Source organism: Ranitomeya variabilis, chromosome 1 (genome assembly GCF_051348905.1).
Source record: "Ranitomeya variabilis isolate aRanVar5 chromosome 1, aRanVar5.hap1, whole genome shotgun sequence".
NCBI classification, from domain to species: domain Eukaryota; kingdom Metazoa; phylum Chordata; class Amphibia; order Anura; family Dendrobatidae; genus Ranitomeya; species Ranitomeya variabilis.
The window spans coordinates 216,678,005-216,810,412 of record NC_135232.1 but is presented as its reverse complement, the minus strand read 5'-3'; the positions used below and the strand labels follow the sequence as shown (position 1 = coordinate 216,810,412).

The following is a 132,408-nucleotide window of genomic DNA, read 5'->3' as shown; positions in this document are numbered from 1 at the left end:
CTTGAAGATGAAACTGTTACTTACCTCTCCTATCTCTAGTGCCAGGCTCTCTATCATCATCCTGGCTTTGTTCTTGCTATAACGATGATGATAAACATGGAGCATAGTGTTAGGAAGGTAGGGGGCCATGGGCCTCATAAAATTTAATGTCAACCTGTATAAGAAAAAGACTCCAAATCAAAGCATGATTCCGTCAAAAAATAAAGTCACATATACTTATAATGTTTGGATAAAATACATGTCACTTCATTAAATAGCAAAAATTACGTTTAACAATACAGTTAAAAAATTAGGAAAGGGAGGCCAGGTAAGGACTCGAATAGAAATGGGCTCAGATATGGGCAAGAACAACTGATCAAAGATTGTAGTTGGATAAATGTAATAGAATGCAAAAATGGTAACATAATATTGCAAAAATATGTGCTAATAAAGAATTATCGCAATATAGACCAAGAGTAGTGGTCATAGGTGAAAGTACTAATACTAGCTATACTAGCTTGGACTGCACTAAACATGTTTATACAAGAGGTTACCCATGCTCAATCTGTCCCAAAGTGAGCACTGACCACTCCGAGCATTTTGCCTGTGCTTACTCTGGGGGACGTGTAGATACGGAAAACCACTGGTGAGTATCGTAGGATTTCTGAACACGGCGCATGTGCACAAGTGCCTGCTCCGGCGCGCATCACTTCCAAGCATCCTGGTGACACGGCGGGTCAAAGGAAAAATTTGCTGTGACATCAGCCAACCAACTGTATCCCAGACAGATGCCATCAGCGATGCACAACGTGAAAGGGCGGAATCAAGCTTGAGCATCAGTGGTGTCCACATTAGAAAAGAAAAGTAAGGGCAAAGCAGCCAGAGTTATGAATAGTGGTTGTCAGAAAGCTTATGGGCATCAGTAAATGCCACATTATGAATGGACCAAAAGATATATTGAAGTGTTCCTTGATGTTCCTTTGTACACAGTGCGCAACATAATTAAGAATTTTACAACCCATGGCATTGTAGCTTATCTCCCTGGAGTGGCAGAAAAAAACTGATGAAAGGTTGCAATGCAGGAAAGTCAAGATGATTGATAAGCAGCCCCAATCAACTTCCTAAGAAATTCAAGCTGTCCTGCAGGCTCAGGGTGCATCAGTGTCAGCACAAACTATCCATCAACATTTCAATTAAATTAGACACTATGGCAGGAGATCCAAGAGGACACCACTACTGACGTACTGACACAAAAATCTAGACTGCAAGACATCATGAAATCTGAATATTTCCAAAGAATTTTGGATCACAATGTAGTGTCCAGTGTCAGAAAGCGGGGTTTGTTGTACACATGTTTATTTCCTTTGTGTGTTTTGGAACAACACATAAAAACTGGAAAAAAGGCAAATTGCACATAATTTCACACAAAACACCAAAAAAGTGCCGAAAACAATTTGTTGGCACCCTCAACTTCATATTTGGTTCCACACCCTTTGGAATACATAACTGCAATCAATCACTTCCTATAACTATCAACAAGCTTCTTACACATCTCAACTGGAATTTTAGGGCCAGTCTTCTTTACAAACTGCTCCAGGTCTCTAATATTTGAAGGCTGCCTTCTCACAACAGCAATTTAAGATCTCTCCAGGTGTGCAATGGGATTTAGATCCGGTCTCATTGCTGGTCACTTCAGAACTCTCCAGCGCTTTGTTTTCATCCATTTCTAGGTGCTTCTTGAAATATGTTTGGGGTCATTGTCCTGATGGAAGACCCATGACCTAAGATGCAAACCCAGCTTTCTGACACTAAACACTAGATTGTGACCCAAAATCCATAGGTAATCTTCAGAATTAAAGGTTGCCGTGCTGAACGGCACTCACAGCATGAAGTATCGTCCTGTGTAAAGAATGGCCACTTGTCTGGCGATGTCCTCATTCACAGTCCAAAGATCCTTAGCAATGGGAGCGTCCTCCCTGAGGTTGCAGTCCCCCGGAAAAAACCCGCTGCCGTGGGTCAGCGTTGGCCACGGCCGATGGCGCCGCTGACAGCGTAGCGAGGTAAACGGGGGGGCGTGGTAAGATGGTGACGTCACCTGTCCGAAGCTGACGGACGTGTGCAGGGGCCAATCCCGACGCGTTTCGAGGGCAACGTCCCTCTTTCTCAAGGTATGGCGCTCCTCCACTGCCGCTGTTCTTATATAACTGCCCACGCTCCTGCAGCCTCATGATTTGACAGTGAATGACACATTTCGCCGGTCCCTGTCTACTTGACCTGGCCCATTATGAGCAACCAAAAGCTGCTTTCCAATGCCAAACTATGGGTACCCAAGAACCCAATGGTTCCAATTTATATACCTGTGGAGAATGTGATATCTATAAAACACAATCTTTATTTAATCTATAAATAAAAACAAGGATAATAAATAATATTAAAAACCATTATAAAAAAAAAAACACATAAAAGCTCACCTTAAACTGCCCATGTATATAAACATGTGCAGACTTAGAATGAGCCTATGGACAGCTGCAAAAATGCAAATGGTGCCATGATGCCAATTATAGGTTACTGGCAACGAGTATTATCCACCATTTATAAAAAATTAAACAAAATATATAAAATCAATAAAATTGTGCGGAACTTTATGAGACAACTGTGACCTCTCTGTTATCTCAAAGCTTACTATACCAGCACAAAGAACTTTAAAATATATCACGAGGACGCCAGAACATACTTTATATCAATACCAAAAGACCTTACAGAGCATACAGCTCAATCTCCTGATTCAGTCCCTTGGGGGCCAAAGTATCTAATGTGAAAATCCATTTGGATTCAATGCGGGACATACTCTTAATAAAGTCCCCTCCTCTCGGGTTTTTTTGTACCGTCTGGATACCACAAAACGAAAACCCTTCACAGGGGGAGAAGATGTACGTGGGTCGTACAAAAAGACGACTCAGAGACAGGATTAAGGAGCACCTGGATGGTATTTTGAAAGGATCTTTAATACACCCCCTGTCGCTGCATTTTGTTGAAAGACATAAGTGTTCAATCGAAGGGTTTTCGTTTTGTGGTAAGGGTAACAGGAGAAATTACACCATACAATTTGTAGTGCATTCTCTCCTGAGTATGTCGATACCCCACATGAGGGAGAAAAATACTGATTCGGGGCACAGCAGAGCTCAGAAAAGGAGCGTCATTTGACTTTTTGAATGTCAAATTTCCTGAAATCAATAGCGGATGTCATGTGCCATTTGGAGAGCACCTGATGTGCCTAAACAGTGGAACCCCCCCACAAGTGACCCCATTTTGTAAACTAAACCCCTCAAGGAATGTACTTAGATGTGTAGAGAGCACATTGAACCCCCAGGTGCTTCACAGAAGTTTATAACGATGAGCCGTGAAAATAAAAAAAATCACATCTCCTGAGTATGCTGATACCCCATATGTGGGGGAATACTACTTTTGAGGCACAGCGCAACGCTCAGAAGGGAAGAGGCGCCATATTGGAGTTCAAATTTTGCTGGAATGGTTTGAGGGTGCCATTTCACATTGGTAGAGCCCCTGAGGTGCCAGAACAACACGCCATATATGTGAATTCATTTTACAAACTACACTGCAAAATGAATTCATCTATTGGTGCAGTGATCATATTGACAACACATGTGCCTCACAGAATTTTATACCACTGAGCGGTGAAGAAAGAATAAATTAAATTTTTACTACTATAATGTTGTTTTAGCCCCAAGTTTTTAATTTTTTTAAGGGTTAATAGGATATTTTTTTAACAACAAACTGAGGCCCATTTTTTCCTGAGTGCGCCAATACCCAACAGGTAATCAGGAAATATTTTTCAGGCACATTGCAAAGCTCAGAAGGCAAGGAGCGCCAGATTTTACTGTTATGGTTTGCAGGTGCCATGACCCACTGAGAGAGCCCAAGAGGTGCCAGAACAGCTCCAAATTTAACATTTTCACACAAGAAGTGGATAGAAATGGCACAGTGGCTCAGTGGTCAGCACTGCAGCCTTGCAGCACTGGAGTCCTGGGTTCAAATCCCACCAAGGACAACATCTGCTCTCCCTGTGTTTGCGTGGGTTTCCTCCGGGTACTCTGGTTTCCTTCCACATTCCAAACACATACTGATAGGGAATGTAGATTGTGAGCCCCAACGGGGACAGCAATAATAATGTTTGCAAACTTTAAAGCGCTGCGGAATATGTTAGAGCTATATGAAAATAATAATAATTATTATTATTATTCAAAATGGCACCAAAATTTGTCCCACAATTTCCACTGAATGTGGCCATACCCCATATGTGGCTGTACAGTACTACTTAGCCATTCCGAGAAACTCGAGAGGAATGGAGCGCTATTTGCCTCCTGGAGTGCAGATTTTCCTAGAATAGTTTGCGGACTCCTTATGCAGAGCCCCTAATTGCTAGAAGAGCAGAATCCCCCCTTAAGTGACCCCATTTTGGAAACTATACTCTTTGGGAAATGTATCTACAGGTGTAGTGACGATTTTGACTCCATGGGTATTTTCCAGGAACAAGCAGCAATGAATGTTTCCAAGTGAAAATTGCAAACTGCCATTGTAGTGACCAGTATGCTGTAGTGACCAGTACGTTGCAGTCACTAGTACATTATGCCCAGCCTGTGCTTCTGGTGACATGCACCCATAAGTTAGGTGGGTTCTCATCACTTCAGAGATGCCAAATGTGAATGCAATATGTGGGGGGCATTTGGATTTGAGAGTGGAGAATTTGCTGAATTTATTTTGGTGGATGGGGAGCTTGGAATTTTTTTCCCATTTTCCAGTATACTATATGGTAAAACCAATGGTGTTTTTCAAAAGTTCAACTCATCATGCAAAAAACAAGCCCTAACATGGCCATACTGATGGAAAAATAAAAAAGTTATGGCTCTGGGAAGAAGGGGAGCAAAAAACGTAAATGCAAAAATGGAAAATCCCAAGGTGGTGAAGGGGTTAAAAGTGACAAAGCTATACAGGCCACATTAGTCATGACTACACCTACGGATTTAGCATTCTGGCTATCACAGTAATGTGGTGCAATAGAACTATGAGTCCCCTGAATTAAGCACCTGGCCATGATTGCTGTGGTCCCTATAGATGTTGTCCCTTAGACTTGTCAGCAGCACAACATGAGGGAAATTTCTCTGCCCTTTGAGGTGACAGGATCGGTGGAAATTTTAATTGACACCTTAACACTATACTCTGCACCCATTTAAACTTAATTAGCAGTCTGACCCAGAATATTATAGAAATAGAGACTTGTGCTCCATGAATGGGTCTTCTCAAGAACCCTCACACCAATTGGCCCATGTAAACATGCTAGTCATCATTTGACAAACCCACAAAACGAAAACCCTTCACAGGGGGAGAAGATGTACGTGGGTCGTACAAAAAGACGACTCAGAGACAGGATTAAGGAGCACCTGGATGGTATTTTGAAAGGATCTTTAATACACCCCCTGTCGCTGCATTTTGTTGAAAGACATAAGTGTTCAATCGAAGGGTTTTCGTTTTGTGGTATCCAGACGGTACAAAAAAACCAGAGAGGAGGGGACTTTATTAAGAGTATGTCCCGCATTGAATTCAAATGGATTTTCACATTAGATACTTTGGCCCCCAAGGGACTGAATCAGGAGATTGAGCTGTATGCTCTGTAAGGTCTTTTGGTATTGATATAAAGTATGTTCTGGCGTCCTCGTGATATATTTTAAAGTTCTTTGTGCTGGTAGAGTAAGCTTTGAGATAACAGAGAGGTCACAATTGTCTCATAAAGTTCCGCACAATTTTATTGATTTTATATATTTTGTTTAATTTTTTATAAATGGTGGATAATACTCGTTGCCAGTAACCTATAATTGGCATCATGGCACCATTTGCATTTTTTGCAGCTGTCCATAGGCTCATTCTAAGTCTGCACATGTTTATATACATGGGCAGTTTAAGGTGAGCTTTTATGTGTTTTTTTTTTTTATAATGGTTTTTAATATTATTTATTATCCTTGTTTTTATTTATAGATTAAATAAGGATTGTGTTTTATAGATATCACATTCTCCACAGGTATATAAATTGGAACCATTGGGTTCTTGGGTACCCATAGTTTGGCAGTGGAAAGCAGCTTTTGGTTGCTCATAATGGGCCAGGTCAAGTAGACAGGGACCGGCGAAATGTGTCATTCACTGTCAAATCATGAGGCTGCAGGAGCGTGGGCAGTTATATAAGAACAGCGGCAGTGCAGGAGCGCCATACCTTGAGAAAGAGGGACGTTGCCCTCGAAACACGTCGGGATTGGCCCCTGCACACGTCTGTCAGCTTCGGACAGGTGACGTCACCATCTTATCACGCCCCCCGTTTACCTCGCTACGCTGTCAGCGGCGCCATCGGCCGTGGCCAACGCTGACCCACGGCGGCGGGTTTTTTCCGGGGGACTGCAACCTCAGGGAGGACGCTCCCATTGCTAAGGATCTTTGGACTGTGAATGAGGACATCGCCAGACAAGTGGCCATTCTTTACACAGGACGATACTTCATGCTGTGAGTGCCGTTCAGCGCGGCAACCTTTTACATTTCACAATTTTTTGCTGACAGTCATATACACCCCACTGACTGGTTTGCCTGCTGCTGATCTGGGCACACGTGTTTAGCGCCTTGTGATTTACAGTAACGTAATCTTCAGAATTAGTACCAGAGGCAGCAAAACAACCCCAAAATATCTTTGAACCTCCACCATATTTGAATGTATGTATTGTTATTTTCTTTGTAGGCCTCATTCTGTTTTTAGTCCATGGAAGAAGAAGAATGGATGGCACTCACCGGTCTGTAAAATCCAGTCTTTATTTCAACGATTAAAACATCTTCAACGGGAGAATGGAAAGAGGAGTGTGAGAGCGACGACGGCCGTTTCACGCTATTGTGCTTCTACGGGTCATAAGGGCGATGGGAAATGACGGAGGGTCAAATACCTGTATGAGGCTCAACTCCTCCCCCAATCGTCCGCAACCCCTGAACAGATGAAATACTAAAACACAAAATTCAAGATTCCGAACTAAAATCATATGTGCATCATTAACCACACTTGTGTGAATAAAAACAAATTCATATGAGCAGACATTTGAACTAAAGAAAAATGGACATGTCGATTCTATCATTGAAGCTGGTGGATTGTAATGCACGAGTGCGCATAATCCACCTGGCCTCTCTTCTAAGAAGGAGTCTATGCAGGTCACCTCCCTGTGGAGATACAGTCACTCTTTCTAACCCAGCAAAGGACAAAACGCTCGGATCGCCACCGTGGAACTCCCTAATATGGCTGATCAAACGAGGTACGCCTTTCCCGATATTGATGGAATTAAAGTGTTCTCTAAATCTGACATATAAAGGACGTATTGTCTTCCCAATATAGAAAAACTTGCACGGACAAAAAATCATGTAAAACACAACATAATTAGTTTTACATGAAATAAACTCAAAAACGCAATGTGAAACTGCTCCAATTTGTAAAAAGCAACCAGTGAGATGATACGGACAGAAGGAAAAGTGTTCACACTTATAATTACCTTTAGGAGCCCTTGATCCCAACCAATCATTATGCTCTTTCACCATCTGATTATGCACTAATAAATCTCTCAGACTAGTGCTGCATCTGCATGAAACTAATGGACGCCTCGAAACCACCTCAGAGAGTTGACTATCACGCTCCAGAATATGCCAATTTTTTCTAATTATAGAATGGATATAATTATTCATGGGGCCATACTGAAATCAAAACACAAATCTTTTGTCTTTATTATTTCTGCCTTGCCGAATGATCATAAATTGGTACTTCTTTATTAATTCTGTCATGCTCTGAATTTAATAATGAATTAGGATACCCTCTTTCTCTAAATCTTTTGTGTAAATCGATAGCCTGTTTCTGGAAACCTTCTGGGGTGCTATTAGTTCTTTTTAATCTGAGAAATTGACTGTACGGTAATGATTGTTTTGTATTGAACGGATGGAAATTGTCGAAATGTAACATGGAATTAGCAGAAGACGGCTTTCAGTATACTTTAGTACAGAGGATCCCATCTGTAATCTCAACTAGGACATCTAAAAATTCCAAGGAAGTACCACCAAATTTTGAGGTGAGAATCATATTCATGCTGTTGGACCGGTTGAGATAATCAACAAAATTATGAAAGGATGTCTGAGGACCATCACACACCATGAATATATAATCAACATATCTAACATACAATTTGATGTGCTTCAAAAATAAATTTTCAATGGAATAGACATATTTATCCTCAAAGACCGCCAAATACAAATTAGCAAAAGTACAAGCTACCGGACTTCCCATCACAGTCCCCACATTTTGAAGGCACCAAGTATCCAAAAATTTAAAAGCATTATGCCTCAAAATAAATCCAATCCGTTCACATGCAAAATCAAGAAAATTAGAATTTTTATCAATAGTGTAAAAACTTCTCTAATCGCCCCGATTCATACATCCTGAGGAATCCTTGTGCACAAGCTCTCCACATCTATAGATACTAAGGAGAAGCCTGTCTGCCATGTGAATTCCTGTATGACTTTCAAAAACTCTTTAGTGTCCTTAATGTAAGAGGGAATATCTTGAAGAAGCGGGCGAAGAAGCCAGTCCATGTATTGGGATAGGGTCTCCGTGAGAGACCCTATCCTGGACACAATAGGATGGCCAGAATTGTGTGTGCCACATTTCGTATTTTAAAATCATTTTTCAAGGTATTGTTATAAAGTATTCTAATTTACTGAGATAATGACTTTTGGGTTTTCATTCACTGTAAGCCATAATCATCAACATTAACAGAAATAAACACTTGAAATAGATCACTCTGTTTGTAATGACTCTATATAATATATGAGTTTTACTTTTTGTATTGAAGAACTGAAATAAATTAACTTTTTGATGATATTCTAATTTTTGGAGAAACACCTGTAGTTAATGAAAACTGTTCCTCTTCAGGTATTCCTGAAGAACGATTCCTATTAAAAGAGCAGAACTGAGGATGAAACCCGTATGCCCCAAAGAACAGGGACTTAGCAGTAGATTTATGACAACGGTTATTCTCTGCAAATTCAGCCAGAGGTATGTAAGTAACCCAATCCTCCTGATTCTCATGCACAAGACACCTAAGATAAGTCTCAAAATTCTAGTTAAGACACTCAGTTTGCCCATTAGACTGTGGATGAAAGGCTGCTGAAAATAGTCTCGTGTCACTCCTGTTCCCAACGGAGTACTTCTCCAGGTACCTGGCGTGTCTCCGCAGCCATGGCAGACCTAGTAGCAGTGGGTGAGACAGGCCTGACAGCACGTATAGAGGAATCTTCTCCGAGTGTAGCATTCCTACCTGAAGTACCATGGGCTCAGTAACGAACAGGATGGTCTCAGAAAGGAGTCTCCCATCGACCACCAACAGATCCTGTATACATTGGATTGGGATTTTATACCGCTCCACAACGGCCTGTTGGATGAGTTTACCTGTGGAACCGTAGTCCAGGAAGGAAGATTCGAGAAAACGAATGATGCTGCAGAAGACGGACACAGTCAGTGATAACGATATAGAGGAGTGTCTCCCGCCCAGGTAGCCTCTCCAACTGGCCCAAGGTTCTAGAGTTTCCTGGTTTCTCTGGGCAGGATAGAATAAGATGTTCAGGGCTGCCACAATAGAAGCATTTTCCCTCTACAAGGCGAGCCTCATGAGGATGCTTAGTCATCTTCACCTGGTCAATCTACATAGACTCTAAGGGATGTGCCAAAGCTGAGGCTTGCTGTGTAACCAGCCTTTGAAAGGTTGGAAATAGGCGCACAGATCTTCCTTCACAGATCACCTCTTTGGATCGCTCCTGAAACCTGATGTGTATCCATTTTGCCAAGGACAGCAGGTCATCCAGCGAGGTGAGTATATCACGACTGGACAGCTCGTCCTTGATTCGCCCAGAAAGGCTCTGCCATAAGGTACCCACCAGAGCCTCATTATTCGAGGCGACTTTGGACGACAGGTTGCAAAAGCGGACAGTGTGCTGACATACTGTTAGGTTACCCTGACACAGCCTGAGTAGCGAAAATGTTGTAGAGGAGCCATGACTGGGCTCATTGAAGACCTTTCGGAAGACCTCTAGAAAGGACTGTAGGTTCGACACAAGGGGGTCCTCTTTCCCTCATAGGGGATTGAGTCGTAGATAAGTCTTGGGAGCCATGCCAAAGCATCGCCAGAGAGATGGAACATGATGAAAGCCACTTTAGCCCAGTCGGAACCTAACTGGTAAGCCAAGAGATTGAAGTGCAGCGTGCACTGATTAATAAATCCTTGACATAGGTCAGGGTCACTGCCATAGCGTGAAGGCGCTAACAGATGGGGTCCAGAGCCAAGCATATAGCTGGCAGGCTGTTGAGTCACGGCCAAGGTGGTCACAGCTTGGTAGGTAAGTGCGGATGCCGATGGGGTTGTCAGCATATCAAGACGGGAGGTTACTGTCCTCAGGAAGGAGAGTATTTTATTCTGATGCACCTTCTGGTGGGAGAATTCCTGGTACAGATCTGAGAAAGGGGAGGCCTGAGAGTCAGAGGATTCCTTGGCATAAGCAAGCTGTAACGGGAATGGTAGAACCACTGTATTGGCATTGGCAGGTGCGGACTGAAGCAGCTGATGTATAAACACTGGCAGGTAAGGAAAGGACAGGACTGGCTGAAGAACAGATGAGCACTGGCAGGTGCAGAATGGACAGACTGAAGTACAGATGAGCACTGGCAGGTGCGGACTGGACCAGTTAATGTACAGATGAGAAATGGCAGGTGCAGACTGTACCGACTGAAACTGAGATAGGCACGCAAGTACGGGCAGACAGGTACAGGACATGTAGACTAACTGAAAGGACCGGACAACTAGCAAGCGTGCTAAGGGCTAACTAACCACGTTGCTCAGGCACCTCCTTGTTGGAGGAGCCGCTTTAAATAGAAGGTGTCACTCAGCTGTTGGTTGGCAGCACCTTTAAGAAAGGAGAGTGAGGCCTTAGCACAGTTCCCAGAGAGCTACACTCTGTGCGCGCACCCCGGGCAGCAGCAGACATGAAGGAGTATATGCGGAATAGGGCCAACGGCGGTGAGTAAGCTGGCATCTCTGCGGGGAAGAGGGGCAGCATGCAGGGATGCTGGTTGCTACACACTGTACACTATTTGGTACATTGTGATTAATGAAAACATGAGCTCCAAATTTTTTCCTTTTAGTGACTTCGAATTTATTCTGTAGCTGGCCAACAACCCCAAACAGACAGACAATGTCACTAGGAACTATCTTCAGCATGAAGCAGAACATGGAGTCTTGAAGGTGATGGTGTGACTCCCACAGAGCCCTGAACTCCAGATAATCAAGTCTGTGTGTATTACATAGAGAAGGATTTGTGCAAGCCTACATCCACAGAAGGATGCCCGCACAATGCAGTTCTAGGCACTCAGACAGCATGCGCCATGTAATTATGGTATAGAGATTTGTTTAATGATGGCCAAATTACCCCTTTTTGCTCTGCCTTTATATACCTGCCTTTTTTCCCACCTCACCACTCCCTGAGGAAGCATTTGTGAAACACTCATTAATGGGTAAGGAAGGGAACACAAAGCGTCGATGGAGGCTTTGGGTCTGGCTTATTATTATTCTTATTCCTCATGTCACCTACTGTTTGTTAAAGCTATTTTTATATCACTAGTGCTCTCTACTATACATTTTATTGTTTGGTACTTTATGAATGATTCTGAATGTAATCTTATATATTATTTAGTGCAGTATGTATTTTATTATTACTATTGTTCAATACTTCATTTTTAATTGATCATTCATATTATTTATTGAGTGCACTATGCACTTTATTGCATCTTTATTGGATATTAAATAGTACTACATCATGTACTTTAGTAGTATCTAATTATACTTACAGTGCTGTGCAAATTAATTGGGACAAAGCAAAAAAATAAAATGTTATAATGCACTGTTACATACTAATTCTGAAAATTACCTTTTTCCACTGGCTAGTTGACCAAGATTTATTATATATTAAAACTGGTTTGAATCACTGACTGGCAACCAACTTACGATTTTACTTAAAAAATGCTTTGTCCCAATTAATTTGCACAGCACTGTATATTTCTTGGTAGTCTACTGCTTATCTATTGCGACTTCAGAGACATTTATTTACATCGTTAATATTAATATGCTGCCTTCCTCCACTGATTTCAAACTTTTTCTTGCGTTATCAATTAATTTTTGAATTGTCCATGTCCAGTCAACTATATATTAAATAAAGTTGAATTAGTTATCCAAGATTTTTGGAACAACCTACTTGCTGAGTTCCTTCAAAACCAGTGTGAAAGTGTACGTAGTAGAATTGATGGGTTGGTATTGTTTTAAAAGCAAGGAGTGATCATCACACCAAATATCTATTTGATTTAGATTTCGCTTGTAAAAATTAATTGAAAAAAAGTAACACTTCTAATTTTAAAAGCATTCTTACTTTGCAGCATTTTTTCCACATCTGCGTAAAACTTTTGCACAGTACAGTATAATACTCCTCTTAGTCCTCTCCAGTATATCACTCCTCTCAGCCAATCACAGACCCATCCTGCAGTACATCGCTCTTCATAGTTACCATTACACACATAGCTGCTTCCTAGTATGAGATCTGCACTGTGATGAAGGAGGCACTGCCTTCTCAAATACATAATCCCACTTAGGAATAACTCAGTTCTAGACACAGCTCAAAGAAGAGCTCCATTGGCAAAAAAGCTAGCTGAGAGAGACTGCACTTTCCATAATCAACCAGTAGCCCTGAAACTACAGCACGATGGTTCCAGTAGCAACTGGGATTGCCTGGATGGGCATTCTTTGGGGGTCAAATTGTCACAAATCATTAAGGGGCACTCATGGCTGCTCTGGGTCTGCTGGAATTTGAATGTAGTTTTTTTCCTTTGGTCCAGCAAGGGTGAAAGGCAGTGTCTTGCTGGCAACTTCTTTAAGGCTGGTCAGCTGATGTTGGTTGGTAACCACTCCCATGTCCCTTTTAAAGGGAACCTATCACCCCGTTTTTTAAAGATTAGATAAAAATAGTGTGAAATAGGGGCAGAGCTGGGCTTTACATTACTGCCTTTTTGGTGCCTTTACACCCCCGTTAAGCTGCCGAAATACCTTTGTGAAGTGGCCGTTTTCTGCTGTCACTCAAGTTGGTCAGGTCAGATGGGCGTGGTCACAGCGCTGTTTCTCCCCCAGATCAGGCTCATCATTACGTTGGTGGCGTAGTGGTGTGCGCATGTCCAAAGAGAAGATCCACTGCCCAGGAGATTCAAAACAGCGCGGTCTTCGCTATACGCCGTTTACCGGTGGGCGTGGCCATCTTTCCTGTGGCCGTGCGTGCGCAGATGGAGCGCTCTGCTGCCCGGGGCTTCAGGAAAATGGCCGCGGGATTCCGCGCGTGCGCAGATGGAGATCGCGGCGGCCATTTTCCTGAAGCCCCGGGCAGCAGAGCGCTCCATCTGTGCACGCGCGGCCACAGGAAAGATGGCCGCGCCCACCGGTAAACGGCGAATAGCGAAGACCGCGCTGTTTTGAATCTCCTGGGCAGTGGATCTTCTCTTTGGACATGCGCACACCACTACGCCACCAACGTAATGATGAGCCTGATCTGGGGGAGAAACAGCGCTGTGACCACGCCCATCCGACCTGACCAACTTGAGTGACAGGACAAAACGGCCACTTCACAAAGGTATTTGGTATTTCGGCAGCCTAACGGGGGTGTAAAGGCACCAAAAAGGCAGTAATGTAAAGCCCAGCTCTGCCCCTATTTCACACTATTTTTATCTAATTTTTAAAAAACGGGGTGATAGGTTCCCTTTAAATAGTCACATGACCCATCAGATGATCGTCAGTTATAGAGTTACTTCATTGCAGACCAGCTAGGTGTGCGGAGCTTACCTGTGAGTGTGATATTGCTGCAGTTGGAGTCCTGTTTACCTGGTGCAGTGTACTTTCCTGCTGCAGAGCTTAGCAGCAGATTCTGCGCTAAGTGGTATTCTTTCTGTTAGTCCCATGTTTGTCTTTTTCCTGGGGTAATATTACATACAATGGCAAGGCTAGCGTCCTTACTGGCCAGTGCACTAGCCAGGGTTAGTAGTGGTGACAGCCAGGGACTAGACACGTGACGGCGGCAGGAGGAAAGACCCGCATAGGGCATTAGAGGAGCTTAGGGACAGGCACAGGATGGTGATAGGAGGTGTCCTGTCCTCCTCTCCCTTTATCATCCCCTTGTACGTATATGTTGTGTTGTCTGCCGGACATACTGTTCATCACAGAAATTTTCAAAATGGGGCAGATTTAACACAGAGTTAAATTGGCACAGATAAAAAAAATATATGTGTAAAATACTGTAAGATCATATTGTGATTTTTGGTTTTCTGCACTGGGATCCTGGGTTTCAATCCCACCAACATCTGCCAGGAGTTTGTATGTTCTCCCATTGTTTGTGTGGGTTTCCTCCCACATTTCAAAGACATACTAGGAATTTAGATTGTGAGCCCCAGTGAGGACAATGATGGTAATGTATGTGCTGTGAAATTAAAGATGCTATATAAGCGAGCAAAATAAACTGCTTAATGACCTATGACATAGGTTTTCATCTTAGATTAAGGAAAGTATGAAGTCAGCTCAGGAGCAGAGCCTAAAGGTACCGTCACATTTAGCGACGCTGCAGCGATCCAGACAACGATCCCAATCGCTGCATTGTCGCTGTTTGGTCACTGGAGAGCTGTCACACAGACAGCTCTCCAGCGACCAACGATGCCGAGGTCCCCGGGTAACCAGGGTAAACATCGGGTTACTAAGCGCAGGGCCGCGCTTAGTAACCCGATGTTTACCCTGGTTACCAGCGTAAAAGTAAAAAAACCAAACAGTACATACTCACCTTCCGCTGTCTGTCCCCCGGCGTTCTGCTTCTCTGCACTGTGTAAGCACAGCGGCCGGAAAGCAGAGCGGTGACGTCACCGCTGTGCCCTGCTTTCCGGCTGGCACTTACACAGTGCAGAGAAGCACAGCGCCGGGGGACAGACAGCGGAATGTAAGTATATACTGTTCTTTTTTTTTTACTTTTACGCTGGTAACCAAGGTAAATATCGGGTTACTAAGCGCGGCCCTGCGCTTAGTAACCCGATGTTTACCCTGGTTACCAGTGAAGACATCGCTGAATCCGCGTCACACACACCGATCCAGCGATGTCTGCGAGTGATCCAGCGACGAAATAAGGTGCTGGCCTTCTAGCTCCGACCAACGATGTCACAGCAGGATCCTGATCGCTGCTGGTTGTCAAACACAACGATATCGCTATCCAGGACGCTGCAACATCACGGATCGCTAGCGATATCGTTGTTAAGTTGTTCAGTGTGAAGGTACCTTAATTCATACCAGGCAGATGACGGCTGTGATACACAGACAACATCTGCCTGTATCTTAAAGCTGTTGTCCACTACTTGAACAACCCCATCGCAATTGTTATATTCTCTCATCTAAAACAAATGGCCTGGATTCAACTCTGGTACTGGCGCCATTCCAGTAACGTCAGGCTCATATGATGTTATTATATTGTCACGAGAGCCCTGCAGCCAATTGGGAGTCGCTTTACTCTCGCTTCCTTTTGGTGAAGCTAACACCTAAAGCTTATCTCCAAGAGAACAAAGCGACTGACAGTTCAAAATCGGACATGCTTGATCAACATCTCCCCATCATCTGTTTGCCGACACTCCCATACACATTAGACCATCAGCAGAATCAAACAAAAGAAGTTAAACCGCACCCTGTAATCACAAGACGTTTCGGTCAGAAGACCTTTATCAAGCACAGTACATAACATTTCAACCACCATTATATACCCTTAGTACCACCCCCTAGTTAACAAAGCACCAATAGGGATACAGCACAATAATAGAAAAAACACATTATGACAAGAAAATCACATATAAATATAAAAAAACATCCAACTTGAGTAGCGATCATAACAACATCCAATCTAACATAGATCCGCTAGCCCCGATTGCTCTTATACCTATATCCCAGCAAAGAATAGTATAATAAACTTCCCGCTGCAGAAATGTAAACATACAATGTCCCACCTATCAGTACAAAGCATTTGCGGTTACCCTAACGATAACCACCCCCATAGGTGTGTCCATGGAGACCGTGGTTCAATCAAAATGTCAAGCCATACTGTATATTATGTGACCGCATCGCCCCATCATGCAGCACGCATCAATACGCAAGTCCAGTCAGCTCATACGTCATCTGGAGAGCCATCGCAGCTGCGCATGGCCAAAACCAAGCAATATCCGCACAGCGGTAAGTCAGGGGCGCCAATGCGCATGTCTTGAATCCTCATCCAGCGTCCGCACAGCTATAGATCAGAGACGGCAACGCACATGTCTTAAATCCTCATTCAGTGTCCATACAGCTATTTCCTCTGCGCGCGTCACCAGTACTCCCATGGCTTTAGCACAGATAGGCACAGGCTCCTCCTATGTTCCTCCTATGCTTCCAATCATGGTAGGAAAGTCCAACAATGCCGATGGTCCAAAAAATGATACGAGCACTTAATCAACCTATACCTAGGGGCCTATAATAGAACATTACGCATAACAGAAGAAGAATATATACAAATAGACCATTATAAAAAATATCCATTGCTCTTATCAAAAGATGGCAAAACATATTCACATAATGTTTACATCAGACATCCAGATGTTATATGCCTAACAATATTAAATAAACCATATACATAATCAACATCCAACAGACCCAGTACGGACAAATACAATACACTCTTAAATTGGCGATTCCAAAAAATACAGAAATTGCAAAAAAGAAAAAGGAAAGAAAAAAGTCCCCAATGGGTCTGTAATGGATGTGAACACATCAGTACAAAAATACATACTTATTCATCCTATCATACATACCGTATATACTCGAGTATAAGCCGACCCGAGTATAAGCCGACCCCCCTAATTTTGCCACAAAAAACTGGGAAAACTTATTGACTCGAGTATAAGCCTAGGGTGGAAAATGCAGCAGGTACCGGTGAATTTCAAAATTAAAAATAGATACTCCATACCGTTCATTATGGCCCCATAGATGCTCCACATAAAGCTGTGCCACATATAATGCTCTGCACCGTTCATTATGGCCCCATAGATGCTCCATATAAAGCTGTGCCATATATGCTCTGCACCGTTCATTATGGCCCCATAGATACTCCACATAAAGCTGTGCCATATATACAATGCTCTGCACCATTGCCCCATAGATACTCCACATAAAGCTGTGCCATATATACAATGCTCTGCACCGTTGCCCCATAGCTGTGCCATATATATAGTGCTCTGCACCGTTGCCCCATAGCTGTGCCATATATATAGTGCTCTGCACCGTTGCCCCATAGCTGTGCCATATAGGGCTCTGCACCGTTATTGCCCCATAGCTGTGCCATATAGTGCTCTGCACCGTTATTGCCCCATAGCTGTGCCATATAGTGCTCTGCACCGTTGCCCCATAGCTGTGCCATACAGTGCTCTGCACCATTATTGCCCCATAGCTGTGCCATATAGTGCTCTGCACCGTTATTGCCCCATAGCTGTGCCATATAGTGCTCTGCACCGTTGCCCCATAGCTGTGCCATACAGTGCTCTGCACCATTATTGCCCCATAGCTGTGCCATATAGTGCTCTGCACCGTTATTGCCCCATAGCTGTGCCATATAGTGCTCTGCACCGTTATTGCCCCATAGCTGTGCCATATAGTGCTCTGCACCATTATTGCCCCATAGCTGTGCCATATAGTGCTCTACACCGTTGCCCCATAGCTGTGCCATATATATAGTGCTCTGCACCATTGCCCCATAGCTGTGCCATACAGTGCTCTGCACCATTGCCCCATAGCTGTGCCATACAGTGCTCTGCACCATTATTGCCCCATAGCTGTGCCATATAGTGCTCTGCACCATTGCCCCATAGCTGTGCCATATAGTGCTCTGCACCATTGCCCCATAGCTGTGCCATATAGTGCTCTGCACCATTGCCCCATAGCTGTGCCATATAGTGCTCTGCACCATTGCCCCATAGCTGTGCCGTACAGTGCTCTGCACCATTATTGCACCATAGCTGTGCCATATAGTGCTCTGCACCGTTATTGCCCCATAGCTGTGCCATATAGTGCTCTGCACCGTTGCCCCATAGCTGTGCCATATAGTGCTCTGCACCATTATTGCCCCATAGCTGTGCCATATAGTGCTCTACACCGTTGCCGCATAGCTGTGCCATATATATAGTGCTCTGCACCATTGCCCCATAGCTGTGCCATACAGTGCTCTGCACCATTGCCCCATAGCTGTGCCATACAGTGCTCTGCACCATTATTGCCCCATAGCTGTGCCATATAGTGCTCTGCACCGTTATTGCCCCATAGCTGTGCCATATAGTGCTCTGCACCATTGCCCCCATAGCTGTGCCGTACAGTGCTCTGCACCATTATTGCCCCATAGCTGTGCCATATAGTGCTCTACACCGTTGCCCCATAGCTGTGCCATATATATAGTGCTCTGCACCATTGCCCCATAGCTGTGCCATACAGTGCTCTGCACCATTGCCCCATAGCTGTGCCATACAGTGCTCTGCACCATTATTGCCCCATAGCTGTGCCATATAGTGCTCTGCACCATTGCCCCATAGCTGTGCCATATAGTGCTCTGCACCATTGCCCCATAGCTGTGCTGTACAGTGCTCTGCACCATTATTGCCCCATAGCTGTGCCATATAGTGCTCTGCACCGTTATTGCCCCATAGCTGTGCCATATAGTGCTCTGCACCGTTGCCCCATAGCTGTGCCATATAGTGCTCTGCACCGTTGCCCCATAGCTGTGCCATATATATAGTGCTCTGCACCATTGCCCCATAGCTGTGCCGTACAGTGCTCTGCACCATTATTACCCCATAGCTGTGCCATATAGTGCTCTGCACCGTTATTGCCCCATAGCTGTGCCATATAGTGCTCTGCACCATTATTGCCCCATAGCTGTGCCATATAGTGCTCTACACCGTTGCCCCATAGCTGTGCCATATATATAGTGCTCTGCACCATTGCCCCATAGCTGTGCCATACAGTGCTCTGCACCATTATTGCCCCATAGCTGTGCCATATAGTGCTCTGCACCATTGCCCCATAGCTGTGCCATATAGTGCTCTGCACCATTGCCCCATAGCTGTGCCGTACAGTGCTCTGCACCATTATTGCACCATAGCTGTGCCATATAGTGCTCTGCACCGTTATTGCCCCATAGCTGTGCCATATAGTGCTCTGCACCGTTGCCCCATAGCTGTGCCATATAGTGCTCTACACCGTTGCCGCATAGCTGTGCCATATATATAGTGCTCTGCACCGTTATTGCCCCATAGCTGTGCCATATAGTGCTCTGCACCATTGCCCCATAGCTGTGCCGTACAGTGCTCTGCACCATTATTGCCCCATAGCTGTGCCATATAGTGCTCTACACCGTTGCCCCATAGCTGTGCCATATATATAGTGCTCTGCACCATTGCCCCATAGCTGTGCCATACAGTGCTCTGCACCATTATTGCCCCATAGCTGTGCCATATAGTGCTCTGCACCATTGCCCCATAGCTGTGCCATATAGTGCTCTGCACCATTGCCCCATAGGTGTGCTGTACAGTGCTCTGCACCGTCCATTATTGCCCCATAGCTGTGTTGCTGCAATAAAATAATAAAACACATACTCACCTCTCTTGCTTGCAGCTCCTCACGTCCCGTCCCGGCGTCTCCCTGCACTGACTGATCAGGCAGAGGGCGGCGCGCACACTATATGCGTCATCGCGCCCTCTGACCTGCACAGTCAGTGCAGAGAGACGCCGGGAAGATGGCGCGACGCCAGGCGTGTGGAACGAGGACAGGTGAATATGCGATACTTACCTGCTCCCGGCGTCCCGCTCCTTCCCCCGGACAGCTGGTCTTCGGTGCCGCAGCCTCTTCCTCTATGGCTACGTTCACATTTGCGTTGTGCGCCGCAGCGTCGGCGCCGCAGCGCACAACGCAAACAAAAACGCGACAAAACGCACGCTAAAACGCTGCGTTTTGCGCCGCATGCGTCGTTTTTGCCCGCAAGTTGGACGCAAAAAAAATGCAACTTGAAGCGTTTCTTGCGTCCAACGCTTGCGGCCATGCGGCGCAAAACGCAGCACAACGCATGTCCATGCGCCCCCATGTTAAGTATAGGGGCGCATGACGCATGCGGCGCCGCTGCGGCGCCCGACGCTGCGGCGCTGACCGCAAATGTGAACGTAGCCTATCAGCGGTCACCGGCACCGCTTCATTAGAGAAATGAATAGGCGGCTCCGCCCCTATGGGAGGTGGAGCAGCCTATTCATTTCTCTAATGAGCGGTCCCACGTGACCGCTGAACAGGGGAAGAGCTGCTGCACCCGGAGACCGTGGGACGGGCAGGGGGAGCGCCAGGATCGCCGGGACTAGGTTAGTATGCCTCAGCGCCCTCTCCCCCTCACCCGCCGACCCCACCACCGATCATGACTCGAGTATAAGCCGAGAGGGGCACTTTCAGCCCAAAAATTTGGGCTGAAAATCTCGGCTTATACTCGAGTATATACGGTAATATAAAAGGCTCACCTATCGTATTATTCATTACTATCCATCAATATCATACAGATATAACAACCATAGAGTACACAATCCCGACATTTAGCAGACAGGCTCAACCAGGACATACAATAGAGATGAAGAAATATCAAGTACCAGTCACCAATATGCAGTTCCAAAAGGTAATTTATAATGCATATACCTCTCAATTAGGGGTCATCTCGGTAATAGTATATGGCACACAAACTCATAGTCATGGACATACAGCTATCACACTATTTTTGGAAAAAATTCTTATTACCTCTACAACAAATTTAAATACGTTAATGCAAAGGTCTATACAGATAGGCATTAACTTTCACAAAGAGACAAGGGTGTATATATAACTACTCACATAAGAGATATGACTCCTAAAAATACCATCACCTAAACAAACAAAAAAGAAAAAGTATAGAACACAGATAAAAACAATATACCAATAAGATGCCGCAATAAAAACCTACAAGATACTAGAGGAGACAACTCTGTTGATATTCAATATTCATTCCCTTTGGATAAAGGGTGTCAAGCTCAAACATCCATCTTAATTCTTTTTTCTTTAAGAGGGTGATACGATCTCCACCCCGTCTCAAAACAGGCACATCATCTATAACTCTATATCTTAATTGATTGACTGAATGACCCATTTCATGAAAATGTCTCGGTACCGGAAGTTCTATAAGCTTAGTCCTGATCGTGCTCTTATGCTTACTGATCCGTGCTTTAACCTCCATCGTGGTCTCTCCCACATAGAAGAGACCACAAGGACAGCTCAGGACATAAACCACAAAACTGCTCGTACATGTATACCGTTTCCGTATCTCATATTTCTTTCCTGTATGTGGATGACAAAAGGAAGCTCCCTTAACCATGTTGTTACAGCATGCACATCCAAGGCAAGGAAAATTACCACGACTCGGACGGCTTACAGTGGTTTGTAGATCTTTCCTAGAACTGCCAACATCAGCCATAACTAGCTCATCTCTTAAGTTCCTATTCCTCCTATAGGAAAACAATGGAGGTAATTGAAATTCATCAACATCAGTGTGGCCCTTACCCAACAAAGGCTTGATAAAGGTCTTCTGACCGAAACGTCGCCGCAGGAGGCAGAATAAAATGTAAGCTATTTTTTCACTGTCCATTGTGGCGCTGTCTTTTTGACTCTTTTTGGACATCAGCAGAATCAGTCGATGTCGGTGGATTCAACCGACATTAGAAACCTAATCTGGGCAAAAAGACCCATAATAATGTCCAAACTATGGAGAGCATTTATAGAGTAGAGTAGAGTAACAAAGCAATAAAAAAGATATCTAGAAATTACTCCTTAAACATAAAAATTATACTGGACAGTAAACACATGCAAATATAGAAATTTTATTTAGTACAAAAAACAAATAAATACATAACTGCTGAATAGAAAATATATTAAAAACACTCCATAAAACCTAAACCTTTTATTATTGCGTTTTGAGTCTCCCCTAGTTCCGCATAGACTGTAAGCTTGTGAGCAGGGCCCTCACTCTCCTTGATATGTGTTACTCTGTAATGTCTTATCTTGTCTGTACATGTCTCCTCTGAATTGTACATGTCTGCTGAATACGTCGGCGCTATAGAAAGAAAAATGATCTGGTGGTGTTAGACGAGAGATTCTCAGGCGTGCAGCAACAATCATCACTGTCTTTTCTAAGCACACCTTTGTTAGCTCATATGTTATAGAAATATTTTTGGACCCCACCATGCTGGATATCTGAAAAAAGGTAATTATAAAAACAAGTAGTCACCTTGCCAATTACTGAATTTAACACACATAGCTGTAGTTTGAAAACTGGCCACAAGGAGGCAACAGCGGAAAGATTCAAAGTCATTGTCCCATATTTAAACCTGTCCAGTGATAATAGAGGCAAGTGATATACCACATACACAGCTTGTTATTGTTGTTAAAAAAAATTGTTTTTTTTTCTCTCTTTGGACAAATTGATAAAAATCTATTGAAACAGAAATCAAGCATCAAATAATTTAAAGCAGTGGCCAAAGCATGCTTAAATAGCAGATTCTCAGGGAAATAGCAGTCAGAGAAGTACAGACCTCATTGCTATTAAGCTGTTTAAAGAGGTTGTTCCCTTTCAGTAAATTAATGTCCCAAGCCGCAGGTTATTATTTAAAAAAAAACTGGGCTGTAATCACCTTCCCTGGGTCCACTGGTGAGTCTCCACTGGTACTCACAAAGTCTGGTCTTGGCCGAGGTGCCATTATCATGTCAACAGCAACGCTGACAATGTATACGGAACAGCCAAACACCAAGAGCAGCGGTGGAAACTCGCTGGTTTACTTGGGTAAGGTGAATACAGGACAGTCTGTTTCTTTATAGTAACCTGCAGCTGACTGACATTCATTTATTGAAAAGGAACAATCCCTTTAATTTATGGCAAAAGGTCTTGAGCCAATCTACAACCCGTATAAGGGCTGTCCCACACGTCCAGATAATTCCGGTACCGGAAAAAATCGGTACCGGAGTTATCCGTGTCCGTGTGCCCGTGAGCTCACGTAGGCCATACGTGCGGCACACGTGTGCCGCCCGTGTGCCGAGTGAGTACCACACGGAGCGTGCAGGAGACAGCGCTAAAGTTTAGCGCTGTCCCCTGCATCGTGCTGAAGCCGCGATTCATATCTTCTGTGCAGCAGCGTTTGCTGCATAGAAGATATGAATAATAGTGTTTAAAAGAAAGATCTATCTGTCCGCCACCCCCCCACCCCCTGTGCGCCCCCCCGCTGTTCTGAAAATACTCACCCGCGTCCCTCGTTGGCTGTCGCTACTTCCTGGTCTGGCTGCCCCTTCTACTGTATGCGGTCACGTGGGGCCACTCATTTACAGTCATGAATAGGCGGCTCCACCTCTATAGGAGGTGGAGCCACATATTCATGACTCTAATCGGTGGCCCCACGTGACCGCATACAGTAGAAGGGGCGGCCAGACCAGGAAGCAGCGACAGCCAACGAGGGACGCGGGTGAGTATTTTCAGAACAGCGGGGGGGGCGCACAGTGGGTGGGGGGGCGCACAGGGTGTGGGGGGGCGCACAGGGGGTGGGGGGGCGCACAGGGGGTGGGAGGGCGGGGGACAGATAGATCTTTCTTTTAAACACTATTATTCATATTTTCTATGCAGCAAATGCTGCTGCAGGGAAGATTTGAATCGTGGCTTCAGCACGATGTGGGGGGACAGCGCTTACTGTAGCGCTGTCTCATGCACGCCACACGGACTGCACACGGAGAACGTCCGTGTGTGGTCCGTGTTTTACATGGACCCATTGACTTTAATAATAATAATAATAATAATAATTTTATTTATATAGCGCCAACATATTCCGCAGCGCTTTACAACTTATAGAGGGGACTTATACAGACAACAGACATTACAGCATAACAGAAATCACAGTTCAAAACAGATACCAGGAGGAATGAGGGCCCTGCTGCTCGCAAGCTTACAATCTATGAGGAAAAAGGGGAGACACAAGAGGTGGATGGTAACAATTGCTTTAGTTATTTGGACCAGCCATAGTGTAAGGCTCGGGTGTTCATGTAAAGCTGCATGAACCAGTTAACTGCCTAAGTATGTAACAGTACAGACACAGAGGCTATTAACTGCATAAAGTGTATGAGAACATGATGGAGGAACGTGATTATGTTGTTGTTTTTTATTAATAGGCCACACAGGGATAATTAGGTTAATGCGTTGAGGCGGTAGGCCAATCTGAACAAATGAGTTTTTAGTGCACGCTTAAAACTGTGGGGATTGGGGATTAATTGTATTAACCTAGGTAGTGCATTTAATGGGTCCATGTAATACGTGCGCTCCCACGAACACTGACATGTCTCCGTGTTTGGCACACGGAGACATGGTCCGCAAAAAATCAATGACATCTGCACAGATGCATTGATTTCAATGGGTCTACGTGTGTCAGTGGCTCCGGTACGTGAGGAAACTGTCACCTCACGTACCGGAGCCACTGACGTGTGAAACCGGCCCAAAGCAGTGGTGATCAACATCAAATGTAGCCAATTGGTAGGAGAGTGAAGCAGAGGTGCAAATAAATAAAATGTAACTTTTAATCTGCTATATTAAAATCTCAACACAGATAACACTCAATACAAAACACATATAAACAGCTCTGGCAAAAATTAAGAGACCACTGCAAAATGTTCAGTTTGTCTGATTTTTCTCTTCATAGGTATATTTTTGAGTAAAATGTAAATTGTTCTTTTATTCTATAAACTTCTGACAACATGTCTCTGAATTTCCAAGCAATACATTTTGTATTTTTTTTTCTTAAAAGGAGAAATAGTAAAAAAAAATAAAAAAACAGTGCTTTCAGACCTCAAATAATGCAAAGAAAATAAGGTTATAATCATTTAGAAACAACAATAGTAATGTTATAACTCAGGAAGAGTTCAGAAATCAATATTTTGTGGAATAACCATGATTTTTAATCACAGCTTTCATGCATCTTGGCATGCTTTCCACCAGTCTATCACACTGCTTCTGGCACAAAGATGTAAGCAGTTCTTCTTTGTTTGATGGCTTGTGACTATCCATCATCATCTTAATTACATTCCAGAGGTTTTCAATGGCCTCACCCCCATCACTGGTTGGCAGCTTTCTGTGCACACTGCACATGGGTACAAAGCTGCCAATCAGTGCTATCGGTTGAGTTATAGAGCTCAGCATTCAAAGAAGTGGTAGATCTTCAGCAGTGAAAAGTGATTGTTTGAAAATAATATCAAGCAGCTCACTAAGTGACACATAGCTGGAATCTGGGTATCTGCCCCTATATTTTGCTGCTCTCAGCATCTGATGACAGATTAACTTTCAATTACAAATATAAAATCTATATCAAAGCATGTTAGCATAACGAGCTAACATGCTCATTTCATTTTTATTTACATAAATCCTAATAGAATATCACTGGATATTCAGATGTATTTTATACGTTTTAAAGCATGTGGTTGAGAAATTATGTATATATTATATTTTTCAGAATGTTTGCTGGTCATCCCACCCCTTGATTAGATACATATATAAGTTTCTGTATCTTGATCTCTTGTATATACCTACTGAAGGCTTCGTATAACCAAAATGTGCTGTTTTTAACCTATTGCATTAAAACCTCGAGTCGCTAATAGTACATAGTGTTTTTTTATATATATGCCATAATCGATTTGGAGCACCACAGATCCCTGGTGACCTTTAAGCTTTCTTTGTTTCCACTGATGGGACCTTGCTTGGATGATGACCGAAAACCGACTGGGCCGCCTGAATGAAGCCTTACAATACTATTGAGTGCTTTTAAGGAGTTGTGACTTGCATGCACACATTTGCAAATAACATAAGTGTAGACAGGTCTGTAGGGAAGCCAAACTACCGACTCAGACTCCTCAATTTCCCTGACTCCCCAGCACTGGTCTCTACTGAGCATGTACATAAAGTGCAGCACAGATTCATCTCAACTAAGAGCCGAGATCCTTAGATCAGGAACAGAACAGATATTTATAGGACATTTCATAACCTTACCAAATTATTATGAAAACCTTTACAGCACATCCTGCATTGTACTACTGGACCTAATTTATTATATATTTTAGGAGTCGGAGTAAATCTATTTTATACTGCACCAAAATGGACACCCGCTCCAACTCCACAGCCCTGCGTGTAGGACTAACACTACACTTAGATATTGCTGTCTCTTTGCTTCTTTTTTAACTTCTTCTTTAAAGGCTATTTTTCCAGTTTTATTTTTCCTTCTTCTCTTTACATTTTACACAGAGTCCAAACTCTATATGGCAGATTGGTAAGAGACCTGTACAAAACTAACAGTAAGAGAAGCATGGACTTACTACTTGGGAAACAAACACCAAAAATTCCTAGGGCCCAATGCATCAAGGTGTTTATGCCAGATTTCTGATGTAAAACACCTTCAAATTTGGAAAACGTTTTGCGCAAGTCAGAATTGCACAAAAAAGTGCTTCAGTCCTTGCAATTATTGCCTGAAGATGCCATCCTGTTTTGAAATGTGTTGCACTGACTTATTAACTCAAGAAGTTTGCCTATTTCTTGTTTTTATATTTTTGAATACTTTTTAACAATAATATACTTATTTACAAAAAACTACATCCCACTTTCTATTCCATCTGGGCTTCCTTAACCAGAAATGCCCAAGGGCTCTGTAATTTTTTCATAGGTCACGTTAAGTTTTTGCATGGATGCCATACACGCCCGTCAGTGGCTGGAAAATATTTAGAATTGAGAGTCCCCAGTGGTTGATACCTTTTAATGGCTAACTGAAAAGATGGTAACAATTGAAAGCTTTTGAGACTACTCAGGTCTCTTCATCAGGCATAGACTAATAGAAATTGTCACGCTCACGCCCTGACTAGTGGGCGTGAACCAGGGAATTGTGGACCCACTGTGCCACAAACCAGACTACCATGGAAGGGGCGTGACTAGGACAGCTGCCTTGGTTTTCACTGGAGCCTCTGATGGTGAGGTCTGGCTTGTGCGGCAGGCAGCTGCCAGGTGCCACTCCAGGGCGGTGTCTGGCTGTGGCTCCTGATCCCACTTGGGAGACAGGTACACTAGGACAGGTGCGGGCGACAGGCAGGACTGGCAGATATGCACTGCTGAAACTTGGACGAGAAGGAAAGCAGGCACGGCTGAGACACAAGGCAAGCAGGCACAGCAGAGACACAGGGCAGGCAGGCACGGCTGAGACACAGGGCCGGCAGGCACGGCAGAGACATAGGGCCGGCAGGCACAACAGTGACACAGGGCCGGCAGGCACAACAGAGACACAGGGCCGGCAGGCACGGCAGACACAGGGCCGGCAGGCACGGCAGAGACACAGGGCCGGCAGGCACGGCAGAGACACAGGGCCGGCAGGCACGGCAAAGACACAGGGCCGGCAGGCACGGCAGAGACACAGGGCCGGTAGGCACGGCAGAGACACAGGGCCGGCAGGCACGGCAGAGACACAGGGCCGGCAGGCACGCAGAGACACAGGCCTGGCAGGCACGGCAGAGACACAGGGCCGGCAGGCACGGCAGAGACACAGGGCCGGCAGGCACGGCAGAGACACAGGGCTGGCAGGCACGGCAGAGACACAGGGCTGGCAGGCACGGCAGAGGCACAGGGCCGGCAGAGGCACAGGGCCGGCAGAGACACAGGCCTGGCAGGCACGGCAGAGACACAGGGCAGGCACGGCAGAGAAGAAACAGGTAGAAGTGGTGTATGAATTAGGTAGGATCCTGTACACACAGTGGGTGCAGGTACTGGTTCTGATAGGAAGGAATGGTGTATGGAGGAACAGGTAAGATCCTGTTCACACAGCGGGTGCGGGTTCTGGTTCTGATAGGAAGGAATGGTGTATGGAGGAACAGGTAGGATCCTGTTCACACAGCAGGTGCAGGTACTGTTTCTGATAGGAAGGAATGGTGTATGGAGAAACAGGTAGAGACCTGTTCACACAGGAGAACAGCAAAGCTGCAAAGAAGAGCTGTAGAGCAGCAAGAGGTTCTGCAGAAGCAGGAACAAAGCAGTGCTGAACTGCAAGGTATACAGAGAAGAGCTGCAGCAAGAGGTTCTGCAGCAGCGGGGCCTAAGCAGAACAGAACCGCAAGGTAAGCGGAGAGGAACTGCAGCAAGAGGTTCTGCAGCAGCAAGAAGTTCTGCAGTAGCAAGAGCAAAGCAGAGCTGAACCGCAAGGTATGCAGAGAAGAGCTGCAGCAAGAGGTTCAGCAGCAGCAAAGCAGAGCTGAAAGAGAACAGAATAGCAGGAGTGCGGAGCAGAGGTAAAGCTGCAAGAGAGCGGAGCCCAGGCAGAGAGAGGACACTGTTGTGAATTCCGTTCTTGGGCTCCCTCCTGTGGTTATGAATGGTACTTTTGTGAGTTCTGCCCTTGGGCTCCCTCTGGTGGTTTCGAGTGGAACTGCTGCTCCTTGAGGTTCTGCAGCAGCTGCTTTCACTAATCGGCTCCACTGGCCTTGCTATTTAACTTGGCTCTGGTCTGTAGTCCATGCCAGCTGTCAATGTTCTCTGGGTTGGATTCAGATCTCTACTTGGATTTTTCTGATGGCCTGTCCATTTCAGCATAAGATAAGTTCTTGCTAGTTCTTTGGTTGTCCATTTGCTTTGTACCTTACTGCTCAGTTAAGTTATGTTTCTTTTGTCCAGCTTGTCATTATGAAATATTCAGGCTAGCTGGAAGCTCTGGGGAAGCAGATTTGCCCCTCCACACCGTGAGTCGCTGTGGAGATCATTTTTGTAAACTCTGTGTGGATTTTTAGTTTTTAATACTGACCGCACAGTATCCTTTTCTATTTTCTGTCTATCTATATTAGAATTGGCCTCCTTTGCTAAAATCTGATTTCATTTCGGTGTATGTCATTTCCCTCTCTACTCACGGTTAATATTTGTGGGGGGCTATCTTTCCTTTTGGGAATTTCTCTGAGGCGAGATAGTTTTCTGTTTCCATCTTTAGGGGTAGCTAGTTCTTAGGCTGTGACGAGGCGTCTAGGGAGTGACAGGAACGTCCCACGGCTATTTCTAGTGTTGGTGTTAGGATTAGGAACTGCGGTCAGTAAAGCTACCACCTCCCAGAGCTTGTCCCATGACTCATTTTACCCACCAAGTCATATCAGTGCTTCTCCGTAACCACCAGGTCATAACAGGACACAAGGAAAGACACAGCAGGGAAAGAAGCCACAGACAAGGAGACAGAGATTGGACAAAGTTCAGACAAGCTAATGGAAGAGACAAGGCACAAGAATGAAGAGACAGGGACCAGGATATTCTGCCTCCTGGAGGGCAGACAGACCAAAACAAAGTAAAGCAAGGACACAGACACTGAGACCAGGATACAGCCTCCTGGAGGGCAGACCAACAAGAACAAGGCAAATCTAAGAGTAGAGCCTCCAGAGAAGGAGGAACACAGAGCAAGGCCTGTCAGCTCAGGAACTAGACACTGAGTTAAGACATTGCACAGGCCCAGTCCACAGGGTGGAGCTGCCCTAAATACTGGAGGCCTCTTCGTAATTGGTCAGGAACAGATTAGACAGGTGCACCCTGATTCCATAAGAACCAGAGAGCTCTGGCGCCAGCCAAGAAGCATGCAGAGAGCAGAGGAACAGAACATGGAGCCGGCAACAGACAGAAATCACAACATGACCTGGAGCAGTGAGTAAGATGGTGTGTGAGGGATGGGAGGCCAAGCAGTGATGCCAGCAGAGTTGTTACAGAAATTCTGAAGAATCACATATTTATGCACAACACAGCACAGAAAAATGTCATAGATAAGACAGGTGACGTGAAGCAGAATTACCATTATGTGAGTGATAAAGTTATGTCCATAAATATTGGAACAGTTCATAGATAAGGAGTGTGAATGTTTTATTGTCCTCCGATTGGGGTCTGGTACTGTGTTATGGTGACCCGACATGGTCTGAGGAGCAAATACCTTAGTTGATGTAAAAAGACATAAATCCATGCGACACATTCATTCCTGCACTGAGAGTGTCAAAGGTTATCATCAGCTTATATTCCCAGATCTTTCTGTCTCCCTGAGATTTGAAGTTACCTTTTAATACAAGTAATTTCATGTCCATAATGCTATGATCGTGGAGACAAAAATGTATTGCCACAAGTAGATCCATTTTTTTTAATTTTTTTGTATGTCGATGAGAGGTCATCCTTGTTCTCAGTTTCTGCCTGTCTCCCCTACATACAGACCCCCAGTTGGACATTTAGTACAAATACACCACATTAGATGTGCTGCAGCTGAAAGTACCTCGTATCTTGTAGTTCTGATGTGAATTGGGGATCTTTATCTTATCTGTGGTCATTATAAATGGACAGGTTTTACATTTTTTCTGATTGCAGGGAAAGGTTCCTGCAGCTGTTAGAGAGGACAGGGAGCTTCTGACAATGATGCTTCTTAGATTTGGGGGCTGCCTAAAACACAGTAGTTGGGGTCTGGAAAAATGGATTGTAGGCGGGTATCTTTTTGTAGTAAATTTGTAGTAATTTTGTAGTAATTTCCATGCAGCTCCCCTTAGCACCTCCAGATTTTGATTGTAGGTGACTACTAGAGGCACCCGATTATTTTCTTCTTTAGCCTTGTAATGTAGCAGGTGACTCCTGCTACATTACAAGCATTATGGACATGAAATTACTTGTATTAAAAGATAACTTCAAATCTCAGAGAGACAGAATCTGGGAATATAAGCTAATGATGACCTTTGACACAATCAGTGCAGGAATGAATGTGTCGCATGGATTTATGTCTTTTTACATCAACTAAGGAATTTGCTCCTCAGACCATGTGGGGTCACCATAACACAGTACCAGACACCAATCAGAGGACAATAAAACATTCACACTCCTTATCTACGAACTGTTCCAATATTTATGGACACAACTGTTTATCACTCACATAATGGTAATCCTGCTTCATGTCACCTGTCTTATCTATGGCATTTTTCTGTGCTGTGTTATTCATAAATATGTGATTCTTCAGAATTTCTATTAGTCTATGCCTGATGAAGAGACCTGAGTAGCCTCGAAAGCTTGCAATTTATCATCCTTTCAGATAGCCATTAAAAGGTATCAACCACTGAAGACTCTCAATTCTAAATATTTTTCTATCCACTGGCTAACACGGTACCAAGATATATATCTTTCCTGTATCGTCAGTGGCTGCTCATTCACTCAGACCTATGCCACAGGCTGACCCCCAGTGTTGTGTCTGCTTGCTGCACAACCTCCAAGGGTGAGCCTCCGTGCTGTGGGATGACACAAGCCTGGGGCTATAAACCCATCTTTAAGTTATTGTGCTAAGAGGTGCCGTGTTTCTCTCTCTGGGCCTTTGTCTAAGAAACTAGACTGCGCAGGCGGCCGGTAGACCATAGAATTAACAATCCCTTGCTGAAGAACTTTTAACAAGTAAATTGCATGAAGTGTACGTTGCCATGACTTGATCACACTGCATTTTTGTTTTCAATTCTCATGATATTTGACAGATTTTAAAAATCACTGGAAAAAAATTGGAGAATTGCATTAGTGTCCTTTAAGCTTCTGCCTATCAACTCTTCAAAGTTTTTTTTATATGTTTATAAGTCCAGGTATTACATTTTCCCTAATTAAGATTAAAGTATATAAAATAACTATCCGCCATTCTCGCCACCTCTGCGCTAGTCTAGGCTGGGGTTGTTAGAAATCTGCCCCCTGCAGCCAGTCTACAACACTGGGGCAGGTAGAGAACGTTTAATACGTCCAGTAGTTATTATAGTAATCCTCGTATAATACTTTCTCTAATCAGAAATATCATTAATTTAATAAATCAACTCAAAATCAGGAGCAGCTCCTCCTAATCACTCCATTATAGCCGGCTTCCCCTAATCATTCCATTATAGCCGGCTCCTCCTAATCACTCCATTATAGCGGGTTCCTCCTAATCACTCTATTATAGCCGACTCCTCCTAATCACTCCATTATAGCCGGCTTACCCTAATCACTCCATTATAGCCGGCTTCCCCTAATCACTCCATTATAGCCGGCTGCTCCTAATCACTCCATTATAGCCGACTCCTCCTAATCACTCCATTATTGCGGGCTCCTCCTAATCACTCCATTATAGCCGGCTGCTCCTAATCACTCCATTATAGCTGGCTTCTCCTAATCACTCCATTATTGCTGGCTTCTCCTAATGACTCCATTATAGCCGACTCCTCCTGATCACTCCATTATAGCTGGCTTCTCCTAATCACTCCATTATAGCAGGCTTCTCCTAATCACTCCATTATAGCGGGTTCCTCCTAATCACTCCATTATTGCCGACTCCTCCTAATCACTCCATTATAGCCGGCTTTCCGTAATCACTCCATTATAGCCGACTCCTCCTGATCACTCCATTATAGCCGACTACTCCTAATCACTCCATTATAGCCGGCGCCTCCTAATCACTCCATTATTGCTGGCTTCTCCTAATCACTCCATTATAGCCGACTCCTCCTGATCACTCCATTATAGCTGACTCCTCCTGATCACTCCATTATAGTCGGCTTCTCCTAATCACTCCATTATAGCCGGCTTCCCCTAATCACTCCATTATAGCCGGCTTCTGCTAATCATTCCATTATAAAGGGCTCCTCCTAATCACTCCATTATAGCCGGCTCTGTAGGGAACAGAATGCCGGCTCCAGAGAGAGGACCTCCTTCCAACACCTCCATTGTAGTCACTCTCCTCTCAGAGCCGGCATTGCCTTCCTTCCTCCTGCACATTGTCGCTCATCACTAGGCGCCGCCGGATGAGAAGGCCCCCTGTCCGGAGATTATCCTCCACTCTGCGCTGTGGGGCCTTGCTGGCTGTGGCGCGTACTGTGGTGTCCTGATATATGCCTGTTTATTTTCCCAGCACTTGGTCACCTTACATACAGCATTACCTCCCTCTTTGGGTGTGTTCATTTTCTTGGTCTTTTCCGGTTACATATAATTGTGTAATCTGGGTGGAGCGGTGTCTCTGTGGGCAGTACACGGAGCCGGCATTGCCGAGGTCACCCCGGGAGGGAGGTCTTGTTGTTTATTGGGGGAGGCCTGTTCACAGCCCTGGTACAGCTCCGGTCCCTCCGCTTCCAGTCTTTCGCCCTCCCCTTGGTGACATTGTATGGAGGCTCAGACCGGTGGCTTCATGATTCGTCACCAGCTCTGACCCTCTGTGATTGCGCCATTCACAGCTGTCGCTGAGGGAAGCCTCACTTGAACGCCATGGACAGAACAATAAAGGTAGGACGCTGGGCGGGTGACTGGTGCCACACAGCTCCGGTGCGGCACATACTGCGTACACCTGACGAGCGGTGTGGGCGGCCATGAGCCCGGCTGCTGTGCTGATGTCAGGATGGAGTCACGCTGAGCAATGTGTGATGTGTCACCGGAGGGAAGTGTCTGATATGTAGGAAGGGTCTTATGTGAGGAGATGACTGACCACCTGGGAATGAATGATAAATGTCAAGATGGGTGCAAAAGAGCAGTGCAGCGCCTGGGGATCGCCTGTCCGGGGGCCAGTGTGGTGGGGGGGAGATGGCCAGTGTGGGGCGCGCGCCAGTGTGGGGAGATGGCCAGTGTGGGGCGCGCGCCAGTGTGGGGAGATGGCCAGTGTGGGGCGCGCGCCAGTGTGGGGAGATGGCCAGTGTGGGGCGCGCGCCAGTGTGGGGAGATGGCCAGTGTGGGGCGCGCGCCAGTGTGGGGAGATGGCCAGTGTGGGGCGCGCGCCAGTGTGGGGAGATGGCCAGTGTGGGGCGCGCGCCAGTGTGGGGAGATGGCCAGTGTGGGGCGCGCGCCAGTGTGGGGAGATGGCCAGTGTGGGGCGCGCGCCAGTGTGGGGAGATGGCCAGTGTGGGGCGCGCGCCAGTGTGGGGAGATGGCCAGTGTGGGGCGCGCGCCAGTGTGGGGAGATGGCCAGTGTGGGGCGCGCGCCAGTGTGGGGAGATGGCCTCTCCTGGGGCCAGTGTGGGGAGATGGCCAGTGTGGGGCGCGCGCCAGTGTGGGGAGATGGCCAGTGTGGGGCGCGCGCCAGTGTGGGGAGATGGCCAGTGTGGGGCGCGCGCCAGTGTGGGGAGATGGCCTCTCCTGGGGCCAGTGTGGGGAGATGGCGCGCGCGGGGCGTTGGCCTCTCCCCGGGCGGGCGCGCGCGCGCGGGGCGTTGGCCTCTCCCGGGGCGGGCGCGCGCGCGGGGCGATGGCCTCTCCCGGGGCGGGCGCGCGCGGGGCGATGGCCTCTCCTGGGGCGGGCGCGCGCACGGGGCGATGGCCTCTCCTGGGGCGGGCGCGGGGCGATGGCCTCTCCTGGGGCGGGCGCGCGCGCGGGGCGATGGCCTCTCCTGGGGCGCGCGCGCGGGGCGATGGTCTCTCCTGGGGCGCGCGCGTGGGGTGATGGCCTGTCTGGGGACCAGTTTGATCACATGAATATCCGTCTGTTTGAGTCTGTGATTGCATAAAATGTACAAATCTGGCAAGCGGTGTGGGTTGTCTTTACTGTAACAGGAGCTCTTGGTGTTATGGGCTAATTGATGAGGTGGATTTGCTAAGTCTTGGGTTAAAGTGAGCAGCACGGGTCAGAGGCTATGATGCAGCGGAATGGGACCATGTGGATGGCATGTGGAATAGCAAGGATTAGTAGAGTTAGATAGGCAGGATGTCAAGTGTGCTGACTGCACCTAGGATTAGTAGAGATGAGTAGGCAGGCAAGTAACTGGATGCAGCAGTGTTGAGTGTGGGGATCGCACCCTGATTGGAGATAATCGGGTACTTTGTAGTAGCAGAGCTGAATATGCCCATAGCACTGAAGAAATGCGCTGAGCTGAGAATACTGTCTGATGCATTGTTGTAGCAAAGCTGGATGTGAGGATATCTCTCAGGAATAGCACAGAGTAGCAGCTTTCTACCTGAATACTCAGGCGGTGTGTAGTTGCATGAACCATCTTTAAAAGGTCTTAGATGATAACATCAGGTGTGTGCGCTAGGCTACCATAGCAACCAACGTGCGCTAGCACAGAGGGGGTTGGCCACCGGAGAAAGGTGAATCAGAGCCTGGCATTGCATCTCGGACAGGCGAATAACACCAAACAGGCCAAAGTGAGTTGCTGATTGTGTAAAATGTACACACCTGGTTGGCAGGCAGTGTGGGTTGGCAGTGTTATAATATGTGCACTGGTTGGCAGGCAGTGTTGGTTGGCAGTGTTGTAAATGTACACACCTGGTTGGCAGGCAGTGTTGGTTGGCAGTGTTGTAAATGTACACACCTGGTTGGCAGGCAGTGTTGGTTGGCAGTTTTGTAAATGTACACACCTGGCTGGCAGGCAGTGTTGGTTGGCAGTGTTGTAAATGTACACACCTGGTTGGCATGCAGTGTTGTAAATGTACGCACCTGGTTGGCAGGCAGTGTTGGTTGGCAGTGATGTAAATGTACGCACCTGGTTGGCAGGCAGTGTTGGTTGGCAGTGTTGTAAATGTACGCACCTGGTTGGCAGGCAGTGTTGGTTGGCAGTGTTGTAAATGTACGCACCTGATTGGCAGGCAGTGTTGGTTGGCAGTGATGTAAATGTACGCACCTGGTTGGCAGGCAGTGTTGGTTGGCAGTGATGTAAATGTACGCACCTGGTTGGCAGGCAGTGTTGGTTGGCAGTGATGTAAATGTACGCAACTGGTTGGCAGGCAGTGTTGGTTGGCAGTGATGTAAATGTACGCACCTGGTTGGCAGGCAGTGTTGGTTGGCAGTGATGTAAATGTACGCACCTGGCTGGCAGGCAGTGTTGGTTGGCAGTGATGTAAATGTACGCACCTGGTTGGCAGGCAGTGTTGGTTGGCAGTGATGTAAATGTACGCACCTGGTTGGCAGGCAGTGTTGGTTGGCAGTGTTGTAAATGTACGCACCTGGTTGGCAGGCAGTGTTGGTTGGCAGTGTTGTAAATGTACGCACCTGGTTGGCAGGCAGTGTTGGTTGGCAGTGTTGTAAATGTACGCACCTGGTTGGCAGGCAGTGTTGGTTGGCAGTGTTGTAAATGTACGCACCTGGCAGGCAACATGGGGGAGGTGGTATTGAAAGAACACATGATGTCCTGTGTGGTGACGACATAGTATAAACACCAGATAGGCAGAGTGAGGGAGTGGTATAAGCTAAACCCCTGCCTCGCTGTGTGTGGGGGGCTGCCCACAGTGAACACTTGGCAGACTGGGGAAAGGTCAGGCAGAAGCCTATTCGGTGAGCACCTGGCAGACATGGGAGAGGGTGTGTGGAATTCTCACATGCAGTGCAGAGGGGGGTGCTGAGCTGAGCCTACAGAGTAGACCCCCGGCAGGTTATGGCTGGAGGGGAGGGCAGAGCAGGCTGAACATCTGGCGGACTGTAGCAGCACAGACTGGATGCTTGGCTTTTGGTGAGGTAGAAGCCGGTGAGGAAATACCGTAACATATGCCCCAAAGGCCGCTGAATGGCAGCCCAGTGAGGTGGGGCGAACGCAAAAAGAGCAAATGGTAAAAGATGGAGGCAGTGACAGAATCAACAGATGGGGAGAAGAACTAATCACGTCCCATTGCTTGTAGCTGCCATAAAGCGCATCCATCCTGCCGCAATGCTGCACACACATCCGGATGGAAGCAAATGTCTCCAATGTGGCCTCCCCTAGAGAATCGCTGGGACCTGCAAAACGCTGGTATTCCCCATAAGGAAACTATTCTGCAGCGTCTTTTATTAGTTTTTCACATGAATATTTCAATACAATCACATGGGTGTTGTTTTTATGAAATGATGACTTGGTGTAATTTGCCAAGTGTTTGTGTTCAGGGGAGGATGAACAACTAATTCTAAACTTCCTACAGACCAGATGTTTTGATTTTATTTATTTTTTTTTTATTGTTATATGCTGACAAATGCTAAGGTGTAATTTTTGCATTACTGTAATTCTGCATTGTACTGTTCTGCTATTACTCTTAGAAATGTATGAAAAAAAAACATTAGTCAGTTTCATGCAAATGAGGCTGAAGATCTATGGTAGATCTGAAGCCTCTGCCACTCCAGCTCTGTTCCCCCCAACGCCTCCTGCTTGACTGATGACTGTTTCCGGAGTGACACAGCATAGAGGCTTAGTCTTTTATGCTTTTCTCTCAGTAATGGAGGAACGGCCTGGCCATGTACAGGTGTTGCTGGACTTGTCTTTGAAAGAGCTACTTATAAGTAAATAGTTAATGTGAAAGCCTGCTGACAGATTTCCTTTACAGGGAAGAATCAGAAAATTGCCTATTTTTAAATTGGGTATTTTATGTTTTATTTTTCTTAATTATTGGCGATGTTTCTATTTTTTTCACATGTCTGTATTAAAAAATAATAATTCTTCCATTTTTGCCACTGGGGCTTTTGTAGACTCCTGTTGTTTTTGGAAACCCATGTACAGAGCCCCAATGACCAGACTGTGACCTTCTTCTGTATTGAAGTATCTAATGAGCATGTACAAAGGTCATTGTGACGGGAGGGAGCAGGTGTTATCAGCTGTAACCTACTGTGACCAGGGTCAGCTGTAACCTACTGTGACTGGTGGATCCTGTGTTGTCAGCTGTAACCTACTGTGACCAGTGGATCCTGTGTTATCAGCTGTAACCTACTGTGACCAGGGTCAGCTGTAACCTACTGTGACTGGTGGATCCTGTGTTGTCAGCTGTAACCTACTGTGACCAGTGGATCCTGTGTTATCAGCTGTAACCTACTGTGACCAGGGTCAGCTGTAACCTACTGTGACCAGGGTCAGCTGTAACTTACTGTGACTGGTGGATCCTGTGTTATCAGCTGTAACCTACTGTGACCAGGGTCAGCTGTAACCTACTGTGACTGGTGGATCCTGTGTTGTCAGCTGTAACCTACTGTGACCAGTGGATCCTGTGTTATCAGCTGTAACCTACTGTGACTAGGGTCAGCTGTAACCTACTGTGACCAGTGGATCCTGTGTTATCAGCTGTCTCCTGTCATTGTTATCCTGCCTTTGATGAGAAGCTTTGTGTATGGACGGGAAGTAAAAATAAATAACTCCCAGTGGCCAGTGTAAAAATTGCAACACTGCTCATTTTGTTTTATAATAAAGATCAATTGTAAAAAATAAATGGCAATCTGTCATTTTTGAGCTTTCAGATTTTTCTCCTCTTCCAAAAGCCAACACTTTTTTTCTTATTATTGTTTTGTCCATATAGCCGTGTAAGGGTTTGTTGTTGTTTTTTGCTGAATGAGTTATAGTTTTGACATATAACGTTCTGAAAAACAGGGAAAAAAATTCTAAGTGTGATGAAATAGTTTTTAGTTCCCTTAGGGGACTTGATCCTGCGATTGACCCATTGCTTCTACTCTATACTCTAATACCACGGTAATGAAGTATATATTGTAAATCGCCATCTCTCTTGAAGCTCAGCATAGAGGTGATCTTCAGAGAAGGACCAAGATGTCAGTGATGCAGGGGCCTTTCACTAAGCCCTGGCTGTCATAGTAATTAGAGATGAGCAGGTCTCCTCACGTGACCCCAGTCTATGGTCCAGGTCAGTATTCTCTGGCTGTAGGCTGGAACTGTGCAATTTCCTCACCATACAGGATTCCAGGCTCTGCTTATGTTTGTCAGCCCAGCTAATCATAAGCCGAGCCTGGGATGGCGGAGGGTAAGGAAATTCGCCCAGCTGCAGCCTACGGCCAGAGGACACTGACCTGGACCATGGACTGGGGTCACATAAGGTGATCTGCTCAGGTCCATATGCAATAAGGGATTACATACACACATACCACAAAAGCCTGATCATTCCTCAGGCAATGTTCTGATGAAGGCTTCACTTTGAGGTCTGTTTCATGCACAATGTGTTCGGTATTTTTCTCTTTCTCTTCTATGGTAGAAATGATGACATATTGTTGAGGAATGCCATCACCTTCAGATCAGTGGACATCTGGTTTTTGAAGGGAGTGTAGTACTAGCTGACGGAGATGTTTACCGTTTAGAAAAAAAAAAAGTTGTGTTTTTTTTTTTTTTTTTTGGGGGGGGTGAAAGTTCTGTTTTTTTGTTTTTGTTTTTTTTGTCATTTTCAACAATTGCTTCACAGTCTGTCCACACACAGCGGTGTCAATGGCTGTGCAGGGAGCTGAAGCCTCGTCCCAGTCACACAGTTGTATGGCATCTCCCCGTACAGCCCGCGGCCGGCAGATGTGCTGGCAGTGTGGCAATATGGTCTCTGTTCCTTCATTCTCAGGATTAGCAGGGGTCCCAATGGTCAGCTCCTCTCCCATCATGATGTTACCCAGGGCTGTGGAATCGGTCAGGGAAACCTCCGAATTGACACCTCAATTTCCATGACACCAACTCTGACTCCACCGAAATGGGCTCCGACTTCACGACTCCTGCTCCACAGCCCTGGTGTTTTGGTAGAATACATCACAACAGTAAATAATAGTAATACTCCTTTAATTTGGGAACATGTTCTGCTAAGAATTAGACTGCAGTTCATTACCATTATACTGTCTATTGAAGGACTATGGTGTCTTTCCTTTTTTCCATGTCGTGATGGTGGATTTTATATCTAGTCGTGTCCAGGTCTTAGGAGTATTTGTATGCATTTCTTAACCCTATGTATTGTTATTTGTGTCCTTACAGGAGACATCCATTCTTGAAGAATTTAATATCAACTGGACCCAGAAGCTCGGGGCAGGAATCAGTGGTCCCGTAAGGTACAACATTGGGGAAAGTTTCTTACGCTAAATGTGTCTTTCGTGACTTGCACCATGTTTTTAATGTGTATTTTAGACATTTCTGCTCCATTCTGAAAAGGGCCATAGCTTAGGAGAATAACATGTGACACGTACCAAAATTGTGGCACACGTTTCTGGCACAAAACAAGCCACTGTGGCCTTCTTTGTGCCAAGTAGTATAAACTCAGGCTAATGTCTCTAGAGGAGCATATTATACGGACCTTTGCTGTCCATGTCCAAAGTCATAACATTGCGCAAAAAATTGCAATTTTTCAATGAACTTTAAACTCGTTTTCTGCCATACAAGCTTTGATGTATTGGGGGCAATTGTCTACGCTTACACTGACTAAGAATGTAGCAGTATTGATATGCCCTTTTTCTTTAAAAAATAAAAAATTAACAAATGTAGACTTTAGGACTCAATAAGACCAACTTACTCCAATTTTGCATCGATAGAAGGCAAAGCACTGATGGCCAGTGTCTTGGTGACGCAGCTGCTATGTAACCAGCCACCGCTGTATTTTGGGCAGCCTCATTTATGGAAACTTCTCGGTATACAGTATGTAGGTCACTTATTTGGTTCCCTAAACAGCGGCTCAGTCATTGGGTTTCTGGAGCATTTTTGACATAAAGGCTGTGATACTGTATAGCAGTGCTAAGCAGCCGTCACTGTGTGTTTTGCTGAACATCTGTACCCTACATTATATTGCATATGTCTTAGTGTTCGGTTACACAAACTCTCATACAGTAATGTGGCCTTCATCTATTTATACCAGGGGAGAGAATCGCTTCCTTTTTGGGTCCTGTCCTGCCATCTGGTACTAATGTGGATTCTGCCCGGACAACAATAACCTTCCTGATGCATAGCGGCCATGCCATCAGAACATGCTGCCATTGTTCTACTGCTTGTACTCCCCATCTTCCTTGCGTTACCCTGTATGCTGTCAAACTATTAACCAGTTTAGGATCTCTGCCTTACTGACCAGGCACATTGTCAGATTTTTTTTCTTGCTCTTTTAATGGCTCTAAATTATATAATTATTTTTTTTCGTTCTGATATTCAAATATTTTTTGCCTCCTTTGCCCGATAATTGGGCCTTAAGCATCGGTGCAAAGTAAAATGTGTACCGCCTGGACATCTAGAGTCTATGGGCAGATCATAAGTTCAGATTATATTGTGCATTATAGACAACATATATTGAAACAATAAAAATCCCAGAATTGAAGACTGTACGTTGTTACTGCTCAGTGTTTTTTGTTTGTTTGTTTGTTTGTTTGTTTTTTGATTGACGCAAACTCTAGTTTTATAAAAAAAAAAAATTACATTTCTTTTGCAGAGTATGTGTGAAAAAATCAACACAAGAACGCTTTGCACTGAAAATTCTCATTGATCGCCCAAAAGCCAGAAATGAGGTGAGTTATTACAGTCAGACTTTGCCCAGTACTGCACTGAAAGTGATTATTGATCATAACCTTACGTAATTCTATTGATCCAGAGTCGGGTTATATTGTGGGTGTTTGCTTTTGTTTTTTATCAACCTTTAACTTTCATGCATATGGGTGTAATTACATTCTGTGCTGGGGTCCGAATGTGTTAAGGGAGCGGAGCTCTGTAGATGCCGGCTATGTTACATCACTGTCATCTGTGTCTAACAGCAGCGAGCAGAGCTGAGCTCCAATTGCTGCTATTAACCATGTAGATTCTGCTGTTGCTCATTGACAGCATCATTTAAATGATTTCATCACCGGCGCAAGTGGGCTTACTGGTTCCCATCGCCCTGTACAATGCAATCACAGAGCACCGATGGGTTACCATGGCAGCTGGGGGCCATCTTGGTTAACCCATATAAGCGATCAGATGATCACAGCTCATTTAGGGGGTACGGAGACTAAAAAATAAAGTAAAAAAGCAAAAACTAAATCTTAAATTCCCCTATTCCCTAAACTAAAGACTAAATGTTTTGGTTTTTTTTTACAAACATAAGTTTTACCATTCACTAAAGAAAAAAAAAATGTGTGCAAGTTTGGTAAACTCGTAATCATAATGACCTGGGGAATCGGGTTGACAGGTCATTTTTAACAAAGGGTGAACTCCATAAAAACAAAGCACCGAAAACAATGGCAGACTTGCATTGACTGCAATGTGGAAGGCAACCAGCTCTGTAAACCATACAATTAAAAATCCCTCCATTCTTGAGAATTAAGGGGATTAATAGGAAGTAAATTGCAAAGTAGCTTGTTTTACAAGTACTTTTGTAATTTTACCTATTTTAAGAATTTTACAGAGCCGAATAAGGGATAGATGCCAAGAAATACAGATATAACCATATGATTTATTGAAAACACCAATAAAAGACACAATACTTTAAATATATATCAGGCAAAACTGACATGGAACAAATATATCTGGATAAATAACAACAAAAAACCAAAGTTGTTGGGCAAAATACAAAATCTGAGGATACAGAGTTATGTAGAGCTCCATAGGATGGCCATGCATACAAGTAACAGATAACGTAGCAATCCATGAGGAGGACAGAGGGGTGATAATTATAAATGAATAGTGGTGAAATCAGTAAGACATGCAAAATGCCAAAAGAAGAAAACTATCAATAAAATATGACCTATGGCGTGATGGGTAGCTCAGCAACTGAAAGGTAAAAGCATTATCATGTTAAATAATCAGTAAAGTTCCAGATATAGTATATATACTCATCTCAACGGGTCCTTTTCTGGATTGGCCCTTGAACATTTAAAGCTTAACTGTCGGTTTTATTTCAGAAATCAATAAAACGCATGAAAATATGCAACTTTGTAATATGGAAATTTGTTTCTTTCTCTGCCAGAATTGATCAGTTGATTCTGGTTAAATCTGTATTTAGTGAAGACCCTTTCCCATTCCTGGGATAGACGATGGCAGCTGCTACTGAGAAGAGTCTATTTAGTGGGAGGAGCTAGAGGCGGAGCTCCTCCTTCCTCCTCCCACTTTCTGTATACATAGAATCTTATCAGCACCAATTGCCATCTCCTATCTCATTAATGGGAAAGGGTCTTCACTAAATATTTGATTTTTGTCTCAGAATTTGGGATTTTGATAATTGCTGCACCATTTCTGGTTTTGGCTTAAAAATACTGCGGTAGTAAACTCTCCAAATGCCCAACATGCGCACGTGGTCTTATTGTGGCTGAACATGTACAGTGAAACCAGCATGCTTCATTACAGGAAGGGCCCCAACCACTTTAGAATAGACGGCTTTCTCTCCCACCTCCCCCATACATAAAACGATCAGCCCGGCCTAGTGCTCCTGTGTTCTCTTGCAGAATTGCAGAAAAAATCCCACACTTCTCCATGGCGTTGTAATCTCCCAGCCAGGGCTTTCCCCTCATATAAAGTGATGGCTATCCACCGATAAGTTAATGATTGGTGGAGGTCTGATCTCTAGGACCCCTCTGATCCTAGGACAATACTATGTGGGAGATGTAGCCCCCTTATTCTCATTATTAGTGGGCACCATGTGATTGCTTTATAGAAGACTGTAGGGTATGTCTCTGCAGCCAGCCGAATTCTGCATACAATATATACCGCTGCACTAATTGCTGCTGTAACCGCTATGATTACGTGGGAATGCGCTTTTTGTCAATTGTAACATGTTTGTAATTTTAATGCAGCCTTTTCACAGCATTTTGTTCTGATAATTTTCATAGCAGTTAAAAACTATTGCAATTTAGATACTTTTCTGAACCTAAGGGTCCAATAGTTTCATCCACTTACAGTATCCGTTACTGCTGCAATTGGACATTTTGTCAAATCAAAGCAAAAATTATGCAGGGAAAATACCCAACAGATCATACGTGTAATTGTCTCTCTAATTATCTTATTTTTACATATATAAAGAAGCTTTGGGTTGGTATTTATTCTAGTTGTCCAGAGTTCCCTAATTTTCCAGCATGCTTGCATGATTTTGTTGCTTTGTGTCTTGAAATTTGTGCATCATCTCTTCCCTTTTTTTAAAAAATTGTTTTAATGCCACATTGACATTGCAATTGGTTGCCTCTTACCTGACTTATGACTAGTTGGCCTGGTGGCATCATCATCATCATAGTTGTAGCGTGATGCACATGTGGCATCATGCCAGGCCAACAAATCAAGAGGAGCTGTGGATGCTGACAGGTAGGTGCCTGTTCGGCTACAAACTACTGATGTGGCCACTGGACCGGGTCCTCCAAATTGATTAATTCCGTCTCTACTAATAAGGGCTTCTGTAAGAATACCTGAAAAAAAATGTACCCCACCCTCACAGAGCCATTTACTTTAATGTGTCAAATGAAGTCCTTTCCATCAGTGTCTGTGTTTTTGGACACTATAGGGTAGTAGATGATCCCAAAGAAAGAATGTCTGTCTAAAGTTTCATATGTCTCATTAAAATCAATTGCTCCATAAAGGGCACGTCTGAAACTTATTTTTCAGGTATTCACTCAGAATCTTCTTTCAGTCATTAACTGGGACTAAGACGTGAGTTATCCCCCCTGCCTTAAGGCGCATTTACACTGGCCATTTATCTCTCGTTTTATGATGATCGTCCTTTTAAACAGGCTGCCTATTACCCAACGAATGAGAAAAGTTGTAGTTTGTCAGGTAACATTATTTGTAAGCTCTCGGCAGCATGTTGTACTGTGTGTAAACAGGTCACATGCTGCCGACAACAATGTTATTTATTCAGTCGCCATGACAGCACAACGAGAGAGGGGATCCGCCCTTCAGGGACAGGAAACCTACAGACATAAAAGGGCGGTACCTCTCTCCCGCATCAGTTGGTTTCCTGTCCCTGACAGCGGAACCTCTTCAGGCAGGCCTGGTGAAGAAGGTCGAAGAAATAAGTTCCCACTCCTGACAGGCCGGTGCAGGTAGTGGGGGTCCCCTACCTCGGCCTGGTCAGGCGGTGGCGCTTTGTTCCCGGCTAATGGCGGCGCCCGGCGTCTGGGGTGGGATTTGGACCTCGGGGTGTCCGACACAAGGGGGGGCGTGGCTCGGGCGGTGGACCGGACCCTATCGGTACACAGGACCGATCAGCGGCACCTGGAGTTTCCCTGCTGACCCCCATCCGGAGGAGGTACCCAGGGGGAGGTATTTAAGCATTGCACGTGGACCACAGCGTGTTCCTGACCGTCTATCCATTATGGAGTCACCGGAAGGAACACCGCAGCTGGGCGATAAGCAGCAGCAACCACTTGAGCAGCCTCAGGTGGAAAAGCCTTTGAGAAGCTCCCAGCGACGTTCTAGTGGCAGTAGTCGCGCTGGTGGAACTAAGGAGACCCGGTTATCAAAGTCCTCAGGCCGTAAAGGTTCGTCGGCTACGAAGGACCCCCCGAATACGGTACCACTCATTTCTAGCTGGGTAAGTTATCTACGTGAAAGTTCACTTCTTGATCATTGTTCCCCTTATATTCCCTCTCTCCTTACTAGGGGAGGAAGTGTTTAACTAAGGCCAAACATAGGCAGTGTGCCGAATGCGCAGAGCCGCTTCCGGATGGGCATATTAAAAGGTTGTGTAAATCCTGTATACAACAATTACTAGAGGAAGAGGCTCCTGATCTGACCTCTACAATAAAAGAGATGGTTAGACAAGAAGTCAGAAGTTCTGTGAGATCCAGGTCTCGTGTAGCGGAAGTTAAAAAGTCATCCCCTGTATCAGAAGTGTTTTCGGACTCGGGTGAGCTGAGCTCAGGATCCCTCCCGTCTTCTTCCTCCTCTGGGGAATTGGAGTCTAGTCGGGCCTGTTTGTCCCTTGATAGAGTTAACCATCTGGTTAAAACAGTTAACAGTACAATGGGGATAGAGGACACCCAGTCGGAATGCTCCTTTCCAGTGGTTGACAAGATTAAAACGTTAATTTCAAGGGAATGGAAGAAACCCGAGAGGAAGGGGTCACTTCCGCCTGCATTTAAAAGAAGATATCCCTTCGAGGAGGAGGCTTCATCCTCATGGGATAAGGTCCCGAAGCTAGATGCGGCAGTCGCCAAAGCGTGCAAAAAAACATCTCTCCCCTTTGAGGACTTGGGGAACCTAAAGGACCCATTAGATAGGAAAGCTGATATCTTCCTTAAAGGAGCCTGGGAGACTTCGGCTGGATCCTTGAGACCAGCAATAGCGGCCACCTGTACAGCTCGGTCCGTGATGGTGTGGTTAGGTCACCTTGAAGATCAGCTCAGGGATAAAGTCCCCAGAACTGAAATATTATCCTCTATGCCTATAATCCAGGATGCTGCAGCTTTCCTTTCGGACGCATCAGCAGACTCGGTCAGGTTGGCCGCCAGGTCTTCAGCGTTATCTAACGCAGCCCGGAGAGCGCTATGGATAAAATGCTGGCCAGGGGACTTACAAGCCAGAACAAAGTTGTGTAGCATTTCTTGTGATGGAGCTCATTTATTCGGACCTGTCCTAGATGAGCTATTGGAAAAAGCGGGAGATAATAAAAAACGCTTCCCTTTCCTAGGAAGACCCTTTTACAGACGGGACTACAATAGAGGATGGTCTAACCGCAGAAAGCCAAATAGAGATTCTAACAGGGAATCTTCCAGATACGACAGCAACAGAAGAAGGGGTAAAGGATTTATGTTAATCCTTCACGAGATTTTAAGAAACCACAATGACTGGCGGACCAGGTGGGGGGTAGGCTTTCGGCCTTCTACCCGACCTGGGTACAGATCACGAACAGTCCATGGATTCTAGGCATTGTGGAAAAGGGCCTAAGGTTCGATTTCCACCATATTCCTCTGGACAAGTTTAAGTTGACACCTGTTCCTTCCTCCTCTACAGAGCAGTTGGCGCTGGAGTCAGAGGTCCGGGAACTTCAACAGAAAAAGGTTCTGATCAGAGTCCCTACAGAAGAGGAAGGTAGGGGGTTTTATTCCCCTCTATTCCTGATCAAAAAGCCTGACGGTTCATATCGCACCATTATTAATTTGAAAGGCCTGAACAAATTTTTGTTGGTTCTGTCCTTCAAGATGGAATCGGTTAAAACGGCAATAAAATTACTCTTTAACCATTGTTTCATGGTCGTCTTAGACCTCAAAGATGCCTACTACCATGTTCCAATACATGTAGATCATCAAAAATTTCTTAGGGTGGCGGTTTCACTTGCTGGCACGGTAGAGCATTTTCAGTATCAGGCACTTCCCTTCGGAGTCGCAGTCGCACCCCGGGTGTTCACAAAAATTATGGTGGAAGTTATGGCACACCTGCATGAACAAAACATATTAATAATTCCATACCTTGATGATTTACTAATTGTGGGTCATTCAGAATCACATTGCAAGGACCAGCTAGAGAAGGTGATGGGAGCATTGCACAGGCTAGGCTGGATTATCAATCTTAAAAAATCGCGTCTACAGCCCCTAAAATCACAAGAGTTTTTGGGGTTTATTATAGACTCTAGTCGGCAGGAATGTCGCCTGCCGGATGCAAAAGTAGCTAAGATTCAACGGCTAGTCACCAGGGCAATCGGCAATCCCTTAGTGTCCGTAAGAAGTGCAATGTCTCTCTTGGGCTCCCTCACATCTTGTATCCCGGCGGTTCTCTGGGCTCAGTTCCACACCAGAACACTACAATGGGACGTCTTACACAATTCCTGTCGTCTAGAAGCTCACCTCGACAGTAAATTTTCACTTTCTGCGGAAACTACGCATTCACTTGTTTGGTGGACACACGCTTCAAATCTACGTAGGGGGGTCCCTTGGACAAATCATGTATCTAGAGTATTAACTACGGATGCTAGCCCTAAGGGATGGGGGGCTCACTTAGGGGAGGATTGGGTTCAGGGGCTATGGTCTCAGTCTGAGCAGGACTCATCCTCCAATCTGAAAGAGCTGTTGGCCGTAGATCACGCCTTGAATAGTTTCCTTATACCCCTACAGGGTCGACACGTCAGGCTGTTATCGGACAACCGGGTAACCGTGGCCTACATTAATCGTCAAGGAGGTACACGATCCAGTTCATTAATGAAGGTCGCAAATCATATTTTTCAGGTGGCCGAAGAACATCTTCTCTCTCTAACGGCTCTTCATATAAAAGGAAGTCTCAATACCAAAGCCGACTATCTAAGCCGCAACAAGCTCAGACAGGGAGAGTGGTCACTGAATCCAGCCATCTTCAGACAGATCATACAAATATGGGGTTGTCCAGAAATAGACCTTTTTGCCAGCAGAGGGAACAAAAAATTACACCAGTTCTGCTCCCTAAATCCAAGAGACAACCCATATGCAGTGGACGCTTTTCTGATATCATGGCACTTCAATCTCGCATATGCCTTTCCCCCTCTAAACCTAATCCCAATAGTTCTGAGGAAGATTCGGGAGGACATGGCTCGGGTAATCTTGATAGCCCCATTCTGGCCCAAAAGATTGTGGTTCCCTTGGCTGAGGAAGATGTCTGTTTGCCAACCATGGATTCTTCCAGAATTGCCAGATCTGCTCTCCCAAGGCCCAATCCTCCATCCACGAGTAGCCAACTTACATCTAGCGGCGTGGAGTTTGAGAGGTCTTTACTAAGGGGGAAGGGATTCTCTCAGGATCTAATAAATACGCTCCTTAAAAGTAGGAAACCCTCTACAACAAACATCTATGTTAGGGTGTGGAGAAAATTTCTATCAAGTTCAGGGGCTCAAATTGACCAGAAACCATGTATAAATCAGATTCTTGAATTTTTACAAAAGCGTCTAGAGATGGGCTTGGCCACAAGTACTCTCAGAGTTCAAGTGTCGGCTCTGGGGGCGCTATACAATTTTAACTTAGCCAGCAATCACTGGATTTCTAGGTTTTTCAAGGCAGTCACTAGGTCCAGACCAATCATTAAACAAGTAAGTTCCATGGGACCTAAATCTTGTACTCTCAGCCTTAACGCAAGCCCCATTCGAGCCTATTGATACTATCCCTGTAAAAATCCTTTCAATCAAAACAGCCCTCTTGGTTGCACTCACATCTGCAAGAAGGGTTAGTGATCTGCAGGCACTTTCCAGACATCCACCATACATGCAGTTTAGGGAGGATAGAGTAATCATGAAACCTGATCCCCTTTATCTTCCAAAAGTTGCTTCAAAATTCCATAGATTACAAGAGGTAGTCCTACCTTCATTTTGCTCTAATCCTACTAATAAGGAACGTAAATTTCATTCCTTAGATGTAAGAAGATGCCTCCTTAGATATATTTCAGTTTCAGATGCTTGGAAAAAAAGATAACTCTCTGTTTGTAGCTTATCAAGGAGTGAGGAAGGGTCTTAGAGTATCTAAAAACACCTTAGGGTACTGTCACACTCTGCAACTTTCCAACGATCACGACCAGCGATACGACCTGGCCGTGATCTTTGGAAAGTCGTTGTGTGGTCGCTGGGGAGCTGTCACACAGACAGCTCTCCAGCGACCAACGATGCCGAAGGCCTCGGGTAACCAGGGTAAACATCGGGTTACTAAGCGCAGGGCCGCGCTTAGTAACCCGATGTTTACCCTGGTTACCATCGTAAAAGTAAAAAAAAAAAAAAACCAGTACATACTCACATTCCGGTGTCCGTCAGGTCCCTTGCCGTCTGCTTCCCGCTCTGACTGAGTGCCGCCGTAAAGTGAAAGCACAGCACAGCGGTGACGTCACCTCAGTGCTCTGCTCTTACTTTACGTCCGGCAGTCAGTCAGAGCGGGAAGCAGACTGCGAGGGACCTGACGGACACCGGAATGTGAGTATGTACTGTTTTGTTTTTTTACTTTTACGATGGTAACCAGGGTAAACATCGGGTTACTAAGCGCGGCCCTGCGCTTAGTAACCCGATGTTTACCCTGGTTACAAGCAAACGCATCGTTGGATCGGTGTCACACACACTGATCCAACGATGACAGCGGGAGATCCAGCGACGAAAGAAAGTTCCAAACGATCTACTACGACGTACGATTCTCAGCAGGGTCCCTGATCGCTGCTGCGTGTCAGACACAGCGATATCGTATGGATATCGCTGGAACGTCACGGATCGTACCGTCGTAGCGACAAAAGTGCCACTGTGAGACAGTACCCTTAGCCAGATGGATCAGGGAGGCGATCTCTCTCGCTTATACAGCAGGTGGCAACGAAGTTCCCGATGGTATAAAGGCACACTCCACGCGGGCCGTAGCATCTTCCTGGGCAGAGAGATCAGAAGTATCGATCGAAGACATATGTAAGGCGGCCACATGGTCTTCTCCATCTACCTTTCTTAGGCACTACAGATTAGACCTGGGTAGTTCCTCGGACCTCACGTTTGGGAGAAGGGTACTGGAGGCTGTTATCCCCCCCCTAATCTTCCTTCTCTGAAAGTCTCTCGTTGTGCTGTCATGGCGACTGAATAAATACGTATGCTACTTACCTGGTAGCAGTGTTTTTTCAGGAGCCCATGACAGCACCCTTAATTCCCAACCCTATTCTTTTCTTGGATGATGCAACACTTTTTCGTTTTTTCTCTTCCATGTTCACTCACATAATAAAATGTACATAATCGTATGCTGCATCTGTGTTACTAACCAAGGTGGTCCTCTCATGCTCTGGAACCAACTGATGCGGGAGAGAGGTACCGCCCTTTTATGTCTGTAGGTTTCCTGTCCCTGAAGGGCGGATCCCCTCTCTCGTTGTGCTGTCATGGGCTCCTGAAAAAACACTGCTACCAGGTAAGTAGCGTACGTATTTTATTTGCACAGAATAATCATATTACGATTTGTTCTGTGTGAATGATAGTGTGGACAACTTGTCTAAGCAGGCCATGAAATGACCGCCAATAGGCTTGTATGTACCAGACCGGCTGTCGTTTAACTGCACACATATTTAGTGTAGATGCACCCTAAGATTAGAGTGGTCTGAAACTGACCTAATCTATTGTGCTATGAACGCAGGATAGGGGTGGTTGTTGTTGTGGATAATAATAATAAAAAATGATTATTTTGGTTTTTTGTAGTATAACAAAGAAATTGGCAGCTTAGCATTGTAAGATGTGATTGACTGTACACATTCACATCTGATGAAGTATTAGTTTTAAGATATGGCAGAGAAGGTGTTTTTTGTAAATGGCCCACATATCCCATACTGATATTCTTCTATGCTGTTGTTTTCCTTTTTTCTTATTGTCAAAATGTCTTTACTGTTTGATTGCAAATATAAGTGTTTGTACAGTGTTTTGTAAATGAGCTTTTTGTCTATAGATGCTTGCCTTAAGGTACCGTCACACTCAGCGACGCTGCGGCGATATAGACAACGAGCCGACCTAAACTAGATCGCTGGAGCGTCGCTGTTTAGGTCGCTGTAGAGACTTCAAACACAGCAACTCCAGAACGATGCAGGAGCGATCCAGTGACGTAACGGCGACTCACTTCTCGTTCTCGCTGGTTGTTAGCTCCATGTCTGTCATTGCTGGCGTCGTTGCTTTTGATGTCAAACATGACGATACACGCCGACCTGGCGACGAAATAAAGTTCTGGCCTTCTAGCTCCGACCAGCGATGGCACAGCGGGATCCAGATCGCTGCTGCGTGTCAAACACAACGAGATCGCTATCCAGGACGCTGCAACGTCACGGATTGATGTCGTTCTCGTTGCAAAGTTGCTGAGTGTGACGGTACCCTTAAGGCTGAGTCACACATAACGATATCGTTAACGATATCGTTGCAACGTCACGCTTTTGGTGACGTAGCAACGATCCCGCTAACGATCTCGTTATGTGTGACAGCGACCAACGATCAGGCCCCTGCTGGGAGATCGTTGGTCGTTGGGGAATGATCAGGACCATTTTTGGTCACTGATCACCCGCTGTCATCGCTGGATCGGCGTGTGTGACGCCGATCCAGCGATGTGTTCACTTGTAACCAGGGTAAATATCGGGTTACTAAGCGCAGTGCCGCGCTTAGTAACCCGATATTTACCTGGTTACCATTGTAAAAGTTAAAAAAAAACACTACATACTCACATTCTGATGGCGCGCTGCTGCCGAGAGCTTCCCTGCACTGACTGTGTCAGCGCCGGCCGTAAAGCAGAGCACAGCGGTGACGTCACCGCTGTTACTGCCAGCGCTGACACATTCAGTGCAGGGAAGCTCTCGGCAGCAGCGCGCCATCAGAATGTGAGTATGTAGTTTTTTTTTTTTTAACTTTTACAATGGTAACCAGGGTAAATATTGGGTTACTAAGCGCGGCCCTGCACTTAGTAACCCGATGTTTACCCTGGTTACCCGGGTGCTGCAGGGGGACTTCGGCATCGTTGAAGACAGTTTCAACGATGCCGAAGTCGTTCCCCTGATCGTTGGTCGCTGGAGAGAGCTGTCTGTGTGACAGCTCCCCACCGACCACACAACGACTTACCAACGATCACGGCCAGGTCGTATCGCTGGTCGTGATCGTTGGTAAGTCGTTTAGTGTAACGGTACCTTTACACACAATACATTTGTTATTAGAAAGATATCATTGTTTCTTGTAAGGGTACTGTCACACAGTGCAATTTTCATCGCTACGACGGTACGATTCGTGACGTTCTAGCGATATCGTTACGATATCGCTGTGTCTGACACGCAGCAGCGATCAGGGACCCTGCTGAGAATCGTACGTCGTAGCAGATCGTTTGGAACTTTCTTTCGTCGCTTGATCACCCGCTGACATCGCTGGATCGTTGTGTGTGACACCGATCCAGCGATGTGTTCGCTTGTAACCAGGGTAAACATCGGGTTACTAAGCGCAGGGCCGCGCTTAGTAACCCGATGTTTACCCTGGTTACCAGCGTAAACGTAAAAAAAAAAAAACAGTACATACTCACATTCCGGTGTCTGTCCTCCGGCGTCTCAGCTTCTCTGCACTGTGAGCGCCGGCCAGCCAGAAAGCGAGCACAGCGGTGACGTCTGACGTCACCGCTGTGCTTTCCGGCTATGGTGCTTACACAGTGGAGAGAAGCAGAACGCCGGGGACAGACACCGGAATGTAAGTATGTACTGTTTGTTTTTTTACGTTTACGCTGGTAACCAGGGTAAACATCGGGTTACTAAGCGCGGCCCTGCGCTTAGTAACCCGATGTTTACCCTGGTTACCCGGGGACTTCGGCATCGCTCCAGCGCCGTGATTGCAAAGTGTGACCGCAGTCTACGACGCTGGAGCGATAATCATACGACGCTGCGACGTCACGGATCGTGCCGTCGTAGCGATCAAAATTGCACTGTGTGACGGTACCCTAAGAGTGCATTTCCACTGTCCGAATATTGGCAATAAGTATTCCCATGAACGCTCTTTTCCTGATAATCGTGCATTTATAAACGGGTCACCGGACAAATGAGCTAAACGTTCGTTTGGTGAAATTACCATATTTCCGCTTTGTTGAAAGGAAGCGCCTCATCCTGTGTAAGCAAGACATGTGGAGCCGAGAACAATGGCAGCCTATGTTTGCAGAGCCATATATTACTGTCCACTCTGTGCCCTTATTAATGTGGTCTGCTGTGTAAATGATCTCCGATCAGCAAACAATATAGTGTCACAATTGAGTTAAATCAAAGCATTTGAAAGGATCTAGACACATGTAAACGCATTACAATTGGCTTTTATCTTTCCTTATTGACCTATAACATTTACATTGTACAAATCATTAGATCTGGGTTTAAAATTCTCTTGTCATCAAGCAGAATAGCCCGAGGAGTCGACAGAGGGGCGGTAGTAAAGTGTAAAGCTGTTCATAGACACCAGTTTTCAATTTGTTTTCCTGCAGATCCTAAATATATCCAATGCTTTTAATCCATGGATTAAAGCAGTGCCATTTATAATCACTATTGGACTAATGTACAAGTTAATGTGAAATTGGATTTTGTAACTTCTGTTGGATTCCTCCAACATACTGCCCTGTGCTCCCATGTTAGAAAATGAACCCTCTTTTGGCTTCAAACAGGTGAATGTAGGCCTATGGATGCATATGATGTACAGTGGATATATATATATATATATATATATATATATATATGGCTCCCCTGTCATAATGCCAGTTTTTTGTCATGTAAAAAAATTGTACCAAGAAGAACAGTCACAACTTTTTCTGCCACCCATAATCTGTACAGATCAATTGAAAAACAAACGGTGGAGAAAATGGTTGCACAAATACACACACCCTTAAACCAATACTTTGTTGAAGTACCCTTTGAATGTCTGACTGCATTCAGGACCCAATTCATTAAAGTTATTATGCCCGAATTCTAGCATGAATCGTTGTCAGAAGATTTTGGCAAAAAGTTCATCCATCAGACCTTAACACATTTCTTCACATGCTTTTGGCAAAACATAGCCGGGCTTGAACGTTTTTCTTTCTGTCTTGCCATCCTACCCCATAGGCCAGACTTGTGAAGAATTCCAGAGCTTGTTGTCACATGCAGTTCACAACCAGTACTTGCCAGAAATTCCTGCAGCTCTTTTACTGTTGCTGAAGGCCTCTTGGCTCCATACTGGACTATGTTTCTTTTTTTTTTTTTTTTTTTTTTTTCAGAGGACCAGTTCTGTCAATCTGTAATGTCACTTTTGTGCCACATTTAAGCCACTTATTGTTGACTGTCTTCCTTGGTAAATCTAATGCCATGGAAATGTATTTTGTACCTTTCTCCTGACTGATAACTTTCAACAGTGAGATCCCATTGCTATGTTGTAAGCTGTTTATGTGCAGCGTTTTGCTGGAAAATGCAACAGAGAAAATGTTAGGAGAATCCTACTAGAACAACCAGGCTTTATATGATGGCAGCTGTGTACAGAACTACTATGTAATGTGAGTTTAATTGTGATTGACTAATTTTGAACACAATATTTTGTCCACACTTATACAACCACAATCCCCCAGAAAAAAAAGTCAGTTTGTTTCTCGATGAATTTGTACAGATTATGGGTGACATTAACGGTGGAAAAGTTTTGAAATGATTCTTTTTGGTATGTTTTTTTTTTTTACACTGCAAAAACCTGTCATTTTAACAAGGCAATGTAGTATTTTATTCTCCACTGTACGTACAATCTACAGGCTATCCTGACACATATGCCAAACATGCCCTGCGAGCACGGTGTGAATGCATGGTAGCATGGATTTGCTTTGTCAATGTCGGTGGCCATGCTGGTGAGAGTAAGCTATTCATTCTTTTGTCTTTGGAACTACAATGATCTGCTTCCACATTCACTAATGGTGATCCTCTTCTTTTTAAGGTACGACTCCACATGTTGTGCGCATCGCATCCAAACATTGTACAAATAATTGACGTTTATGCAAACAGTGTGCAGTTCCCCCACGAATCGAGCCCCAGGTAAGAGCAGGCAGTTCTGTGTGGTTGAGTAGATCCTGATGGCCTCCGTAACGTCTTTGTATTCTGCTCTTGATTACATGTACTTTACTCTTTTGCAGAAATGTGACCTCCAATAGTTTGCCCTGTAACAAATGTAAGACCTCCAATTCTAGGGTGACCTAGTTCTGAAGGGTTTATTGTGTTTTGTGTTGATTCTTAATACCTTATGTGCTGCTTTTTCTAGGTCCTCTTACAACTGCTATTCTTTCCTCAAGGGCATAGTAAAATGACCAAAAGTTACAGTAAAATTATGCTTTCACTGCACTGAACTTTTCAATAGTCCTTCATCAGTCAGCCCATGGTGCCGGAGAACGTTGTGGTCTCCGACCCGTGTTACACTAGGCACTTTGTATTAGGGAGTGATCTATTGTTGTGAGTATTAATCTCCACCAAATGCCCAGGTTAGCACTTTGCTAGTCACTAGATGCTGGCTATATTTAGTGCCCCCTGTTTTTAGAGTGTCTGAAAGCAGCTGGCTATGTGGCCCACTTCTGATGAACCTTCAAGTGTCGGGGTTAAAATTGCAGTGGTATTCAATAATGTGTTCCATCATTACTCCAAGGGTCTTGAAATGTGCAGGCTATTTAGTTCTCGTAAACCATCTCAAATTATCCAGCAATGACAGCTAGATACAAAGGCATGAATATTTAGGAAATGCACTGAGCAGAATACAAGTGAGAAAGTGTGGAAACATTCCCTACTTGTATATTAACCATAAGTAAGAGATATTATTACTAAGACAGCCAAGTACAGGTCAGACATGTTCTATATCTACAATATAGAATGTCCTCCCCGATTCTGCAATCAGACGGTAGTTGCAAGTGTTACACGTTTAGACTAAAGAAGTATTAATGGAGGAAATATTGGAATTTGGGTTAAAAAAAAAACACAAAAAGCTGCTCCTACTATGTAACTGGTAGCGTTAGTGTTCCTCTGATCCAACCACATATAGGACTGCACAGAATGACAGGGGTGATGGCAGGAAGGTAGAGTTTATCACTGCTGGAAGAGAAGTGCCAGTGCTGTCAATCTGGGGCGCGACCTTCACCCACACCAAACCAAAATCTTATGGGACAACGAAGGAAGGGGAGAAAGGCAAGGTTGCGCCTTCCGTTGACCAGCATCAGCATTAATTGCATACTCACTGATATTTGACCCGCTCTTTAAATTAACACTTTTGAACAGGGCACGGCTCCTAATTGTTATGGAGATGATGGAGGGGGGCGAGCTGTTTCACAGAATCAGCCAGCACCGGCACTTCACTGAGAAGCAAGCCAGCCAAGTAACAAAGCAGGCAAGTTCCAGAAGCTTCCACCAGCAGTCGTGCAATGAACAAACTTGCGTGCTAAAGGCATATTAAAGCGACATAGGTTCTCCCTTGACCTTATTGCCTGCTTTGTTATAATCAGATTACGTGATGCACGCTGCCTCTGGCGCAACTGTTTTTTATTTCAGCCACACTTCGAAATTCCTTTTTTTCTTTTTTTGTTTTTCTGGGGTTATCATAAGCTTGTACTCTGCTTCCAAAGACTGCAGTGGACTGCACGTCTATCATGGTTCAAATCATACGATCAACGTAATAAACCGTCCTCTTGATTCCTGGTTGCCGATTTGCGGATTGATAAATTTGTAGAGGTTAATATCGGAGATTTGTAATTCCATTGAATGAAAAGTTCAGGCTATCCCACTTCTGAGTGCAGATGTACAAGATTATAGAACGTGCGCTTTCATATGATTCAGTTTCTGCTTCTCTACGAAGCTTCTTGTCCACTGTAGCGATGAGATTCCTACTCACTGCTGTCTCTTACCCTGGTGTTTCCAATCGTTATGGAGGCGAAAGGTTGAGTATATCTAGGGCGCTGAAATAATCTCTAGGATGTGGTAAGAGCAGAGAGGTTCACGAGTCTGACTACTTTGTTGCTGGCTGGATCTGCACTGTTATGCCGTTCTGCAGCTCATCTCGCAATAAAGCAGTTTTCATCTACACGGCGCAGACAGCCGCACTGACTTGTATTTTCTTTTTACAGATTGCTTTGGCCCTACAGCATTGTCACTCGCTAAATATTGCACACAGAGATCTGAAACCAGAGAACCTGCTCTTTAAGGATAACTCTTTGGTAAGGATTTTCTCATCCTTTGTCCAGTAGTTTTCTGTGAACTGTGTATTAAGTTTGTAAATAGCCCAGTGAGGTTGAATAAGAGAGCAGGGCTTTTAGTGCTAGGAAGTATTTAGTTTTAGAGTATGAAAAAGGGCTTGTTTCCTCAGTGCATAAGGATCTCAAGTTACCTCTCCTTTAACATAGTCTTTTTGCAATAAAGAAACGAGAAGGTCTATACAGTGGGTACAGAAAGTATTCAGACCCCTTTACATTTTTCGCTCTTTGTTTCATTGCAGCCATTTGGCAAATTAAAAAAAGTTCATTTTTTGTTCTCATTAATGTACACTCTGCACCCCATCTTGACTGAAAAAATAAAACAAATGTAGAAATTTTTGTACATTTAAAAAAAAAATAAATAAATAAACTGAACTATCACATGGTCATAAGTATTCAGACCCTTTGATCAGTATTGAGTATAGAAGCACCTTTGGAGCTAGTACAGCCATGAGTCTTCTTGGGAATGATGCAACAAGTTTTTCACACCTGGATTTGGGGATCCTCTGCCATTCTTCCTTGCAGATCCTCTCCAGTTCCGTCAGGTTGGATGGTGAACGTTGGTGGACAGCCATTTTCAGGTCTCTCCAGGGAAGCTCAATTGGGTTTAGGTGAGGGCTCTGGCTGGGCCAGTCAAGAATGGTCACAGAGTTGTTCTGAAGCCACTCCTTTGTTATTTTAGCTGTGTGCTTAGGGTCATTGTCTTGTTGGAAGGTGAACCTTTGGCCAAGTCTGAGGTCCAGAGCTCTCTGGAAGAGGTTTTCATACAGGATATCTCTGTACTTGGCCGCATTCATGTTTCCTTCAATGGCAACTAGTGATGAGCGAATATACTCATTACTCGAGAGCACGCTCGGGTGTCCTCCTAGTGTTTGTAAGTGCTCGGAGATTTCGTCTTCCTTGCAGCAGCTGAATGATTTACATCTAATAGCCTGCTTGATTACATGTGGGGATTCCCTAGCAACCAGGCAACCCCCACATGTACTTATGCTGGCTAACAGATGTAAATCATTCAGCTGCAGCGATGAAAACTAAATCTCCGAGCACTTACAAATACCGTATATACTCGAGTATAAGCCGAGATTTTCAGCCCATTTTTTTGGGCTGAAAGTCCCCCTCTCGGCTTATACTCGAGTAATACCCAGGGTTCGGCAGGGGAGGGGGAGCAGGGGCTTTCTAATTATACTCACCTGCTCCTGGCGCGGTCCCTGCACGTCCCTGGCTTCCCCGGCGCCGGCAGCTTCTTCCTGTAGTGAGCAGTCACATGGTACCGCTCATTACAGTAATGAATATGCGGCTCCACCTCCCATAGAGGTGGAGCCGCATATTCATTACTGTAATGAGTGGTAACGGTGACTGACCGCTCACTACAGGAAGAGGCTGCAGGGAAGCAGGGACTTCACAGCGCCAGGAGCAGGTGAGTATAACGGGGAGGGGGAGCACTGCGCGATATTCACCTGCTCCTAGTTCCGGCGCCGCTCCATCTTCAGCAGTGACGCTCAGGTCAGAGGGCGTGGTGACGTGGTTAGTGCGCGCCCTCTGCCTGACTGTCAGTGCAGGAGACGCTGAAGATGGAGTGGTGCCGGAACGAGGAGCAGGTGAATATTGAAAGTGCCGGGGGCCTGAGCGACGGAGAGGTGAGTATGTGATTTTTTTTATCGCAGCAACAGCAAATGGGGCAATTGTCTGTATGGAGCATCTATGGGGCCATAACGTTTGTGCAGCACTATATGGGGCAAATGTCTGTATGGGGCATCTTATGGGACCATAACGTTTGTGCAGCACTATATGGGGCAAATGTCTGTATGGGGCATCTTATGGGACCATAACGTTTGTGCAGCACTATATGGGGCAAGTGTCTGTTTGGGGCCATAATCAACGTTTGTGCAGCACTATATGGGGCAAATATCTTTATGGAGCATCTTATGGGGCCATAATCAACATTTGTGCAGCACTATATTGGGCAAATGTGTCTATGAAGCATCTTATAGGGCCATTATTAACCTTTATGCAGGATTATATGGGGCTTATTTTGTATGGAGCATCTTATGGGCCCATCATGAACTGTATGGAGCATTATATGGGGCTCCTGATTCAATATGGAGATTCAAAAACACTTAACCTACTGATGTCTCAATTAATTTTACTTTTATTGGTATCTATTTTTACTTTTGACATTTACCGGTAGCTGCTGCATTTCCCACCCTAGGCTTTCCCACCCTACTCGAGTCATTAAGTTTTCCCAGTTTTTTTGTGGCAAAATTAGGGGGGTCGGCTTATACTCGGGTCGGCTTATACTCGAGTATATACGGTACTCGGAGATCACCCGAGCGTGCTCGGGAAATCTCGAGTAATGAATACACTTGCTCATCACTACTTACAGCAAGTTGTCCTGTCCCTGAAGCTGAAAAACACCCCCATAGCATGATGCTCCCACCTCCATGTTTCACTGTTGGGATTGTATTGGGCAGGTGATGAGCAGTGCCTGGTTTTCTCCACACATACCGCTTAGAATTATCACCAAAAAGGTCTATCTTCGTCTTATCAGACCTGAAAACCTTATTTCCCATAGTCTGGGAGTCCTTAATGTGTTTTTTAGCAAACTTTGAGGGCTTTCATATGTCTTGCACTGAGGAGAGGCTTCCGTCTGGCCACTCTGCCATAAAGGCCCAACTGGTGGAGGGCTGCAGTGATATTTGACTTTGTGGAACTTTCTCCCATCTCCCTACTGCATCTCTGGAGCTCAGCCACAGTGATCTTGGGGTTCTTCTTTACCTCTCTCACCAAGGCTCTTCTCCCACGATTGCTCAGTTTGGCTGGACGGCCAGGTCTAGGAAGACTTCTGGTGGTCCCAAACTTCTTCCGTTTAAGGATTATGGAGGCCACTGTGCTCTTAGGAACCTTGAGTACTGCAGAAATTCTTTTGTAACCTTGGCCAGGTCTGTGCCTTGCCACAATTCTGTCTCTGAGCTCCTTGGCCAGTTCCTTTGTTCTCATGATTCTCATTTGGTCTGACATGCACTGTGAGCTGTGAGGTCTTATATAGACAGATGTGTGCCTTTCCAAATCAAGTCCTATCCGTTTAATTAAACACAGCTGGACTCCAATGAAGGAGTAGAACCATCTCAATGAGGACCACAAAGAAATGGACAGCATGTGACTTAAATATGAGTGTCTGAGCAAAGGGTCTGAATACTTATGACCATGTGATATTTCTGTTTTTCTTTTTTAATAAATTTGCAAACATTTGTACATTTGTTTTTTCCAGTCAAGATGGGGTGCAGAGTGTACATAAATGTGAAAAAAAATGAACTTTTTTGAATTTATCAAATGGCTGCAAAAAGGTGAAAAAGGTGTCGGAATACTTTCGGTACCCACTGTATGTATACCTTTTGCATTATCGTGGGGTTTTTTTTTAAACTACTTTTCTGATTCCTAAATTTAAAATTAAGCAACTTCCTAAAAAGTCATCAATGTCCAACCATTTTGCTATTTTAGAGTATGTGTAAATCCAGCAAAGCTCTGCTTTGTAGCTCTGATGACTGATCATGGCATACTGCACACTGTAATTGGAAGATCGAAAAGGAGAGAGGGAGGAAAGTGTTCACGTTATTTGGGAGCGCAGCTCATTTGAGCATTAGGTATAGAGGGAAAACGCATGATCCTTCATGAGCTCTAAAATGGTAAATCTCTTAAGGAATGAAGCTGTGCTTGTACAGGAGAGCTCACATCCAGCATGTATTACTGAGAGTGATAAACCCAGAAGAGAAAAATCTGAAACTAGGAGCAGGTTATGAACTTATTGTCAGGGAATCTAAAAATTAAGTTTGCAGACTAAAACTAAATTCAAACCTTTTAAATAAAGGTAACCACTAACTTATTTAAAATCAGAGTGTGTGGTGAAGCTGCAAATGCACTTTAAAGGTACCCTAAAAGCTGTCGTCTAAATGCTTATTCAGCCCTACAGCTATTCTTCCTGACTGGATCAGAGGAATAAGCTGCTGCCCCTGTGGCAGGGGATTATTTTGTATGGGAATAAAGGATCAGGTGTGATAAAAACCAACATGCTCGATCCTATATCTCCTAATATCTTATTTTTCAAAGACCTTATTTTTGTCTGTTTAAAACTTTTGCAGTGAAGACAGATTTGTATAAACTTGCTTAATTTTTTTTTTTAAAGTTTCTTGCCATTTTAAAGGGTATTTGTCACAAGAAAATGACCTGCTCTTTAAATCAGGTTTTTATTTTAAAGGGAACCTGTTGCCATGAAATTGCAGTCTAACCTGCAAGTACCATGTCATAAAGCAGGGGGAGCGGAGCAGTTTGATATATAGTGTTGTGAGAAAATATTCTGTATAATCTGAGATTTAGTCCTCTGGACCAAAAATCCCAGAAAAAACAATGTGTGGTCCTGACAGTGACTGACAGCTGTATCTGTATACACTCAGATACAAAGAAAGCTGTCAGTCACTGTCAGGACCACACATTGCCTTTTCTGGGATTTTTGGTCCAGAGGACTAAATCGCAGATTATACAGAATATTTTCTCACAACACTATATATCAAACTGCTCCGCTCCCCCTGCTTTATGACATGGTAACACAGTGCTTGCAGACTGGACTTCATTTCCAGGTGATGGCTTTAAGAGGAATACGTCATCAGGTTTTTGTTATGTAATCTGAGAGCAGATAATGTAGGGACAGATACCCTGATTCCAGCGATGTACCAGTTACTGGGCTGCTTGGTGCAGTTTTGATACAATCCCTGTTTTCTCTGCTGTAGATATAGCAGTGGTCAGAATACTGAGATGTGTATAACTTGCTCACACCACTGATTGGCACCATCCTATGTACACAGTCAGTTGTGGGGGCGGGGTTACAAAGATTAGCTGGACTGGCTTGCAAGCGACTCAGTCTGGAAGTGATAATCTCCTGCTGATAAAACACTGATTGTATTGTAACTGCACCACACAGCCTAAGGGTATGTGCACACGTTCAGGATTTCTTGCAGAAATTTCCTGAAGAAAACCGGAAATTTTCTGCAAGAAATCCGCATTTTTTTTTTTGCGTTTTTTTTCCGGTTTTTTTGCGTTTTTTTAACATTCTGCAAGCGTAATTAGCTTGCAGAATGCTAAAGTTTTCCAAGCGATCTGTAGCATCGCTTGGAAAACTGACTGACAAGTTGGTCACACTTGTCAAACATAGCGTTTGACAAGTGTGACCAACTTGTTACTATAGATGCAGCTTTTGCAGCATCTATAGTAAAAGATAGAACGTTTAAAAATAATAAAAAAAATGCTTATACTCACCCGCAGACATCAGATCTCCTCACCGGCGTCCATTCCTATAGCTGATGTGTGCGCGCAGGGCCTTCCATGACGTCACGGTCACGTGAGCGGTCTCGACCAATCACAGGACAGTGACGTCATTCGGCAAGGTCCTTCTCCGCACACCAGCTACAGGAACCAGCCAGCGTGCAGCACAGAGGCGGGAACACTGCGCTGGACATCGAGGGTGAGTATAGGACTGTTTTTTATTTTATTTCTTATTTTTTGACCACTTATATGGTGCCCAGTCCGTGGAGGAGAGTCTCCTCTCCTCCACCCTGGGTACCAACCGCACATAATCTGCTTACTTCCCGCATGGTGTGCACAGCCCCGTGCGGGAAGTAAGCAGATCAATGGACCCCTAGGTGTGCGGAATCCCCGCAATTCCGCATTTTTAATGAACATGTTGCTTTTTTTTCCGCTATGCGATTTTTTCGCGGAAAAAATCGCAACATTTGCACAAAAAATGCGGAATACCTTGTAAATAATAGGAGGCATATGTTAGCGTTTTTTTCGCGTTTTTATCACGTTTTTATAGCGAAAAAACGCGAAAAAAACGCGAAAAATCCTGAACGTGTGCACATGGCCTAATAAGTGGCAAATCACTGGAATTGGGCTTTGTCTCTTCATTATGCTGCTCTCGGATTAAATAGCCAAAACATGCTGATCGATTGACGTTAATTTTTGTTGGGGTTTTTTCCAAATAATAATAATAATAATAATAATAATAAATAATCTCTTTATTTATATAGCCCCAACAAATTCCGCAGCACTTTACAGTTTTTCTACACATTATCATTGCTGTCCCTGATGGGGCTCGCAAACTAAATATCACACTCTGTATTAAAAAATGTAAAATCTTGTAATTTCCACTGGAGTTATACTACACTTCTCCTTCCAGTTCTTTCAGGAAATCCATGTGTACATTAGCAGTAATAGACTGAGGGAGACCCTAGTTTGTCATATTGTCCTCTGGCATTTTTCCCTCCTCCTTCAAACACTCTATCATTACTCCATTACTAAAAAAAACAAATCCTTGACCCATCATGCACAAACAACTACAGACCGGTCTCCAATCTCCCCTTCATCTCAAAACTCCTGGAGCGCCTAGTCTACTCCTGCCTTACCCGTTACCTCTCCACTCATTCCCTCCTAGACCCTTCACAGTCCGGGTTCCGCCCCCTACATTCGACAGAAACTGCACTCATCAAGGTGACCAATGACCTTCTGACAGCAAAATGTAACGGTGACCACTCTCTGCTCATTCTCCTCGATCTTTCTGCAACTTTCGACACTGTTGACCACCCTCTCCTACTCTCTAGGCTCCAGTCACTAGGCATCAAGGACACTGCTCTCTCCTGGTTCTCCTCCTATCTTTCTGAACGCTCCTTCAGTGTTCTGTTCTTTGGCTCCACTTCATCTCCTCTTCCTCTCACTGTCGGGGTACCTCAGGGCTCAGTCCTTGGCCCCCTTCTCTTCTCCCTCTACACGGCCCCAATTGGACAGACCATCAGCAGATTTGGCTTTCAGTACCATCTTTATGCTGATGACACACAGCTATACACGTCAGCCCATGACCTTACCCCCGCTGTACTACAGAACACCACTGACTGTCTGTCCGCAGTCTCTGACATCATGTCCGCTCTCTATCTGAAACTCAACCTCTTCAAAACTGAACTTCTTCTGCTCCCGCCTTCTACTAGCCTCCCTAAATCTGCCATTTCCCTCTCCGTGGGTGGCACCATAATAACACCCCGGCAGCAGGCACGCTGTCTGGGTGTTATGTTTGACTCCGATCTTTCCTTCACCTCCCACATACAATCTCTTGCCCGCTCGTGCCGCTTACACCTAAAGAACATCTCTAGAATCCGCCCTTTTCTCACCATGGAGACAACAAAAACTCTCACTGTCGCCCTAATCCGCTCCCGTCTGGACTACTGCAACTCCCTATTAATTGGCTTCCCCCTCACTCGGCTTTCCCCTCTCCAGTCTATCCTTAATGCAGCAGCCAGGGTCGTCCATCTGGCTAATCGTTACTCGGACGTGTCACCTCTTCGCCAGTCATTACACTGGCTGCCCATTCATTACAGGATACAATTCAAAGTACTTGTTCTCACCCACAAAGCTCTCCACAGTGCGGCACCCCCATACATCTCCTCCCTCATTTCTCTCTATCGGCCTAGCCGACCACTGCGCTCTGCAAACGACTTTCGACTAACCTCTGCACTAATCCGTACCTCCCACTCCCGACTCCAAGACTTCTCCCGTGCTGCACCAATCCTCTGGAATGCTCTACCCCAAGAAACTAGGACCATCCACAACTTGCATAGTTTTAGGCGCTCCCTCAAAACACATTTGTTCAGAGCGGCCTATCACGTTCCCTAATCAAACTCATTTTATGTTTGTGTGTGTGTGTAGCCCATTCACTATCTCCATCCACCCCCCACCCCCTGAAGATGGCTGGACCATCATTGTAAATACATCATTGTAAATACACACCTGTACTTTGTATCTCCCCACCTTTACTGTAGATTGTAAGCTCTCATGAGCAGGGTCGTCGTATTTTGTTTTACTCTGCTTTATTACTGTATTGTTAACATTGTTACCTATGACTGTTGTGCTTGAAACTGTTAGGCTATGTGCACACGTCAGGATTTTGTCAGGCTTTTTCATCAGGTTTTGTAGCCAAAACCAGGAGTGGGTGATAAATGCAGAAGTGGTGCATATGTTTCTATTATACTTTTCCTCTAATTGTTCCACTCCTGGTTTTGGCTACAAATCCTGACAAAATCCTGACAAAATCCTGACGTGTGCACATAGCCTGAAACTGTAAAGCGCTGCGGAATATGTTGGCACTCTATAAATAAAGATTATTATTATTATTATTATTATTATTATCTAATAAGTTTGTACAAAAACTGTATAACTGTGTAATTTCCATGTAAATTAGGCATAAAACTGAATGAAGAACCAATCTGGATACAGTATGTCCTATACTGACACTTGCCAGCAGTGTCCTGTGTAATACAGACCAGCAATATTTAGCTAAATATTTGCTTTAGTTACATGCTTTAGATTTTTTACATTATACGTTGAATATATTAAAAAAAAAAAAAAAAAGGGAGTCCGTCACCCACAAATGTAGTTTAAATGGGCTATACAGCTTTGTACTGGACTTGGCCCCCATGAAAAGCACACTAGCACTGCATGTTTTACTGGCGTGAGGTGGGTGAGTGAGGGGGCTTTTGTGCACCTTTGGCATGACCTAGAGTGAGGTGCGCCATTACGCCTCCTCGATTGTGCATTGGGAGCTTTGCTCTGATTGTGCCCACTTCCCAGATGCTGCCAGCGTATGCCCATGTGTGCACACGTTGCCTGTCCTCGCCCACATGCGCTTAGTGGACGGCTGCGTTCTCCTCCTTGTCGTCTTTCTGGCAATGTTGCTCACTGCATTAATGCACCCAGAAGTTTAGTGACCGGCCTAAGAGTGGCATCAGCAGAAATAAGACCTGAAGGAGAACGTGCCCGGCCACTGTGTGCACACGGTGCCGGACACAGGCAGTACGCATGCGCCCACATGCTTTGGGAAGCGAGCAACATCATTCATAAGCAGGGAAAGGCCCTCAATATGCAAGTATGGAGGGTTAATGGTGTACCAAACTTTTGGCCGCGCCAAGGGCTGACCTATTCCGGAGTGACGGGCTCTCATTGTAGGGGTTGTCAATATTAAAATTCTATTTTTCCATAGAGTTGCAGACCTTCAAAATAACAAACTGTGTTTTTATAATGTTTTCAATTAAACCAGACTAAATGGATTCACACACATTGGCTAATTGAAATACGGTAATATTGTTTACAAAAAAGAAAAATAAATGCAAGGGAAAAAAAATGTACAGGATAGTAAAAGATGGACAACATACCAAATGATATCAGCAGTGAACAAACACAATGTCAAAAGATGTACAATAAAAAAAAAACCCCTGCTTCCACATCTGAGGCAGCCCCCCACCCAACCCCCGGCCTCGGGGCCCAGATGGGTGAGCGCAGACTTCCTGCTGCATATTCTACAGTTTCATTTGGATTCAACTGTTCTTAGTCTAATCCAAAATGTTCCATCCTACTCCCCCCGGTGTCTTTGGTCAGAAAGCGTAGATTGACATAGGCCTTTCTAGCATGAAAACTAGTGTCTGTGTAGTGACCCTGTGCCAAGGTAACGATTTAGGAATGTTCTGGTACCTGGCGGTCCCTGGTTCTTCCCATCTCAAAGGCTAAATCAAAGCTGAAACAAAGAAAATGTAAGTGGCAAAATTAAACTGAACCTTTAATTGAGCCCTTTCTGATACAAATTGATACTCACATTCTCTTGGTCCAGTGCTTCCCCTCTACCAGCTGCTGAGCCCAGTGATTGCCTGCAGCGCTCACTTGCACTATAGACATGACATCAACGTTCTCATTGCTTGACTCCTCCATTACTAAAAATTAGATAATGAAGGCTATTCCCTTCCTTCAGGTCGGACCCCTGAGCTGGATGGCCTCCCCATTGCCCTATATAAGCTCTGTACAGAGGCGTTGTTCCCATTACTTCTTAAACCTTGTATCACTATGCAAGATTTGAGTAATCATCCAGCCTCAATGGGGGAAGCTCTGTTGGTGGCTATTCTAAAGCCAGAGAAGGACCCTCGGTCCCCAGACTCATCATCTGATGTCTTTGTTCCTCTGTTATTTAACATTTTTGGCAAAATACTGTCCATAAGACTAAGGGATGTGATATTATATCTGATTCAATATATGTCTTTTATTAATTATTATTGCTGCTGCTTATTTAGAGCAAAACCTGGTATCCCTTGATACTTGTAAGGCCTCTGATTGAGTGGCCGTACCTTTGGGGGCTCCTCAGGAGAGTAGGTAGTAGGCACACGTTTTTATTTTGGATTCGGCTTTGATTCCCTGCTGGCTCGAGTCCATACTGACTTGAATATATCTAGCACATTTCTCCCAGGAGGAGTACCAGACAGGGTTGAGCCGTCTCCTCTTTTGTTTGCACTGGCTACTGAGCCCTTGGAGGTTGATATACATCAGTCTTCATGTATTGTAGGTGTACAGAGGGTGACACAGTTGAAACGGTATCTTTTTAAACACAGACCACACACCAATATATCGAACTGATTCGGGTCCTTCCCTGACTGCTTTTTTTAGGTTCCGTAGAGAAATTTGGAATATTCTCTGAATTGAAAGTTAAATTGGTAAAATTGACCCCCTTTCTAATGCTGGCTCAGAACCCCACCCACACCGCTGGACAATATCCTGGGTGAGCTGGTCTGTGTCTTTTTAGTTTACCGTAAATATCTTGGGGTACAGATCTTCCATATTCTATAGTAGTTTAGGCTACTGAGAATAAATGAAATATGGTATGTTCTGGTCTCCCTTTATTCCCAATAGGTAGAATTAATATCTTTACAGTGATGTCTTCCCAATTTTCTATATTTCCTATATGTCCCATTTTCCTCCCCTTGGAGTACTTCCATGGTCTTGATATAATTTAATGTTCATTCTACTGGCAGGACCGATCCCCTAAATTCAGACTGACGACCTTGCAGGTCCCGAAGGGGTCTGGAGATCTAGCAGCTCCAAAAACGTATTATCTGGTAGCACAATTGGTGGATGCAAACTGGTGGCTAGACTTGGATATGAGTGACATCCACACCTTTATACGGAGACCTCCTTGGCTCTTATGAGAGTGTGTCTAATTTCATTTACATATAACAACCTGTGTAACCCTAACCTATGGCCCCATAAAGTGGTGGCTCAGGCATGGGTGTTGGCCAAAGCACTGTTATCTCCCCTCATACTACCTTATGGCACAGCAGGCATCTACCATGTTGGCTAGATCACTCCTGTGGTATAATCTGGGGAAGCGTTAGCCTGTAGTATTTGGGCTAATTATTGACTGCTCCATCTTCCCAACCTTTAACTCTGCACAGTTTGGCTTCCACCAAATACAGTTTGGTTACGGAGTTGTTGAGATTGACAGACCTGGCTAAACCTTTGTCATGTATATATTATATCTCTACATCTTCCCTTAAACCCTTGTCATATGCCCTGGTTTAGTGGATGGGCCATATACTGGACCTTGAGGATGGTGATTGGGGAGAAGTTGGAGACTCCTTGTAATGACTTCAAAAGATATTCCGATACAATATAGATTCATACTGTACATGGTTTACTACACCCCCACTAGTCTGCAGAAAATGGGCATGTCTGATTTAGATATTTGCTTTAGATGTGGTTAAGGCTCCTTTTCTGCATGCCACCTGTCCCTTCCCGAGCTCTCACTATTCTGGTCAGAGATGATCCTCTTCATGCATATCCATTTTCAGTTCCCTTGTGTCAGCTGCCCACAAATGTCTCCTTTGGGATCTTAGATGATTTGATCCAGAATTCTTACACTTGACTTTTCTTTGCAGTCTTCTTTTCAGTGCCAGGAAAGTGGTCAAAATGATATGGAAGTCAACAGACATTCCTCGTCTCATTGGCTTAATCTTGTTATATAAATGTTCTGTTCTACTAAGTACTTTATATGTCCAAACAAACGTGAGCGGGTCCTTTCACTCTGGATTAAGTCTGAGGTTACAAATGCTGTTGGGGCATCTTTCCCACTGCGTTCAGGCACCCGTTCACTGGCACCACTGGAGCTTATGTTCGAACCCCCCACAAAACGGGATTCAGGAGTTTGCGCCAAGAGGGCCATAGACTAGAATGGTGCTGACAGTGAATGTGTGCTCTGTTGTGCATCATTTTTGGGCGTGTATGCCTAATAGAAGCGGACACTCACACATCGAAGACTGTCTGGGTGTCTGTCTCCAGTACGCATAAACACACATGATCCACAGATCCCGTTTTGAGGGTGGTTCGGGCGTGAGCCACAATGGGACCAGTGAACGGGTGGATGAACGCAGTGGGAAAGCATCCTAAGCTAATGGGGTTTATTACTGTTGACCTCTTATTGTCCTGCTTCTCCAGGTGGGAAGCAGAGGAGTGAATGAATGAGTGCGTGTTGGTGTGTATACATGGATGGTCTGTTTGTGTGGATGTTGAGAAGTTTTTGGTCTGGAATTGCCACACTTGTAGTAGCTGGGAACCCTCCTTTATTCCTGGATTATTTTGATAATCCGGTTAAGTTCCCATTAACATATTGTTAAAATGACAAATCATATCCAAGTTTCACTTTTTTCCTTTTATTACATTTTATATTCTAATAAAAAAAAAAACACATGACTTCATCATTGGCACCGATCAGCACAGGCCGGCTCAGTGGCGGTGAGACAGCGCTGGACCCTGGTAGTTTTGGCAGTTTGTGTAACCGCCCAATGTGTTATGTTCTAGGTCTGCAACCAAATGAAAAAATAACATTTTAAAACACACAACTCCTTTAGGTTTTCCTTTGCTAGAACCAGTAATAAACAAGTGTTGCCACCTACTTTATTTTATCAGGTTAAGCGCATGGCAATATATTTTTGAACAATTTGTGGAACTTTCTTCACTTTTCAATAACAATGAAAAGGACAATTAGAAAGTAACGGTGCTTCCATTATCCGTTATGCTGCTGTTCACCAGCCCTTCTTTATAAACGTTACAGATTCCAGTTACACCGTTCCATATAAATTCATATACTTTAACACCTGTTTGTTTTCAGGATGCTCCAGTGAAATTGTGTGATTTTGGTTTTGCAAAAATAGACCAGGGGGACCTAATGACGCCTCAGTTCACTCCATACTATGTAGCACCTCAGGTAATCCCTGCGCGCTCAGTTGGCTGTTCTATGTGAAATGTAATCGCCCACACGTATTTTGTTCTCTCATTTATGTCTCGATCATAAATTATCATTAGTCAGATATTGGATTGGAGCCTTGTATTACACCAGGTTCGTGCTGAGCCAAGCACTGTAGTTTGCTCAGTGATGTGCACGTGCTCACTAAGGCTGGTTTCACATTTGCATTGGGGAGGGCTGCGTAGTTCCTCCGTGAAGCCCCGCCCACTGCCACACCTCTTCCATACAGCTCCGCCTACGTCGGCATGCGTCCTGCGTAATGTCCTTTAACATTGGGTACGCAGGCCATGCGAATGTATGCGGCTGCCTCCGCATGCGTCGTTTTGACGCTGCACCGAACTGTGTCAAATGCAACATGTTGCAGTAAGCGCAGCATCAAAACGACGCATGTGGAGACATTCTCATACATTCGCATGGCCTGCGTACCCAATGTTAAAGATAGGTACGCAGGACGCATGCCGACGTAGGCGGGGCTGTATGGAAGAGGTGTCAGTGGGCGGGGCTTAACGGAGGGACTACGCAGCTCTGCCCAATGCAGACGTGAAACTAGCCCAATCCTGGATATTCGTGAGAGTCCGCTCCACCAGAATCCCAGCAGCTGATTGACTCCTGTCTCCCTATGCTCTGCTGTCAATCATCAGTGGGAGGTTGGGGCTCTAGCCTTTGTTGAATACGAGAACTCATCTCTTGCTGCAGCCGATAAGCACTGATTTCATGAAAACTACTTCAGCACGCTACATGGACAGGTAACAGAAATTAGGGTCATCGTGACTACTTTATTTTCCACTTAGGCTGGTTTCACATTTGCGTTTTTTGCCGCTGCGTTTTAGCGCAAAAAAATGCATGCGTTTTTTTCCCTACATTTAACATTAAAAACGCATGCGGTTTTTTGTATGCGTTTTGCCGCATTTGACGACGCATGCGTCGTTTCTATGCTTGCGTTTTGTTGCAGAAATGCAACATGTAGTAATTTCTAGAGGCGTTTTTTGCCGCAAAAAAACGTATTGCTGTCTATGTAAACGCATGCGTTTCCATAGAAAAAAAATAAGAATACACACTGATAAGCCACCCCCCACCATCAAGGTGATAAAGGGATCTAAACCCTACCCCTAACCCTAGGGATCCTAACCCTACCCCTAACCCTAGGGATCCTAACCCCAACCCTAGCTATTTCTATCTATAGTGGGTTTTCTTGTTGATTTTGATGATTGGCAGCTGTCACACACTTCTCAGCATGCGTTTCAAAAACGCAAACGCAGGAAAAAACGCATGTAAACGCGGCAAAACGCCGCTTTTTTTTTTTACCGCATGCGTCTAAAAAAACGCAGCATTTGCACGCGTTTATATGCGGGTTTTTTCACCACCTGCGTTTGCGTTTTAAACGCAAATGTGAAACTAGCCTTATATAGGTCAACAGACTAAAGTGAACCTGTCACCAGGTTTGGCTGACGTGAGGTACAGCCACCATTTTTCAGGGCTGATATACAGCATTCTATAATGCTGTATATTTGCCCCAGCCCAACCTGAAAGATACGAGAAATAACTTTTATTATACTCACCAGCGGGGCGGTCCGGCCAAGGAATGTTGCACTTCTTGGTCCAGCGCCTCCCATCTTCTTGCGATACCGTCCTTCTTCTTGGTTTGTGTGGATGACCCGTCCCTGCATCATCCACAGAAGTCTCCTCGGCATCGTGCTCCTGCGCAGGTGCACTTCTCTGTCCTGTTGAGGGCAGCGTAAAGTACTGCAGTGCGCAGGTGTTGGGCCTCTCTGACCTTTCCCGGCGCCTACGCACTGCAGGACTTTGCTCTGCCCTCAACAGGACAGAGAAGTGCACCTGCGCAGGAGCACGATGCCGAGGAGACTTCTGTGGATGATGCAGGGACGGGTCATCCACACAAACTAACAGAGGACAGCATCGCAAGAAGATGGGAGGAGTGGGACCAAGAAGAGCAACATTCCTCAGACTGGACCAACTTGCTTGTGCGTATATTAAGTTACATTTCTTCTCTTAGAGGCCGGGTTGGGGCTTATATACAGAATTATAGAATGCTGTATATCAGCTCTGAAAGATGGTGGCCGTAACTCATATCAACCAAAACTGGTGACAGGTTCACTTTAAAGAGTACCTACAATAGAAGCAATTGCTCAAATAGCCTGCACAAAGTAAATGATCAGTAATAGTTCATGTAAATGGCATAGGATAATTAGCTGACACTATTTTGATCAAAAGAGCGTAAGCGCCATCTCTGACAAAGTGTGCCCAATTAGCTAACTCTTGTAGCTCTCTTTGATACGTGCCAGCAGGCCTCAAAATAGATGGGGTCAGAGCAGTTCCCAAATCTGACTGTTTCAACAGAAATCTATTGATGGAATACTCAGCCAAAAAAGGGGGAGCCACACCCCTGTTTATACAAAAAATAACTTAAATAGCATAACTGAAGAAATGGGCCAGAACATAAGTTGCTATAAGTGCAATGTGTAGATGCACAGTCACACTGTGGCCATTTAAACATTTAAAAAAAAATAAAAAATGAACAAATACTTTTAAATGGAATCCGTCAGCAGGGATTTGCTATGTGATATGAGGACAGCATGAGGTAGGGGTTAAAATAGAGTTCAACAATGTCACTTGTCAAGCTGTGTGTGTTTGTTCGTTCACTTACAATGAAGGTTTTATCACCAGGACATGATCATTGCTGTGACTAGCTGGCATAAGCTTGCTAGTCTGACTCCGCCCCCTCCTGTGATGAGCAGCTTCTTGTCAATAGATAACTTAATTACAGAGCTGTGGTGTGGGCGGTTTTGGCTTTCTCAACTCTGCTTCAGGCTAAATCTAAAAACTCTTGTCAGAACAGCTGCACCCAGTAATCTTAGTGATACATTGTTGGCTTCTGGGTCTATTTGCCTGCATCAGGCTGCTCTCAGGCGGGGTACAGTAATCCCACAGGGCAATTCATTATGCAGGTACTATGTCTTGGGGCATAAATCAAAATTCTGAAACGAGGATAAAATGCCAGAGATTAATGTGAAGTATAAATGTCTCCTTTGTTAAATAGTATAATTAAAACCCTTACAAAGGACAAAACTGACATGGTGTTGACACAATGGCTGCAATGAGGTAGATGGAATAATAGTCATGTAGAATGTCTCAGTAGCTGAATTGGCTAATATCCCAAACAATATACCTACTCATGTATTGTAATATGGCTCTATGTAAATAAAATCAGTGACAGAAATATATACACAGTGGCACAAATATGTCCAATAACAGTGGTAATAAGTATTGGGCCACTCATGAGTATACAGAGAGAAAATAGCGTACATATGGAAATGAACCTACAAGAATATCCGTGACTAAGCTGCTGAAAAAAGACAAGTAACAGTCATAATATTCTCTCACAGTAAACCCATTTTAGAGGAATATGGCTACCCATCCATGGGCCAACGCAGCCAGTTTGTCAACACCATGTCAGTTTTTTCTTTGTTCATCTTTTTAAGTGTTTTTAATTATTTATGCTATTTAATAAATATTTTTTTTTACTTTACATTAATGTCTGACATTTTCACCTCCTTTGTCTCAGATGAGGTGGCAAAAACCTGGTGATAGATTCCCTTTAAAGAGCGCCCATCATCAATCTAGGCCAGACTGGCGATTATAGAAACTAATAATTTACTGCTCATAAGTAACCAACTATGGTAGAAACTTCTATGTTGAGGGATCCTGTATTGTTCCCTTTCACATTCCTCCTCTGGCGCTCTGTGTGTGTGATATCTCGCTCTTTGTACTTACCCAGCGCCTCAGTGCACTTTACGGAGTTGTCGCCCAACGTCTCTAATGATGTCACCATTCTGTAACTGCTTATTAAAGTATGCGGCAGCACTGGATTGGTGCAAAGAGCACGGCTTCATTCTTTCACTGTCAGACTGGCCACAGAGGGTTTTGTGATCCTGTTTTGCATGTCAGTATCCCATAACCCATAAGTTCGAGACCAACTTTGGTCGAAAGTAGGGCCCTTTCAGGGGGCACTAGGAGTGGTTTTGACACTAACTTATATTTATTAACTCCCAATCTGGGGCCACTCTCACTTATTAAATAAAAAGGGCCCCATATTTGTGATCGGTACTCTTTTTAAAGCTCGTCTTCAGGGGCCTGCTTAAAGCAGCACTCCACCGTTTTCCTTTTAATTGCAGTGCTGGAGTGGTGCTAGTAATCTAAGTTCCCTGCACTTAGTATCATTCTTACAAGCCACCATCTTCATCTTTTATCAGCGCTGCTCCAGCCGGTCTCCAGAAGTTTGTGATTTGCAGATCGCTCCAGTGTTTGCTGGCTGATCCGCAAGTCCCTACTCAATGTAATTCTCCATGAGAGCCAGAACGAGGGACTCAGACTTACTTTGAGAGCTTGTGTTGTGACTGTTACCTCTGACTTCCGGCCAGTCAGAAGTTGCGGTCCCAATATGGCGGCGTGGGACTGGAGTGGCATCGGGAAGAGTTGAAGACAGCAGCTGGTGAGTATGATACTAGGGTCACAAAACTTAGATTAGTAGCAATACTTCAGCACTGAAAAAAAAAAAAAAAAAAAAAAGTGGAGTGGTGTTTTAATAACCCCGTAGAATATGCACCACACTGTCTCTATATGCACTCCTGGTCAAAATTACATGTTATTGTAAACAGTTCAGCAAGTTGATGATCTCTGAAAGGCCTAAAGTTGAAGATGATACATTTCCTTTCTATTTTAGGCAAACAAAAAAAAAAAGTGTAATTTTTTTTTTCTTTATAAAAATTGCAAAAGGGAAAATGGACCAATGTAAAAGATTGAAAGTGAGATTTGTTTGCTCAGATAACTTTTACCAAAGTTTCAGACCTTAATTAGCCTGTTGGTGTTATGACTTGTTCACTATCAACATTCGAAAAGGCCAGGTGATGCAAATCTCCCAGCTTTATAAAAACCCAGGCTCCTCTAACCTTGTGCCAAAAACAGCAGCCATGGGTTCTCCTAAGCATCTCCCTAGCACTCTGAAAATGAAAATAGTGGAGGCCTACAAAGCAGGAGAAGGCTATAGGAAGATGGCTAATTGGATTCAAGATGCTGTTTCCTCAGTCCAAAATCTAATTAAGGTCTGAAAAGAGCATCTAAACAAGCCTGATGCACAGAATTTCAGGGGAAGAATATCTTGCCAACCATTAAGCATGGGGGTGGATCAATCATGTTTTGGGATTGTGGTGCAGCCAATGGCACAGGACCATTTCATGGGTAGAGGGAGGAACAAAATTTCAACAAATTCTTGATGAAAACATAACACCATGTGTGAAAAAGCTATAGTTGAAAGGAGGATGGCTTCTACAAATAGATGATGATCCTAAACACGTCAAAATCCACAATAGACTACCTCAAAAGGCGCAAGCTGAAGGATTTATAGTTGCCCTCACAGTCCTCTGATCTCAACATCATTGAAAATCTATAGCTATACCTCAAGTCTGCAGTGCTTGCAAGACGACCCAGTAATCTCACAGAGCTGGAAGAAATTTCCAAGGAAGAATGGATGAAATTCGTTCAAACAAGAATTGAAAGACTCTTAGCTGGCTACAAAAAGCGTTTACAAGCTGTGATAATATTTAAAGGGGGTTGCTACTAGGTACTAAAACCATGCAGAGTGCCCAACCTTCTGCATCGGCCCATTTACAAAATGTAAAGGGTGAATGAATATAATGTATATGTGTGATATAGATATATATCTATCCGAAGAAAAAAGTGGTAGCACTCACCGATCCTTTAAAATGGGTTAGTCCTTTATTCAAACACTGTTAAAACCGTCATGGCTCAGGGGTGTGCAGAGAAGAGTGTGCAGGTTCTGACGGAACTTAATGACTCGAGTATAAGCCTAGGGTTGAAAATGCAGCAGCTACTGGTAAATGGCAAAAATAAAAATAGATACCAATAAAAGTAAAATTAATTGAGACCTCAGTAGGTTAAGTGTTTTTGAATATCCATATTGAATCAGGATAGATATATATATATATATATATATATATATATATATATATATATATATATATATATATATATATATATATATATTTTTTTTTTTTTTTTTTTGCCTAAAATACAGAGGAAATGTGTCATCTTTAACCTTGGGCTTTTTAGTGATCATTTCATCTTCAACTTGCTTAATTGTTCACAATAACAGTAAATTTGACCAGGGGTTCCCAAACTTTTATATGCCACTGTATTCTGAGCAAAAATATAAAACTTTTTGCTCTCATTTTTCATGAGCTGGAGACTTTCTATATACACAAAAGGTCTTTTTCTCTCAAATATTGTTCACAAAAGTGTTTAAATCTGTGTTAGTAAGTACTTCTCCTTTGCCGAGATAATCCATCCATCTCACCAGTATGGCATATCGAGATGTTGATTTGACTGCATGATTATTGCAGTGTCCCTTAGGCTGGCCACTCAAAAATGTGCAGTTTTACAGTATTGGGTGGGTTCTGGTGGGGGGAGGGGTCAGAAAACCAGTGTCCTTTGCATGCTGTTGATCAGGCTGTTGATTGTGGCCTGTGGAATGTTGGCCCACTCCTCTTCAATGGCTGTGAGAAGTTGTTGGATATTATCAGTAACTTGAGCATATTGTCGTATACACCGATCCAGAGCATCCCAAACATGCTCAATGGGTGACCTGTCCCGTGAGTATGCTGGCCATGCAAGCGCTGGGATGTTTTCATCTTCCAGGAATTGTGTACAGATCTTGCAACATGGAGCTGTGCATTATCATGCTGCACTGGGCCTCAGGATCTCATCACAGTATCTCTGAGCATTCAAAATTGCATCAATAAATTGCATCGGTGTTGGTTGTCCATAACATATGCCCGCCCATACTATAACCCCACCGTCATTATGGGCAACTCGATTTATAATGTTGACATCAGCAAACCATTCACCCACACGACACCATACAGTCTGCCATCTGCCCTGTACAGTGAAAACCGGGAATCATCCACGAAGAGAACGCCTCTCCAACGTGCCAGACACCATCGAATGTGACCATTTCATTTGCCCACTTAAGTCTATACGACAATGAACTTCAGTTAGATGGAGATGACGAACATGCAGATGAGCTTTCCTAAGAGGGTTTCTGATAGTTTGTGCAGAAATTCATTGGTTATGCAAGCCGATTGTTGCAGCAGCTGTCGGGTGGCGCGATAATCTTGGAGGTGAAGATGCTGGATGTTGAGGTCCTGGGCTGGTGTGGTCACATGTTATCTGCAGTTGTGAGGCCAGTTGGATGTACTGCCAAATTCTCTGAATCGCCTTTGGAAACGGCTTGTGTTGGAGAAGTGAACATTCAATTCAAGGGCAACAGCTTTGATTTACATTCCTGAAGTCAGCATGCCAACTGCCCGTTCCCTCAAAACTTGCTACATCTGTGGCATTGTGCTGTGTGATAACACTGAATATTTTAGAGTGGCCTTATAATGTGGCCAGCCTATGGCACATCTGTGCAATAATCATGTCTAATCGGCATCTTGATATGCCATACCGGTGGGGTGGATGGATTATCTCGGCAAAGGAGAAGCGCTCACTAAACACAGATTTAGACAAATTTGTAAACCATATTTGAGAGAGAAAGGCCTTTTGTGTACTTGGATCTTTGAGTTCAGTTCATGAAAATGGGAGCAAAAAAAGTGTTGTTTAGATTTTTGTTCAGCGTGTATGTATGTGTAGATATAGAGATATATTATACACATATCATTTTAAAGGTGCTCAGTGCTGTTGGGTAACATTCTGCACTCTCCCATTTTTTTCTAATATGAGACAGAGTAGGCGAAGTATCTACATACTACATACATGCACTTCTCTCTGCTAATATGCACTGAAGGAAAACCGGTATTGCAAACTTTTTTAAAAGAGGGAACTTGCTGGCTAAGGGCCCCTTCACACTGTGCAATCAAAGTCTGAACGAGCGTTCGATTTGTGACGTTTATCCGTCCTCGTTCCGAGGTTGCAAAGTGTGACATGGCGTTACGATTTGCGACGCAGCCCAGCATCGTACGATGTGAAAGAAAGAGCAGAACTTTCTTTCGTCGTAAATGTCTCGCTGTGGCGGTCGAAATCGTAGTATGTGACGGCGGTCATACGAGCTCGTAATGCGACTACGTGGGTTGGGCTTCCGCATACCTGTCTCCTGATTGGGCGTGACGTTTTAGCACGCCCATGCTGGTAATACGTCACGCTCGGAGTCGTAGGACTATGGCGGTGTGAAGGGTAGCGTACGATTGCGACGCGTGACGTTCACATCGCAACTACGTCAGAAAAAGCGTTAACATCGTAGAGTGTGACCGCTGGCTACGAGCTCGTACTGCGATGTCGAATATGACGCAAATGCGTCGTAATCGTAGCAGAATCGACCAGTGTGAAGGGGCCCTAAGGGTACCGTCACACATTGAAATTTCCATCGCTACGACGTTACGATTCGTGACGTTCTAGCGATATCCATACGATATCGCAGTGTCTGACACGCTACTGCGATCAGACACCCTGCTGAGAATCGTACGTCGTAGCAGATCGTTTGGAACTTTCTTTCGTCGCTTGATCACCCGCTGACATCGCTGGATCGTTGTGTGTGACAGCGATCCAGCGATGTCTTCGCTTGTAACCAGGGTAAACATCGGGTAACTAAGCGCAGGGCCGCGCTTAGTAACCCGATGTTTACCCTGGTTACCAGCGTAAACGTAAAAAAACAAACAGTACATACTCACCCGTCGGTGTCCTTCAGGTCCCTTGCCGTCTGCTTCCTGCTCTGAGTGCCGGCCGGAAAGTGAGAGCAGATCACAGCGGTGCTGCGATCTGCTCTCACTGTACGGCTGCACTCAGAGCAGGAAGCAGACGGCAAGGGACCTGAAGGACACCGACGGGTGAGTATGTACTGTTTGTTTTTTTACATTTACGCTGGTAACCAGGGTAAACATCGGGTTACTAAGCGCGGCCCTGCGCTTAGTTACCCGATGTTTACCCTGGTTACCCGGGGACTTCGGCATCGCTCCAGCGCCGTGATTGCAACGTGTGACCGCAGTCTACGACGCTGGAGCAATGATTATACGACGCTGCGACGTCACGAATCGTGCCGTCGCAGCGATGAAAATTTCAATGTGTGACGGTACCCTAAGTGTAATAGGAGATAGTGAACCTGTAGAGATGGTGACTGTGACCAGACAGCTCTATTGTATCTGTAACAACTACCAGTTAGTTATTTAGGAAGACAAGAACAGCAATACAAGTAGATGAGCTCCGATGTATGAGACTGGTTTCACAAGTCCATCATTCATGGTCCAATATGGAAAGCAACAATGTGCTAACAGGCCTCTTGTCTCCTGACCCAAACTCAACAGCCTGATTTACCATACATCTACTCTCCGCAACATTAAAAATGCAACATCAAGAAAGAAAAGTAATGAGATTATGAAAACTATAGAATTGGTAGACATATAATGCTATACAAATGATGAAGTGGAAACAAAATATTCAAAACCTCTTGATTTATTCAGTATAGGGTATGAATGCGATGCACAGAAATGCAAGCCCTTACATGGCTTGGCTGTTGTTAATGAGGTAATAAATGGTTGAGAAATGTTTTGCCACACTGAATGCACTTGAGCATGCAGATCATCAAGATTTTCTGCTGGCAGGTCCCTTTGCAATTGCAGACCACGGATGTCCCAGATATGCTCAATAGAAGACAAGTGCAGACATGCTGAAGGCCATGATAGCACATTTAGGCCATTAACAATAGCATAAGTATTTGGGGCATGGTGTTATTGAAGATGCCTCCTGGGATACTGTTGAAATGACTATACCTTTTGGTTCCATGACCAAATCAAATTACGGTAACTGATCAATGTCCAGTTCTAGTACATTATGCCACCGAACACCATAATGCCGGTAGTAGGACCAGTTTGATGTTTCTTCATGAAAGCATCTTCATGAAATTACCCACGTGGTTTTATCAGATTCAAAGGACTGTGCGTTATGATCCATTCTGTCCTGCAAGTGAGATTAGATCTCAAATTCCAAGCCTTAAGGTACCTTCACACTGAGCAACTTTCCAACGAGAACGACAGCGATCTGTGAAGTTGCAGCATCCTGGATAGCGATCTCGTTGTGTTTGACACGCAGCAGCGATCAGGATCCCGCTGTGATATCGCTGGTCGGAGCTAGAAGTCCAGAACTTTATTTCGTCGCTGATCACCCGCTGTCATCGCTGGATCGGCGTGTGTGACGCTGATCCAGCGATGTGTTCACTTGTAACCAGGGTAAACATCGGGTTACTAAGCGCAGGGCCGCGCTTAGTAACCCGATATTTACCCTGGTTACCATTGTAAAAGTAAAAAAAAAAAAAAAACACTACATACTCACATTCTGATGTCTGTCACGTCCCCCGGCGTCCACAGGGTTAAAACTGCTTTCTGCAGGAGCGCTTGCTAATGCTGCGCTGCTGCCGAGAGCTTCCCTGCACTGACTGTGTCAGCGCCGGCCGTAAAGCAGAGCACAGCGGTGACGTCACCGCTGTTACTGCCGATGCGCCGCTGACACATTCAGTGCAGGGAAGCTCTCGGCAGCAGCGCAGCATTAGCAAGTGCTCCTGCCGAAAGCAGTTTTAACCCTGTGGACGCCGGCGGGGGACGTGACAGACATCAGAATGTGAGTATGTAGTGTTTTTTTTTTTTACTTTTACAATGGTAACCAGGGTAAATATCGGGTTACTAAGCGCAGCTCTGCACTTAGTAGCCCAATGTTTTCCCTGGTTACCCGGGTGCTGCAGGGGGACTTCGGCATCGTTGGAGACAGTTTCAACGATGCCGAAGTCGTTCCCCTGATCGTTGGTCGCTGGAGAGAGCTGTCTGTGTGACAGCTCCCCAGCGACCACACAACGACTTACCAACGATCACGGCCAGGTCGTATCGCTGGTCGTGATCGTTGGTAAGTCGTTTAGTGTAATGGTACCTTAAGGCCTAGAGTAGTGTCTACAAGAACCATCAGAAGCCCTTTGTACGACATTGAGCTATGAGCCATACATACATCTTCAGGTGTTCCGTTGACCTCACAGCACCGATATCTTGTTACAGAACAAGACGACAATGGAGGCCTATCCTTTTCAGCGATGAATCCTGCTTTTGTCTTGAAGGCAGTGATCGCTAGAGATTAATCTGGAGACCATGTGGGCAATGAAATGAAGAGGACTTTTAACTTCACACCAGGCCGCATATTGTTGTTGCTACTATGAGTAGCCTGCTTGGCCAAAACTTGCTACCATGGTCTGCATTGTCTCACATCAAGCACTTCTGGAATGTCATTGGTCACCAATTGCAAAGGGAGCTGCCAACAGTGGATTATGATAATTTGCTTTCCCAAGTCCCATTCAGCATGTCAGAACATTACTCAGACAACAATTATTAACCTAATTAATGGCAGCCAAGGTGTGTAAGTGCCTGTATTTCTGTGTGACGTTCATACTCGATGCTGAAAAATGTAAGTATTTTGAAAATTTTGTTTCCATTTTTTTAATCATTTGCATATCATAGAATGTACAAGCTGGAAGGGACCTCCAGGATCATCTTGTCCAACCCCCTGCTCAATGCAGGATTCACTGGACCATCTCAGATGTCTGTCCAACCTCTAGAGGTTTGAAGACTTCCATTGAAGGAGAATGCGCTACCTCTTGTGGCAGCTTGTTCCACTCATTGATCACCCTGTCAAAAAATTATTTCTCATATCCAATCTGTATCTTCTCCCTTTCAGTTTCAATTCATTGCTTCTTATTTTTCCATGTGCAAATGAGAATAAGGATGATCCCTCTATACTATGACATCCCTTCAGATATTTGTAGACAGCTATTAAGTATCCTCTTCCTTCTTTTTTGCAAACTAAACATTCCCAGATCCTTTAACCAGTCCGCTAACCATTCTGGTTGGTCTTCTTTGGACATGCTCCAGCTTTTCAAAAACATTTTTTTAAAGACTGTGATGCCTAGAACTGGACACAGTATTGCAGATGAGGCCTGACCAAGGAGGAGTAGAGGGGATAATTACTTCACGTGATTTAGACTCTATAGTTCTCTTAATACATCCCAGAACTGTGTTTGAATTTTTCACTGCTGCATTGCATTGTTGACTCATGTGCAGTCAGTGATCTATTGGTTTACCCTAGTCTTTTTCACATGTGCTGTTGATTAGTTCTATTCCTCCCATTCTGTAAATGTCATTTTCTTTTTTTTCTTTCCTAGATGTAGAATCTTGCATTTCTCCCTGCTAAATACTATTCTATTAGTTGCTACCCATTGTTCAAGCTTATCTAGATCCTTCTGAATCCTCTGTCTTCTCTAGTGTTAGCTATCCTTCCTAGCTTTTCTTTGTCTGCAAATTTTGATTAGTTTACCTTCAGTTCCCTTAAGGTACCTTCACACTAAACGACTTTGCAGCGATAACGACAGCGATCCGTGACGTTGCAGCGTCCTGGATAGCGATATCGTTGTGTTTGACACGCAGCAGCCATCTAGATCCTGCTGTGATATCGCTGGTCGTTGCTGAAAGTCTAGAACTTTATTTGGTCGTCAGATCGGCGTGTATCGTCGTGTTTGACAGCAAAAGCAACGATACCAGCGATGTTTTACAATGGTAACCAGGGTAAACATCGGGTTACTAAGCGCAGGGCCGCTCTTAGTAACCCGATATTTACCCTGGTTACCATTGTAAAAGTAAAAAAAAAAAAACACTACATACTCACCCTCTGATGTCTGTCACGTCCCCCGGCGTCCACAGGGTTACGCTCTGCTGCTCAGAGCTTCCTGCACTGAATGTGTCAGTGCCGGCCGTAAAGCAAATCACAGCGGTGACGTCACCGCTGTGCTTAGGGCCGGCGCTTACACAGTGCAGGGAAGCTGAAGGCGAGGGACGCGACAGACACGGCAATGTAAGTATGTAGTGTTTGTTTTTTTTTACATTTACACTGGTAACCAGGGTAAACATCGGGTTACTAAGGCTGGTTTCACACTTGCGTTTTTATCTGCATGCGTTTTTTAAAAAAACGCATGTGTGAAAAACGCATGTAAACGCGGTAAAACGCATGCGTTTTTTAGACGCATGCGTTTTTATAGAAAAACACAAGAAAACACAAGAAAAAACAAGAAAACCCTAACCCTAACCCTAAACGTGACTGAAATACGTGGCACTGAAATACGTGCAACTGAAATACGTGGTACTTAAATACGTGGCACTTAAATACGTGGCACGTGGCACTGAAATACGTGGCATGTGGCACTTAAATACGTGGCACTTAAATACGTGGCACGTGGCACTTAAATACGTGGCACGTGGCACTTAAATACGTGGCACGTGGCACTTAAATACGTGGCACGTGGCACTTAAATATGTGGTACTTAAATACGTGGCACTTAAATACGTGGCACGTGGCACTTTAGTACGTGGCACTTAAATATGTGGCACGTGGCACTTAAATATGTGGCACGTGGCACTTAAATACGTGGCACGTGGCATACGTGGCACTGAAATACGTGATACGTGGCACTTAAGTACGTGGCAATATGACTGTCAGAAAATGTTCATTAAACGGTTAGGGGTGAGGTTAGGGGTAGAGTTAGGGTTAGGGTTTGGATCCCTTTATCACCTTGATGGTGGTGGGTGGCTTTTCAGTGTGTTTTCTGGTTTTTTTCTATAAAAACGCATGCGTTTTTAGCGCAAACAAACGCATGTGCTTAAAAACGCATGCGTTTACATAGACAGCAATGCATTTTTTTGCCGCGAAAAAACGCATGCGTTTTTTTCGCGGCAAAAAAACGCGCAAGAAAATACTGCAGGTAGCATTTTTGAAAATGAACGCATGCAGACAAAAAACGCATGCGTTTGAAAACGTGACCAAACGCATGTGCAAAAAAACGCATCCGTTTTCAATGTTAAATATAGGGAAAAAAACGCATGCGTTTTTTGTGCAAAAAACGCTGCAGACAAAAACGCAAGTGTGAAACCAGCCTAAGCGCGGCCCTGCGCTTAGTAACCCGATGTTTACCCTGGTTACCCGGGGACTTCGGCATCGTTGGTCGCTGGAGAGCTGTCTGTGTGACAGCTCTCCAGCGATGCTGCAGCGATCGGCATTGTTGTCGATATCGCTGCAGCGTCGCTTAATGTGACTGTACCTTAAGTCACACTAAACGACTTACCAACGATCACGACCAGCGATACGACCTGGCCGTGATCGTTGGTAAGTCGTTGTGTGGTCGCTGGGGAGCTGTCACACAGACAGCTCTCTCCAGCGACCAACGATCAGGGGAACGACTTCGGCATCGTTGAAACTGTCTTCAACGATGCCGAAGTCCCCCTGCAGCACCCGGGTAACCGGGGTAAACATTGGGTTACTAAGTGCAGGGCTGCGCTTAGTAACCCGATATTTACCCTGGTTACCATTGTAAAAGTAAAAAAAAAAAACACTACATACTCACATTCTGATGTCTGTCACATCCCCCGCCGGCCTCCACGGGGTTAAAACTGCTTTCGGCAAGAGCGCTGCTAATGCACGCGTTGCTGCCGAGAGCTTCCCTGCACTGAATGTGTCAGCGCCGGCAGTAACAGCAGTGACGTCACCGCTGGGCTCTGCTTTACGGCCGGCGCTGACAGTCAGTGCAGGGAAACTCTCGGCCGGAGCGCGTGCATTAGCAGCGCTCCTGCCGAAAGCAGTTTTAACCCTGTGGACGCCGGGGGACGTGACAGACATCAGAATGTGAGTATGTACTGTGGTTTTTTTAACTTTTACAATGGTAACCAGGGTAAATATCGGGTTACTAAGCGCGGCCCTGCGCTTAGTAACCCAATATTTACCCTGGTTACAAGTGAACACATCACTGGATCGGCGTCACACACGCTGATCCAGCGATGACAGCGGGTGATCAGCGACCAAAAAATGGTCCTGATCATTCCCCAACGACCAGCGATCTCCCAGCTGGGGCCTGATCGTTGGTCGCTGTCACACATAACGAGATCGTTAGCGGGATCGTTGCTACGTCACCAAAAGCGTGACGTTGCAACGATATCGTTATGTGTGACTCAGCCTTAAGGCTCACTGACCTGTACTTTCCTCGCCCCTTGTTCTTTCCTTTTTTGAAGGCAGGGAGCACATTTTGCCTTCTCATTCTTCAGAGACTTCTCCTGTTCTCCAAGAATTTTCATAGATTCTGGCTAATGACTGCTTTTTTTTTCTGCTACCTCTTTCAATACCCTAAGATGTAATCAATCTGGACCAGGAGATTTAACCTCTTTTAAATTAGCTAAGTGTTCCCTTACCATGTCTCTGTTTTATAGCTAGTGTGTATTCTTTTATTCCTTCGATAGCAAATGTAACCATAAACTAATCTTCACTGTGCTATCTTAGAGAACACATACAAAATAGGAATTTAAAAGTTCGGCCTTCTCAACATCTTTTCATCCTGTTTCTCCTTGTGGAGAGTGACATGATAAGCATGTCGAGGTGAGGAGACTTAAAGCTGCAATGCTCCTCTGGGAAATATGCAAATGGTCTCTTCAGAGAGGAAGAGAACTAGAACTCTAGGGCCACCTATTGGAAGTAGCAATCCTAACAGTCAATGTCGACCCTTTAACGAGCCTTGTCACATGACTTAGGATAATAGCCAAACTAGAATCTCAATTTGCAGACACTGTGTTTCGGCGTACTGCCCCTCGTCAGTGCAAAGTGGAGATCTGGTTTGGCTGATTGAGAGGCGTCTGACCGGGATCCTAAGTCAAGTGACAAGGCTCGTTAAAGGGTCGACATTGACTGTTAGGATTGCTACTTCCAATAGGTGGCACTAGAGTTCTAGTCCTCTCTGAAGAGACAATTTGCATATTTCCCAGAGGAGCATTGCGGCTTTAAGTCTCCTCCCCTTGACATGCTTATCATGTCACTCTCCGCAAGGAGAAACGATACTTCTTGGATCCCGGTCAGACGCCTCTCAATCAGCCAAACCAGATCTCCACTTTGCACTGACGAGGGGCAGTACCCCGAAACCGTGTCTGCAAATTGAGATTCTGGTTTGGCTATTATCCTAAGTCATGTGACAAGGCTCGTTAAAGGGTCGACATTGACTGTTAGGATTGCTACTTCCAATAGGTGGCACTAGAGTTCTAGTCCTCTCTGAAGAGACAATTTGCATATTTCCCAGAGGAGCATTGCGGCTTTAAGTCTCCTCCCCTTGACATGCTTATCATGTCACTCTCCGCAAGGAGAAACGATACTTCTTGGATCCCGGTCAGACGCCTCTCAATCAGCCAAACCAGATCTCCACTTTGCACTGACGAGGGGCAGTACCCCGAAACCGTGTCTGCAAATTGAGATTCTGGTTTGGCTATTATCCTAAGTCATGTGACAAGGCTCGTTAAAGGGTCGACATTGACTGTTAGGATTGCTACTTCCAATAGGTGGCACTAGAGTTATAGTCTTCTTCCTTTCCGAAGAGACAATTTGCACATTTCATCCTGTAAAAATCCTATAGCATATTTGACTTTTTTTTTTTTTTTTTTTTTTTTACTTCTCCCCCCAAATCCTTTTTTTATTGCTTTTGGTCTCCCTTTCAAGACTCGTTTCTCTACTGGCTTTAGCTCTTTTAACGCATGCCCTGCATTCCCTGCAAACAGCATTATATTCTTCTTTAGAAATGCCCCCACTTTCCATTTGATATACATTTCCTTTTTTGCTTTTTAGCAAGTGTTCAAGTTCTGTGTTCATCCATCCTGGTCTCTTTAACTGCTCACAATTCCAATATCATTAGCATATCTATCTGTCCTGTGGTTTCCATAATTTCACAAGTGTTTATACTTGGAGATACAATTTTAATGTTGAGGAGTGTGTGAGGCTGTTGTTTCAAGGTCAGCAGATCCACAGCCAGTTTGGACATCATTGTCCATTCTTGGACCGTGAATGTTAGACATGCAAAACCGCCCTAAAATTGCCTGTTGCCTACAAAGTTCAATTCCAAAGACTTCAAAAGTTAATCAAGGTATGGCTCAAATTGGACTCCCATAGATCAGTCATTTTAGCCAGTGTTTTCAAAGTGCCATTGAATTGTGAACTGATTTGAGCAAAATTTTAACTCGTGTACTATGTTTGGAATTGTTAAACAAATTAATTTGTAATAAAATGAAATTCTGTGAGGAGGAGTGGTGTTGAATTGTTGATATTAATATATACCGATATTTCATTTTTCTTAACCCATGTGCATGAGTTTTTCTTTTTTTTTCTTTTTAATAAAAAATTATAAAAAAAAACCTGAGGTAGAAAACCCTTTAACATGTGACCATGTCCTTTTCAACTCAAATACTTTTGTATGGAATCATTACACTTTAATACAGTGTAAATACATACAGTATATCACAAAAGTGAGTACACACCTCAGATTTTTGTAAACATTTTATATCTTTTCATAGGACAACACTGAAGATATGACACTTTGATACAAAGCAAAGTTCGTCAGTGCACAGCTTGTAGAACAGTGTAAATTTGGTGCGTCCTCCTAAATAACAGCACACAGCCATTAATGTCTAAACTGATGGCAACAAAAGTGACTACACCTCTATGTGAAAATGGCCAAATTGTGCCAAATTAGCTATTTTCCTTTCCTGGTGTCATGCGGCTCATTAATGTTACAAGGTCTCAGGTGTGAATGGGGAGCAGTTGTGTAAAATTTGGTGTTATCACTATCACACCTCTGGCACCTCATCTGGTTCTGGAAAAAAAGAATTGTTGTACATAAAGATGGTCTAGGATATAAGAAGTTTGTCAACCCTCTGAAACTGAGCTTCAGTATGGTGGCCAAGACTATACAGCAGTTTAACCCCTTAACGACCAGTGGTATTTTTGTTTTTGCGTCTTCAATTTTTGCTGCCCTTCTCAGAACCAAAGGTTTTTTATTTTTCGGTCAAAATGGCCATTTGAGGGCTTGTTTTTTGCGGGACAAGGTGTACTTTTGAACGACACCATTGGTTTAAACATATAGTGTACTGGAAAGGAAAGGGGAAAAATTCCAAGTGCTTTGAAATTGCAAAAAAAAGTGCAATTCCATAGTTGTTTGTTTTTGTTTTTTTTTTTTTTTTTTTTTACCATGTTCACTAAGTGCTAAAACTGACCTGTCATTTATGATTCTACAGGTCATTCCGAGTTCACAGACATCAAATATGTCTAGGTTCTCTTTATTTAAGTGGTGAAAAAAGAATACAAACTTTGGTTAGAAAAAAAAAGCGCCATTTTCTGAGACCTGTAGCATCTACATTTTTCGTGATCTCTGGTTGGTTGAGGGCTTATTTTTTGCTCACTGAGCTGCCGTTTTAATGATACCATTTTGGTGTAGACTTCCCGTCATTGCATTTTATTGCAAAGTAGTGACGACAAAAAAAAAAAAAAAGTAATTCTGGCGTGTTCAATTTTTATTTTTTTATTTTTTTCTCTAGTTACGCTGTTTAGCGATCGGGTTAATTCTTTTTTATCGGTCGTCCATGACAGCACTACGGAGAGAGGGGATCCGCCCTTCAGGAACAGGAAACCTACAGATACATAAGGGCGGCACCTCTCCCACGCATCAGTTGGTTTCCTGTTCCTGGAGGACAGGATTCCCTGCAGATACGACTTCGTTTCTCCTATCAATACCCAGGCCGGCTGTCTGACCCAGGTAGCGAGGGGGTCTCCTACCTCGGGCAGTGCGGGTCCCTGGAAGCGCCACGGTGGGTCCGGGTAGGGCTCCACGACAGTGAACGGTGCAGTGTGGAGCGACGTCCGGAGGAGGTCCATCCCCAGTGGTCAGCAGGTGAGTATGTCCCCCCCCCCCCGGGGTCCGCTCACCCCCCTGAGCCTCGGTCTTCCCCACTCTGATCCCCGTCGGTGCGGTGCGGCGCGGCGTCCTGTGTGCTCCTTTCGATTCGGGACCGGAGCTGGGGGTCGGACGCCGGCCCCTGCCGCGGTCACCGCTGGGCTGCGGCCGCGGAAGCGGCGGTGGCGTAGCGGGGGGGCGGCTGAGTGGTCCGGCGGCACCGTTCCCCGGCTTCCGGGCACGTTCTGAGCGTTCTGCCCGAAACCGGACGTGACACTCAGGGGGCGGGGCCAAAACCGGAAGTCAAACGCAGGCCGTTTTTTTTCTAAAAACGCCGCTGTCCTGCATGCGGCGGGGGCGGGGGGGGGGGGAGCGTTTGGGTGCAGGGGGGGGTGGAGCAGTGACCTGCAAGTCGGGGGGGGTGGATTTGGCCACACACCTGCACTGATTCCGGATCCGGGGGAAGGGCTATTTATAGCCAAACAGAATGCTGCAGCGCTGCTTGTGAGCCCATCTGCAGCTATGGATGAGCCGGAAGCTGCCGTCGGTCTGCTGGAGCAGGAGCAGGACAGATCCTCGGAGAAGTCCCATGCGAACCCCCAGCTGAAGACCCGCGGACGCAGTAACCAGACCAGTCGCAGATCTAAACAGAAGGATCTGGACCGACCCCCCAGTAATCCGGTACCTACCGCTACTGCCTGGGTAAGAGATCTTCGTGAATGTACCCTGATGCAGTCTTTTCCTATGTTTATTTCCGTAGGGGAAAAAAAGCGCTGGTAAAACAAAAAACAAGGAGTGCGCGCTATGCACTTGCCCTTTGCCAGACGCCTACCCTAAGAGACTTTGTCAGTCGTGTGTACGGCAGACGGTAGGAAATAAATTGATGGGAACTCTGATAGCGGTAGCGCCAGATAAATTACATAGCCTTTTTTCTCCGCTCCCATAGGTGGCGGAAGAGTCTCCTGATTTCACATCAAACCTTAGGGAGATTATCAGGAAGGAGGTGAAAGATTCCCTGAAATCCCTGACCCGGGGGGAGTCTTCCAAAAGAAGAAGGGAGCCTAGCGCCTCAGATTCGGATTCGTCCGCTGGCCCTAGTAGGGAGAATGAGTCAGACGCCTCTGTCTCCTCAGCGTCCTCTTCGGAAGAGGAGTCTAACCGGTTCTGTTTCCCATTGGACCAAATGGACAAACTAATTAAATCAGTTAGATCCACCATGGGTGTGGCTGATGAAAGGCCAGAACTCTCAGCACAGGACCTAATGTTTGGCGGTCTAGACCCTAAAAAAACGTAGGTCTTTTCCGCTCAATGACAAGGTCCAGAACCTCATCAAAAGGGAATGGAAAAAACCAGAGAAGAAAGGCTCTTTTCCACCTGCCTTTAAACGCAGATATCCCTTTGAGGACCCCATGGTGAATACATGGGATAAGGCGCCGAAATTGGACGCAGCGGTGTCTAAGGCGTCTAAAAAATCATCTATCCCCTTCGACGACATGGCTTCCCTAAAGGATCCTCTCGATAAGAAGGCTGACTCATTCCTTAAAGGGACATGGGAGATGTCGGCGGGTGCCCTGAGACCTGCTGTAGCCGCGACATGTGCAGCCAGATCGATGATGGTCTGGCTGGATCAGCTAGGGTCTAAGTTGGAAGGCGGTGTTTCCAGAGATTCTATGTTGAAATTCCTGCCAACAATTCAGAATGCCGCTGCCTTTCTCGCGGACGCATCTGCGGATTCGGCAAGAATGGCGGCTAGGGCGGCCGGACTATCAAACGCAGCACGCAGGGCCCTATGGCTGAAATGTTGGCCGGGTGACCTTCAATCCAGATCCCGTCTGTGCTCTATCCCATGCGAAGGGGAATACCTGTTTGGTCCAGTCCTAGACGAACTGCTGGAGAAAGCTGGAGCCGAGAAGAAAAAGTTTCCCAATCTACCAACTACCTCTTACAGGCGTCCCTTCGCAGGGAAGAGATTCTTTCGGAGGAGACCAGCCAGAGACCAGAGCAGATGGGATGAGAAAAAGAAGAAAGGTACTGGATTTATGTTTGGAGGTGGAGGACGTCAGGAGCCATCCCGTGAGGTCAAAAAACCACCCCAATGACTAGTCGCCCCGGTGGGAGGTAGACTATCTGCCTTCTACCCGGCCTGGTCCAAAATCTCCAGTAGTGATTGGATTTTGGGGTTAATAGCTACGGGTCTGCGGCTAGAGTTCTCTTCCATCCCTCAGAACTTCTTCAGAGTTACCCCACTCAGGTCCTCTCCAGCAGAACAGGCGGCCCTGGAAGCAGAAGTTCACGACCTGCTCAATAAGAATGTCCTGTCAGAGGTTCTGGAAGGAGAACAGGGTAGAGGATTCAACTCTCCTCTATTCCTAATAAGTAAACCTGATGGCTCCTTCAGAACAATTATTAACCTTAGGGCTCTTAATAATTTCCTGACCGTCCAATCATTTAAGATGGAAACTATTAACACCGCATTAAAGCTACTGTTTAAAAACTGCTTTATGGTAGTATTGGATTTGAAGGACGCCTATTACCATATCCCTATTTATGCAGGTCACCAACGATACCTGAGGGTGGCGGTAAGGTTGGATGGGGTAATCAGACACTTCCAGTATAGGGCCCTCCCCTTTGGTATATCGGTCGCCCCTCGAGTGTTTACCAAAGTTATGGCGTAAGTTATGGCACACCTGCATGAGTCCAACATTCTAATAATCCTATACCTGGACGATCTCCTTATCGGAGGTAAAACGGTGGATCACTGTCTGGAACAGTTACATAAAGTGATGTCTGCTCTGGAGCGTCTGGGGTGGATGCTAAATGTTAAAAAAATCACGCTTACAGCCCATGACGGTGCAGCGATTTTTAGGCCTGACCCTGGATTCCCAGGTTCAGGAATGCCGTTTGCCTCATGAGAAAATTGATCGCCTGCACCTTCAGGTGCTGAATGCCTCTAAAAACCCCACCATGTCCCTTAGAAGAGCCATGTCTCTGTTGGGCTCTCTCTCGTCCTGTATTCCAGCGGTCCGATGGGCCCAGTATCATCCGAGGATACTTCAGGGCGAGGTGCTGTTACAACAAAAAAGGTTGGGGGGATGTCTGGAGAGCCTGATGACCCTATCTCAAGACGCTATTATGTCCCTCGGATGGTGGCTAGACCAAGAGAACCTGTCCACAGGGGTCCCCTGGGAATATAATGTAACTCGTATAGTCACCTCGGACGCTAGCCCTTCTGGGTGGGGGGCTCACATGGGGGATACGTTGGTCCAGGGGCTTTGGGATCGGGATCAGATAGAAATGTCTTCCAACCTAAAGGAGTTAACGGCTGTGGAACAGGCAGTTAAATCACTCCTTGTCTATCTACAGGGCCACCACGTGCGGGTATTCTCGGACAATCGGGTCGCCGTGGCGTACATAAATCACCAAGGCGGAACTCGTTCCAAATCCCTAATGTGCGTAGCAGATCGTCTATTCCATCTAGCAGAGCAACATCTTCTCTCATTGACGGCTCTTCACATAAGAGGGGCAGAAAACACTATGGCGGATTTCTTAAGCCGCAACATATTGAGGCAGGGAGAGTGGTCCCTGAACGACTCCATCTTCAACCTCATCGTGGAAAGATGGGGTCAACCAGAGGTAGACCTGTTTGCCACAAAAGAAAACAGGAAAGTGGCACAATTCTGCTCTCTCAACCCCAGAGAAAATCCTCTGTCAGTAGACGCCCTCCTCATAGACTGGAACTTCAGGCTAGCCTACGCCTTTCCTCCCCTGTCTCTACTTCCTCTGGTGGTGAGGAAAATCAGGAAGGACAAAGCCACAGTAATAATAATTGCCCCCTTCTGGCCCAGAAGGACGTGGTTTCCATGCCTGAGGGCTATGTCGATATCCGACCCATGGGTCTTGCCAGACATCCCGGATCTCCTATCCCAGGGCCCAGTCTACCATCCTCGGGCGGTTGGCCTTCATCTGACGGCGTGGATTTTGAGTGGGCGCTGTTAAAGGATAGGGGGTTCTCTCCGGGCCTCATTAACACTCTGCTGAAGAGCAGAAAAATAATCACCACAAAGATTTATGTTAGGATCTGGAAGAAGTTCCTTCAAAACTCGGGGGTAATAGCTGGTCAGTCAATACGAATAGACCAGATTTTAGAATTCTTACAGAAGGGGTTGGATATGGGGTTATCCCCAAATACACTTAAAGTGCAGGTATCAGCCTTAGGGGCCCTCTTTGGCTGCAACATTGCTGAGAATCACTGGGTCAGCAGATTCATCAGAGCGACAAAACGGTCTAGGCCAATGGTGAAGAATAGGGTCATGCCATGGGACCTGAACCTAGTCCTCTCAGCCATGACAGAGGCCCCATTTGAGCCAATTGCATCAGCCTCTATTAAAAATGTATCCCTTAAAGTAGCCTTCCTGGTGGCCCTAACATCGGCGCGTAGGATAGGCGACATCCAAGCATTATCCAGGGTTCCCCCTTACATGCAGCTTAGGGATGATAGAGTGATACTATCCCCTGATCCAGCATATCTTCCTAAAGTAGTGTCCAGGTTCCACAGAACACAGGAAATAGTTCTTCCATCTCTCCTCCCCAATCCTACTAACGATAAGGAAAGGAAGATACACACTTTAGATGTAAAAAGATGTATCCTGGAATATCTGGCAGTAACTGATCCCTGGAAGATAGATAACGCCCTATTCGTGTCCTATCAGGGTAGTAGGAAGGGTCACAGGGCGTCAAAATCTACTTTAGCTAGATGGATCAGGGAGGCTATCTCGCTGGCATACATCTCAAAGGGCAAGCCGGCGCCTGAAGGTCTGAAAGCGCATTCCACTAGAGCTATGGCGGCTTCGTGGGCAGAAAGATTGGAGGTGTCGATCGACCAAATTTGTAAGGCTGCTACTTGGTCTTCCCCACACACATTCTATAACCATTATAGATTGAACTTGGGTGCCTCTTCTGACCTTTCTTTTGGTGTAAGGGTGCTGCAAGCTGTAGTCCCTCCCTAGTTAGTTACTCTCTGTAATTCTCTCCGTAGTGCTGTCATGGGCGACCGATAAAGTCTTAGTTACTCACCGGTTAACGGTGTTTTTCGGAGTCCATGACAGCACCTGTACATACCCTCCCGTCTTCTTAAGTTCTGGGTGTACACCTCTTCCTTTATTTATATAATTCACGGGTAGTGAATAGTTAGTTATTGTATCATTGTTTATTATGTATGCTATTAACCTTGGTGGTCCTCTTGTGCTCTGTAAACCAACTGATGCGTGGGAGAGGTGCCACCCTTATGTATCTGTAGGTTTCCTGTTCCTGAAGGGCGGATCCCCTCTCTCCGTAGTGCTGTCATGGACTCCGAAAAACACCGTTAACCGGTGAGTAACTAAGACTTTTTTTTATATTGATCGGACGATTCTGAACACTTTGATACCAAATGTGTATATTTGATTTTTTCTTATTTTTTTTTTATTATTTTGAATGGGGCGAAAGGGGGGTGATTTGAACTTTTATATTCTCTCTTTTTAATATTTTCAAAACTTTTTTTTTTTTTTTTTTTTTTTTTTTTTTACTTCATGCTTCATTAGTCTTCAATAGAATCTGCACTACTTTGATCGGCTCTGCTACGTAGAAGGGGATGATCAGATAGCCTTTATGTATCAGAAATGCTCACTTGCTATGAGCGCCGGGCGGCACTCATAGCAGTCCGGCTATGACAACCATAGAGGTCTGCTGGACACCTCTGATTGTCATGCCAACCCATCAGTGACCCACGATCATGTGACGGGGTCACTGATGGGCAGGATTTCAGGTGCGCTTCCGGAAAGCGTGAGTTAAATGCCGCAGTCACAGATTGACAGTGGCATTTAACTAGAGAACAGCCACGGGTGGATCGCGATTCCACCCGCGACTGTTAGAGGCAAATGTCAGCTGTTCAAAAGTGCTGACATGTGCCGAAAAGATGTGGGCTCAGCGCCGGAGCCCACATCAAATAGAGGTATTCCGACGTGGGCGTACTATTACACCCAACGATGGAAAGGGGTTAACAAGACAGGTTCCACTCAGAACTGACCTCAACATGGTCGACCAAAGACATTGAGTGCACATGCTCAGCGTCATATCCAGAGGTTGTCTTTTCAAAGACAAGTGTGCTGCCAGCATTACTGCAGAAGTTGAAGGGGTGGGGGTTCAGCCTGTCGGTGCTCTGTCCATATGCCGCACACTGAATCAAATTGGTATGCATAGCTATTGTCCCAGAAGGAGGCCTCTTGTAAAGACGATGCACAAAGCCTGAAACAGTTTGCTGAAAACAATCAGACTAAGGCCGGGGTCACACTTGCAACTGCAATGCAAGAAACTTGCGGGAGTCTCTCGCCTCAATACCCGGCACTGCTGCCGGCACTCGGGACCGGAGTGTGCGGCTGCATGTATTTCTATGCAGCTGAAGGCTCCGGTCCGAACCGCTGGCGGTAGTGCTGGGTATTGATGCGAGAGACTCGTGCGAGTTTCTCGCATTGCAGTTGCAAGTGTGACCCCAGCCTAAGGACATGGCTTACTGGAATTATGTCCTGTGGTCTGATGAGACCAAGATGAGCGTATTTGGTTCAGATGGTGTCAAGCATGTGTGGCGGCTACCAGGTGAGGAGTGCAAAGACTACAGTCAAGCCTGGTGGTGGGAATGTTGTAGTTTGGGACTACATGAGTGCTGCCAGCTGTGGGGAGCTACAGTTCATTGAGGGAACCATGAATTTCAGAGTGTACTGTGACATATAAAGCATGATCCCCTCCCTTCGGAAATTGGGTCGCAGGGCAGTATTCCAACATAACGACCCCAAACACACCTCCAAGACAACCACTGCTTTACTAAAGAAACTGAGGCTAAAGGTGCTGGACTAGCCAAGCACGTCTCCAAACTTAAACCCTATTGAGCATCTGTGGGGCCATCCTCAATTGGAAGGTGGAGGATCGCAAGATCTTTAACATCCACCAGTTCTGTGATTGTCGTCATGGAGGAGTGGAAGAGGATTCCAGTGGCAACCTTTGAAGCTCTAGTGAACTCCATGCTCAAGAGTTAAGGCAGTGCTTATAAATAATTGTGGCCACACAATATATTGACACTTTGGGCACAATTTGGCCATTTTCACATAGAGGTGTACTCATATTTGTTGCCAGTGGCTTAGGTAATAGTGGCTGTTTGTTGTTATTCAGAGGGCACACCAAATTTACACTGTTATACAAGCTGTACACTGACTACTTTACAATGCAGAATTGGTCCGGTTCTTTGCTTGTACAATATATAATGGCATGCTCCACCATACTATAAGTGACATATTCTTTCTTTGGTGTGGTAATTATCAGGTTCTGGAGGCGCAAAGAAGACACCAGAAAGAGAAGTCTGGAATTATTCCTACCTCGCCAACACCGTACACCTACAACAAGGTAATGCCTCACCGTACATCAGTGTTGTGGTCCCACAGTAGTGAATGTTAAAAGTGTATTTTGTGGACAGACTCCCTGTTTGTTTTGGTGCTTTTCTCACCACATCTAGATCTATGCTGCCCATCAATATTGTAATAATTGAATGTAGAACAGGTTTAACAGAATTAGAGGCTTTTCCATAACTGCCTTTTTTGAAAATCACACTGAGCTTTTCCTGCAAAAAAAAAAAAACTTCAGGAAAGTGCTGGTGGTATTTTCGGGATTCGTCTTTTCTGATAATTTTTGCCGCGGCTTTGCCACTAGCTTTTTTTTTTTTTTTTTTTCAATGGTATGTATTATTAGAGAGTGGGTTCTAAGCAGATGCCTGGGCCAGTCACTTCTTTTAACCACTTAATGACTTTCGGAGCCTAAAGTGTTTAAAAGAAGCTCACAAAGACTGGACATAAGCACAGCAAATTATTTTGACATTGCTATGTGTGCATTCGTTCATTTAGGGGTTTTTTTGTTTGTGTTTAGTGCTTTAACGGGCAGGTTCCAGGCAGAATCCACCTGTAAAATACATATTGTGCACATGCCCCTAAATGCACTTCTTGGGTCCCTTCCTCAGGCATGGTATAACAGTGTGGGAACTGGTACGATGTCCTCATTGCTCCTCAAGAGTAGCTGGGGATGCAGGGCGGTGAGGAGATCTGCAGACCTCCCATCCAGCAGTCACAGATTATTGACCTGTAAGTCCTGGAAAATCAGGAAATCCTGCAGATCAGTTCTCCCATCTCAACTGGCTGCAGCAAACACCAGACTATAGTAGGCAACCTGTCCAAAAATGTTTCTAACCCAATTGCAAAATATTATTTGAGATCAAAATAAATGTCCCTGATGGTGTTCTTATCCTTTTTAAAGATGATTTTCAAACTAGTTTATTTTTGTGGTCTAGATGCTTTCAGCAAATATATCAAAATATGTGTCTTCTGTGGTTTTCTCTCCCAGAGCTGTGACTTGTGGTCCTTAGGTGTCATTATCTATGTGATGCTCTGTGGCTATCCTCCATTTTACTCCAAGCATCACAGTCGGACCATCCCAAAGGACATGAGGAAGAAAATCATGACTGGAAGCTTTGAGTTCCCAGAGGAAGAATGGAGCCAGATCTCTGAAATGGCAAAGGACATTGTTAGAAAGTAAGTTCCAGTGTTTTTTTTCCTCCTTTAGGTGTTTGGGTTTTTACTAATACTGATTGTAAAATAAATGAAATGCACATGATGAACTGCTGAGTTGGCCGCTCCGCTCTCTGAGATAGATGCTCCCTCTGTATTTAAGTGTATAGAGAGACCAACATCAGAGTATAGCACCCAGCAGACACTTCCCGGAGATTCGTGGCATTTTTTGTTTTTTTTTGTTATTTATTTTTAAAGCACCCTTAATTCCAGGGTGCTGTACATGTGAAAAGGGTTACATGCATAACATATGTATAAATGTTTAAGTAAAGCAGGTACAGAGGGGGAGAGGACCTGGCCCTGACGGGCTTACAATCTGCAGGGTATTGGGGAGCACAATTACGATTATTGGACCTGTCACTGAGTCACGCTGTCTCAAAAAATGAACAGCGGATGCCATCAGCTGAGCACAGAGGAACCTTTGGAGAGAAAAAGTATCATGGAAAAATTCCCACCTGTTCTCCGTTGGGAGCCATTCCTGATTTTGGCTTGTAAATATTGGAGATATACTGACCAAATACAGCTCCCCATATAGGCCTAAGCAGAGCGTTGTAGATCCTCATGCCCCAACCCACTAACCCTGCTTTTCCAAGGGCCAGACAAATGAGTGCAGTGCTCCGCTCCAGCCCCTTTTTTGTCAATCAGTAGAGATCACAGCACTCGAATCCTTACCAATCAAAATTTGTGACTTGTCACTGTCATGTTAAAAGTTTTTTGACGCTATAGGTAAACAGTAAATGTAAGGTATGGGAACCAGAGTTTTTACAACTCTACTCTAATACTGTATTTATATGGAAAACGGACAAACACCTAAATGAATCAGGGCCATTGTGCTATTTGCATGTGGGCCAAGAGTCCTCATAAACTGGGCCTCCTTCCACCGCCCTCAATGATTGTCAGCAGCTGCCTCTGTCTGCAGCACATAGACAGAATCGATAATTCTCAGAAATGTCTGCAACAGATGTGCTACATGTGACTATGCTCTTAGTGTGGGAATGGGATAACTGGCAATTGATGTTATACTCGGTGTTTTAATATATATTTATATATTATTTAGTGTTTTAGAATACCAACCACATTATGTGTATTTGTTCTTTTGTTTTTCTTGTGGTGTCTGGTATGATAGCCCAGCAGACCGGTCATAACCTGTCAAGATACACGGATGATAGATCCGTATTGGGCTAAGACTCGATCAGCTATTGTGCGAGTATACTGAATGGCATTGAGAGATCTCGTCATATTTTTTGCAGTCCAGAAACCCAATTCAAGTACCCAACCAAATGGCAACAAACGCTGTCAACATAGCGCAAGCGAGTTTGCATGAGATCGCAGAGTAACACATTGCAGGCAATACGTAGGTTTACAGCCCAGGCCTTGGCCTTGTAGCCGGGAAACTAACATTTGTACAATACTCAAATCCATTTATCATTTTTATTATTCTAAGGATGGTACGATACACAAGTTTTTTTATATTTTCTTTTGAGAACAGATGTGTTTTCAGAGATTCGATTTGCAGTGATGGCGTAGAGAGTCCCAAATTTAGGAGCTTCATGTCCTATATATGTTTAAAGTAGCTGAGACCTATTTACTCCTTTCATTTTATTGTGTGGCTTGTAAGTAAAGCTCAGTTTTCACATGACTGATGATGATGTTTAAACCTGTCTCCCATCCAGGCTGCTGAAGGTTAAGCCAGAAGAACGTCTCACCATTGAAGGAGTCCTGGACCACCCTTGGCTGAACTCTACTGAAGCTCTTGATAACATTTTGCCATCTGCACAGATGATGATGGACAAGGTTGTCATTGAATTCATATCCCTGTGCCAATTACAAATTGTGCATATTGTACAATTGTCTGAGTAATGTCGATGGGAATTTATATAGTTTCTATCTGTTTAGTCAAGAATTTGCTGGTAATCCGGTCAATGTAAATATTAGTTTTCACAATATTGTTAAATTTGGCTCCTGATCACACATCATTCCCGAGGTAAAACCAGCTAGTGTCCATAACTTTTACAGTGCAGCCCAAAATTGGTTCTGTTAGTAGTTAACCGGTTCCCAGCCATAGACTTAGGCCGGGATCACACACAGCGAGATACGGCCGAGTCTCGCAGGTTAAAACCAAGTTCTGGCGCCGGCACTCCAGAGCGGAGCGTGCGGCCGCACAGCAATACATGGAGCCGCACGCTCCGCACTGGAGTGCCGGTGCCAGAGCTTGTTTTTAACCTGCGTGACTCGGCCGTATCTCGCTGTAGTGTGACTCCGACTCCGGCTCCAGCCGAACACAAAGTTTAGAAATTTTTGAATGTCATAATGGCATGTCCAAAATGACTGGATGCATTGCTGCCTTGGCTCAGTATTTTTGTACTGCTGTGCATTGTACATATAAACTAAACTAGGCCAAAATAATTCTTATAAACAAACAACCTATAGACCGAGAAGATGATACCACTATGTGCGTGCAATATTTTTTATTAGGCCATATTTCAATAAAACACACAATAAAAGACATTAAAAAAATGGACATGGAGGAATGTAGGTCAGCTTGTATACCTTCATAACCAGGAATTCAGCCACTCCTAAAGTGCAAATGTTTATGAAACCCAAATGTAAATTTATTAATAAGCAAACCAATGGCAAATAAGATGCTCAGAGCTAAGGTCTGTAAATAATATCCATAGAAAATACAAAAAATAATACCCATAAAAATACAATCTGTAATCCCTTCTCACAATAATCTATTCAAACGGTGAGGGCTATATATCGAACATGGGCAAGAAGCAAACAAATTAGATAAAACACATTAAATTGTGTTTTTCTCCTACGCCTCATTGGGGGACACAGGACCATGGGTGTTATGTTGCTGCCACTAGGAGGACACTAAGTAAACACAGAAATAATAACTCCTCCCCTGCAGTATACACCCTCCTGCTGGCTCTCAGAGAACCAGTTCTTGCTTAGTGTCTGTAGGAGGCACTTGGGTCTGTTTCAGACCCCACCGTTTTTATTTTAATTTTTGATTTTTTTGTTCTATTTTTTCCTTTAACGGAGCGAATGGGGGCGACGGATCCTTTCTAGGCTCTGATCTCCCCCAAACCATCAACAGGCAAGTACGTGGAGCGTTACTCCCTTATCCTTTCCTGCAACGTTGGGTGCCAGCCCTGAGCTCACATTACGGGCGACGGTTCCTTCGCGTTCCGATCTCCCCCTCCATAGCAGGTGACCACATGGAGTAGCCCTCCATCTACCTCTCCTGGAGCCAGGTGCATAAGCCGGACATGATATATATGGCGTCCGTGCAGCCCCCCTCTGCATCACCACTGATACAGCGGATGACACATGGCGGCAGAAGCTCTCCACCCCCTCCCTGACTATGGCGACGGTGGATTGAGCACCGGCCCACCGCATCTACCGTGAGTACACTGCGGGGGCCGAGGCGCAGGGGGTCCTGGTCCCCGGGGTATGGGAGGTCCGCACCTTAAGCCTGTGTCCGTGGGTGGTCCTTAGTGCGGCGACCCCACGAAGGAGTGCAGCTAATTATGGCACTAATAGCGGAAAGAAAAAACGCAGAAAGAAAAAAAAAATTCCCTCAATTCAGGCCGGAGTTTTGGCCACGCCCACCGGCAGTTAGCCCCGCCCACTTTTTTCTGGCGCTTCTCGTTCCCTGTGATGAGCTCCCACTTCCTGGTCTCGGTGGCCATCTTGGGACACCCACAGCCCTGATGCTGCAGCACTGCTCCAGCATTTCCTATCGCCGCCCTCAGGACTAGCGTTTTTGTCTGCCTACACTGCGGATCTGCCTTGGGGACTCAAGACACAGGACCTGGGTAAGCTGCAGACACATAGCTTAACCCTTCCCCTGCTAGTAAGCGCTTTTCTCCAGGCTTTACTATGTCTCAACCAAAGCCTCACAAAAAGTCTGGGAAAACCCACACTGTATTTTTCGCTGCATGTACCTCTTGTAAGGTATCATTACCCCGGGGTCACAATACTGCATTATGCACAGCTTGTGAAACGGTGACGGCTGAGGAACCACCTGTTGCTGATACTGAACCCAGTGAGCCTAGTCCCCCTGAGTGGGCTACCTCCCTTACCCGGTCTATGGCATCCCTGGCAAAAGCGTTAGACTCGTTCCAAGACCCTTCCTCTAACCAGGGCACTAATACGGACAACGCTTCCGATGGTCAGAACCCCTTGTACTCCAACTTGGCTCCAACTTGCCAAGGAGTTCTCACTCTTCCAGGAAAAGGACTCATGCCATATCCCCAGACCATCAATGGTTTTTGGGTTCTGAGAGCTCCATTTCTCGCTCCCCTTCCATTGGGGCTAGTAGAGAACCTGTTTCAGAGGACGGTTCTGATACGTCCCCAGATCAGGAATTTCATCACGATCAGGAGACTCTCGACTGTCTAATTGAGTCAGTGAATAAGGCTTTGAGACTTGAGGAGGAACCCTTATCTAAAACGGATCATGCCGTGTCCTTTAAGAGGACCAAACGAGCTCACAGAGTGTTCGCCACTCATCCCGAGTTTAAGCAAATTGTTGAATCTCACAGGATCCGTCCAGATAAATGATTCACAGGGCAGAAGCCCATGGAGTCCAAATATCCCTTTGCCCAGGATCTAAGAAAAGATTGGTCATAATCTCCCCCAGTAGATCCTCCGGCATCACGCCTGGCTACCAAATCTGTTTTATCCTCCTCGGAGGGCGCCTCTATCAAAAATCCAACTGATTGTCAGATCGACAATATGGCGCGTTCAGCCTTTGAAGCCTTAGCGGCCGCACTCTTTGCATCTTTTGCTGCTACGTGGGTGGCTAAGGCTATGACCCACTGGGCTGAGGTCTTGTCTTCAGCAGTACTGGATAACAATCTTCCCCCATAGATAGCAGACCTTGCTACTCAGATAGCCAGAGCTTGGAGATTTTGTAGTGACCGCGTCCCTGGATGCCGCTGACTACGTTTCTCAAGTAGCAGCAAATGCCATCACCATCCGGAGGTCCTTATGGCTTAGGGACTGGCGTGCGGATTCTACTTCCAAAAAATCATTGACTTCTCTCCCATATCAGAGCGGTTGCCTTTTTGGCGAAAAGCTCGACCAGTTAATTTCTGACGCCACTGGAAGGAAGAGTAAATTTCTTCCACAACAGAGACCCTGTTTCGGAACCTGCAACCACAGGCTCGTTCCTGATTTTTTTTTTTTTGTTACAACTCAAACTGGTCCACTACTTCCACATCTCCTGGTTCCGGCCGGGCACAACGTGAAGACAGAGGTTCACAGGCCTCCTTTAAGCCTTTCCCTTCATGGAGAGGCAGGCCAAGGCAGCCGGGATCCAGAGGCACCAGAACGGGCAGACCTTCCACACAATGACTCCCTGCGGTATCCGGGAGACACCCTCAAAGTAGGCGGCCACATGCTTTCCTTCAGTGCCGCGTGGCTCTCGGTCGTTCACGACGAGTGGGTCCGCGATCTGGTGTCCTCCGGATACAAGATAGATCTCTTATCTCATCCTCCAAACCGTTTTTTCCTGTCTTCTCCTCCCATGGCAAAAGCATCAGAGTTCTTCAAAGCTATAAGCTCTCTGAGAAAAAGACGGAGTTATTATTCCGGTCCCTCAAAGCGAAAGGTTTCAAGGTTTTTATTCAAACCTCTTCATTGTTCCAAAGAAGGACGGTACAGTTCGGCCCATACTGGACCTAAAACTGCTGAACAGATTTGTCAGGGTACGACGGTTCCGGATGGAATCGCTTCGTTCTGTCATCGCCTCCATGGAAAAAGGCGAGTTCCTGGCGTCTATAGACATCCAGGACGCATACCTCCACATTCCTATTTTACCTTCTCACCAAAGGTTTCTTCGCTTCGCAGTTCAGGAAGATCACTTCCAATTCGTTGCTCTGCCCTTCGGCCTCGCCACCGCTCCCAGGGTATTCACCAAGGTCATGGCGGCTGCCATGGCCATACTCCACACCCAAGGAGTGGTGGCGCTCCCGTATTTAGACGATATCCTCATCAAAGGCCCCTCTTTCCGCTCCTGCAAGGAAGCCGTTCCCATCACAGTAGATACCCTTTCTCGCCTGGGTTGGAAGATAAACTTCAAAAAATCTTCCCCAGTACCGGCTCAGCGAATTTCCTTTCTAGGAATGATACTCGACTCGTCCCGGGGGTTGGTTCTTCTTCCCCCGGAAAAGATCTCAGTCTTACAGCGAGAAGCTCAGAAAATCTCTCAGCCTCGCTCTCACTCTCTGCGCTTCAGTATGAGAGTCCTCGACAGGATGGTAGCAGCTATGGAGGCGGTTCCATTTGCCCAACTACACCTCCGTCCTCTAGAGCATGCCCTCCTGGCTGTTTGGGACAGGAACCCGTTCTCCCTAGACCGTCGGTTCCTCCATCCCCAGCGAGTCACAGTCTCTCAGGTGGTGGACATTGAAATCCTCCCTGAATCAAGGGAAGTCCTTTCTTCCAGTACACTGGCTGGTTGTGACGACAGACGCCAGTCTTCTAGGCTGGGGAGCGGTGTTCCTTCATCACACTGCTCAGGGCCGCTGGTACCCCCAGGAATCACGCCTTCCAATCAACATCTTGGAAATCCGGGCGATCAGGCTGGCACTTCTCCAGTTCCATCCCTTCCTAGCAGGTCGCCCAATCAGGATTCAGTCCGACAACGCCACTGCAGTGGCGTACATCAACCGCCAAGGGGGAACCCGCAGCAGGACGGCCATGACAGAGGTAGGCCACATCCTCCGATGGGCCGAGGAAAACCGCTCAATGACCTCTGCGGTTCACATCCTGGGAGTGGACAATTGGGAGGCAGACTTCCTCAGTCGGCAATGCCTCGACTCCGGGGAGTGGTCTCTCCATCCGGAGATCTTCCACCAGATTTGCGGTCGTTGGGGAACCCCCGGACATGGATCTGATGGCCTTACGGCTGAATTCCAAGGTTCCCGACTTCATGGCTCGGTCCCACGATCCGGCAGCCATCGGGGCAGACGCTCTTGTACTCCCGGCTTCCGTACATATTTCCCCCGCTTCCTCCTACCGAGAGTCATCAAGAAAATCAGAGTGGAGAGCGTACCGGTAATCCTGATTGCGCCAGATTGGCCGCGCCTGGCGTGGTACGCAGAACTAGTTCAACTAGTTGCCAACTTTCCCTGGCGATTACCGAATCGCGCAGATCTGCTTTCTCAAGGCCTCTTTTACCACCAGAACTCAGAGGCCCTGTGTTTGACAGCATGGTCGTTGAGTCCTGGGTCCTAACCCAGGCAGGTTTCTCTCCAGAAGTCATAGGTACCATGATCAACGCTAGAAAGCCTACGTCTATGCGTATCTATCATCGCACTTGGAAGACTTTCTTTTCATGGTGTAGCGACTGAGGACGTTCTCCTCTACATTTTTCCATCCCTTCCATTCTCGAGTTCTTACAAACGGGTTTGGACTTGGGTCTCGCCCTTAGTTCTCTCAAGGGGCAGATCTCAGCCCTGTCTGTTCTCTTCCAACGCAGGATTGCCAACAGATTACAGGTCAAGACGTTTATTCAGGGAGTCTCCCATCGGACGCCCCCCTGTAGGATGCCGTTGGACCCATGGGATCTTAATCTGGTCCTCGGAGTTTTGCAACAGGCTCCTTTCGAACCTCTACAGGAGGTTTCCCTGTCTCTCCTTTCATGGAAAGTTGCTTTTCTAGTGGCGGTCACCTCTATCAGACGAGTCACCGAGCTGGCGGCTCTGTCCTCTCAAGTTCCGTTCCTGAATTTTCATCAGGATAAGGTGGTTTTGAGGACATCCCCGTCTTTTCTACCGAAAGTTGTATCCTCTCTTCATCTCAATGAGGAGATTCTTACCCTCACTCTGTCCGGCACCAGTCCATCGCATCGAGAAGGCCCTTCACACACTGTATTTAGTGAGGGCTCTTAGGAGATACATCTCATGGACAGCGTCTTTCCGCAAGTCAGATGCCCTATTCGTGCTCCCGGAAGGACCGAGAAAAGGGTTTCCCGCTTCCAAGGCGACAATAGCCAAATGGATCCGTTCGGCTATTCAGGAGTCCTACCGAGTCAGAGGTCTTCCCGTCCCAGCTGGGATTAAGGCTCACTCCACTCGGTCAGTGGGTGCGTCTTGGGCCATCCGGCACCAAGCTTCAGCAGCACAAGTTTGTAAGGCTGCGACTTGGTCCAGCCTACATACCTTTACAAAACATTACCATATTCACTCTCAGGCCTCAATTTTGTAGGCGGCTGTGCTGCATCTGTAACTTGTGGGTGCAAGTAGCAATTGCAGTTAATTGTTTCCCACCCAGAGACTGCTTTAGGACGTCCCATGGTCCTGTGTCCCCCAATGAGGCGTAGGAGAAAAGGAGATTTTTGTGTACTCACCGTAAAATCCTTTTCTCTGAGCCAATCATTGGGGGACACAGCACCCACCCTGTTAGCCTATTGGCTTTGGTTGTTGTTGAGTTAACTTGGTTTTTTACATCGTTCATCCTTGTTAAATATTAAGCTCATATTGCTATATTACTGAACTGGTTCTCTGAGAGCCAGCAGGAGGGTGTGTACTGCAGGGGAGGAGCTATTCTTTCTGTATTTACTTAGTGTCCTCCTAGTGGCAGCAGAATACCACCCATGGTCCTGTGTCCCCAACGATTGGCTCGGAGAAAAGGATTTTACGGTGAGTACACAATAATCTCCTTTTCCAAGATCACCCCATCCCAGGTTTCGCAGTAGCGTCTTCAGGAGATTTGCCCTTTGCGTTGTACTTTATATACAGAACATGAGCAGAGCATGATTTCCCGCCTTGTCCCTGTTGCAGGTAATAATACAAATCTATTGGGGTAACAGTATTTATATAGTTTTACCCCTAGTTGAGCTACCAAATCAGGCTGAAAAATACCTCCAAAAATGTTGCATTTGAACACAACTTGAAGGTTTTTGTATCCTGTTGCAAAGGCTATTCCAATGAGGGTATATAATAAAGGATACGCATTTTGCACTTGTTTGCAGAATCGTATTTAAGGGCACCTATAATGTCCTCTAAGGCTATGAACCTGCAAATACATGGTTAATCTGCAGGTTTATAGCATTCTAAATCTGCCGGGTTTTCACTCACTCACAGCAGCAGCTGTAACAATGCCCTGGCACTGACAGCCATCTCTACAACATATCAATGCAGATCAAACCTATAGTGGGGACAATAAATATTTTGATACACTGATGGCCGATTTTGAAAGTTTTCCATCTACAAAGAATGGAGAGATCTGTAATTTTTATAGTAGGTACACTTCAACTGTGAGAGACTGAATCTAAAAATAAAAAACAGAAAATCACATTATACAATTTTTACATAATTAGTTTGCATTTTATTGCATGAAATAAGTATTTGATACAGTAGAAAAACAGAACTTAATGTTTGGTACATAAACCTTTTGTTTGCAATTAAAGAGGTCAGACATTTCCTGTAGTACTTGACCAAGTTTGCACACATTGCTGCAGTGATTTTGGCCCACTCCTCCATACAGATCTTCTCCAGATCTTTCAGGTTTCGGGGCTGTCGCTGGACAACATTGAGTTTCATCTCCCTCCAAAGATTTTCTATTGGGTTCAGGTCTGGAGCCTGGCTAGGCCACTCCAGGACCTTAAAATTCTTCTTAAGGAGCCACTCTTTATTTGCCCTGGCTGTGTGTTTCGGGTCATTGTCATGCCGGAAGACTCGGCCATGAACCATCTTCAATGCTCTTACTGAGGTAAGGTGTTTGTTGGACAAAATCTCCCTATGCAGTGACCCTCCCTTCATTATGGTGCAGTCGTCCTGTCCCCTTTGCAGAAAAACACTTCCAACGTATGATGTTTCCCCCACCATGCTTCATGGTTGGGATGGTGTTCTTGAGGTTGTACTTGTCCTTCTTCTTCCTCTAAACATGGCGAGCGTAGTTGATACCAAAAAGTTCTATTTTGGTCTCATCTGACCTGCCTCCTTTGCATCATCCAGCTGGTCATTGATGAACTTGAAATGGGCCTGGACATGTGCTGGCATGAGCAGGAGGACCTTGCGTGCTCTGCAGGATTTTAATCCATGACGGCATAGTGTCTTACTAACGGTAATTTTTGAGACTGTGGTGCCAGCTCTCTTCACGTCACTGACCAGATCCTCCTGTGTTATTCTGGGCTGATTCCTGACCTTTCGCAGAATAATCGTTACCCCACAAGGCGAGACCTTACATGGAGCCCCAGACTGAGGAAGATTGACATTCATCTTGTGTTTCTTCCATTTTCTAATAATTGTGCCAAAAGTTGTTGCCTTCTCCCCAAGTTGCTTGTCTATTGTCCTGTAGCCCATCCTAGCCTTGTGCGGGTCCACACTTTTGTCCCTGGTGTCTTAGACAGCTCTTTGGTCTTGACCATGGTGGAGAGGTTGGAGTGTGATTGTGTGTGAACAGGTGTCTTTTATACAGGTAATTAGTTCAAACAGGAGCAATTAATATAGGTAATGAGTGCAGAGTAGGAGAGCTTCTTAAAGAAAAACCAACAGGTCTGTGAGAGACAGAATTATTGCTGGTTGGTAGGTGATCATAAACTTATCTCATACAATATAATTTAAAAATCATACATTGTGATTTTCTGGTTTTTATTTTAAGATTCTGTCTCTCATAGTTGAAGTGTACCTACGATAAAAATTACAAACCTCTCCATTCTTTGTAGGTGGGAAAACTTGCAAAATCGGCAGAGTATCAAATACTTATTTTCCGGACTGTATATCTGCATGATAATAGCGTTAAGGCACATAACCGGTTCCCTTGTAAAAACTCCTCCATTATCCTCACTTCTGAAGCTTTTGTGTCTTTGGAGAGCTCCAGAGGAACTAATTAACATGTGTGCCATTTTCCATTGCAGGCGATGGTTGCGGGGATACAACAAGCCCATGCCGAGCAACTTGCCAACATGAGAATTCAAGATCTCAATGTCAACTTGAAGCCATTGAACATTGTCAATAATCCCATATTGCGGAAAAGAAAACTTCTGGGGTAAATGTTGTCCTACATTATTGTGTCCCTAATGCGCGTCTACATTCTTTAAGTAAAATGACTATAGTGCATTTTAATTGCCCCCACTGTTTTGGCACCAGTAAGTGATTTAGTGGTGTAGGATAGGGGATAATTTAGTGATCATTGGGGAAAGTCCAACTGAGCATTCCCGATAAGGGACTCTGGATTCTGAGTGCTGCTCTGCAGAGTCTCTCCTTCAATGAAATGGAGGTGCCCATGCTCTATCTCTGCTTTTATTTCATTCTCTATGGGAGAGCCAGAGAAAGCCAAGTATCGCACTTGGATATTTGCGGTAGGCCTATAAACCATTACAACAGGTCAGATCTCTCCCTATAGACCCCGCTGGCTTTTTAAACTGTTTTCTCTGAAACACTGCAGCGATTCAGTGTAAAACATGACTTGCTTCAGTCGCACATACAGGTTTTGATTTATGCTGCCTATGGTTCAGACAGCTCGAATGTAATAATGGGCTCCATAATGAAAATTAGTAAAAAACCTCATTTGTAAACCTTACTATTTTTAACATCACTGCCTGAAGCCAGTGAATTGGCGCACTCATTGCTTACATTCGGATACCGTATAGTTGCCCAAGGTCTCCTGCCACACCGCATCTGGGCTGGTTACAGTATGTCTATATAGGTAGCCTGAAACAAGCGTTTGCAGCGTGTAAGCGTTTATTCATTTGTGTTTGATACCAGGACAAAGCCGAAGGATAATGTTTACGGACAAGACCCTGAAAATTTAGCTGAAGATTCTAATGTTGCGCTAGAAAAACTCCGGGATGTGATTGCACAATGTATACTACCACAAGCTGGTAAGTTCCACTCCTATTTCTGCTTGATTATAGCCAGCATATCAGTTTTGGGTTTTTTTTCTCTAAAGTTCAGCATGGCTTACATCGCGTTCTAAATTATTATGCAAATTGCATTTAAGTGTTCTAAAGATGCCATTTTTGTTTTTCAAACTCATGGATGGTTTTGTGTCTCGGGGCTCTTTGAATCGCTGAATTCAGTCTCAAACACCTGTGATTTACCGTATATACTCGAGTATAAGCCGAGAATTTCAGCCCATTTTTTTAGGTTGAAATTGCCCCTCTCGGCTTATACTCCAGTCATTCCCAGGGGTCGGCAGAGGAGGGGGAGCAGCAGCTGTCTAATAATACTCACCTGCTCCTGGCGCGGTCCCTGCATGTCCCTGGTTCTCCGGGCGCCGGCAGCTTCTTCCTGTGTTGAGCGGTCATATGGTACCGCTCATTACAGTAATGAATATGGACCCGACTCCACTCCCATAGGGGTGGAGCCGCATATTCATTACTGTAATGAGCAGTACCATGTGACCGCTCAATACAGGAAGAAGCTGTCAGCGCCCGGGGAACAAGGGACCGCGCCAGGAGCAGGTGAGTATAACGGGGGCATTGCGCGATAGTCACCTGTCCACGTTCCATTGCCGGGCTCCGTCTTCCGCGTCCTCTGCAGTGACGCTCAGGTCAGAGGGCGCAATGACGCGATTAGTATGTGCGCCGCCCTCTGCCTGAACTTCAGTGCAGAAGACGCAGCGGCGCCCGGCGGTGGAACGGGGAAAGGTGACTAGCAAGTGCCGGGGCCCTGAGCAACGAGAGGTGAGTATGTGACTTTTTTTTTTTATCGCAGCAACAGCATATGGGGCAAATGTCTGTATGGAGCATCTTATGGGGTCATAATCAACATTTGTGCAGCATTGTATGGGGCATATTTTAATATGGCGCATCTCGCCCATCATGAACTGTATCGAGCATTATATGAGGCTCCTGATTCAATATGGATATTCAAAAACACTTATTGTTATACACATTTTTATTGGTATCTATTTTTATTTTTGACATTACCGGTAGCTGCTGCCTTTTCCACCCTAGGCTTATACTCGAGTCATTAAGTTTTCCCAGTTTTAGTGGCAAAATTAGGGGTCTCGGCTTATACTCGGGTCGGCTTATACTCGAGTATATACGGTAGTTTGCCAGGTGAGGCCAGTTAAAAGAAAACTACTTAAGAAGAACGTTTCAAACTCTTAAGCCGGCCACGGGTTACAAGTAGTGATGCGCTCGGGTGATCTCCGAGTATTTGTAAGTGCTCGGAGATCTAGTTTTCCTTGCCTCAGCTGCATGATATACAGCTGATAGACAACTTGAATACATGTGGGGATTCCCTAGCAACCAGGCAACTCCCCACATGTACTCAGGCTGGCTAGCAGCCGTAAATCATGCAGCTGCTTCAACAAAAACTAACCGAGCACTTACAAGTACTCTGAGACCACCCGAGCATGCTCTGGAAAACACAAGCAACGAGTACACTCGCTCATTACTAGTTACAAGCAATGTGAGAAAGAAATGGGATCTCTCTGCTTCCGAAAAGACTCATAGTGCCATGCTTTGGACAAGTTATGAGAACATTATTTTACCTAAACTTAAATATGAACATCGTACTGTGAAGAAATTTGTCGCTGATACAGGTCAGAGACTGGTTTGTGCAGATAAAGGCACAATGAGGAAACTTTCTGCTGCAGAAATTCATCAGATTAATAGAGCACCTGGTAAAATACGATTCCAAAGCAGCAAACGAGTATTTGAAGCTGCTGGTGCCTCAAGTCCTGTGAGCCTCAAGGTGTAGGAACCTCCAGAGGCTTGTGCAAGTTGTGCATAAACTTACTATTTGCCCACTCCTAAACATTGCTCAAAAGCAGAAACTATTGCAGTGGACCCAGACATACATGAAGTCTAATTTTAAAACTGTCTTATTTACTGATGAGTGCTGTGCAACCCTGGATGGTCCAAGTGGATGGCCACCATGTCCCATCCTAAGGCTGTGGCATCAGCAAGGACATGACAAAGTCATATTTTGGGCTGTAATCATGGGGATAAAGATGGTAGACCCTTTAGGGTCCATGAAGGTGTGAACATGACCTCGGCATAGTATGTAGAGTTTCTGACTGACAATTTTCTTCCATGGTAAACAAATTTGGAACGAGGTGTACTTTTTATGAAAAATATGACGTCTGTTTCGTCAATATCTGTGACGCCGAGTCATTTTTCACTGCCAAGCCATGTCACGGGGTAGTCAGGAGTCCAAGGTCAAAAGCCAGGAAGGTACAGAAGGAAGAGGCAAGGCATAGTCGGGTAACATTCCAAGGTCAGAATACGGATCAGAGCAAATGGGTTAAACAGACAAATGATCAAAACAAGGTTGATGGCGGGCAAAGAAAGATCTATAAATAACTCAAGGTACAGAGAGAGAAATCACACAATAGATGAATGTACGCCTGACAGAGGTCTGGTAGTAACAGCCCAGTTAAGTAGCCTGGCAATCACCTGGGATATTGAACACCTGGAGGCAGCCAGTGCCTCCCAATCTCAGATTGGATGGCCGAGCTGTCAAACAACACACTGACCGCTCAGCACGCGCCTTCACCAGTTGTCAGTAACTGCATCCCAGACACACTGAGGGGTGGAACCGTTACAACATCTATCAAAGTTAGAACAAAAGAGCAAATTGCTTGCATGCAAGTATTGTGTACTCTTGTTGCCAATTGGGTTCACACAGTTGTTCTACATAAAGTCTGAAATTTTGTATATTTTAGTAATTATTTTATTGATTTTTTTTTTTGGCAGGAGAAAATGAAGATGAAAAATTAAATGAAGTTGTGCTAGAAGCCTGGGAATACAATAGAGATTGTAAATTGCTCAGAGACACGTTACAAAGTTTTAGTTGGAATGGTGAGATATTAATAAATGTGCATTGCTGGAGCCTGCCATAGACATTAATTATAGTGGCCCTTTCAGCTCTCATGACAAATCTATTTTAATAAATGCATGTGGTTCACATTAAAAGAAAAAAAGCAGTTCTGAAACTTCTTTCCTTACACCTCTGCATTGTGCTGTTCCCCGGTTACTCCTCATAGAAGTTTAGAGTAAATCGGCAATTGTTACTATTCTCCATGTTAACGGGACATGTCTCTAGACAGTTGACATGGCCTGGGCAGGGCCAACTAGTGTGGTGACGCACCCACCCCGAGCTGGTAATGCCTAGCTGGTATATTATTCATAAATTTCTAGGAGAAATGGCAGAGGGATGACACCAGACAAAGCTCTAAGAGAATATGCTCCAGAATTGTTATATTGTGAAGAAACGATTACGGCATTTACTAAAGTAGACACGTCAGGAGCGCAAATTGGCCAGGAATTGTCACCCTCATGTTCCCAGTTACTACCGAGAAATATGCATGAACATGCTCTTTCTGTTGTGTAATGTCAGGTGAGATACTTCTAAAGGCGAATATCTGTGCAGACACCGTGCATAAAGGTTGTATGACACTGTAGTAAGGCATGCGTGTGTCCTGAAAGTGGTCAGCACCGCTGTATGCCTTGGATATGTTTTTATTTTAAGAGATCATGTTGGCTTCTTCACATGGCCGAACCAAGGACAGCATGTATCGGAGACCTGCTCCGCCATAACAAATGCTGCCACATTTCAGAGAAAACCTACTTTGAAAAGGCCGCCCAGGACAAGGTGACTAGGATGACTAGTTCAAGTAGTAGATCTCGTTTGGCTTTTCCTTGCCACAATCCCCTTGATCAGTAGGTCTCCCCTTGACTGTATAAAGAGAGTGCTGTCAGTCAAGGGGAATGGGGCTGGGAGAAGCCGTATCAAAGTATGTTCCCTCTGAAGTGCAACAATGTTTCAGGGTTACCCATCTATGTCTGAAATGACGGAGCTGTTCTGATTCATGCTGCCTGTGATTTGGGGCGCTGATGGGACCCTTTAATGAATGGCACATTTTTATATTCTAAAACTTGTATGAGAGGCATCTGTGAGGAAGCATGTATAGAGTCCATGGGGTTGTCTCCTTTTGATAGCTTGTTTGTGCATTGTATGCAGATATCCTGACCTCAGGTGAATGGAGACAGCTCACGCCTGTATATTTTGTTTTATTTTCTGGGGGGGAATGAGCATGTTTGTTTTATAACCACTTATTTTATGCCAGATCCCTTCACATTAACCTTTTATTTGTCCGTTTCAGGCCAAGGATTTACAGACAAAGTCGATCGTCTCAAACTTGCAGAAATAGTCAAACAAGTTATCGAGGAGCGAACAAATTCTCAAGAAGAATCCCCTTAGCTAAAGTGGTGTTTTTTGTTTTTTTTATTATTGTTTTATTTTCTTTTTTAGAAGATAAAAAATCTTGCATCTTAAATAACTGTAAAATAGTTTTATGTAAATTATATCACTGAATTTCCACAGTGCTTGAAAATACGGCATACATGTAGATAGGCGTTTAAAAAAAGAAATCATTGGTACTGTAATTTATTTAGAAAAATGATGAACTGATTTCAATATTTTTTTTCACACTACTGTACTGTTAATAGGTACAATCCTAGCAGGGATTTGTAGTACTCCATAAAGGTATGAGCCCTCTCCATTCTTTACTCCTAGGTAGCTAGCAGCTGCTCGACCCTTACACTAAAAGACACCACCATAACTTGCAGGTGTGACTGGTGGTCAGTACAGTTGGATTCTTGAAGAATGCTTAGTGGAATGTAACGGACGTGGTTACACAGGCTAGCGCTGTCCTCAGGAGTCATCGGAAAGGGCACATGCCTTTGCATTGTTCACCAGCTGCTCTGCAAACATGCCAGTGTAATTCAGAAAGAAATATGACTTTCACATACTACCAATACTTTGTCATATATCGATAGGACACATGAAAATAGCAACCTTTGCAATATGTCTTATCAGAGAAATCTGCCTTTTTACCCTTCTGGATTGATTTTTTTTTTTATTCTGAATTTGGGGTAAAATTTGTCTTCAGCGAAGACAGATTTTCATATTCCTGAAAGAGGAGATGACAGGTCGTATTCATCCAGTTCTATGGAGACAGGTGCTACGAGGGAGGAGAGACGCACACATTCTGCTGCAAGTTCTCCTGAAATGACAGTTACACTTGCAGCAGAATGTCTGGCTCCAGCTCCTCCTCCTCCCTCTTTCCCCATCCATAGAATCCTACGACTACAAGCGATCATCTCCAATCTCTGTTTTGGGAATAATCTATCTTTACTAGATACAGATTTTACCATTTGAATACAGAGTCCCTTTAGGACAAATGAGCCTATTTTTTCTGATTAAAATTATATATGACAAAGTTTCATATTCTCATGTGCACTACTTCTGAAAAAAAAATAATGGCAATTGCTCTTTAACATATCGGTAAAGCCTACTTATATGGGCAGAACTTTCATGAAATTGCCAACCCTGGAATTGTCAGTTTTTTTAGTTTGTTTTCCAATAGGTGGCGCTGCTGTACTATAACATAGTAAATCAGATCCCGGCCTATGCTTTAAGAGCTGTTCAGATGTTGAATGAATTTTTTTTATCACTTTTATTTTTGTGTGGTTTTTAATTTTCACTTTTAACTGCACAAGCTTTCAGCTTTTAATAGATTGTGTTGTAGATAGTGTTTTTTTTCTATTTTAACCCTTTCTTCAATACAAAATATGCATATGTGGCATAAACTCGTTGCCTAAACTCGCAGCGATGAGCTGCAGACTGAAGTGCCAATTCTAGGGTTCTCTATATTTCTTAGCAACAGTGTTGGTGTCTTGTGGCACAGTTTTCTTTGGGGGGTATATCCCCTGGCTTCATCTTCCACAGCTCTTTTGTACCAGAGATATTAGTTGAATGTGCGTTGGCGTATAGTTTGAGAATTCTTCCAGATCGTTTGTTCTTCATTTATGTCTGTATATGTTATTTTATTATATCGTAGTCTACTTTTTATTCTTATTTTCTGTCTGCAAAGCTGCTTTTTGTTAGAATATTTCAAGACGCAACAGTGTCCCAATAGTTTGTAGGACATATTCCTATATTCTGCAATCTGCTGACAGGTGAAGGTGGTCCTCAGTGGTCCTATCCACTTTGTGAAGATCTACTTTTCTTCTATGCTGGAATCAAGGACACTTCTAGCTGCACTTCATAGTTGATAACCATTACTGCATAGAGCAGACTGTGACATGTAATTCCTCTAGAAAAACTGCTACAAAAGTGAGTTGTTGCCCCCTCTTAGTTGGTTCTGGGAGCATCATATATTGGCTTCTAAAGGCTATCACTTATTCAACTAGACAACCAGATTTAGAAGAGGCCTGAATGGAGTTCTCTCCAGCTGTGAATCCATTAAAGATATATGAGCCCTAGGGTACCTGTCCGTAAGAGCGTGCCTAATACACCTAAGGTACTGTAGTATATTGTAGTATATTTTGGCACAATGCAGTGTCCGATAACAGAATAGGTATAATTGGAAATGTGTTTTCCTCCCATAATAATAATAATATTATCATTATTATTATATAATATGGCAGGAAAACACATTTCCAATTATACCGATTCTGTTATTCTGCCAAAATTTGTATTCCTCATACATGCAAATTAGGTTCACAAGTACACTGGTGGGCATATTGGTGCACTTGCAGTCCTCTGCTCCTTTTTGCTTCTTCCCCTTTTGATTGGCAGCGGATGTAGAGACTATGCTGCATGATGTCACCTTCCTATCCGCTATCAACATGCGGGGCTGGCACCAGTGGGGGGAGACAGAGGAGACGCGAACTGCACGTGCACTGATATGCCCACCAGTGCTCTTGCTAGCCTAATTTGCATATGAATAAAACCAAAGCGCACACCCGATAACGACAGAATAAGGTACAGTTGGAAATGTGTCTTCTGCCCTATCCTGCATTACCTCAAGTTTCCTAACCACATTCTTACGGACAGGTTTGCTTTAAAAGGAAGCTCTTGAAGTTACTGAGTCTACTTGTGGGTATCTCGCTGGCTTAGGGAGCTTAGCCTCCATGAGACAGCATGCAAGTTAGCTTTCCTCCAGAAGGAAGACTACTGTCTCTAGTGACTACTAGAATTCTAACCTATTAAAAGCCTAACTAGGAAAAAACATTAACTAGGGAAGTGTCTTTGTGTTGGTGGATATGTTTAATGTTTCAAGGCTTTTTAACAGGTTGGACATTACTCTATAGGGTGGCAACGTATCGGTCCTCTATATAAAATATAAGCTCTAGCCTTCAAAGATGACATGTGATGAGACCCTCCGGGCAGGAATTTGGCTTTCTATACTTTTTTTTATGGACTTTTTATATCTTATTTATAACGGTACACGGCACTGTCTGGATTTCCTGTTATACTGATGCAGATTGGTATTACCCGTAAAAGCCAATTACCATATCGACTGGTTTCCATCTGAAAAGTAGCAGTTTTGCTTGGAAAGTTTACCGTGGGTTTAATGTAGACCTGGCTTTCCTAGGCATACCATACAGCACCTGTTGGTGAAAATTGTGTGTTGGTCATAAGGACCTCTGCTTTGGAGGAAAAGGGGGTGCTCTCTGAAGATGCAACTCGTCATGCAGTGGGAGGACCATCAGGAGCAAAAAGTTGAAAATATTACGTAGCGTTTCATTAAAGGGGTTTTCCAGAATCAAAATATTGACGGACTGTTGTTAGATAGGCTATCAATATCAGATCAGTGGTGGTCAGGACGTAATGTAGGCTTGGATTATGGTGACGAGTGGATTACACATAGTATGGCCCTCATAGTTTTTGCATTAGCTATGAAAAGGTGATTAAATAGATGTACCAAGCAACCAAATAAAATTAATAATTGTAATAAAATTATTTACCGATTCTGTCATGTAGAAATGCAAAAGAACAGTTTACCAATTTTCTGTGAAATCTGTCCTGCTGTTAGAATCCTAAAGATGATTGGGTCATTATGAGTACAACATAATTTTTTTTTCTACAAATACATTTTTTATCATTCTCCCTAAAAGAGAATAATTTACAGAATGACTGAATGAAAATATCTCCGGGACAGAAATTCCTTTAGCTTATTGCATATCTGTCGGATGCAGCAAGATCAGTGGGAACTGCCATAAAGCATGCCGTATACAGTGCGCTGCGCTTCCAGCTACCGGCTTGGCTATAGTTATAGATTATTACTCATTTAGGTTTACTATTCTAAAATCTGTGGTTTTTATATAAAAACCCCGGGGTCATCAGGAGTCAATCTCATGTTTTAAAAGTCCCCCTTGTTTTGGTGGGCCAGCTGAGACACCCGGCTGCCTGGTCTCTATAGGAGTAACAAAATGTTCCAATTGGCGCAAGCACAACCATTCTTTTCTAAAAATACTATTTCTTTTGAAATTGTAGACTAAGCTGTGTTCTCTGTCGCTCCGTCATTGTTGGTGGAAATTACCCAGAAACACCGTTTTGAGAAATTTCAAGAATGCTTCTATGCGTAGCATAACTTTTTTAATAGTTTAATGTGTAGACCGCAATAGTGATAAGCAGACATGGTAAAATGGGATCATTGACAAAACCAACAATAAAGAACAATCGACCAATCAGGTTGTTAGAATAATAGGTCTCTATAGGCTGCACAGCTATTTTATTTCCGCTAGGTCTTATTTCCAAAAGTTTCTTGTCCATTGAAGTCAATTTACAGTTAATTTTGGGACGCATTGGACATCGAAGTAAACAGAAATCCCATCTTGAGATCCTTAAGCAAGAAAACTGGGATTCGTAATTGAATTTTCTGATTCGCGGATGATTGGTATTTTATTTCAACAGGTTTTTGTCTCGATGATGATGATGATGATGATGATGATGATTATTATTATAGGTTTCATGGTGCTGACGTCAGGAGTTTAGTATACACTTGAAACTTTATATGCATATATGTACAGTTTTACAACTTTTAGTTAAAGACTAAAATCCTCACTCCAAGCTACGCAACCTTTGACTTGCACTTCACCCTTACTGACCCCGGCGCCTGTTCTAGTTTCTATACAGCTGACATAATGCTGTGTGAGGAGGGCTGGATTTTTTTGGGACTTTACATTTAGTCCAGAAAGGTTTAAGGACTTGAACGTTTTGTCTGTGGAGTTGACCCTGTGTAAAGTTATCTTGTTTGTCTCGATGGTTTGAGTGTTAATAGTTTGATTTATAGGAGATAATCATGGAATCATTTTAATTGGAAGGCAAATCCAAACTATTGTAATTTAGAAGAGTTTATCCTTTTTTTATGGCGGACCCCATCTATCTGCCCTTCAGTCACTCAATGTTCTCCACTCCAGTGCATTAGTTTGTCAAGCACGTCAATTTAATGTTCTGCAAGAGAAATACTTTTATATCCTTTAAATGCAACCAAAGAATTGTCTACATCCATCCGCTGATACATTGACTTTGTTGCGTAGGTACCAAGTTACTGAACAATGTTACTAAGTTACCTTCATTTTAGTGTTCCATCAGCGAGGCATGGTGGTGATCTGGGCAAGATATGTGCTCATGACTGTCTTTTACATATATTCACAACTGTGAAAACTTTGTGTAAACCCACCCCAAAGCATTAGGAGATTTCCAATATTGCGTAAATGGAGCCATTTATGTTAGCTGTTGGACCACTTGAAAGATTTAAGTTGGCGGTGGGAAAAAATCCCTATAATCCTTTCCCCTTGTTCTTAATAAATAGCTTAATTTGTGACATTCTATATTCCCAGCATGGCAGCATTGTCAGAAACGAACACACAGATGAACCAAGCTTATCTAGGCAGGTCACACACTGTAAGTAGAATGAGCAAGATGTCCCATATTTCTAGTTTAGGTGGAGTCCATGATGCGTGCATACTGTATATTAAAACTAATTTGAATTAAACCATTAATGCAAGTAAGGAAATGTGATTGATTGAATTTGATCCTCCTTAAATGTACCAGCTACAGAATTTGCATGTTTGACGCCGAACTCCCACCACATCTGTCTACATTACATTAATGGAAAGGACTATAATCTTTTTGTTTAGCCTTCTTACCTGCTATTGCCATCTTTGGGCTCTTTTTGGTGATTGGTCAAAGCTTTTACAACAGACAACTGGCATAAAAGACTTGAAAAATCTCACATTATTTTGTTCAACTTTGAGTTGCATAAAAATGACATGGCTTTTGATCTGTTCCCACCAGTTTAATGCATATCTGCCAAATTGTGGCGCTAGGGAGGAGTCGGGGAAGATATTGACTACACCACGGCCGCCTGTCAAAATGTACAAAAGTGTCTGCCTTTTTTTGATAAAAGCTACTCCAGTCTGTGACTGGAGTAGCTTTTCCGATGAGGCACACGCCACTGAGACGTGCCGAATCCATTAAGTGGATTGCGCCGCTTTATGAATTCAGCACTTCATGCTTCAACAAGTCCTTCATTAAGACTTGCGTATGAAATTCCATTCTTAATGAATCGGCCCCTTTGTGTACAGGAAATGTGCCTACAAAGGTTTATATTATGCACAGTGGGGATGTTCTAAGGTCTATGACTACAAGAACCACCTAAAATCTATCATTGTGGCTTCATTGGTAAGACCCTGGTCCGTGACATACCACCAAAAGACAGAATATACTATAGAAATATCAGCCATTGGCTTGGAGGTCTATATACCTTCTTCAGATGCTAACTCTGAATGTATTGTATAACTTACCATTTCCTCCACTTGCTGGCATGCCTACACATCTTGCAAGTTCAACTACTTTAATTATTTTGGAAACCTCTTTTTTTAATGTATGAGATTTATTCATTTTAAACTTGGGTGCTAAAATCCTGATCCTGACATGACTGCACAAATGCACTAATGAAAGAATTTGGCAGCAAATTTGCCTTTATTTGTTGTTAGCAGGTTATTCTTATTCTCCATGTAAGTTCTCGTCAGGCCTATACAGAGGCTAAGTGAATTATTGCGTTTCACACAATTCTGATCAAGGAACGCTGATGGAGAATAAACCATGGAAGAATATCCGTGTCTAATCTGTTGCTGTGTTTCATCATTCTTAATCTTGTTTCTTTAGTGTAGTAAGCATATTTAATTTATCTTTCGATGTTTACTGTATGATATGTCATTTTTTCAGATCAGTATTATAATGTAAATATGCATTAATGTATATAAAAAGATTTTAATGAAATGTCTGTCTCTTCATTTTTAATCTACATGCTTAAAAAAAAATGGATCCAATTATTAAAGAGCAACTGCACATTCACAAAATTTTTGACCACAGTTTACACAAGTGATCCACTCTGCATTCTGGCCTCTTCATGGCATGGACACATTTAGAAGTCGGGGGTGTCTGTTACACAACCAATTCATCTTGAGGGCACAACCGATTACAGACGAGTTCTATCTGTGGTTTTCACTGGCACTCATTCCCATGATATTCTATGGGGCTGTGCACATGTCCAATGTTTTTTTGTTTTTTAACCCTCGGACGCAGTCTAATACATGAGTGTCCGCCTTCAGTAGGCATATACGCCCGAAAACTACGCAAGACAGAGCACATGTTCATTTTGTCAGCACCATTATAGTCTAAGGCCCCGTCTGTGCACTCCCCCAGAATCCCTTTTAGTGAGGGGTTCGGAGGTACCGTTAGCTCCAATGGGACCAAAGTACGTGTGACAAAATGCAGTGTGAAAGCACCCTTCAGAGAACTCCTATCCTTGGTACAGAAGGGGATCCTTGCTCCTGGTCAGATAACAAAAAAGGGGAGTGGATTTTACAGTCCTCTACTGAGGAAGTCCGACCTCTACTTCAGGGCTATTGAAAACTTAACCCCTTCACCCCCCAACCTGCTTTCATGTGCATGACTGGGCCAAATTTTCCAATTCTGACCAGTGTCACTTTGTGTTAATAACTCTGGAACTCTTCAACGTATCCCACTGATTTTGAGATTTTTTTTTCATGACATATTGTACTTTATTTGTGAAAAAAATATGAAAATTTGGCTAAAATTTTGAATATTTTCAAACTTTTAATTTTTTCGCCCTTAAATCAGAATTATATCACACAATAGTTAAGTTTGCCACAGGTCAACTTTACACGAGCACAACTTTTGAAACATTAATTTTTTTTTTTGGTTAGGAAGTTAAAAGTTGACCAGCAATTTCTAATTTTTGCAACAAAATGTACAAAAACATTTTTGACTTTGAGAGGCCTATATGACAGAAAATATTTAAAAGTGACACCATTCTGAGAACTACACCCCTCAAGTTGCTCAAAACCACATTCAAAAAGTTTATTAATCCTTCAGGCTTTTCTCATAATTTTTTGGAATGTGGAAGGAAAAAATGAACATTTAACTTTGTCAAACAAATGTTAATTAAGACCCAATTTTTTGTATTTTTGCAAGGATAACAGGAAAAAATGGCCCCCAAAATTTGTTGGGCAATTTCGGAGGGGGGGGGGGGGGGACTACTGTTTGGGCGCACAGCAGGGCTTGGAAGGTAATGCGTGCCACTTGACTTTTTTTGAAAGCCAAAATTGCTGGAATAATTAGCAGATGCCATGTCACGTTTGGAGAGCCCCTGATGTGGCTAAACAATGGAAACCCCCCACAAGTGACACCGTTTAGGAAGCTAGACCCCACCAGGGAACTTATCTAGGTGGGTGGTGGGCACCTTGAATCCCCAGATGCTTCACAGAAGTTTATAACATTCAGACGTGAAAATAAAAAATCACATTTTCCCCACAAAAATGTTTTTTGGCACTAAATTTTGCATTTTCATAAGGGTAACAGGAAATTGCACCATACAATTTGTTGTGCAATTTGTACTGAGTACGCAGATATCCCTTTTGTGGGGATAAAATAATGGCAGGGCTCAGAAAGAGGAGTGACGTTTTGGAATGCAATGAACCATTAGGCAAGGAAGACAAAAATTTATTTTTTTTACCACCAAAATTTTGTTTTAGCCCCAGATTTTACATTTTGATAGAAAGGGTTAAAAATGGCACCAAAATGTATCCCACAATTTCAGCTGAGTGTTGAAATACCCCAAATGTGGCTGTATAGTACTGCGTAGCCATAGGGCGAGACTCTGGAGGGATGGTGCTCTATTGTTCACTAAGGAGGTTATCTAGTGGGACAGTTTTATAGGTCGTGTCGTTCCGGATTTTTTATTTTAATTAAAAAAATATATATAAATATTTTACAACTTTTCCACTTTTTTATTTTTATTTTTTTTATACTTATTCCTGCTACGGGACTTTCATTTTCTGCAGTCTGATTGCACTGTCAACACTACAGACACTGCGCATGATCTAACTAACTTCCTAGTGTCAAGTGATCTGGATGTCGTCATGACAACATTGGGTCACCATGGCAATGATCAGGACCTTGAGATGACGTCACAGGGTCTCCGATCCAAGGGCAGAGGGGCTTTCTTCACTCTGCTAGGTCTCTAAATGTTGCAATCGGACACCACTCCTGGCACTGAGTGTCAGCTGTCAAAATCAGTGCCATGAGGTACATGTACTGCATTGGTCGGGAAGTCCTTCCAGATCATGACGTACATGTCGGGAAGGGGTTAAGGACCGAGCCACTTTGTAGTTCAATGACCGGGCCTCCTTTTTTAAATCTGGCCCCTGATGTGCCTAAACAGTGGAAACCCCTCCCAAGTAACAACATTTTGTAAACTAGACCCCTCAGGTTGCTTATTTAGATGTGTGGTGAGCACCTTGAACCCCCAGTTGCTTCACAGAAGTTTATAATGTAGAGCTTAACATTTTTTAATACATTACATTTTTCCTCCAAAAAAATTCTTTCAGCCCCCAATTTTTTATTTTCACAAGGGTAACAGGGAAAATGGACCCCAAGATTTGTTGTGCAATTTCTCCTGAGTGTGCCAATAACCATGTATGGGGAAAAACTACTTTTGATGCACAGTGCAAAGCTCAGAAGTGAAGGGAAGAAGCACCATATTGGAGTTCTGATTTTGCTGGAATGGTTTGATGGTGCTATGTCACATTAGCAGAGCCCCTGAGGTGCCAGAACAGCAGGAATCCCCCAAATGTGATGTAATTTTACAAACGTCACCTCTCAATTAACTCATCTAGGGGTGCAGTGATCATATTGACTCCATATATGCCTCACAGAAATTTATACCAGTGGGTGGTAAAGAATTACATTTCTTCCACTAAAATGTTGTTTTAACCTCAAATTTTTAATTTTTATAAGGGCTAATAGTAAAAAAAAAAAAAGGAACTTCTTTGTTGTGCAATACCTCCAGAGTGCGCCAATACCCTACTTGTAATTGTGAACTATTTGTGAGGCACAGTGCAAAGCTCAAAAGGGAAGGGGCGCCATATTATTGTGCAGATTTTACTGTTCTGGTTCCAGAGTTCCATGACCCACAGGGAGAGCCCCTGAGGTGTGAGAACAGCAGAATCCCCTCTAATTGACCCTGCTTTACAAACAAAACTTCTCAATGAATTCATCTAGGGGCGCAGTGATAATGTTGACACCACAGGGGTCACAGAATTTTATACCATTGGGAGTAAAGAAAAAGTAATTACATTTCCCACAAAAATTTTGTTTTAGCCCCAGATTTTACATTTTCACATGGGAAAATGGGTGCAAATGGCAAAAAAAGTTTCTCACAATGTCTGCTGAATATAGAAATACTCCATATGTGGCTGTACAGTACTGTTTGTGGACTCCATATAGATAGCCCTTAAGTGCTAGAGGAGCAGAATCCCGTCTCAAGGGCCCCCATTTTTTTTTAATTATACCCCTGCCAAACATGGATGCTAAATGTGGTTTATGCTTAATGGGGGTCAGAAGGGAGGAGGGCATTTGGATTCAGGAGTGCAGAATTCAACGAATATCGTTTGGGGGGCGAGGAGCTATACCGCTTTTTCAGAGCCTTTGTACTACTTGTAGCATGAAAAAAACACTATATTTCTGTCAACAGATGGAGCTAAGTGGGGGACTTGCTTTTTTTGTGGATTGAGTTTAAGCTTTTATTGGGAACATTTTAAATAACGTTTGGGATCACATTTATCCTGCGATCTACGCTGAGCACTTACCTTCTATCAAAATCTCTGAGTGATGTGATTCGGATGAAACCCTCAAGAGATCCAATCACTATAATGAGGTGGCAGAGTTACTCTGGACTCCTTCTGGCCCTTGTTAAGTGGAGTCCTTCTTTTCAAAAGTGCACAAAACTGGCAGACCACGTTTTTATGCACGCCGAAAAAGATAGACACCCACCACCATGTCACAGGTCATATAGCGTTTAGTGTCTCCATCTACCTCATTATAGGGAATCTTCCACCGTGGGTTTCTGTCTGAATCACGTATTTCAGAGATTTACACGGAAACCTTAGTGTAAGCGCAGAGCGCAGGATAAATGTGTGCCAAGCCTTACTGCGATCTTTGGGAGGCAGAATGAACAAATCAACAGCCGGTGAAGAATTGGTTTTATTTATTTTTTACACCATTCCTTGTGCGGTATAAGTGATTACGCAACTTTACTCTTTGGGTCGGTGCAATTACAGTGATACAAGATTTGTTTTAGGTATTTGTATTTGGTTGCTGTCACACTAAAAGATGCTTTCTATTGCATTGCATCGCCTTATTTTGAGAGCTGTACGTTTTCCATATTTTAGCTGACAGTCATGTGACAGCTTCTTTTTTGCAAGTTGACTTTTTATTGGTATTATTTTCGGTCACGTTATTTTTTTATCGCTTTCTGTTCTGATTTTTGTGGTGGCAGAATTAACAAAAAACAGCATTTCAGGAATAGTTTTTTGTTTAGTTTTTCTTTTTGTGTGTGGTATAATTGATAGGGCAACTTTATTCCATGTGTCGGTACAACTACAGCGATACCTCATTTATACCTTTTTTTTATGTTTTGGCGCGTTTACACAAAAACTTTTATTAAAATAAAATAATTCTTTTTGCATTGCTTTATTCTGAGACCTACAACTTTTTTTGTTTTTCCGCTGATGGTGCTGTATGGTGGCTTATTTTTTGCAGGACAAGATGACATTTTCAGCGGCACCATTTTTATTTACATTTGTCTTTTTGATCATGTTTTATTCCACTTTTTTCCAGCAGTATTGTGATGAAGCATAATTTTCTCTTTTCTTGTAGGTTTTTTACGGCGTTCACTGAATGGAATAACTAGTCACACTTTTATAGATTAGGTTGTTCCAAACATAGCAATACCAAACGTGTACTTTTTTTGTTTAATTTTTTTTCACATAAAAGTGTGTATTTATTAGTGTAATTGTTTTTTTTTATTATTTTGTACTTTTTTATGTATATATTTGTTTTTTTATTATAGTTTTTTACTTAACTTAATGGGACTTTCACTTTTGTTTTAACTTTGATTGCAGGTATAATGCATTGCAATGCACCAGCATTTCAGTGCATTATACCTATACTAAAAGGTTCTGATGCCATGCTGTGAGCATGGTCTCAGAAGCTCTTCATAGCTTGGTGATTCATGGGACATTATGATGACCCAGGGTCACAATGGCAACCATCAGGACGACACGGGGGCGCCGATCTGAAGGCAGAGCTTCCGTCCCTATGCCTACCTCCTGAATGTTGCAATCTCACTCAATCGCAGCATTTAGGAGGTTAACAGCCAGGGGTGGCGCTGACACCGCTCTTGGCTGTTAGTGCAGAAGTTCGGTCACTGTCAGCGCTGAGCTCCTGGCACTGATCGGGCAGGAGGTGCTGATATTTAAGCATCTCATGCGCGATCATGCTGTGATATACCACACACCCATCCTCCAGGAACATAAAAAATTCCTAAAGATAGCTGTGAATATTCAGGTGTACTGACATCCTTTTCAATTTCAGGCTCTTCCCTTCAGGTTGGCTATGGCCCCGAGAGTGTTTACAAAGATAATTACAGAGATGTCAGCCCGTCAGGGAAAAAGATATATTGTTCATTCTGTATCTAAAGGACTTCTTGGTGGTGGGAAGGATGAAGTTAAATTGCACTCAGGTAGTGGAATACATAGCCAACATCCTAGCATTCTCAGAACGGTAGTAAACAAAAAAATAAGGCTGATTTCAAAATAGAGTCAATTTTTTTCTGAGAATTCTGCTAGATTTGTGCAAACAGATCTTTCCTTTCAGAAGAGAAAATAGTCAAAGTAATCAAGATTGTTTCCAGTCTCTTCCGGAATCCAAAAATCTCTGAGGGGTGCCATATCCGTCTTGGGGTCCCTGTCCTTATGCATCCTGGGTTAAATGGGAGATTTTGGAAGCAGATAATTTATGCATGGGATGCCTAGACAAGCAAATTTGGACTTTGAGGGAGACGCTGGAGTCCCTAGTTTGGTAGCTTAGCAGAAATAAATCTTCTAAAAGGAGTTCCCTGAGAGATTATGAATCCTTCAGTAATCACCATGTATGCCAGCCCTTTTGGTTGGTTGGGGGGGGGGGGGGGGGGGCACATCTGGGGGACAGAACCTTTCAGGGTCAGTGGCCTCTAGCTCTGAGATAAACATCTTCAAATCTGAATGAGTTGGTGGTCAGATTGGCCCTGGGAGAAGCTCTACCAGGGTTGGAAGGTCGCAACATGGGAATTCTTTTGGACAACCAAACAGTAGTGTTTTACATAAAAAAATTTTAAAAAATCCACAAGATCCAGGTCACTAATGACCGAAGCAGGAAAGATTGTGGCAGAAGGAAAACTTCTCTCACTATCAGCATGACTAAAAGGAAAGGACTATGTAAATGCAGACTACCTAAGTCGCCACCAGCACAAATCATCACTGAATCCTGCAGTCTTTCAAAAGATCGTTTTGTTATAGGATCAGCCACTGATAGACATTTTTGCGACAACAGTCAAGAGGAAGGTGCCAAGATTTTTCTCCCTAAACCACAGGGAATCCCCCCTATGGGATTAATGTGTTTCACCACAAACGGTCTCACAAATTAGCTTATGCTTTCCCACCAATCACCTAGATCCCATTAGCATTGAGGGAAAATTCGGTCGGACGAAGCCAAAGTAGTCTTACGGCTTTTCTGACCCAAGAGAGCATGAGTTCACTTGGTTAAGGCTACTGGCAGTGGTGAATCCATGGGTTCTTTGAGAAATTTCAAACCTCCTTTGACAGGATCCAGACTTGTGCCCTGGGGTAAGGAATTTCCATCTGACTGCGTGGTTTTTGAGTGGCAGCTCCTTGCATCAAAGGGACTTTCCAAAAATGTTGTCTCTACCTTTTAGTAGGGTGTAGAAAAAAGTACCAAGCAATATTTATATAAGGGTTTTGAAGACCTTTTTTTAGCTTCTCAGACATAATTCTCTTTGAGAATAACTGTGTTCTATGGACAAGGGTTTTGGAGTGAAATTGTTACAGAAAGACCTGGAGTTAGGATGGTCAGTCAATAAATTTGAGGTGCAGATTTCAGCATTGGCTCAGAAATTGGTGAATCCTTGCGGTGCACAGTGCGTGTGCTTGGGGGATTCATAAGTCTGCAGTCACAGAGAGTGACTGCAGACTGTGCATTGTAAGTAGTCTCCATTAAAGGGATTGTCCGCTCTTAAATAAGTGTGAAGATATACATACCCTTTAGGGTATGTTCCCACAGTCAGTAAACGCTGCGGGTTGGACGATGCGTACATCCGCAAGCGTCCAACCCGCAGCGGACAGATGTTACAGCATAGTGGAGGGGATTTCAAGAAATCCCATCTCCACTATACGTGCACTGGCACCCACAGCTTCCCTGCATAGACGGACATGCGGCGCATCTTTCCAGTTATTTTGCGGAGACACTCTGTAAGAGTGGGCGCAGTGATTCAGCACATTTCAATGAACACATGCGGAATCACCGGCGTTCAAAAGCCGGCAGCGCTTTGGACAGAACAGACATGTGCTGCGTCCAGATTACTGACCATGGGAACATACCCTTATATGTTTGCACAGCCACTAATTCACTAGTAGCTTATTATATGGCATCTGCATACTGGCTTTTTACCAGATATTCTAACAAGCTTTTAGACACTTGTTTTCTCTCAGGCTTAATGTAATTGTACATTCAGAAGTCAAGTTGTCACAAACAAGGGATCCTGACATGGCTGACAGAGAAATGCCTCTTCATTTACATCCACAGAATAGAATACCACATTTGCCTTGGTGTGTACACCTAGGGCATAATATTTCTACAGCAGCAATTTTTCAGTAGATTGACAGTACCCTAAGGTATTATTCGTAATTTGTTTGACATCCCATAGTCTCTATGTAACATATGACCCTCATCTTTAAAAAATAAAATAAAATTAGAAACAAAGTTTAATGCTGATTTAACCTTAATGACCGCTGATGCGCATTAAACATCGGCCGTTAAGTATTCTTATTCCTCATCACCACTTTAAAATGGCGGTGAGAAATAAGTAAATAGCGCCTCCTCCAGCAGGTGAAAATCCCACTGGTGATAGCTCTATATAACAGCTGACACCCTGCGGCATAGGCCCCAATCGGTTTTGGAACCGATCAGAGACCTTTAACCCTTTCAGCCAATTAACTCCTTAAATGCAGATGCCAATTGTGACAGCAGAATCTATATGGTTAAAAAGGGGTTAAAAACAACCCTCTAAAACCATCTGCCCCAAGGATCATAATCGCAGCAGATGCTGATAGGTTGCATGGCATCCTGAGGTCAGTTGATGACTGAGGGTACAGTGGCCTGTAAGACCCCCTCCCTGCAGCCTTTGTGTTAAAACAAAATAAACAAAAAAAGTACACATAATTGGCATTGCCGCTTCCAGAATAACCCAAACTATAAAACTGGAATGTTGTTTATACTGTGCGCCGAACACCATAAAAAATATTCCCATATTTAAAAAAATGCCCAAAATGTTGCTTTTTCATCATACTGATGCACAAAAAAAAGAATAAAAAGAGATAAAAAAGTAAGATGACAAAGAAAAGTATCAATAAATACACCAAATCGCCCTGCAAAAAACAAGCACTAATATGGCTCATTCAGCAAAAAAATAAAGTTACAGCTCTCAGAATATGATGATGCGAAAATATACACATTTTTTGTAAAATATTGTTTTCAGTGTGCAAAAACAGCAAGGCGTTAAAAATAACAAAAAAAAAAAAAACTATATACATCTGGTATCGCTGTAATTGTACTGACCCGAAGTATAAATCACTTTTTCAGACAGGGTAATTGCGCAAAAAAAAATCTGCGTAAAATGTGATAAAAAATGTTATATATCTCAAAATGGTACCAATAAAATCTTCAACTCCTCACTCCAAAAATAAGCCCTCATACAGCTTCAATTGCCCCTCCCCCCACAAAAGTTACAGCTCTTTAATGAAATAACTAAAAAAGCAGTTTTACTGTGTGATGGCATCAAAACAAAGCAGTGATACCAGATTTATTTATTTTTATCACCTACATTGCACAAAAAAAACAGAAAGCAACAACTATTCTTGTACTGCTGTCTATTTGTTCATTCTACCTCCCAAAAATCAGAATAAGGCTCAGTTCACATTTATCCTGTGTTCTCTGCTGTGCACTTACATCGGGTTTTTAGTGTAAATCCCAAAATCCGCGATTCATACAAACCCCATAAGGAACCACTCACTTATGAAGCATATGGGAGCACTTGGAATATTGCCGGGACATAGAATAGACAGTCCTATCATTTTAGGCGTCTTTTTAGCACACAAGTGTTGTCGCCCACAGTTCTACGCATGCCTAAAAAGATGGATACCACGGGAATAGATGCCAAACAGAGTCCAAAGTGTCTCTATTTGCCTCATTATAGTAAGTGGTGCCATCAGCGGTTTCATCTGAATCGCATTTTTGTGCTCAACGTAGAACACAAGAATGTATTCCCAGCCTTAAGCTGAAAGCGATCCAAAAATTTTATGTACCCCAAAACTTTACCACCACTGGAAGCGGACTCAACCTCCCTCTACCCAGGATTTGCATTGTAAAATCTCCGAAGTTCGCCATATGGAACGTATGACTGCTATTCTAAATGTAAAGGTTCACTTATGCGAGACAACCTGGGCTAATTAGGATTTTTTGAGCTCAACAAGATAATTAGCCCCTTCATAATTTCCCTTCTCCTTCCCTTGTGTGTCCATGTCTACTGTCTTTAATTTGTTTCCTGCTTTTGATCAATAACAATGGTTATAGTGAGTAATATTAGTTATAAATTGGTTATACAACCCCTGGCAAAAATTATGGAATCACCGACCTTGGAGGATGTTCATTCAGTTATTTAATTTTGTAGAAAAAAATCAGATCACAGACATGGCACAAAACTGAAGTCATTTCAAATGGCAACTTTCTGGCTTTAAGAAACATTAAGGGTATGTGCACACGTTGCGGATTCGCAGCGTTTTTCGCAGTACCCATGCCATTATAGAAAACCGCAGGGGTAAAAAACGCAGCAAATCCACAAGAAAACCGCAGCAAAAAAGCACAAAAAACCGCTGCGGAACCGCACAAAAAAACGCAGGTGCGTTTTCTGCCAGGAGAGGCAGAATCCGCACCAGAAATTCCTAAGCCTAATCCGCAACGTGTGCACATAGCCTTAAAGAAATCAAAAACAAAAAATGTGGTACAGTAATGGTTACTTTTTTTAACCAAGCATAGGGAAAAATTATAGAATCACTAAATCCTGAGGAAACAATTATGGAATCCCCCTGTAAATTTTCATACCTAAAAATAACACCTGCATCAAAATAGATCTGCTCGTTAGTCTGCATCTAAAAAGGAGTGATCACACCTTGGAGAGCTGTTGCACCAAGTAAGGAATGAATGGGTGGAAACTGGAGTCAACGTCTGTGACCAAACTGTAAGAAAACCGCCTAAAGGAAATGGGATTTACATACAGAAAAGCTAAACGAAAGCCATCATTAACACCTAAACAGAAAAAACAAGGTTACAATGGGCTAAGGAAAAGCAATCGTGGACTGTGGATGACTGGATGAAAGTCATGTTCAGTGATGAATCGCGAATCTGCATTGGGCAAGGTGATGATGCTGGAACTTTTTTTTGTGCCATTCCAATGATATTTTTAAAGATGACTGCCTGAAGAGAACATGCAAATTTCCACAGTCATTGATGATATGGGGGAGCATGTCGGGTAAAGGTACTGGGGAGATGGCTGTCATTACATCTTCAATAAATGCACAAGTTTATGTTGATATTTTGGACACTTTTCTTATCCCATCAATTGAAAGGGTGTTTGGGGATGAGGAAATCATTTTTCAAGATGATAATACATCCTGCCATAAAGCAAAAACTGTGAAAACATTCCTTGAAAAAAGACACGTCAATGTCATGGCCT

The 132,408-nt window shown here is 44.3% G+C and overlaps 1 protein-coding gene across 1 annotated transcript; it reads left to right on the top strand.

Annotated features, from left to right (window-relative positions):
- The first annotated feature begins 33,314 nt into the window (after nt 1-33,314).
- On the top strand, nt 33,315-123,557 carry MAPKAPK5 (MAPK activated protein kinase 5). The gene is made up of 14 exons (XM_077292535.1): nt 33,315-33,579; nt 39,965-40,038; nt 41,397-41,472; nt 55,266-55,363; nt 56,588-56,696; nt 57,430-57,519; nt 70,574-70,669; nt 96,918-96,998; nt 97,986-98,173; nt 99,883-100,003; nt 109,085-109,215; nt 109,935-110,050; nt 112,877-112,981; nt 114,286-123,557. The coding sequence occupies exons 1-14, from the start codon at nt 33,562-33,564 to the stop codon at nt 114,381-114,383; spliced, it is 1,401 nt and encodes a 466-aa protein (XP_077148650.1). The 5' UTR covers nt 33,315-33,561; the 3' UTR covers nt 114,384-123,557.
- Nucleotides 123,558-132,408: the final 8,851 nt, after the last annotated feature.

What these genes read in the sequence shown, in the direction of transcription:
- MAPKAPK5 (XM_077292535.1), top strand. An exon ending in ATGTATACTACCACAAGCTG is followed by an intron (nt 110,051 to 112,876) that starts GTAAGTTCCACT and finishes TTTTTTTGGCAG; the next exon opens with GAGAAAATGAAGATGAAAAA. An exon ending in ACAAAGTTTTAGTTGGAATG is followed by an intron (nt 112,982 to 114,285) that starts GTGAGATATTAA and finishes TGTCCGTTTCAG; the next exon opens with GCCAAGGATTTACAGACAAA.